The 122441-nt window shown below is 31.4% G+C and overlaps 15 protein-coding genes, 2 long non-coding RNA genes and 1 pseudogene across 20 annotated transcripts; 9 read left to right on the top strand and 9 right to left on the bottom strand.

Moving 5' to 3' along the window:
• Window positions 1-5565: 5565 nt before the first annotated feature.
• LOC145315600 (uncharacterized) lies at window positions 5566-9651 on the bottom strand. The gene is made up of 3 exons (XM_080155577.1): window positions 9559-9651; window positions 9110-9197; window positions 5566-7235 (listed from the first exon to the last, which is right to left on the bottom strand). The coding sequence occupies exon 3, from the start codon at window positions 7209-7211 to the stop codon at window positions 5613-5615; it is 1599 nt and encodes a 532-aa protein (XP_080011703.1). The 5' UTR covers window positions 7212-7235; window positions 9110-9197; window positions 9559-9651; the 3' UTR covers window positions 5566-5612.
• A 7740-nt stretch (window positions 9652-17391) lies between these two features.
• LOC145318121 (uncharacterized) lies at window positions 17392-20835 on the bottom strand. The gene is made up of 2 exons (XM_080159471.1): window positions 20647-20835; window positions 17392-18396 (listed from the first exon to the last, which is right to left on the bottom strand). Exons 1-2 carry the CDS (start codon window positions 20833-20835, stop codon window positions 17392-17394), a joined length of 1194 nt encoding a protein of 397 aa, XP_080015597.1.
• On the bottom strand, window positions 19948-24569 carry LOC145318164 (uncharacterized). The gene is made up of 3 exons (XM_080159509.1): window positions 24464-24569; window positions 23047-24192; window positions 19948-21120 (listed from the first exon to the last, which is right to left on the bottom strand). Exons 1-2 carry the CDS (start codon window positions 24537-24539, stop codon window positions 23576-23578), a joined length of 693 nt encoding a protein of 230 aa, XP_080015635.1. The 5' UTR covers window positions 24540-24569; the 3' UTR covers window positions 19948-21120; window positions 23047-23575.
• Window positions 24570-29000: 4431 nt separating this feature from the next.
• On the bottom strand, window positions 29001-33667 carry LOC145318120 (uncharacterized). The gene is made up of 2 exons (XM_080159470.1): window positions 33659-33667; window positions 29001-30781 (listed from the first exon to the last, which is right to left on the bottom strand). Exons 1-2 carry the CDS (start codon window positions 33665-33667, stop codon window positions 29588-29590), a joined length of 1203 nt encoding a protein of 400 aa, XP_080015596.1. The 3' UTR covers window positions 29001-29587.
• A 52-nt stretch (window positions 33668-33719) lies between these two features.
• On the bottom strand, window positions 33720-35813 carry LOC145315599 (uncharacterized). The gene is made up of 2 exons (XR_013878088.1): window positions 35752-35813; window positions 33720-34716 (listed from the first exon to the last, which is right to left on the bottom strand). It is a non-coding gene; the product is annotated as an uncharacterized LOC145315599 (long non-coding RNA).
• Window positions 35814-36537: 724 nt separating this feature from the next.
• Window positions 36538-38807, bottom strand: LOC145315598 (uncharacterized). Of its 2 annotated transcripts, XM_080155575.1 has the most exons (3): window positions 38724-38803; window positions 38091-38204; window positions 36538-37807 (listed from the first exon to the last, which is right to left on the bottom strand). In XM_080155575.1, exon 3 carries the CDS (start codon window positions 37780-37782, stop codon window positions 36664-36666), a length of 1119 nt encoding a protein of 372 aa, XP_080011701.1. In that variant the 5' UTR covers window positions 37783-37807; window positions 38091-38204; window positions 38724-38803; the 3' UTR covers window positions 36538-36663. The 2 variants fall into 2 exon arrangements, with proteins under 2 accessions (XP_080011701.1, XP_080011700.1); XM_080155574.1 differs by lacking the exon at window positions 38091-38204 and having other exon boundaries at window positions 36541-37807; window positions 38724-38807.
• Window positions 38808-43965: 5158 nt separating this feature from the next.
• Window positions 43966-45665, bottom strand: LOC145315597 (uncharacterized). The gene is made up of 2 exons (XM_080155573.1): window positions 45587-45665; window positions 43966-45152 (listed from the first exon to the last, which is right to left on the bottom strand). Exon 2 carries the CDS (start codon window positions 45125-45127, stop codon window positions 44126-44128), a length of 1002 nt encoding a protein of 333 aa, XP_080011699.1. The 5' UTR covers window positions 45128-45152; window positions 45587-45665; the 3' UTR covers window positions 43966-44125.
• Window positions 45663-49818, bottom strand: LOC145318119 (uncharacterized). Its single transcript, XM_080159469.1, has 3 exons — window positions 49696-49818; window positions 48399-49223; window positions 45663-47219 (listed from the first exon to the last, which is right to left on the bottom strand). Exons 2-3 carry the CDS (start codon window positions 49196-49198, stop codon window positions 46913-46915), a joined length of 1107 nt encoding a protein of 368 aa, XP_080015595.1. The 5' UTR covers window positions 49199-49223; window positions 49696-49818; the 3' UTR covers window positions 45663-46912.
• Window positions 49819-60177: 10359 nt separating this feature from the next.
• On the top strand, window positions 60178-61762 carry LOC145315596 (uncharacterized). The gene is made up of 2 exons (XR_013878087.1): window positions 60178-60257; window positions 60753-61762. It is a non-coding gene; the product is annotated as an uncharacterized LOC145315596 (long non-coding RNA).
• Window positions 61763-62127: 365 nt separating this feature from the next.
• On the top strand, window positions 62128-63677 carry LOC145315594 (uncharacterized). The gene is made up of 2 exons (XM_080155572.1): window positions 62128-62198; window positions 62999-63677. Exon 2 carries the CDS (start codon window positions 63024-63026, stop codon window positions 63630-63632), a length of 609 nt encoding a protein of 202 aa, XP_080011698.1. The 5' UTR covers window positions 62128-62198; window positions 62999-63023; the 3' UTR covers window positions 63633-63677.
• Window positions 63678-70396: 6719 nt separating this feature from the next.
• Window positions 70397-72117, top strand: LOC145318162 (uncharacterized). Its single transcript, XM_080159508.1, has 2 exons — window positions 70397-70470; window positions 71060-72117. The coding sequence occupies exon 2, from the start codon at window positions 71084-71086 to the stop codon at window positions 71777-71779; it is 696 nt and encodes a 231-aa protein (XP_080015634.1). The 5' UTR covers window positions 70397-70470; window positions 71060-71083; the 3' UTR covers window positions 71780-72117.
• A 57-nt stretch (window positions 72118-72174) lies between these two features.
• Window positions 72175-74132, top strand: LOC145315593 (uncharacterized). The gene is made up of 2 exons (XM_080155571.1): window positions 72175-72236; window positions 72597-74132. The coding sequence occupies exon 2, from the start codon at window positions 72851-72853 to the stop codon at window positions 73592-73594; it is 744 nt and encodes a 247-aa protein (XP_080011697.1). The 5' UTR covers window positions 72175-72236; window positions 72597-72850; the 3' UTR covers window positions 73595-74132.
• Window positions 74133-75290: 1158 nt separating this feature from the next.
• LOC145315591 (uncharacterized) lies at window positions 75291-77704 on the top strand. The gene is made up of 2 exons (XM_080155569.1): window positions 75291-76180; window positions 76953-77704. Exons 1-2 carry the CDS (start codon window positions 76007-76009, stop codon window positions 77574-77576), a joined length of 798 nt encoding a protein of 265 aa, XP_080011695.1. The 5' UTR covers window positions 75291-76006; the 3' UTR covers window positions 77577-77704.
• A 4702-nt stretch (window positions 77705-82406) lies between these two features.
• LOC145315592 (uncharacterized) lies at window positions 82407-86815 on the top strand. 2 transcript variants are annotated; one of them, XR_013878086.1, is made up of 4 exons: window positions 82407-82478; window positions 84191-84291; window positions 85263-85319; window positions 85767-86815. XR_013878086.1 is itself a non-coding variant. In XM_080155570.1 (2 exons), exon 2 carries the CDS (start codon window positions 84216-84218, stop codon window positions 84993-84995), a length of 780 nt encoding a protein of 259 aa, XP_080011696.1. In that variant the 5' UTR covers window positions 82407-82478; window positions 84191-84215; the 3' UTR covers window positions 84996-85134. The 2 variants fall into 2 exon arrangements, 1 of the variants encoding a protein (XP_080011696.1); XM_080155570.1 differs by lacking the exons at window positions 85263-85319; window positions 85767-86815 and having other exon boundaries at window positions 84191-85134.
• Window positions 86816-88129: 1314 nt separating this feature from the next.
• LOC145318118 (uncharacterized) lies at window positions 88130-90030 on the top strand (annotated as a pseudogene). The gene is made up of 2 exons (XR_013879239.1): window positions 88130-89322; window positions 89770-90030. The product of XR_013879239.1 is annotated as an uncharacterized LOC145318118 (transcript).
• A 660-nt stretch (window positions 90031-90690) lies between these two features.
• On the top strand, window positions 90691-110878 carry LOC145315590 (uncharacterized). The gene is made up of 4 exons (XM_080155568.1): window positions 90691-92186; window positions 108212-108289; window positions 108664-108751; window positions 109839-110878. The coding sequence occupies exon 1, from the start codon at window positions 90825-90827 to the stop codon at window positions 91800-91802; it is 978 nt and encodes a 325-aa protein (XP_080011694.1). The 5' UTR covers window positions 90691-90824; the 3' UTR covers window positions 91803-92186; window positions 108212-108289; window positions 108664-108751; window positions 109839-110878.
• On the bottom strand, window positions 100508-107141 carry LOC145318117 (uncharacterized). Its single transcript, XM_080159467.1, has 3 exons — window positions 106911-107141; window positions 102181-106524; window positions 100508-101910 (listed from the first exon to the last, which is right to left on the bottom strand). Exons 2-3 carry the CDS (start codon window positions 106271-106273, stop codon window positions 100508-100510), a joined length of 5496 nt encoding a protein of 1831 aa, XP_080015593.1. The 5' UTR covers window positions 106274-106524; window positions 106911-107141.
• A 4078-nt stretch (window positions 110879-114956) lies between the features above and the next one.
• LOC145318116 (uncharacterized) lies at window positions 114957-121998 on the top strand. Its single transcript, XM_080159466.1, has 14 exons — window positions 114957-115156; window positions 115496-115607; window positions 115974-116048; window positions 116201-116271; window positions 116488-116560; window positions 116985-117038; window positions 117610-117663; window positions 117911-117964; window positions 118212-118274; window positions 118583-118658; window positions 119953-120072; window positions 120741-120830; window positions 121414-121481; window positions 121993-121998. Exons 1-14 carry the CDS (start codon window positions 115062-115064, stop codon window positions 121996-121998), a joined length of 1011 nt encoding a protein of 336 aa, XP_080015592.1. The 5' UTR covers window positions 114957-115061.
• The last annotated feature ends 443 nt before the right edge of the window (window positions 121999-122441 follow it).

Below are 122441 nucleotides of genomic sequence, written 5' to 3'. Positions count from 1 at the left end.
CAAGTAAGGTTCTAGGTTAGGTTAGGTAAGATGCACTTAAGACTTGCAGGCAACCCACCTAGCCCGCTGGGGCTAGCTTCAGATTAGTCTGATGCTTTTATTAGCTGTAAATTTGAGTTTCTTGACCTTAAAAACCTATAGTTGGATGTATGACAACACATACTTTTTAAAAACAATGCATTTAACCCCTGAGGGACACCCACCTAGCCCGCTGGGGTCGGTCTACGACTTGCTGGATCATCTGAAATAAGGTCCTCATGAATGGACAGTTTTATTTGAAAAAAAAATATTAAACGTAAGTTTCTAGGTTAGGTTAGGTAAAATGCACTTAAGCCCTGTGGGCTACCTATCTAGCCCGCTGGGGTTAGCTTCAGATTAGTCTAATGCTTATTTCAGCTCTGAATTTGAGTTCTTTGACCTAAAAAACCTATAATTAGATTTATCACAACATATATATTGGGGAAAATGCACTTAACCCCTGCGGGCCACCCACCTAGCCCGCTGGGGTCGGTCCCCGACTTGCTGGATCATCTTAAATAAAGTCTTCATTAATAGACACAGTTTATTCATAAGGTCCTCATGAATGGACAGTTTATTCTAGAAAAAAAACCTAAAAAAAATAATAAATGTAAGTTTCTAGGTTAGCTTAGGTAAAATGCACTTAAGCCCTGTGGGCAACCCAGCTAGCCCGCTGGGGTTAGCTTCAGATTATTCTAATGCTTATTTTAGCTCTGAATTTGAGTTCTTTGACCTAAAAAACATATCATTTGATGTATCACATCATATATATTGGGGAAAATGCACTTAACCCCTGCGGGCCACCCACCTAGCCCACAGGGGTCGGTCCCCGACTTGCTGGATCATCTTAAATAAAGTCTTCATTAATAGACACAGTTTATTCAAGAAAGAAACCTGTAAAAATATAAGTAAGTTTCTAGGTTAGGTTAGGTAAATGCTCTTAAGCCCTGCAGAAAACCGACCTAGCCCGGGGGGGTTAGCTTCAGGTCAGTCTAATGCTAATTTTCGCTCAGAATTTGAGTTTCTTGACCTAAAAAACCTATAGTTTGATATATAACAAGATATATATTAGAAAAAATGCACTTAACCCCTGCGGGCCACCAACCTAGCCCGCTGGGGCTAGCTTCAGATTAGTCTAATGCTTATTTTAGCTCTGAATTTGAGTTCCTTGACCTAAAAAACCTATAATTTGATGTATCACAACAAATATATTGGGAAAAATGAACTTAACCCCTGCGGGCCACCCACCTAGCCCCCTGGGGTCGGTCCCCGACTTTCTGAATCATCTTAAATAATGTCCATATGAATAGATACAGTGTATTTAAGTTAAAACCCTAAGAAAAAACAATTTAAGGCAAGTTTCCACATCAAAATAGACCAAAAAAAGCCTAAAAACCCCATTTCCGCAGGGTTTTTCTTCCCTAACCTAACCTAAAAATAAAATTTTTTGGATTTTTTTGCCATTTAGATGTAATACCTATAGGACTAGGCTTATATACCAAGTTTAAAGGGTCTAGCTCAATATTTAGACCATTTTGCTCACGGTTTAAGAGCTTATGTCATTACGCCCCCCCCCCCTTGTTATTATAGAAGAAAAACATTGATGACAACATCTATTAAAGCCAAGCTCAAATAAACCAGACTAGCAAAAAAATCTAGGGTTCTAAAGGGATAAGACAATGGCCAATATGATTCCATATGATTAAAATCAGTGGTTAAAACGATTGAACACTATGGACTTCAGAACTAAATAAGCAGTTACTACGCTTTCTGAAACATACCTAACTACTACAGGAATAACCATAACACTACTAAATTAATGAAAAGAGCTTACTATTCCGAAAAGAGGTACGGACGGACCGACCTTAATTTTAGAAAAGTTCGCTTTAAACCATCAGCATTGAATAGCATAAGTGAATGAGTCTGGATTGATGACATAAAGCACAAAAATATATAAATACCTTATAATATAAAGTAGATCTGTATAATGGATTTCTCTCTGTTCACTGTTAATATTAGTTGCTGACTAACTTTAATTTGATTATCAACCTAAAATGTAAACAATAGGTAACTCTTGTTTATAATTAAAGCCAAACAAAATGCTCAAACATGACTCCTCCCACTTTTAATTAGAAACTGGACATGCAATTATTTTTGTTTGTAGATTTTGGCGGCAAATTATCGTTATAATTCACTAATACATGATACAGATTTTCAAAATGTAAATTTGTCATCATATAAAACTAATGTAATGTAGCGGCTCAAACAGAACAAATGTACATGAACTCTTGAAACATACTCTGCGTTTTATAATTGCTGTGTAAGGCTTCAATTCTCCACAAAGACAACCAACCCTTTGATTGCACGACATTTGTCTGGAAGTCCTAAAGTGCATGGTAATGAGTTGAGACCAAACCGCTCTCCAAACCGATAATTCTTACCGTTGATGTCACATACCTGACATAGCAGCAGTCGATACCATTTTTAATGCCTCTATTATGACACAGTGAGGTCCAGACTTGAACAGGACCCCACCCCGACAGCAAGCTGACACATTACGAATTACGTAGTTTTCATTCAAACAAACAGACAACAATATTATAGATTTGCTCCGCACATTAATAATAATAAGAAATTAAAGTACCTTTCATGATTTTATTCCACAATCAAAATTCCTCTGCAGATTCCTCTCTGTTCACTGTGAATGTTAGTTGCTGACTGACATTGATTCTATTCTCAACCTAAAACATAAACAATAGTTTATTCTTTTTTATGTAAAAGAAAGCTAAACCAAATCTCTGCCCATTTACTTATAAAGATGCTCAACGCGGACTACTCCTACTAATACCTAATCAGAAACTTATTCTGGCGGAAAATCATTTTTTATCTTTATGAAAAAAACATAGAATAAAGACCTAACCTATCCTACCTACATACTTAAGTTGGGTTAGGTAATGTTAAGTAGCCGCTCAGGGTTAGGGCCCCCCAATTTATGGATGCTGCTATCCTTGAATTTATTAGAATCTGATTTTAGAGTTTTGTTTTTATGGTTCTTTTCAGCCTTGTTATATGATATTTACAATAAAAGAAAGAATATTATAAAAGATTGTCACATTATGTACAAGGATACTAATATCCATTTATAATATTACTAGAACCAGCCATTTAAATCCTACAAGGGGGAGCCTTCAGTATGAATTATTAATAACCTGTGCTTTTAGAAGCCATATTAATAGGAAACTTGTTTTCTTTGTAACATTGATATCTATACTTGGTACATTTTTATGTAGTTTATCTGAAAATAATATATTTACATTTGATAAATATTCTATTCACACAGAAACCAATAAATTAATGATTGTCATTATGCTTAAAAACATCAAAATTATTTACAGAAAATTAATGTAAAATAAATCATTTTAAAAAAGTCTCTAAAAAAATATTTGTAACATACATATGACAATTAAATAAAAATAAATTCTGAAAATAAAATATTTACACAACACAATAATGTAAAATTATGTACAAAAATTAATTGAGGTCATTAAAATAAAATTACAACATTAAACATTAACAAATATGATCTTTACAGTTCTATTTTATGATGAACAATATCAATAGCAACAATTCTATCTTCATCATAATTCTGTTGACAAGAAAGAGGATCTTCTATTTCTTGTTTTATCTTTTGTTTAATATTGTCAGCTCTCATCTGGACAGAGAGAGGATCTTCATCAAATATTTCTTCTTCTTTAATTTCTTCCTTGATATAATCTTCTTCACATTCAATGAAACTAAAAGATACAGAAGTTGGAACTGTATCATTACAAGTTTTCATCATTTCTAAATGTCCCCGGGATTTATTATGATGTGCTAGCGCTGAACTAGAGGGATATTGTTTGTCACAAAGTTTACATGAGTATGGCTTCTCACCTGTATGGATCCTTTTATGCTTAGTCAAATCACCCTTATGAGAAAACGCCTTTTTACATTGATCACATGAGTATGGTTTCTCACCTGAATGGATCCTTTTGTGTCTAGTTAATTCACCACTTTGTCTGAATGTCTTTTCACATTGATCACATGAGAATGGTTTCTCACCAGTGTGGATCCTTTTGTGCTGAATAAAAGTACTTTTATCAGAGAAAGTCTTTCCACATAGGTCACATGAGAATGGCTTCTCTCTTGTATGAGTTCTTATATGATTAGTCAAACTACTAATTTGAGAAAATGCCTTATCACATTGATCACATGAGAATGGCTTCTCATCAGTATGGATCATTTTATGAACAGTCAAGTTACCACTATTTGCAAAGGTCTTTCCACATTGATCACATGAGTATGGCTTCTCACCAGTATGAACTCTTCTGTGTCTAACCAAAGAAGATTTATGTGTAAAATTTTTGTTACAAATATCACAGGTATTCATGCTGGTATATCCTCTCTCAATATCCTGAAATCATTAATATGAATTAAAATACAAAATATTGGGTACACCTTCAAACGTCCTTTTGCGACAAACATCCTAATGCGACATAAAAAAAATAAGCTCAATATCTTAAACAATAAGCTTATAACTTTAAATTTCAGTGTTTGGGGGGGTCTTTTGCCCCACTAGCCCCTAGAAGGAAAGTCCCAAAATTCTATTTTCAAAGTTTTACAGGTAGATCCAATCATATAAGGGAGTTTACAAAAAGATTTAGGTTGATAACTATAAAAACAAGCCCAAATGTCATTGTCCAGGGCAAAATTTGATACTGAATTTTCATTTCCTATTAGTGTAAAAACTCCCCTCCCCCTTATAAACAAATGATATATACCTTATAAAATAGATCTGTATAATAGATTTCTCTCTGTTCACTGTATAAGTTAGTTTCTGATTGACGTTGATTCTATCATAAAACTAAATCATAAACAATAGTTGTATTCATTAATACGAAAGTGCAAATTAATCTCTGCCCATTATTTATTCTATTATATTTATTCTGATGCTCAACCTAGACTCCTCCAACTAATAATCAGAAGCTGAGTAGGATTATAATAAATAAAGATTCTGGCGGGAATTATTATCATATTGTAGATCTGTACATTTCGTAGAAAAGTTCTAGCAAATAATGTAAATAATTCTGTAGAATAAGAATCAAACAAAAATAATAATACAGTAATATTTAGGAATTAAAAGTTATAATTAAAAGGATGAAGCATAAAAACGTTCCTTGAACAAGAAATCTAAATGTTTATCTGAATAATAAATATAAAGCAGCCATCTACTTCAGAATATTTGCACCAGTCTGTAAAGAATTTTTTTATATAAGAAAACAGATATAAACTAGTTGTAGAGTAGCTAACTACGCTATGGAAAACAAAAACCTTTAATTCTTAATTTGTAGAAAACTGAAAACCTCTTCATCATTGATATCTATACTTTGTTCATTTTCTTGTTTAATAATATTCTGAAAATAAAATATTTACATTGGAAAAATACTTTATTTACACAAACAAAATAATATAACATTATGTACAAAAATTAATTGAGGTCATAAAAAAAAAAGTTATAAGTGTAAAACAATGGAGTATCATGATAAATATGATCTTTACATTTCTATTTTATGATGAACAATATCAATAGTTTCAATTCTATCTTCGTCATAATTCTGTTCACAGGAAAGAGGGTCTTCTATTTTTTGTTTAATATTTTCCTCAACATTGTCAGCTCTCATCTGGATAGAAAGAGGATCCTCCTCAAATATTTCTTCTTCTTTAATTTCTTCCTTGATATAAACTTCTTCACATTTAATTAAACTAATAGATACAAAAGGTGGAACTTTATTGCAGCTTTTTATCATTTCTAAATGTCCAGGGGATTTTTCATGTCTTGATAACTCTAAACCAGAGATATAATGTTTGTCACAAAGTTCACATGAGTATGGCTTCTCACCTGTATGGATCCTTTCATGGACAGCCAATTCCCAACCAGATTTAAATGTCTTTTCACATTGATCACATGAAAATGGCTTCTCACCTGTATGGATTCTTTCGTGTTTAATCAAACTACTAATTTGAGAAAATGCCTTATCACATTGATCACATGAGTATGGCTTCCCACCTGTATGAACTCTTTTGGGGTAAGTCAAATTACTTAGCTGAGAAAATGTCTTTCCACATTGATCACATGAGAATGGCTTCTCACCTGTATGGATTCTTTTATGTCTGTTCAAGTTATTACTAGTTGTAAATGACTTTTCACATTGATCACATGAGTATGGTGTCTCACCAGAATGGATCCTTTTATGTCTTGTCAAATTACTAATATCCGAGAAAGACTTTTCACATTGATCACATAAGAATGGCTTCTCAGTTGTATGAACCCTTTCATGGACAGCCAATTCCCAAACAGATTTAAATGTCTTTTTACATTGATCACATGAGTATGGATTTTCGCCAATATGGAATCTTTTGTGTCGAGTCAATTCACTACTAGTTGCAAAGGTCTTTCCACATTGATCACATGAGTATGTATTCTCTCCAGTATGATGGATCCTTTTGTGTTTAGTCAATTCATTACTTTGTCTGAATGTCTTTTCACATTGATCACATGAGAATGGCTTCTCACCAGTATGAATTTTTTTATGGACAGTCAAATCACTATTTAGAGAAAATGATTTTTCACATTGATCACATGAGTATGGCTTCTTACCAGTATGGGTCCTTTTGTGTTTAGTCAAATTACTACCTTCTTTGAATGTCTTTTCACATTGATCACATGAGAATGGCTTTTCACCTGTATGAATTCTTTTGTGTACAGTCAAACTACTACTATTGGTGAAAGACTTTCCACATTGATCACATGAGTATGGTTTATCACCAGTATGGATCCGTTTGTGTCTAGTCAAATCACTACTTTGTCTGAATGTCTTTTCACATTGATCACATGAGTATGGTTTATCACCAGTATGGATCCATTTGTGTTTAGTCAAATCACTACTTTGTCTGAATGTCTTTTCACATTGATCACATGAGTATGGCTTCTCACCAGTATGGATCCTTTTGTGAACAGTTAAGTCTCTATTTGTAGAGAAATATTTTTCATATTGATCACATGAGAATGGTTTCTCTCCCGTATGAAACCTCATATGAACAACCAATTTAGATTTCTGTGTAAAATTCTTTTTACAAATATCACAGGTATTCATGCTGGTATATCCTCTCTCAATCTCCTAAAATAATATTTTTTATTAATTAAAAAACAAAATATAGTTCATCCAATATTAGTAATTAAACACAACATTCAGGTTAAAACTATAAAAAAACGATAACAGCTTCCATATAAACAAAAATAAAAATTGTAAACGCCATATCTAAGTTGTTGTCAATAAAGCTAAATAATTTTAAAAGAACAAACGACCATTCTCTAACAATTTTACAGATCCTTTACTTATTGTTAAAGGAATCATAGGAACAATTGTGATATGCCTGAATTTACGATAAGAGCTACTGTTATAGACGTACAGACAATTGTAAGAAAGCTTCGCTAACCTAAATGAGGGATTTCAAAGTTTGGGGTAAGCACCCCTTTACCCCCATCCTAGGACAACTATGAATTAAGTAGGTAAATATAAAAGAATACATAAAACTGGAAATAAATTGTTATTGTAGAAGAAAAACATTGATGACAACATCTATAAAAGCCAATCTAAAAAAAAAAGACTAGCAGAAAAAACTAGATGGCCAATAAATTGATGTACATTCCCTATGATGATGTACATAATTACCCCTTCTGTAGATAAAAATCAATGGTTGAAACGATTGAACACTCAACTTAATGAATCAACCAATCAAAATTTACTAGGTAGTGCCCCCAGAGTTGTTAGGCAAACGAATAAGCAAACGTAATTATAAAATTGGGGACCACCTAGAAAATCTGCAATCTATCTTTGGTTAAAGCTGAGGAATGCATATTTCTTATAAAATTAGAAACAGAGAAGTACAGACAGACCAACACATCAAGAGATATATACAGTAGGTGCGAATTATTTACAAAACAAGAATGACAACATCCATAACGGCATAACTCTGGAATGGAAGGACAAACAATCATAAACATGAGTTTCCGAACTTAATAAGCAGAATATATAGGGGGGGGGGGGGGGGGGAAGTTTTGACACATTTGCGTAAACAGTGAGTATAGGCTTTATCTTTGGACTGAGAGGATAGGTTATGAGGGATAAAATCATTCTTATATGATGGATTTTCCCAAGTTGAAAGATTTTTTGGACAGACCCCCAAGTTCAGGAGCTGCGGGCCTCAAGGTCCTCTCTGTACAGGTAAAAATAACAATAATTTTTTTTTTAAAGAGTTAGAAGTCAACGTATGGAACAAAATATGCATTTTTTTCTTCAAATATGTGAATAACATTCAAAAATATGCATATTTTGTTTCAAAGGTTGACTTCTAACTCTTCAAAAAAAAACCTGGAGGCCTGCAGCTCCTGAACTTGGAGGCCTATCCAAAAAATCTTAAAACTTGGGAAACTTCATCATATAAGAATGATTTTATACCTAATAACCTATCCTCTCAGTCCAAAGATAAAGCCTATACTCACTGTTTACGCAAATATGTCAAAACTCACCCCCCCCCCCCCCCCTTGTATAAGTCTAAATAAAATTGTAAGTAAATTTGTTGCAAAACTGCGTAGGTAATTACAGGGTAATTTTTTAAGGACATGTCTACATTTTTAGAACTTGATTATGGAGATGATTCCTTATAATATTGTACCTTATTGTAATAGGAATCAGTATTCCAAAAATCTGATGAATAGGATAATTATAAGACATACATTTTTTTAATGATTATATAGTTGCTACGCTTTCTGAATCGTACCTAACTACTACAGGAATAACCATACCAAGTTTGAAATTGAAAGAAAAATTCTAACATGACTAAATTAATGGATAGAGCTTACCATTCCGGACAGAGGTACGGTCGGACCGACCTTAATTATAGGTAAACTTTGCTTTTAAACAGCAGCATTAATTGGCATAAGAGAATGAGCCTGGGGTAATGGCATGAAGCACAAATAATATATAAATACCTCATAAAATAAAGTAGATCTTTATCATGGATTTCTCTCTGTTCACTGTGATTGTTAGTTACTGACTGACAGTGATATTTTTGTCAACCTAAACCATAAACAATAGTTATATCTACTAAAACTAAATCTCCGCCCACTTACTTATTTATGATACTCAAATAGGACTCCTCCCACTTTTAATTAGAAGCTGGACAAACATTTTTTTGGGGTTGTAATGTTATCTTAAAATGAATAAAGAATCTGGTGGCAAATTATTAATTAACATTCATTATTTGATTGTGTAGGTTGTATGTATGTAAATAAAATTTGTTATTATATAAGATAAATGTAATGTAGCGGCTAAAACAGAAGAAAAGTAATCTTTTTGTGTTTTATAGACCAATACAATTAATGGACAACAATATTATAGATTTGCTCCGCACATTATTAATACTAAGAAAAAAAAATACCTTTATTGAGTTTATTCCAAAATTCCTCTGCAGATTTCTCTCTGTTCACTGTGAATGTTAGTTGCTGACTGACATTAATACAATTATCAACCTAAAAAATAAACAATATTTATCTCCTTTTTAATGAAAACGAAATCTCCGACCTTCTAATTGTTATGATGCTTAACGCGGACTCCTCCTACTAATACCTAATCAGAAACTTATTCAGCGGGAAATTATGGTTTATCTTCATGAAAAAAGACTTGGAATAAATAAAGACCAAGTCTACCCTACTTATATGTCAAGTAGTAATGTCAAGTAGCCCCGCAGGGTTTGGGCCTCCCGATTTATGGAAGCTGTAACCTTGAATTTGGGCAGGAGGTACTGGGGGATATTGACGTCCCTCCCCTTACCAGTCACCCATCCTTCCAGGGATATGGAAGGTTTGCGTAGGACTAACTATCCTACCTATAAAACCAAAAAGTTCAAGAAAACACCCACAGAACCTCAAACACTAATGGCTTTCACACAGCCAGAGGTGTGCATGAAACAAGAACCGTTGGAACTGATGCTCAGTTTACTGAGAATATGAAAGATGATGGTGAAATCCGAAAGGAAGCTATCAACTTGATGACAGGACCAATAAGTTCTAAGCAAAGCTGTAAGATAGGAACCTGGAATGTTATAACAATGTATGAGTCAACTAAAACAGCCCAAGTAGTTAAAGAAATGACAAGTAACAATATTGGAATACTTGGGATTGCAGAATGTAGATGGACAGGACAAGGACAAACTACAATCAAAGATGGCCACCTAATACTTTATTCTGGTCATGGAAGCCAACATATGTATGGTGTTGCTATAATTATTCAAAAACGACATGTCAATTCACTAATAGACTGGAAACCTATATCAGACAGAATAATTAAGGCTAGATTCCAATCAAGGCACTGCAAGTTGACCATTATCCAATGCTATGCCCCAACAAATGACAAAGATGAAGAAGTAAAACAAGAGTTTTATGATCAACTGCAATCAATCAGAAACTCAGTACCCAAACATGACATGTGCCTATGTAAAGTTATTTTAAACAGAATTGATGAGAAAATTGACAATAAACTGAGAGAAGAACAAGCTGGATTCCGTGCTGGAAGGGGCTGTGTTGACCAAATTTTCACCCTTAGGACAGTTATTGAACAATGTGTTGAATTTAACAAGCCACTTCACGTAAATTTTGTTGATTTCTCTAAGGCCTTTGACTCCATACACAGACAAACACTCTGGAAAATACTAAGAAGTTATGGTATACCAGAAAAGATGATAATTATGATAACTAAATTTATGACAACTTCCAAGCCTGTGTTTCAGTTGGAAACAATAAGACATCTGATTTCTTTAAAATAAGCACTGGAGTTAGACAGGGATGCATTTTATCACCTATTCTATTTATATTGGTCATTGACTGGGTGATGAAGAAAACCACAGAGGACAAAAAACGTGGTCTCCAGCTGGGCATACTAGGACACCTAGAAGATCTGGACTTTGCTGATGACCTGCCACTGATTTCAGAAACAATTAAACATCTACAAGCTAAGACAGATAGACTAGTCAAATATGCAGGACAAGTCGGGCTCTTTGTTAATGTCAAGAAGACTGAAATTATGAATATACCTACAAACCCTGATCAAACTATAACAATAAATGGTGAACAACTGAAACAAAGCAACAAATTCACCTATCTAGGGAGTGTTATCAGCAGTGAAAATGGCTCAAAAGCTGATATTAAAACCAGGATTGATAAGGCTAGGGTTGCTTTCAACAGTCTACACAACGTTTGGAATTCAAAGAAACTTGCTCTGAAAACAAAAATCAGACTTTACAACAGTAATGTGAAATCAGTTCTTCTCTATGGAGCGGAATGCTGGAGAACTGTGAAAACTGAAACAAATCAACTTAATGCATTTCACAATAGCTGCCTAAGAAGAATTTGCAAAATATTCTGGCCAAACAAAATATCAAACCTTGAGCTGTATGCTAAGACCAAGTGCAATAGTATTGAAGCAGAAGTGAAATATAAAAGACTAAGGTGGCTAGGACATGTGCTCAGAATGGAACAAAATAGGTTTCCAAAAAAGTGCTTAAAATGGAACCCCACCACTGGTAAACGTAATCGGGGACAACCAAAAATGACCTGGAGGCGGAGCACTGTAAAGGACCTCTTTAATTTTGAATTAACATGGGGAGAAGCTGAGAAACTTGCCAAAGACAGCAGGAATTCATGGAGGAACAAGGTGTCCGTATTCTCTGGCCTTCACAGTCAAAAAGAGAGATGGGTCTGATGATGATGAACCTTGAATTTATTTTATATTTAATTTAGGCCTTTTGTAGGATTAGGTCTTTTGTACCATATGGCCTTTTAATTCCAATCCCCCTTACTTTGCTGCTCGAAAGGGAGCATTAGACAAGGTGGTTTAAGAGGGGGTCATAGATACACTAAGCCTTGAAGTTAGCAAAACAAAAAGGTGTATAACTCTTGTCTTTTTTCTACCAAATTTCTATCTTTCGTCTATGTCTTTTCCCCTCTACACCAAGATTAAAAGGTTTAATTGTCTATGATTAAAATTTCTAAATCTCATAGAACTTTTTCAACAATGAACAATCATGAACAAGAACAAGGGGAAAGAGTCATCGCTGGACGTACCAGCGGCGCTGGCTCTCGAGGAGGAATCATATTTCTAGAACCAGCCATGTTAATCCTATTAAGTTGGACCCCTTAGAGAATAATGTGGAGCCTTAAGTATGAATAAAAATAAATAACCTGTGCATTTGGAAACCATATTAATAGGAAACTTGTTTTCTTTGTAACATTGATATCTATACTTGGTGCATTTTTATGTATTATAAATATTTATCTGAAAATAATATATTTACATTTGATAAATATTATATTCACACAGAAACTAATAAATCATGGATTGTCATTATGCTTAAAAACATCAAAATTATTCACAGAAAATTAAAGTAAAATAAATCATTTTAAAAAAGTCTCTAAAAAAATATTTGTAACATACATATGACAATTAAATAAAAATAAATTCTGAAAATAAAATATTTACACAACACAATAATGTAAAATTATGTACAAAAATTAATTGAGGTCATTAAAATAATATTACAACATTAAACATTAACAAATATGATCTTTACAGTTCTATTTTATGATGAATAATGTCAATAGTATCAATTCTATCTTCATCATAATTCTGTTGACACGAAAGAGGATCTTCTATTTCTTGTTTAATATTTTCTTCAATATTGTCAGCTAGCATCTGGATAGAGAGAGGATCTTCATCAAATATTTCTTCTTCTTTAATTTCTTCTTTAACATCAACTTCTTCACATTCAATTAAACTAATAGATAGGGAAGGTTGAACTGTATTATTACAGCTTTTCATCATTTTTTGTGATTTGATAGCGCTGAACTAGAGGGATATTGTTTGTCACAAAGTTTGCATGAGTATGGCTTCTCACCTGTATGGATCCTTTTGTGTACAGTTAAGTCACTACTCGTAAAGAAATATTTTTCACATTGATCACATGAGTATGGCTTCTCTCCTGTATGGATTCTTTTATGGTCATTCAAATTACTATTCTTAGAGAAAAACTTTTCACATTGATCACATGAGTATGGCTTCTCACCTGTATGGATCCTTTTATGAACAGTAAATGTACTAATATTAGAGAATGACTTTTCACATTGATCACATGAGTAGGGTTTCTCTCCAGTATGGATCCTCTTATGAAGAGTCAATTTATCTTTCCGTGCAAATGCCTTCTCACATTGATCACATGAGTAAGGTTTCTCGCCAGTGTGGGTTCGTTTGTGTTTATTCAAAACACCACTCTCAGAGAAAGACTTTCCACATTGACCACATGAGTACGGCTTCTCACCTGTATGGATTCTTTTGTGTTTAGTCAAGAGACTACTAGTTACAAAAGTCTTTTCACACTGATCACATGAGTATGGCTTTTCTCCTGTATGAAATCTTTTATGGGCAGAAAAATTACTACTAGTTGCAAAGGTCTTTTCACATTGATCACATGAGTATGGTTTCTCACCAGTATGTACTCTTTTATGTTTAGTCAAATCACTATTCTGAGATAATGACTTTTCACACTGACCACACGAGTATGGCTTCTCACCTGAATGGATCCGTTTGTGCTTAGTCAAAAGACTATTATCAGACAATGACTTTTCACATTAATCACATGAGAATTGTTTAAAGCCACTATGAATTCTTCTATGAACGGTCAATGTACTATTATGTTTGAATGTCTTTTCACATTGATCACATGAGAAAGGGTTCTCACCAGTATGGACTCTTTTATGTCTATTCAAATTACTATTATCAGAGAAAGTCTTTCCACATTGATCACATGAGTATGGTTTCTCGCCAGTGTGGGTTCGTTTGTGTTTAGTCAAAACACCATTCTCAGAGAAAGACTTTCCACATTGATCATATGAAAATGGCCTTTCTCCTGTATGAACTCTCCTATGAACAACCATTTTAGATTTCTGTGTAAAATTCTTGTTGCAAATATGACAGGTATTCATGCTGTTATATCCTCTCTCAATCTCCTAAAATATATTTCTTTTATTAATAAAAACACAAAATATTGTTTTTTCAAATATTTTCAAATAATCACAACATTCAGGTTAAAACTGAAACAAGGATATTAACTTCCATAGAAGCAAAGCAACAGGCGGTCAGAAAAGCAAGAAAAATTGTAAAAGTCGTATCTAAGTTGTTGTCAATAAAGCTAAATAATTTTTAAAGGACAAACAACCTTTTTAGTAACAATTTTACAGATCCTTCACTTATTGTTAATAAAATCATCAGCACAATTCTGATATGACTAAATTCACGATAAGAGCTAGTGTCATCTATAATACAAAGTAGCTTGATGTGTGTCCGTCTGTCTGTCTGTCCATCTGTCCGTCCGTCCCTTAAGATCTCGGTAACCACTGAACTCTTCAGGGTATAGACCTATTGGTCCTGTGGTGTTTCTAGCAACTGTTATTGACATACAGACAAATGTAAAAGAGCTTCACTTTTAAAAACAAGGATGACAACATTAATAAAAGCAAAACTGACAAACATGGAATGAAAGCATTTATATTTGTGTACAGAGGTTGATATGGTTTTATAACCCAACCACCCCCCCCCCTCTCCCCATATTTAATGTTTATAATTATTTCTTATAATATTTAGCAACTCCTCCTACTTTAACTGTTCTAAATCGATGATAAATGGGCGGAGTTAGAATTTAATTTTTGGGGGAGTAAAATGAGGGATTTCAAAGTTTGGTTTAATCAACCCTTTGCCCCCATCCCAGGACGTATATGAGTTAGGGCGGTAAATATAAATAATATTCATTCATATAGAACTGGAAATAAATTGTTATTATACAAGAAAAATATTGATGACAACAACTATTAAAGCCAAGCTCAAAAAAAACAAACTAGCAGAAAAATCCAGGGATATAAAGGGATAAGACAATGGCCAATAAAAAGATGAACATTCCCTATGATGATACACAAAATTACCCCTTCTGTAGATTAAAATTAGTGGTTGTAACGATTGAACACTCAACTTAATGAATCTATCAATGAAAATTCACTAGTGTCCCCAAAGTTGTTAAGAAAACGTGATTATAAAACTTTGGTGGCATATTTCTTATATAAATTTTATTAGAGCAGTACAAACAGACTAACATATTAAGTGATATGTAGAATAGGTGCGATATCCGGAAAAAGTCAGAAAACTATATACAACATAAGAATGACAACATTCATAACGACACTGCTCTGAAATGGTAGGACAAACAAATGTTAACACTTGAAGAATTTCATAACAGAATAAGCAGAATATAAATGTAGAAGTATAAAGAAAAATTGTAATTAAAACTACAGGAAAAGAACTTGATTATAGAGAAGATTCCTCAGAACATTGTACCTTATCGTAGTTGGAATCAATATTCAAAAAATCAGATAAATAGGATAATTAGAACACATAAAAAAATTTTGTCAGACGGTTTAAAATCAACATGTTTTAAATAGACGTATGGGCATAATATAGAATTGCTACGCTTTCTGAATCGTACCTAACTACTACAGGAATAACCATACCAAGTTTGAAATTAAAAGGACAATTCTAACATGACTTAATTAATGAAAAGAGCTTACAATTCCGGACAGAGGTACGGACGGACCGACCTTTATTATAGAAAAGCTTACTTTTAAACATCAGCATTGAATAGCATAAGAGAATGATACTTGAGTAATGATATACAAAAATATATAAATACCTTATAATACAAAGTAGATCTGTATAATGGATTTCTCTCTGTTCACTGTGATTGTTATTTGCTGACTGACAATGATTCAAATATCAACCTAAATCATAAACAATAGTTAATTCATGTTTTACTAAAATAAAACTACACAAAATCTCCGCCTATTTGCTTAAATATGATATTCAAGACAGACTCCTTCCACTTTTAATCAGAAACTGGACAAATAGATACTTTTATTAAGGGCTGGTGATGTTATTTCAATAAAATTCTGGCGGCAAATTATTGTTTATTATTCATTATTACATGAGTAGGTTTTTAAAATGTAAATATGTCAATTTGTTATTATGTAATATAAGAATAAGTTAATGTGGCGGCTCAAACAGAACAAATGTAATCTGATTGTGTACGTATAGACCAATACACCGGACAATATTATAGATTTGCTTCACACATAAAATACGAAAATAAGTAAAAGCACCTTTCATGAGTTTATTCCACAATCAAAATTCCTCTGCGGATTTCTCTACGTTCACTATGAATATTAGTTGCTTACTGACATTGATTCTATTATCAACCTAAAATATAAACAATATTTAACTCATTTTTAACTTTTGTTGAATGTCAGATTATTAATTTGTAAGTATAAACAAAATTTAACATAGATTTGTTGCAATATTGCTTAAATACAGGATACAGTAGAGAACATATTTTAATATTTTGGATTTGATTATAAAGATGCCTTGCTTACAATTAAGTAATTTGTTGTCCTAAGAATCATTCTTCCAAAAAGAATACATCAAAAAATCATACAAAAATTTGTTGTCAAAAATTAAAACTCAGCAATTTTTCATTGGATGCAGGGACTTTCTTGTAACATTTATAGAGTTACTATGCTTCCTAAATCTTACCTAGCTGTTAAAGGAATCACCATGCAAAGTTAAAAGGACCATTCTAACATGTCTAAATTAAAGAGTTTACCATTACGGACATATAAGTACGGAAAGACTGAGGTACAGACTGACTGACTCTAATTATAGAAATATTTAGTAATAAAGTGAATAAATAACCTGTGTGTTTGTAAACAAAAATAGTAGAAAACTTGTTTCTTATTGATATCTATACGCTGTGCATTTTTATTTGTTATAAATTAATCTGAAATTAATATATTTAGGATTAGACAATTATTTTATTTACACTTCAAGATAAATAAACAAATAAATGATCTGCCTTTATACTGGAAAACAATAATCATTCATAATTATTCATGTAAAAAAATTCATTTAAACATTAAAGTTGTAATTCAAAAAAAATGGAAACAGGATTAATGTGGAAATCCTTAAAACCAAGTGTAAAGTAAATACATTTAGAATTTAGAAACACCATAAAAAATTAATATTCGCATATTAATGGAAATAAACACAAAAGCTTGGACGTTGCTTAGATTTGTGACAAAAATTAATAAAATGTAGATTTTTAAAATTTTTTATCCTATGACAATTAACTGTTTATATTTCTATCTTCATAATTTTGTTCACAAGAAAGAGGATCTTTTATTTCTTGTTTAATATTTTCCTCAATATTGTCAGCTCTCATCTGGATAGAGAGAGGATCTTCATCAAATATTTCTTCTTCTTTAATTTCTTCCTTGATATAAACTTCTGCACATTCAATGATACTTAGAGATACAGAAGGTGAAGCTGTATTATTACAGCTATTCATCATTACTAAATGTCCAGGGGATTTATTATGTCTTCCTAACTCTGAACTAGAGATATATTGTTTGTTACAAAGTTTACATGAGTATGGCTTCTCACTAGTATGAACTCTTATATGTCTAGTCAATTCACCACTTTGTTTGAATGTCTTTCCACATTGATCACATGAGTATGGCTTCTCACCAGTATGAACTCTTTTGTGATAAGTCAGATTACTACTATTTGTAAATGTTTTTTCACATTGATCACATGAGAAAGGCTTCTCACCTGTATGGATTCTTTTGTGTACAGTCAAACTACTACTATTGGTGAAAGACGCTCCACATTGATCACATGAGTATGGCTTTTCACCAGTGTGGATCCGTTTGTGTCTAGTCAAATCACTATTCTTAGAAAAAAAAATTTTACATTGATCACATGAGTATGGCTTCTCACCAGTATGAACTCTTTTATGAACAGTCAATTCCCAACCCGATTTAAATGTCTTATTACATTGATCACACGAGTATGGTTTCTCACCTGTATGAAACCTTTTGTGCTGAGTCAAATGGCTAATTTGAAAAAATGTCTTTCTACATTGATCACATGAGAATGGTTTCTCTCCCGTATGGATTATTTTGTGCCTAGTCAAGTTACCATTATTAGTGAAAGACCTTTGGCATTTATTACATGAGTATGGTTTCTCTCCCGTATGAACCCTCATATGTTTAACCAATTTAGATTTCTCTTTAAAATTCTTATTACAAATATGACAGGTATTCATGCTGGTATATCCTCTCTCAATCTCCTAAAATATTATTTTTATGAATAAAAACATAAATTTTTAAATAAACACAAGATTCAGGTAAAAACTGAAAAAGGATAAAAACTTCCATAGAAAAAACAGGCGGTCAAACAAGCAATAAAAATTGTAAAAGTCATATCCAAATTGTTGTTTCTAATTTTACAGATCCTACACTTATTGTTAAAGGAATCATCATAACAATGTTTTAAATGAACGTATGGAAATAAAATAGAATTGCTACGCTTTCTAAATTGTACCTAATTACTAAGGTATCACCATGAAAAGTTTGACATCTATAGAAAATTCTAACATGACTAAATGAAGGAAAAGAGCTAACAGTTCAGGACGGACCGACCCTAATTATAGAAAAGAATTGCATACATAAGAAAGTGGGTTTGAGATAGATTCTCAATCGCCACAAAAAAATCCGCAATGAATTTATCTTCTAGAAATTTAGAATTCCCAAGAGCATTACCAACAGACAAATGGACCATGTAAATTAAATATTTGATGTTCATTGAAATAGGGAATCTTTGCAAACAAACAAAAAAATAGTCTAAATTGAATAGCAGTCGAGAAATTCACATTTCCCCCCATTCCATTTCTTTTTTACAGATAGATGGACAAAAAGACGTTGAAAATTAAATTAGTGAGTAATTAGCTTGGTATATTAAAAATCAAATACCTTGGATAAGGCATAAATTAGTTACAGTTAGCTCACTATTTGTACGAAAAGCTTTTTTACAGATTTTACAAGAGTAAGGTCTTACAGTGTGGGTTCTCTTATGAACAGTTAAATGACCTTTTTGTGAAAAATTTTTTCCACATGTATCAGAAATGACACTTGTTCATGATGGATTCTGAATTGTTCTTGCACCTTGAATATAAAAATATTTATTGCATTACCATTGCAGAATTGGAATAATGATTCCACTTTTATTATTTTTTTTTGTATTTGTATGACTTTCTTATTACAGCTTCTCTTTATTTAAGGTTGTTTCCGTAGGACTGTTAAGACTGTCACTATGTAGAAAAAGTATCAAAACTTTCCTCCTTTCATCCATATCTTATTTAGTATAGCTACTCTATAGGGTGTGTCCGTCAATATGTAGGTAAAAGTATCCCAGATTTATTCTATGAAAACTCTCCTCTTACATCTAATTCTTATCCAACTTTCTTTTCTATCCACTCACATAAACATGTATATGTCTTATTACCCGATCTACTTTTGATGTGTTATTAAATGTCAATCTTCAGCTTTTATTTATAATACATATTATAGAAGACAACCATCATAAACCCCAACTGTTTGAATAATAATTTGATTACAGAAAATTAATTCACTTCTATTAAAGACAGACAGAAATCCTTTATCTTTAATATTAATATTCTAAAGATTCTGCTACATAATATTTGTAATATAAAAGCTAACTTACTTTACTTTGCTAAAATAAAATGATTCGTTTGTTTTCTTTTTATAATCGTTGAGTCTCAATTCATTTTATATTCAGTCTGAAAATAAACTTTAATAAGTTTACATGTTACACAATTCTAATAATGATTTCTGAATAATTAAAAGTATGAAATGAGAAATAATATAAGTTAAAGAAGGTAGACACAAAATTTGCATAATAGGATAGAAAAAAATGTATAAACAGAAACAATTTCTTAACAGTTTAGTTGAAATATACTCAATATTTAAATTCTATATCAATTAGTATTCTTCAAACTTAGGTTAGGTTAAAATGAATTTGGACAAGGTAGTCCCGCAGAATTAGGACAACACAGATTTATGTTTAAACAATAAAGGAAACAAAGTATATATGATACTACTTATTTAAACATTTTTATCTTTAGGGGTTATCTAGGTGCCAATAACATTTATTTTCAGTATCATGATTTTGTGTTTAAAATTATTTTTATAAGGGACAGTTGCACGAAGTGCATTTAACGAGTTGGGGGTACTTATAGAAGTGAACCTCTAAATGTTTTTATAAAATATGAGATATATACTGGTTAACTATGAAGATATTTGAAAAAAAATATATTTGGTTCAATATATTCAAGTTCAAATGCATTTCGTACATCTACCCCTATTTTAAAGTTAGTATGTTTTTTAAATATTAAATACGCACATAAAGCACTTGCTAAAAGATGCTCACAAAATATTCGCAATCTAGGTTCATTCTAATATCAAACAAATTCTTCACTCTAAATTCCTTCTTCCTCTTTTATTTCGTCTTTTATTATTACTTCCACACTCTCAGCCTCCATCTTTATAGAGAGTGGATCCTCATCAAGAGATTCTTCTTCTTTCTTCTCTGATTTTATCTGGTAGCTTAACTTTTGTTCTGGATGCAAATTCTGTTCACAAGAAAGAAAATCTTTATACTGAATTTCTTCTTCTATTTCCTGTTTTATATTTTCTTCAACATTCTTCATGTTGATAGAGAGAGGATCTTCATCAAGAGTTTATTCTTCTTTTATTTCTATCTTTATATTAGCTTCACCACAATCAACAAAACTGGTAGAAACAGATTTTGATTTATGTCTCCTCTTATGGTTACTTAAAAACCATCGGTTAGAGAAAGCCTTTTTACATGTATCACAAGAGTATGGCTTTTCTCCTGTATAGATTCTCATATGCACTGTTAAATTTTTCTTTTTAGAGAATTCCTTGCAGCAGATATGACACTTGTTCATGATGGATTATTTATTGTTCTTGCACTTAGAATAAATAATATATAATGTAATACCTTTGTAGAATTACAAATAATAATTTTATTTACTTTATACTCAAGGTATTCTTGTACGTCTGTCTCTATAAAAACTATCTCATTACCTCCATGTCCTATTTAGTACAGCTACTCTGTCACTATGAAAACTAGTATAGCTTCTCTATATGTTGGGTGTGTCCATCAACATGTAAGTAGAGGTATTCCAAACATGCAGTGCTGTTTTAAACCCCGAACCACTTCATTATGCAATCTACATTTTCCTGGATATTTTGTCTATGGTAGTCCATAAGTGTACAGCTTTACAGTACATTGTTTCTATTTGTTAAAGCAACACGTATGATAAAAGAAAAAGATTCTGTTTAAAGTAAAATGCTTATATTTCAATCAAAATCTATATTTTTTTATTTTTTACCGATCCACGTCATTATGCAAATGAAAAGAAAATCAATGAGAAAACGTTTGTTTTGCACTTTTCTCCACTTTTAAAAAATGATTCTGATAAAATAACAATTTTTTAAGGGATTTATGCATTAATTATAATGAAAAACAGTTTAAGGTAGATTTTAATGATTTTTCTAAATAAGAAATAATTGAAAAAAAGAAATTCTATCCTTATCACTTTAGAGGACAGCTGCTGACCCCCAGTCTTATGGATGAAGCTAAATACATGTTAAAGATAAAAATTACCCTGAAAAGTATACAAAAAATGTTTTTTGATGTGTTAAAAAAATCCATTTTAAAATCTTGATTTTCAGGATGATGGCCTTTAAGATGCTCTTACTGGTGGTGAAGGTTAGCTAAATGTTATCTAAGTACATGACCATTTCAACAACTTGTCTATTAACCTATGTACCATTTTTTGTAGTCATAGCAGCCTCCAGTGGAGCCTCTCGAAATGAAATATAACCATTATCTAAAAACTACATTATTTACTCTATGAATTTTAGTAATTAAAATTGCAATTTTTTTCTTTTTTAATATTGCTTGGCTGGAGGCTGCTATGACTACAAAAATTGGACCATAGTTCAATAAATAAGTTTTCTTCAAGGGCATGCACTTTGATAACATTTAGCTCACCATCACCACCAGTAAGAGCATCTTAAAGGCCATCATCCTCAAAATCAAGATTTTAAAATGGATTTTTTTAACACATCAAAAAACATTTTTGTATACTTTTCAGGCAAATTTTTATTTTTTACATGTATTTAGCTTCATCCTTAAGACTGGGGGTCGGCAGCTGTCCTCTACAGTGATAAGAATAGAATTTTTTTTCTTCAATTATTTCTTATTTATAAAAATCAATAAAATCTACCTTAAACTGTTTTTCATTATAATTAATGCATAAATCCCTTAAAAAATTGTTATTTTATCAGAATTAATTTTTAAGAGTGGAGAAAAGGGCAAAACAAACGTTTTCTCATTGATTTTCTAATGATTTGCATAATGAAGTGGATCGGTAAAAAATAAAAAAATATAGATTTTGATTGAAATATAAGCATTTTACTTTAAACAGAATCTTTTTCTTTTATCATACGTGTTGCTTTAACAAATAGAAACAATGTACTGTAAAGCTGTACACTTATGGACTACCATAGACAAAATATCCAGGAAAATGTAGATTGCATAATGAAGTGGTTCGGGGTTTATTTATGTCATGGACAAAAGTGGGAGGTAGGTTGTGCTAAAATTCAGTAAAGGTGTGAGGTTTAAGGCTTCAAAACAGTAGTAGAACGATAAAATTTATGTTAACTTTAATAAAAAAATTTTGTTTATAGTTCTTTCAATAAGGAATACACATATTTGGTGAATATTATCGATTTACTACTGTTTTTAAGTCTTAAAACTCACATCTTTACGGAATTTTAGCACAACCTACTTTCCTCTTTATCCTTATACTTGCTAAAAACTAAGTTACCTTAATTTTCTGAACTAAGACTATGCGTGGTTTATTTCTCTTATTTTATTTCAATTTTTGTCTGAAAATAGACAAAATTATTATTTTATAAGTAGTCTGATTGAATTAGAGAAGATGTACGCATTTTGCATTCAAGAGAAGGACAGAAAAAAAGTATAAACAGAAAAAGTATCTACATGATTTAGTTCATAGGTAATTAATATTTACAATTTTATATCAATCTCAAGCTTAGGTTAGGGCAAATTGAGTATGTACAAGGTAGCCCTGTAAGATTAGGACGACACAGATGTTTAATCAATTAAGTAACAAAGTATATATGAGACTGCCTATTTACACAATTTTACAAATAACATTTTTTTCAAACAATTAGGTATGATTTTTTCTTTAAAAATGTTTTTGGAGAAGTAATATTATTTACACGTATTTTCAAATCTTAAAACAAACATAATTAAGCACTTGTTAAAAGACATTTACAACAAATTCGCAAACTAGGTTCATTCATTTATCAAACATTTTTATGTTCATGTACTTAAACAAATTCTTCACTCTCAATTCCTTCTTCCTCCTTTATAATTACTTCCACACTTTCAGCCTCTATCTTTATAGATATAGGATTCTCATCAAGGGTTTCTTCCTCATTTATCTCTAGTTTGATATTAGCTTCACCACAATTAACAAAACTGGTAGAAGCAGAAGGTGGAACTGTAGATTTTAACTTCTTGAGATGTCCAGCGGATTTATTATGTGTTGTCAGGTTTGAACATGAGTTAAAAGATTTTTTGCATAATTCACAAGAGTATGGTTTCTCTCCTGTATGGAACCTCTTATGGACAGTTAACTCTCTTCTTGTACGGAAAGCTTTTTCACATGTATCACAAGAGTAATCTCCTGTATGGATAGAATTATGGAGAGTCATCTCACAATTTGTATGGAAAGTTTCTTTACATATTCCACATTTGTATATTCTCTCATCTGTGTTTGGAATTTTCAAGTGATCTATCTGTGAGAAAGTCTTTTCACAAAAATCACAAATAAACAGCTTTTCTCCTTCAAAAATTCTCATATGTAATGTCGAGTTCCCCTTGGAAGAGATTTTCTTCTTGCAGAGACCACACTTGTCCATTGTGAATTTTTTTGTTCTTGCACCTGAAATAAAAAAAATATTCAGAAAAATTGATTTTCTATATTACAAAGAACTAAAATCAAATTTGATTGATTATGATTATAACTTTTTTAGAATTAAACATTTTTGTAAAGTACGGATTAGAACAGATAAAATTAATCTCCTTAATATAATGAAATCAGAATACTACCATTTACATATATCATAATAAATAAACAAAATTATTATCGACAGTTAACTCATTACTTGTTCGGACAGCCTTATCACATGTATCACATTTGAATGGTTTTTCACCTGTATGAATTTTCATATGTCTTATCAGAACACTCTTTCTAGAGAATTCCTTGCTGCAGATATGACACTTGTTCATGATGGATTATTTATTGTTCTTGCACATGAAATAAATAATATGTAATGTAATACTTGTGTAGAATGAAAAATAATAATTTTAGTTAGGTACTTTATAACCAAAATATTCTTGTACGTCTAACACTATGAAAACTAGTATAGCTTCTCTATATGTTGGGTGAGTCCATCAATAAATAACTAAAAGTATTCCAGATATGGTGTGGTGTTTTATTTAATGTTATGGACAAAATTATCCTAGTACACATGTTAAAAACTTACTTACTTCTGATTCTAAATCTAATCTATTGTAACTAACCCCTGTGTGGACTCTTTGGCTACTGCAAGGGTAGTGCTGTTGCTTACAAAGGTAGCTGCACTGTAAAAATGTCAGAGAAAAAGTTATAACAAATATCTTACAATGAAGTGAGTAGCTCACTAATAAAATTAAGATTTATCTTGTCTCGCAGGGGTTAGTTGTAAGGGCAAAATCTAAGAAAAAAAAACATCTCAAATGATTCCAAAATGTTTGATTCTGCAAGAAATTATGAAAACAAATTCTGACACAATTAATGAAAGTAATCAAATTTACCTGATTTATCTTAGGTATTTATTCAAATGAAGGCTGCAAGAATTCTACTTTCATTTCATTGTTTTCCATTATCTGAAAAAAATCAAAAGCTATAAAAAAAGATTTTTATTTGCGAAATAGAAAAAATAATCTGAAATAAGCAGCAAAAGTAGAAAAATAATATATACAGATTTTATAAAGATAAAATAGGGGGGGGGGGGAGTTTTGCCACTTTCACTTACTCCATGATTATTAGGCTAGGTATTAATGTTAGACAATATAACCTTAAGATAAAGTTTTATGCCAAATAACCTATAGTCTAACATTAATATAAAGCCTAATAATGATGGATTAAGTGAAAGTGGCAAAACTCCCCTCCCCCCCTCCCATATTATTTACATTAAAAATAATAGAATATTTACAAAATTTGGCATTTCATATAAGAAAACCAATTTATCTTCTACAATATAGTTTCTTCTACAGTCTCAGCCTCCATGTTGATAGAGAGAGGATCCTCATCAAGAGTTTCTTCTTCTTTTATCTCTAGTTTAATATTAGCTTTACCACAATTAACAAAACTGGTATATGTAGAGGGTAGAACTGTATTCTTAGTAGATTCTAACTTATTGAGATGTCCAGCTGATTTATTATGTCTTGAAAGGTTTGAATTATCATTAAAAGACTTTTGGCATAAAACACAAGAGTATGGCATCTCTCCTGTATGGATCCTCATATGCCTTGTCAAATCGCCAGTAGAATAGAAAGATTTTTCACATATATCACATGAGTATGGTTTCTCCCCTGCATGGATCCTCTTATGAACAGTTAACTCCCAGTTTGAACGGAAAGCTTTTTCACATGCATCGCAAGAGTAAGGCTTCTCTCCTGTATGGATCCTATTATGAAGAGTTAACATTGGATTTGTATGGAAAGCTTTTTCACATGAATCACAAGAGTATGGCTTCTCTCCTGTGTGGATCCTTTTATGGACTGTTAACTCATAATTTCTACAGAAAGCTTTTCCACATGTATCACAAGTGTATGGCTTCTCTTCTGTATGGATCTGCTTATGTACAGTTAAATCACTTTGTGTAAGGAAAGTCTTTCTGCGTGTATGACAAGAGTAAGGCTTCATACCATGAACTGCCTTGTGTCTGTTGAAGCTATCACTCTGTGTGAATCTCATGCTACATATTTCACATTTGAATGGTTTTCCATCTGTTTGTTGAGCATTCATGGTAAGGACAGGGGATTTAACCTTAAAACATTACATAATTTAATACAGTCAATACAGAGGTAAAATTATCTATATTACATTTAAAGTTTGATTTTAATCTAAGGGATAGTTGAACAAAGTGCATTTAACTATGTGGCGCCTAAACTTTTATGCACAAGCTTTAATAATTGCTGACTGCTTATAGAACTTCAGAAGAAAGGGTTAAGATCCCAACATTAAGCTACAGTAAGTGACAACTTGGATTACAAAGTATATATGTGTAAGAGAAACAATAAAGTGGATAATATGATGTATTTATTGACTTTTCACAGGTAAATACAACCCCACACACTAAATCACTAAGATATAACACAATAGTAATCACTTATGCACTCTAACAAATGTTGTGCTTTAAATAATGGTACATTTTCTCTGTAATAAATATCAATATTTTACTTAAAAGTTAAATTAAGAAATAAGAATAGAGAATTTCATAAACAAATATGCTACAACTTTTCTTCAAAAGATTACTAAATATTCAATACATATTTGTCTCTTGCACTACAATACATCCTAAAAAACAAACATTAATTAGCTATATTACACTGTAACATGATAATGATAATGGCTTGCTTTATAATGACAATGTATTTGATAAAAAATTACCATGCCACACTCCCGCAGCAAAGAGAAGTTCATTATAAAGCAAAATGATAGATACAAATGAGATATAGAAAATGTGTGTGGGGATTTCAAAGGATTGAACTAATAAAATTGATGACAATACAATCCATTTATAAATATCGTATAAAATAGTCTTGAACACAAAAATAAGCTTACTGCAGGGGAGTAAAATGAGGGATTATAAAGTTTGGGGTAAGCACCCCTTAACCCCCAACCTAGGACGTATATGAGTTATGACGGTAATTATAAAAAAAAATACAATCATATAAAACTGGAAAGAAAATTTTATCATTGATGACAACATCTATAAAAGCCAAGCTCAAAAAAACAGACTAGCAGAGAAATCCAGGAATCTTAAGGGATAAGCCAATTGCCAATAAATTAATGGGCATTCCATATGTAGATTAGAATTAATGGTTAAAACGATTGAACACTCACTCTGAGTAAAATCTGCAATCTATCTTTGATAAAAGCTGAGGAAAAGCATATTTCTTATAAAATTTGCAACAGAGCAGTACAGACAGACCAACACATCAAGAGTAGGTGTAGTAGTATATAGGAGTAGTAAACGAACATTAACACAGGAGAATCCTTTTGTAAGTAAATTTGTTGCAAAACTGCTTAATTACAGGATACATATTTTTAGAACTTGATTATAAAAATGCTTCCTTGTAACATTGTAATAGGAATGAGTATTACAAAAATTAGATGAACAGGATTATTATATCACATAAAAATTTGTTGTCAAAAAGGTTTTAAATGGATGTATGGACTTTGGACATTTTGGTAACGATCATAGAATTGCTGCGCTTTCTAAATTGTACCTAACTACTACATGAATCACCATGCCAAGTTTGAAATCAAAAGGAAAATTCGGGTAAAGTCCTTTCCACGACATCCCTCCATAAGGGGCGATTATTTTAATTGATCGCCATTTATGACAAGGGGCGATGTAATGGCTCCTTGAAGGAGCTATAGAAAATCATCACCCCTTATGGAGGGATGTCGTGGAAAGGACTATACCTGTCTAACATGACTAAATTAATGAAAAGAGCTTACCATTCCAGACAGAGGTACGGACTGACCGACCTTAATTATAGAAAAGCTTCGCTTTTAAACATCAGCATTGAATAGCATAAGAGAATGAGACTAGAGTAATGACATAAAGCATAAAAAAACTATAAATACCTTATAATATAAAGTAAATCTGTTAAAGGTAGTGGGCATTAGTTTTAAATTATTGTTTAGTTAAATAAAAATCTTAAATAAGTCAAAGAAAAGATTAAGATAAATAAAAGTGACATGTATAACTGTCGTCTTAATTAAATGTATATTATAGGTAAGTTAGTTAAGGAGTCCATAAAAGTCCATAAAGAGTCCATAAAAGCAAAGCTCTAAAGTCAAAAGAAAGGACAAACAAGCTACAACTTTTGTTGAGTGTTAGAACCTTAATTTGTAAGTACAAACAAAATTGAACATTTTGTTGCAATATTACTTTAATTTTTTGGATTTGATCATAAAGATGCCTTGATTACAATAATATAATTTGTTCTCCTAGGAATCACTAGTCCAAAAAATACATCATAAAATCATACAGAAATTTGTTGTCAATGGTTAAAAATCAGCAAGTTTTCATTGGATACAGGGACTTTCTTGAAACGATTATAGAGTTACTTCCTACGCTTCCTAAATCCTACCTAATTGTTATAGGAATCACCATGCAAATTTAAAAAGGACAATTCTAACATGTCTAAATTAATTAAAGAGTTTACCATCACGGACATAAGTACGAACGGGCGGGCAGGTGTACAGACTGACCGACCCTAATTATTGTAAACATTTAGTAATAAAAAGTAAATAACCTGTGTGTTTGTATACAAAATAAGTAGAAAACTTCTTTCTTATTGATATCTATACTCCGTGCATTTTTATCTGTTATTAATTAATCTGAAAATAATAAATTTACATTAGACAATTATTTTATTTACACTACAAGATAAGTAAATAAAGGGAGAAGTAGGTTGCGCAAAAAATCCGTAAAGGTTGTGAGTTTTAAGTTAAAAACAGTAGTAGAACGATGAAAATTTATGTTAACTTTAAAAATTTGTTTTGTCTATAGATCTTTTCAATAAGAAATACACATATTTAGTGAATATTATCGTACTATTTTTAAACCTTAAAACTCACACCTTTACGAATTTTTAGCGAAATCTACTCCTCCCTTAATGATTTGTCTTTATACTAAAAACATAAAATTTTCTTTTACATTAATTATTGTACATTATAGAAACATGTTGTCAAATTATAAACAAAATAATTATCATTCTAATTACAAATTTTATATTATATGAACTAATAGGATGTCTTTATGTATGTATACATGGTCAATACTATCTCATAAACGGCTGGATAAACAATTAACTAATTTAGGAAGTTTTATTAAACTAAGAACAAAAAGAATCTTTAAATCCTTATAGGCAAGGGGCGATACTTTTAGTAATATGATAAAGTAGAGATGTTACGGATATTTTTTACATGGATAATAAATTATGTCGTCAGGAAGAAATTCTCTGATGAAATTATTTACAACATTCTCATTCATTTACATTTCAATAGAGAGAGTATCAATATTGTCAGCTGTCATCTGGATAGAGAGAGGATCCTTTTCAAATATTTCTTCTTCTTTAATTTCCTCCTTGATATAAACTTCTTCACATTTAATTAAACTAATAGATACAGAAGGTGGAACTGTATCATTATAGCTATTCATTATTTCTAAATGTTTAACAGATTTTTTATGGGTTGATAACAAGGAACTAAAGGTATAATGTTTGTCACAAAGTTTACATGAGTATGGCTTTTCTCTTGTATGAACTCTTTTGTGGTTAGTCAAATTTCTATTATTTGTGAAAGAAACTCCACATGAGTATGGCTTCTCACTAGTATGGATCCTTTTGTGTCGAGTCAAATGACTACCTTGATTGAATGTCTTTTCACATTGATCACATGAGAAAGGTTTCTCACCAGTATGGATCCTTTTGTGTTGAACCAAAGTACTTTTATCAAAGAAGGCTTTTTCACATTGATCACAAGAGTATGGTTTCTTACCAGTATGGATCATTTTGTGGCGAGTCAAATGACTACCTTGATTGAATGTCTTTTCACATTGATCACATGAGAAAGGTTTCTCACCAGTATGGATCCTTTTGTGATGAACCAAAGTACTTTTATCAGAGAAACTTTTTTCACATTGATCACATGAGTATGGTTTGTCTTCAGTATGAATTCTTTTATGTACCTTCAAAGCACTATTCTGAGAAAAAGACTTTTCGCATTTGTCACATGAGTATGGTTTCTCTCCAGTATGAATTCTTTTGTGTCTAGTCAAACGACTATTTTTAGAAAATGCCTTTCCACATTGATCACATGAGTATGGTTTATCACCAGTATGAATCATTTTGTGTTCAGTCAAAGCACCACTATCTATGAATGTCTTTTCACATTGCTCACATGAGAATGGCTTTTCTCCAGTATGGATCCTCTTATGAAGAGTCAATTTATCTTTTCGTGCAAATGCCTTCTCACATTGATCACATGAGTAAGGTTTCTCGCCAGTGTGGGTTCGTTTGTGTTTATTCAAAACACCATTCTCAGAGAAAGACTTTCCACATTGATCACATGAGTAAGGTTTCTCACCAGTATGACTTCTCCTATGAACAACCAAGTGAGATTTATTTGTAAAATTTTTATTACAAGTATCACAGGTATTCATGCTGGTATGTCCTCTCTCAATCTCCTGAAATTATTATGAATTAGTATTACAACAAAAAATATTTTTCATGTATATATTTATAGATGAACTATTTCATGAAATTTTCGACTTATTATTTATGAAAAAAACATTCAAGTTTAATTATTTTTACTTTGAACTCTAAAGATAATGTGTTAACCCTTACAGAATATGCCCCACCCCCTCTAGTTTTTTAATGACATTTTTTTGGTAGGTAAGATAGAGAACTGTGACTTCATGCCTTTTTAAGTTAAGTAATTATACGTCGGCAAGAGTTGATTTTATAAGGATATCGTTTTTTTTTGTGGATACTTAGATATCAATGAACATCTGAGAAAAGTGATATTATTATGACCGTTTGACAGCTACTTGAACGATTTTATGACAGATTTTTTGTCCGGCTTTTACTATAGACATATGTCATGAATATCGTGACCTATTTTTTTTTGGTGAATCCTATAAGGAACTTCCGTGAATAAGATAGGTCATGGCCGTTTGACCGCTACTTGACCGATTTTCTATTTCATGCCTGAAATTCTCTCTCTATATATTTATAAGACTAAAGACAAATATCTTGAATTCTATTACACCTAAATTTTTTTAATGAATCGAGGAGCAATAAGAAACTTCTGTGAATAAGATAGGTCATGGCTGTTTGACCGCAACTTGACAGATTTTCTATATTATACCTGAAATTCTCTCTCTCTATATATATATAAGACTATAGACATTTATCATGAATATCGTGGATTCTATTAAACCTAAATTTTTTTAGTGAATCCAGGAGCAATAAGAAACTTCTATGAAAAAATGAGTGATGACCATTTGATCACTTTTTGACCAATTTTCTATTTCATACCTGAAATTCTACATATATATCTTCCATATATTAGCCCACAATAAATCTGTTTAAATGATTAGCGGCTGGCCACTAAAAAGCGGTTTGGCAACCATGAATATAAATTATAATTTTTTGTTATGAAAAAAAAAATCTCGACCTAAAATTTGGAAATCCTAGCTTTGAAATTGGCCGCTCTAAATTTTTTAAATTTAATTTAATATTTAACAGCTGTCCGCTTAAAAGCGGATAAAAAGCAGTTTAGCAACTATGACTATGACAAGTTATTTTATTTGATATGAAAAATAAAAGCTCTACCTAAAATTTAGTAATCTTAGCTTTAAAATTGGACGCTCTACAGCTATTCTAATATTTAGTTTAATCTTTAGCAGCGGGTCGATAAAAAAGCGGCTAGGAAGCAGTCTGACAGCCATGACTCGAAGAATTAATTTTCGCTAAAACTGCACATGAACCAACAGAAAGTTTTTTGGTCTCTACCTGTAACAGGAGCCGAGATATAGGGGAGGAAGGGCATAATAGGTGCAAATTGGGGCCCGATCTGTAAGGGTTAAGTTAATCTAAAAAATGGAAAAATATACTTTTTAAAAAAGATGTATTAAAAAACAAAAACTTCATTAATATTTTTTTTTGTAAAATTTACTTTATAAAATAATTTTTAAACATAAGTGCAGTTTTCATGCTGATTTAAAAAAAAGTAGCAGAGGGTGTTTTTAGACGTACTTACGGATAAAATTGTCAAGTCATTTTGTCCAAACATAAAAAAAAGTTTTGACATATGAGTGGGCGAAAAGCGAAGCTTGACAAATCAGATTTACAATCTTACATTGACAAACAAAGAGTGACTGCATAGAGGCTTATATGGCTTTATATACTCCTCTCCCTTATTTTTTGTTTATAGTTATATTTGTTCTAAGTTAGAGCGATAAAGGCAAAATAATATTGCAATAATTTGGGGGTTAAATACCAAAAAAATATAGAAAAAATCATTGATTACAACATCTAGAAAAAAATCAGCTTACTATCTTTGATGAATGCTAAGTAAATGCATATTTCTTATAAAAATTTGACAGACCATCATATCAAGTAATATATAGATTACGTCCAAAATTCGAAAATGGTTAGCAAAATATTTACAAAATAAAATGTTTCTACCCTAATACTAACTCTTTCTTGATTAATGATGTACAGTATAAAAAAAAACTATAAATACCTTGTAATATAAAGTAGATCTGTGTAATAGATTTCTTTCTGTTCACTGTAAATGTTAGTTGCTGACTGATATTGATTCTATAATAAGCCTAAGACATAAACAATAGTTAACTATTATTTATAATTAAAGCTAAACTAAATCTCCGCCCATTTACTTAAATATGATGCTTAACGCGGACTCCTCCCACTTTTAATAAGAAACTGGATAAGCAAATATGATATGGTGTTATTTTAAATAAAGATAATGGCGGCAAATTTAGGGGGGGAGGAGACATTAGGGTGATTATTACACTAGTCCCCACGGTTTTATGAATACGTTTTTTTTTCGTTTGACCATCAACTTTGGGGACCATAAATGCCTTCTGAGTGTCCAAACGTTTCAACTAAATATTTATACCTACAGAAGGGGTAATTTTGTGTATTAACATTTAGGATGTGCATAAAATTATCGGCCATTGTCTTATCCTTTATATCCCTGCGGTAAATTAGGAAAAAAAATGTACTAACTTTAAAATAGGGTAAACATTCTTTATTTATATAAAATAGTCTGTTTGGAAAGAGCACAATTCAAAGGTTATTTGATGTATATAAACTGACAGATAACAATATTGTAGATTTGCTTTCCATATAAAACATGAAATGAAAGCAAGATACCCTTACATCCTTATAATAAGGTAACAAGATGTCTGTTTGTCTGTCTGTTCTCGCTAACCGCTGGACCGATGTGATTCTCCTTTACAGGATAGCTTCTCCGACCGATGAAGGTGCGGCAAGGGGCCCGACTGTTAAGGGTTAATGAAAGTAATCACGTTTACCTGATTCATCTTAGCTATTTATTCAAATATAGACTGGAAAAATTGCACTTTCATTTCAGTGTTATCTGAAAAAAAATCAAAGGGTACAAAAATGATAAGTTTTGGTTTGCAAAATAGAAAAAATATTTTTTAATAAATAATCTTAAATAAGCAGCCATAGTAGAAAAATAATATATACAGATATTATAGAAATATGGTAAGGTTTGGAGGGGTGGGTGGGGTGGTTTGCCACTTTCACTTATTCCGTGATTATCAGGCTATGTATTAAAGTTAGACAATATAATAAAAAAGTAAAGTTTTATCCAAAATAAACTAAAACATAGTCTAATATTAATATCAAGTCTAATAATGACGGAGTAATCGAAAGTTTCAAAACTCCCCCTTCCCTCCCTTTAACATTTACATTAAAAATAATACAATATTTAGAAAATTTGGTATTTCACATAAAAAAAACAATTGTTCATAATATTTCAATTTTATGTTCTATGATATCTTTACAATCTTTATCCTCAGTTTCATCTCCTTCTATTTCCTGTTTTATATTTTCTTCAACATTCTCAGCCTCCATGTTGATAGAGAGAGGATCCACATCAAAAGTTTCTTCATCTTTTATTTCTAGTTTAACATCAGCTTCACCACAATCAACAAAACTGGTAGAAGTAGAAAGTGGAACTGTATTCTTTGTAGATTCTAACTTTTTCAGATGTCCAGCTGTTTTTTTATGTCTTGACAGGTCTGAACTTAAAGTAAAAGATTTTTGACATAATTCACAAGAGTATGGCTTCTCTCCTGTATGAATCCTCCTATGGTCAGTTAAATTACTTTGTTTTGAGAAAGTCTTTTCACATGTATCACACGAGTATGGCTTCTCTCCTGTATGGATCCTCTTGTGTGTTATTAAATTACATTTCTGCGTAAATGCTTTTCCACATAAATCACATTCGAATGGCTTCTCACCTGAATGAATTCTCGTGTGTTTTGTCAAATCGCTCTTGTTAAAGAATTCCTTGCAGCAGATATGACACTTGTTCATGATGGATTTTTAACTGTTCTTACAACTTGAATGAATAAATATTTAATATAGTACCTGAGTAGAAAAGAAAATAATAATTCTTTGCCTTTAGCTATTAGCTGTGAGTGGAGGGGATGGTTAATCAACCATATTAATTCCTAATGTAAATGATAAGTGCCTAGCAAGCATAAGCAATCCCCCCCTCCCCTCCTTTAAAAATAAAATAAATTGAAAATAAAGGAGTGGTGAGTTAATTTTTTCTTTATGCCTAACTTCTCCTGGAGCCTTACACTACAGGGTGATTCAAATTAAACTACATTTTCCGATTTTCTGATACAATCAAATAGAATACAGAAAAAATAATTATAGGTCCTTGTTCTTTGTAAAAATATACAATAAAAGGTGTTTTCTTTTTATATCGCTTAAAACAGTGGCACATTTTAGAGCATAAAGATTTCAAAAGGTGCGTAATGCGTATGCTGCTTTATTCTGAAAGGTTAAATTAAAACCTTTTTGTTTACTTAAAGAATTTATTTTAAGACGGACAACGAAATATTCTATCAATAACATTAAAAATTTAATCTAAAATTACTTTTTTTTCTTTAATATACTTGATAAGTCTAACCTTAAAAATAACTCAAATTCGTTAATCACCCACCCTCATTTAATTCCTTAATAATTTACTATTGATTTACAGAAAAAGGATTAAGACATGATATATCAATAATTTATGAGGCAGTATATTTAGATACAAACTTTGAATTAACATAACTTTTTTTTAGATATTAAAATAAAATAAAAAGGTAAAATGTTTTATTTATCAATGCCATATTTTTAAAAGAGATTTTATTACTAAAATGAATTTGCCATAGAGAAATATGAAATCATGACAAATTTGTATCAAAGAAATGCATTTATGGGGAGCGAAAAAGCAAATTAAAGGTAAAGGCATATATAATAAAGATTACTCCCCCACCTCAAATGAAAAAGCTTGGACGCCCTTGCCAAGACTTATATCAAGATATCTCCATTTCAGTGGTGGGCAAAGTCTTTTTATATGGACAGACAGGTATTTACTTACTTAAGTTTTCTTTCACTTTCAGTTCTATTTACTTCAGTCTTGTTTCATTTTATATTTTGTCTGAAAATAAATATAATTATTATTACAAGTAATACAAGTCTTATCATGGGATCTAAGTGAATATAAAATAATAATAAGAAATATATGAAAAGTTTGATATAATTTAGAAAGAAAGAAAAAAAATTGCATAAGTATAATTCTGACTTTTGATGCTTGTAAATATCAGGGATGAAAAGTTTTTTTAGATTTTTTTAACTGTCATTGTCCAAGAGGGGGGGAAGTTTTGACACATTTGCGTAAACAGTGAGTATAGGCTTTATCTTTGAACTGAGAGAATAGGTTATTTACGATAAAATCATTCTTATATGATGAATTTTCCCAAGTTTTAAGATTTTTTGGATAGGCCTCCAGGTTCAGGAGCTGTAGGCCTCCAGTTGGTCTCTGGACAGGTAAAAATAAAATTATATTTTTTTTAGAGATAGAGGTCAACTTATAAAACAAAATATGCATCTTTTTTTGTTCAAATATGTAAATAATATTTAAAAATATGCATATTTTGTTATGTAAAATGACCTCTAACTTTTCAACAAAAAAAAATTTTGATTTCGGTTTTTACCTGTCCAGAGACCACCTGGAGGCCTGCAGCTCCTGAACCTGGAGGCCTATCCAAAAAATCTTAAAACTTGGGAAAATTTATTATATAAGAATGATTTTATCCCTAATAACCTATTCTCTCAGTCTAAAGATAAAGCCTATACTCACTGTTTACGCAAATGTGTCAAAACTCCCCCCCCCCCTCTTGTTTATTTATAGTGTAAAAATTCTGCACCTTATATTTAACTACAATCCATACACCGAGTATTAGATTTAGTTGAAATAATATTAATCAAAAATATTCATTACAGTTCAATTTTATTCCACAATATCAATAGTTAATATTCTATCCTCGTTAGAATTTTGTTCACAAGAAAGAGAATCTTTATCATGACTTTCTTCTTCTTTTTCCTTTTTTATAGTTTCTTCAACATTCTCAGCCTCCATGTTGATAGAGAGAGGATCCTCATCAAAAGTTTCTTCTTCTTTTATTTCTAGTTTAACATCAGCTTCACCACAATCAACAAAACTGGTAGAAGTAGAAGTTGGAACTGTATTCTTAGTAGATTCTAACTTCTTGAGAATGAGATGTACAGCGGATTTGTTATGTCTTGATAGATTTGAATTATTATTATAAGATTTTTTACATATATTACAAGAGTATGGTTTTTCTCCTGTATGAATCCTCTTGTGGACTGTTAATTCACTACTAGAACGGAAAGCTTTATCACATGTATCACATGAGTATGGCTTCTCTCCTGTATGAATCCTTTTATGTTGTTTTAAGGCACTTTGATCTTTGAAAGCCTTATCACATGTATCACATGAGTATGGCTTCTCTCCTGTATGGATCCTCTTGTGTATAGTTAATGTACTTTGGTGAAAGAAAGCCTTATCACATGTATCACAAGAGTACGGCTTCTCTCCTGTGTGAATGCTCTTGTGAAGTGTTAACTCTCTATTTGTACAGAAAGTTTTACCACATGTGTCACAAGAATATAGCTTCTCTCCTAACTTCTTTAGATGCTTAGCTGTTTTTTTATGCTTTAACAGTCCTGAACTAGTTTTAAAAGATTTCTGGCATAACACACAAGAGTATGGTATCTCACCAGTATGGATTCTCTTATGTACAGATAATGCACTTTGTTGTAAGAAAGTCTTATCACATGTATCACAGGAGTACGGCCTCTCTCCTGTATGAATCCTCTTGTGGACTGTTAACTCACCATTTGAACGAAAAGCTTTTTCACATGTATCACAAGAGTATGGTTTCATTCCTGTATGAATTCTTTCGTGCATAGTCAAGTTACTTTTTTCTGAAAATGCCTTTTCACAAACATCACATTTGAATGGTTTCTCACCTGTATGAATTCTCACATGTTTTGTCAAATCACTCTTTTTAGAGAATTCTTTGCTACAGATATGACACTTGTTCATGATGAATTCTTAATTGTTCTTGCACCTGGTATAAATTATATTTAATGTAATAAATGTGTAGAATTAAAAATAATAATTCAATTCTTTTTATTTTTTATAATTATTTCCAATACTGTTTATATTGTAATAGCTACTCTATAATTAAGGAATGTCCGTACGTCTGTCAATGAGTAGGTAAAAGTACTCTATGAGAACTCATCTCCTTACAACCATATCTTATATAATATAGCTACTCTATGTGTAGGGTGAATCCTTCACTATGTAGGTAAAAATATTCCAAATGTATTATGTGAAAACTCTCCGCTTACATCTAATTCTTATCCCACTTTCTCTTCTATCAATTCACATGTCAATACATGACTATTGTATTACTACCCGATCTACTTTTGATGGGATATTCAATGTCCATCTTCAGCTTTTATCTAAAATATATAATATAGAAAACAACTATCCTAAACCTCAAATGTTTAAATAATTTTATTATGGAAAACTAATTCACTTTTATGAGAGATAGATAGACATCCTACATCTTTAATATTAACTAGCGGCTACGCCCCTAGAGGCCTCTAGGGGCATTTGAGGAGGAGAGAGTCGAATTTAATAATTCAATTTCTTATTTTAGATTTTAAAAGAAAAAGTAAAAAAAAATTTACGTTTGATGTTTGTTTTTCGTTGAACTTTCTTTCTAAAATTGAGAAATTTAAAAAAAATTTAATTTCTCTAGGGATGGTGGTGGTACCCTCCCCCAAAATAGTTATAAACCTTCCCGGGACATATGAGAATCTACCCTGTTAAGGAGAACCCGATCGGTTCAGCGGTTAGCGAGATCCTTTGGTACAAACAAACAGATACACAGACAGACACACAAACATCCTTTAGTATAAGTAAGGATAATCTACAGATTCTGCTACATAATATTTGTAATATAGAATCTAACTTACTTTACTTTTCTAAACTAGAATTACTCGCGTTTTCTTTCTTTTTCTGATCTTAGAATCTCAATTCATTATATATTTAGTCTGAAAATAAATATAATTATAATTTTACATGTAACACAATTCAAATAATAAGATCTAATCAATTTTGAATCAAGTATTCCTCAAGCTTAGGTTATGGTAAATTGGGTATGTACAAGTTATCCTTGCAGGGTTAGGGCAACGGAGATTTATGTTTAAACAATAAAGGAAACAAAGTATATAAGACACTACCAAGGTAACTGTCATCTTTATAAATTTTTCTTTGAAATTGTTTTTGGAGTAGCAATATTATATACACTTACTATCAAATCTTAAATACAAACATAAATATTAGGGTTGGCAATCCGTATCCGGAATCTGCCCAATTTTTGGCCAATTTTGGAATCCGAATCCGGATCTGGAATCTGTTTTTTAATAGTGGATTTCGGATTCTTATTTGGTAGGCTAAAATTAGCGTCTTGAGTTTTTTCTCCTCCTCTTTGAAGGCAAAGCTTTTCATCATTATAAATAATATCTTTTAAAATCTGGTTCGATTCTCGGAAGTGAATTATAGAGAACACCAAGAACATTGATTTTTAGGACATATGTAGCACTTAAATTTTAAATTTTTTAAAAATCCTTTAAAAATATTGCTAGAATCCGGAATCCGCCAAAAATAAGAATCCGGAATCCGCTACTTTTTTGACGGATTCTTTAAAAATCCGGAATCCGAATCCGGCCCAAAAATTCGACGGATTGCCATCACTAATAAATATATAATAAAGCCAAAAGACATTTACAACAAATTCACAATTTAGGTTCATTAATTTATCAAACATCTTAAACTTAAACAAATTCTTCACTATCAATTCCTTCATCCTCTTTTAAATCTGCATTCTTAGTTGATTCTAACTTCTTGAGATGTCTTGCTGTTTTATTATGTGTTATCATGTTTGAAGTAGTTTTAAAGGATTTCTGGCATAACACACAAGAGTATGGCTTCTAACCAGTGTGGGTCCTCATATGTAGAGTTAATTGACCTTGTTGTGTGAAAGCCTTATCACATATTTCACAAGAGTATGGCTTATCACCTGTATGAATCCTTTTATGACGAGTTAAATGAATTTGTTGTAAAAAAGCCTTATCACATGTATCACAAGAGTATGGTTTTTCTCTTGTGTGGTTTCTTTTATGGACAATTAACTCATGACTTGTCCGGACAGCCTTATCACATTTGTCACATTTGAATGGTTTCTCACCTGTATGAATTCTCATATGTACTGTTAAATTACTTTTTTGTAAGAAACTCTTTTCACATGAATCACAAGAGTATGGTTTCTCTCCTGTATGGGTCCTCTCATGGGCAATTAAATGACCTTGTTGTGAGAAAGCCTTATCACATGTATCACATTTGAATGGCTTCTCACCTGTATGAATTCTCATATGCACTGTTAAGTCTCTCTTTATAGAGAATTCCTTGCAGCAGATATGACACTTGTTCATGATGGGTTATTTATTGTTCTTGCACCTGAAATAAAAAATATATTTGATGTAAAACTTGTGTAGAATTAAAAATAATAATAGTTACTTTATAATCAAGGTATTCTTGTACGTCTATTACTATGAAAACTATCTAATTACATTATTTAGTGTAAATATATTATTAGTATTATTAAGTATAGCCATCTTCTTTATGTAGGGTGTGTCTGTCACTTTATACTCGATGTAAACTCTATCTAATCTATAGTCTTTATAGTTATTAAGGCATGTTAGAATTGTTCTATTAATTTGAAACTTTGAAGGATGGTTTCTGTAACATTTAGTTACTATTTAGAAAGTGTAGCAACTTTATAATCTTTAGCAGAATGTTTGTATGTTCTTTAAAAAATGCTGAACTTTTAAATAATAATTCCTAGGACAACAAGGTAAACTAATAAACTATTGTCTATCTGAAAAAAATCAAAAGGTACAAAAAATGATTTTGATTTGCAAAAGAGAAAAAAAATATTTTTAACCAAATAATCTTAAATAACCCGCAATAGTAGAAAAATAATATATACAGATTTTGTAACGATAAAGTAAGTGTTGGGAGGGTGAGGGAGGTTACAACTTTCACGTAATTCATGATTATTAGACTAAAAGTTATTAATGTTTGAAAGTATAAATTAAAAGAAAAGTTAGTTTTATCCAAAATAACCTATAGTCTAACTTTAATATCAAGTCTAATAATGATGGAGTAAGTGAAAGAGGCACTCCCCCCCCCCCTCCCATAATATTTACATTAAAAATAATACAATATTTACAAAATTGGGTAATTTATTCAAGAAAACCAATTATTCATCATAATTCAATTTTATTTCTACGATATCGATAGAATCTTTATCTTGAATTTCTTCTTCTTCTATTTCCTGTTTTATATTTTCCTCAACATTCTCAGCCTCCATGTTGATAGAGAGAGGATCTTCATCAAGAGTTTCTTCTTCTTTTATCTCTAATTTTACATCAGCTTCACCACAATTACCAGAACTGGTAGAAGCAGAAGGTTGCACTGTATTCTTAAATTCTAAGTTGAGAAAATGTTCAACTGATTTTTCATGTTTTGACAGTTTTGAAACGGAGCAATAAGATTTCTTGCATAATGTACAAGAGTATGGCTTCTCTCCTGTATGAATCTTCTTATGTCTTGTCAATTCAGTATTTGTACAGTAAGTTTTTTCACATGTATCACAAGAGAATGGCTTTTCTCCTGTATGAATTCTCTTATGGACAATTAACTCACCATTTGTACGGAAACCTTTTTCACATGAATCACAAAAGTAAGGCATTTCTCCTGTATGGATACGTTTATGTACAATTAAATTACTTGACGTTGAGAAAGCGTTTTCACATGTATCACATGTGAATGGCTTCTCGCCTGTATGGATTCTCATGTGTATTGTTAAACTAATAAATGATTTATGGCATAAATCATATTTGAATGGCTTTTAACCTGTATGAATTCTTATATGTGCTGTTAAATGGCTCTTGTAAGAGAATTCCTTAGCACAGATATGACACTTGTTCATGATGGATTATTAATTGTTTCTTCACCTGGAATGAAAAATATTACTGACACTAGGTTAATGTACTCTTTAAAAACCATTTTCTTATTTCCAATTCTTACTACACTATGTCTCTCCACTCTCCTTAAAGAACATGAACAATATGTACAATATACTTGACATACACAAATCTGTAATGTCACTTATTAATCCACTAGGCAGTCTTTCTTTTGTTATTTTGAAAAACCTATTGGTAATAACTCGATAACAAAAAATTAATACTTTCTAGGATGGGAAGGTTTGTTAATTTTATCATATTCTATTATGGCAAAATCATTTTTACCTGATTTATCTTATATATTGGTTCCAATGAAGAATCTATCAATTTAATTTTTCATTTTGCATTATCTGAAAAAGATTATTACAATGTAACAAAAAAAGTTTTAATTTGCAGAATAATAAGAATACTTTTAAACAAAATATTGTTAAATTAAAAAGTAGAAAAAAAGTATATACAGATATCATTTTATAAAAAAAACTAATTATTATTCACATTGAACTTATTTCAATATTTACAAATTTGGGTATTTCATATAAGAAAACTCAACGCTACCAAAAGTATCAAAGGTGAAATAAAAAGCATTTTTTGGGGGAAAAAAGTTTGTATCAAATGATTCAAAATTGTCTAATTAAAGAGAAAAAGATTTTTTTTTAAATTTTGGCAGTTCGGCCACCGTTTTTTTTTAAAGACAAATTGTACCACATTAAAGCAACTGCCATTCCAAGTTTTAAAGTTTAGAACATAAAATATAAGAAATCATATAATTGAATTAATTCTGGAATTAAGACATTAAATTAAAAAAAAATGTTTTATACACGATATCATTAATAAAAGTTCTTGTAAACAACATAAAATCATATACAGAGAGGATCCTCATCAAGGGTTTCTTCTTCTTTAATTTCTATTTTTACATCAGCTTCACCACAATCAACAAAACTGGTAGAGGCAGAAGGTTGTATTGTGTTCTTAGTAGATTCTAACTTCTTGAGATGTCCAGCTGATTTATTGTGCTGTGACAATTCTGAACTTGAGTAATAAGATTTCTGGCATGATACACATGAGTATGGCTTTTTTCCAGTATTGATCCTCTTATGTACTTTTAACTCATCGTTTTTACGGAAAAATTTTTTAAATGTATAACAAGAATATGACTTCTCCTTATAGATCCTCTTATGATGAATTAAACTACTTTGTCTTGAGAAAGTTTTTTCACAAGTATCACAACTTCACAAGAGTATGGTTTCTCTCCTGTATGGATCGAATTATGGAGAGTCATCTCACAATTTGTATGGAAAGTTTCTGTACATATTCCACATTTGAATATTTTCTCATCTGTGTTTGGAATTTTCAAGTGATCTATCTGTGAGAAAGTCTTTTCACATAAATCACAAAGGAAAAGTTTGTCGCCTTCAAGAATTCTCATTTGTAATGTCGAGTTCCTCTTGGAAGTGATTTTCTTCATGCAAAGATCACACTTGCTCATTATGGATTATTATTATTTGTTCTTGTGCACCTGAAATTAAAAATATTAATATCCAGGATAAAAAATATTTGTAAGCTAATCTAACTTGTTATTATTTACAGATTTATGTAATTTGTCTGCGAGAACATACGTTCTAACTAGGTATTGTTATTATAGACCAAGTATTGGGTGAGATAATTCAATGGAGGAGAAGAAGCCGAGTATTATGGTTTACAGTCCATATTTCTTTAAATGTCTTCTACTACACTCAGCGATATTATATCAAGAATTTTATTTTGTTAATAGAATTTTTTTTTATTTTAATATTTTATTTCTTATGAAGCTATATCATTGCAGATATACATAGTAAGTGAAATATAAATATTTAAACGTGTGAGAACGCACATAGCTTAATGGGCCCTCAATTCAACATAGGAGGCAAAAAAACTCAAATCCTAAAACAATTTAGCCGAAATCCATCCAAGGGCCTAAACTAAGTAGATGACTCAAATAGCTTACTGATTACCAAGACAAACTAGTTATTAATTACATTACATAAGATGAATATAATATTCCCGTTTCAATAGGAGAAGAATCAAAATAATAAAACAATAAGTATTGATACAAATTTAGATTTTACAGAAATTGTTCCAGAGCAAAATAAAAAAAAATCATATAATTGAAATAATTCTATAATAATTTAAATTGAATATTGAAAACCAAAAAAGACTGAATATACATTGATATCATTAGTTAAAAGTATTTGTTATAAACAGTAAATCTACTAAGAATAGATATCTTCATATTTATAGCATTTAGATCGTCATATTTCAATCTTGTGTTCAACAATGTCAATAGTGTTGACTATATCCTCAACTGAATTCTGTTCAAAAGAAAGAGAATCTTTATCCTGAATTTCTTCTTCTTCTATTTCCTGTTTTATAGTTTCTTTAACATTCTCTGCCTCCATGTTGATAGAGAGAGGATCCTCATCAAGAGATTCTTCTGCTTTTATTTCTAGTTTAATATTAGTTTCACCACAATCAACAAAATTGGTAAATTCTAATTTCTTAAGATGTTTAGCTGATTTGTTATGTTGCATCAATTCCGAACTTGATTTAAAAGAGTTTTGGCATAAAACGTAAGAGAAGGGATTCTCACAAGTGTGGGTTCTCTTATGAAGAGTTAAATCACCATTGGAACAGAAAGACTTTTCACATGCATCACAAGAGTATGGCTTCTCTCCTATATGGATCCTCTTATGATAAGTTAAATCACTTGGTTGTGAGAAAGGCTTTTCACAAATATCACAAGAGTATGGCTTCTCTCCTTTATGGGTCCTCTTATGAAGTGTTAAATTACTTAGATGTGAGAAAGTCTTTTTACAAGTATCACAAGAGTATGGCTTCTCTCCTGTGTGGGTCCTCTTATGATAAGTTAAATCATTTGGTTTAAAGAAAGCCTTCTCACAAGTATCACAAGAGTATGGCTTTTCTCTTTTATGGGTCTTCTTATGAAGAGTTAAATGACTTTGTTGTGAGAAAGCCTTTTCACATGTATCACATTTGAATTGTTTCTCTCCTGTATGCAACGTCTTATGACGCTTTAAATCACTAAGTTGTGAGAAAGCTTTTTCACATGTATCACATTTGAATGGCTTCTCTCCTGTGTGAGACATCTTATGTACTGTTAAATGCGGTTTCTGTATAAATGCTTTTTCACATAAGTCACATTTGAATGGCTTCTCACCTGTATGAATTCTCACATGTCTTGTTAAACTACCTTTGGTAGAGAATTCCTTGCAGCAGATATGACACTTGTTCATGATGGATTCTTAGTTGTTCTTGCACCTGGAATAAATAATATTTAATGTAATACTTGTGTAGAGCTGAAAATAAAAATTAAAGCAACATCATTTTTAATAGCTACTCTATATGTAGGGTGTGTCCGTCACTATGTAGGAAAAAGTATTCCAGATGTACTCTATAAAAACTCTCCTCTGATATCTAATTTTTATCCCACTTTCTCTTCTATCCACTTACATGTACTTGTCTTATTACCCAATCTACTTTTGATGTTTTATTTAATTGCTATCTTTAGCTTTAATTTTAAATACATACTATAGAAAACAATCATCCCAAACCCCAACTGTTTTTTTAATGATATTTTTGTTACAGCAAACTAATTCACTTTTATGACAGACAGATATACATACTTTATCTTAAATATTAAGATTTTAAAGATTCTGCTACATAATATTTGTATTATATATAAGCTGACTTACTTTAGTTTGTAAACTCAAATAATTCGCTTGTTCTTTCTATTTATAATCATTGAGTCTCAATTCATTTTTTATACAGTCTGAAAATAAATATAATAATAATTTTACAAGTAACACAATTTTAATTATAAGAACTAATTGAAAATAAGAAATAATAAAAATTAGAAATGGTAGAAATACCTTGCTCAATAGGATAGAAAAATGTATAAACAGAAACGGTAACTAAATGATTTAGTGGAAATGCAATTAATATTTACAATATTATATCAATTAGTATTCAATTTTAGGTTAGGGTAAATTGGGTATGTATATGTACAAGGTAGCCCCACAGGGTTGGGCCAACGCAGATTTATGTTTAATCAATAAAGGAAACAAAGTATATAAGATACTAGGTACTTATTTACACATTTTTACAAATAACGTTTTTTTTTCAAAGAATTATAATTTTTTTCTTTAAAATAATTTTTGGAGAAGTAATATCATTTACACATTACATAAAATCTTAGGACGACACGTGTTTATGTTTAATCAATAAAGCAAACAAAATATATAAGATACTAACTATTTACACATTTTTTTCAAAAAATTATGATTTTTTTAAAAATTATTTTTGGAAAAGTAATATTATTTACACATATTATTAAATCTTAAATACAAACATAAATAAACATAATTAAGGCCTTTTTAAAAGACATTTACCACAAATTCGCTATTTAGGGTCATGCATTCATCAAACATTTTTATTTCTACCTACTCAAACGAATTCTTCACTCTCAATTCCTTCTTCCTCCTTTATTTCCTCTTTTATAATTACTTCCACACTCTCAGCCTCAATCTTTATAGATATAGGATCCTCATCAAGAGTTTCTTCATCTTTTATTTCCATCTTTATATTAGCTTCACCACAATCAACAAAACTGGTAGAAGCAGAAGGTGTGACAAAATTCCAACTGGATTTATGGATCCTCTTATGCATAGTTAAATTACCTATATGAGAGAAAGCCCTGTCACATGTATCACAAGCGTATGGCGTCTCTCCTGTATGGATCTTCTTATGGTTATTTAATTCCCATTGATATAGAAAAGCTTTTTCACATGTATCACAAGAGTATGGCTTATCTTCTGTATGAATTCTCATATGACTTATTAAACTACTCTTCATAGAAAATTCCTTGCTGCAGATATGACACTTGTGTAGAGGTAATTTACTAGAGTATGGCTTCTCATGCTCAGTAAAATGATAATTAAACTCATACTTTGAACGGAAAGCTTTGTCACATGTATCACACGAGTATGGCTTCTCTCCTGTATGCATCCTTTTATGTAATGTCAACTCTTTACTGACACGGAGAGTCTTTCCACAAGTATCACAAGAGTATCGATTTCCCTTTTATGGATCCTCTTGTGGTCAGTTAAATGACCTTGTTGAGAGAAAGCCTTATCACATGTATCACATTTGAATGGCTTTTCTCCTGTATGGATCCTATTGTGTCTTAATAAATTACCTTTTTCTGAAAATGCCTTTTCACAAATATCACATTTAAATGGCTTCTCTCCTGTATGAATTCTCATATGTACTGTTAAACAGTCCTTTCTAGAGAATTTCTTGCAGCAGATATGACACTTCTTCATGATGGATTATTAATTGTTCTTGCACCTAGAATAAATAATATTGAATGTAATACCTGTGTGTAATTGAAAATAATAATTTCAAGCCTTCATTTTTTTAATAATCCTTTTAAATACTGACTTTTGTAAAAAAAAAAGCTAGTATATAATTTGTGCAGCTAGTATATAATTAAGATGTGTTCGTGCAGCTGACAATATGTTATGGTAAAAGTATTCCACATTTGCTCTATGAAAACTCTATCCTTACATCCATATCTTATTAAGTATAGCTACTCTATATGTAGGGTTTGGTCATCACTATCTAGGTAAAAGTATTCCAGATGTACTCTATGAAAACTCATCTGCTTACATCCATATATTATTTAGTATAGCTACTCTATATGTAGGGTATGTCTGTCACTAAGTAGGTAAAAGTACTCCAGATGTACTCTATGAAAACTATCTCTTCTTACATCCATATCTTATTTAATATAGCTTTTAATATAGCTACCCTATATGTTGGGTGTGTCCAAGTCCATCAATATGTAAGTTAAAGTAATCAAAATATGCTGTGCTATTTTATTCATTGTTATGAACATATTTATTCTTGTACTTGTTAAAAACTAACTTACTTTAATTTTGTGAACTGAGACTGTGCGTGGTTTGTTTCTTTTTATGTTGACTTCAGTTTAAAATCTTATTTTATTTTATATTTGTCTGAAAGTAGACAAAATTATTATTTTATAAGTAGATCTAATTGAATTAAAGAAGGTATACACATTTTTGCATTCAAAAGAAGGACAGAAAAATTGCATAGACAGAAACAGCATCTACACGATTTAGTGGAAATATCAAAAAATTTACAATTAGTATATCAATTAGTATTCCTCAAACTTAGGTTAGGGTTAATTGGGTATATACAAGATAGCCCTGAAGGGTTAGGACGACACAAATTTATGTTTAAAAAAATAAAGCAAACAAAATATATAAGATACTACCTATTTACACATTTTTACGAATAACATTTTCTTCAAAGAATTATGATTTTTTGCTTTAGAATTGATTTTGGAGAAGTAATATCATTTACAAATTACATCAAATCTTAAAAAAAACATAAATATAAAACAAAGCACTTGCTAACAGACATTTACAACAAATTCGCAAACTAGGTTCATTCATTTATCAAAGATTCTTATGTTTATCTACTTAATCAGATTCTTCACTCTCAATTCCTTCTTCCTCCTTTATTTCCTCTTTTATAATTACTTCCACACTCTCAGCCTCTATCTTTATAGATATAGGATCCTCATCAAGAGTTTCTTCATCTTTCTTCTCTAGTTTGATATTAGCTTTACCACAATCAACAAAACTGGTAGAAGCAGAAGTTGGAACTGTATTCTTAGTAGATTCTAAGTTCTTGAGATGTCCAGCGGATTTATTATGCGTTGTCAGGTTTGAACTGGAGTAAAAAGATTTCTGACATAAGTCACAAGAGTATGGCTTCTCACTGGTGTGGATCCTTTTATGTAAAGTTAATAAACTTGATCGTGAGAAAGCTTTTTCACACAAATTACATTTGAATGGCTTATCACCTGTATGGATCCTCATATGACTTACCAAATGTTGTTGTAGTGTAAATGCATTTTCACAAAAATCACATTTAAATGGCTTCTCTCCTGTATGAATTCTCAGGTGTCTTGTTAAACTACTCTTTGTAGAGAATTCCTTGCAGCAGATATTACACTTGTGTAGAGTTAATGGCTCACCATGCTCAGTAAAATGATGATTCAAATCATACTTTGTACGGAAAGCTTTTTCACATATTTCACACGAGTATGGCTTCTCTCCTGTATGAATTTTTTCATGCTTAGTTAAGTTACCACTTTCTGAAAATGTCTTTTCACAAAGATCACATTTAAATGGCTTCTCTCCTGTATGAATTCTCATGTGTCTTATTAAACTACCTTTTGTAGAGAATTCCTTGCAGCAGATATGACACTTGTTCATGATGGATTATTAATTGATCTTGCACCTGGAATAAATAATAGTTATAGTAATACCAGTTTACATTTAAAGATAATAATTCCAATTATTTATCATCAGTTTTAAAACATTTCATTTTTATTAATTTAAGATTTATTTAAGATCATGTCTGAAAGCCCTTCAACACGTAGGAAATAGTATTTTATTAAAACTTTCTCCTTATATCAATATCTAAACTAGCATAGCAACTCTATAATTGTTACCAGTATTTCTGTACATAAAAAAATTAAAATATTTTGATTTTTTACTCATATGATTTTTTTAATGATAATTCCTAGGACAACGATGTAGATTGTTGTAAGCAAAGCATCCTTATTATCAAGTACTAAAAATGTAACTTTATTCTTAAAACTTTTTCATCTGTTCAAGAAATTTTTGTATGTCCAACAATCTGATATTAAATTACATTGCTTTTATGGATGTTTTCAAACTTGTTTTTATATATAAAAAAGCTAACTTACTTTGATTTGCTAAACTCAATTTACTTGTCTTTTCTTTATCTTTATGTTTCTACTGACTTTAGTTTTATAATCTTTATATATAGTCTTCATTCATTTTACATTTAGTCTGAAAATAAATTAAATGAGATATTTACTAACACAATCTTTACCATAAATGAATAATAATATCCCAAGATATTATATGAACAAGAGATAGATCATCAAAAATAACGAGGACATTTTTTTGACTGACAGATGGACAGACAGTGTTCCACTTTGGATTAAAGATTAGCTTCCTATTTTTAGGAGATGTCAAACATAAATAACATTTGAATAGCTACACATCTGTATGAATCTGCTTTTTTATAATAATTTAATGCCTACAATCATCAAAAGCCACTCCCGCCAAAAACCGCCGTTTCCAGCCTATTTTTTTGCCTTTATTCGCCAAATTAGACAATTTTCAATCATCTGGGCTAAACTTTTGTTTTCATAAGAATTTCCCTAATAGTACCTAACACTAGTAATATTTGAATATTTACTATTGCAATTATAGAAACTACTTTTAGAAGCTGGCTGGAAAAAGTAGAGATAAACCTGTGGTTGTGAATGTAAATTGCAACTTTTTTATACTATTAGATAAATAGCCTACACTCCTTGAGATTTTTACAGCTTCACTGAAAAGTATAATAATTTTGAACATTAATTTTCTAGATATTTAGATTCAGACAAAAAAGCCTTACTACTGTTTATTATAGGATTAAGAAGACATAAAATTGGATTAGCTGTACTCCATATATTTAAACAAAAAAAAAATATTACCTAGGTACCTATTCTCAAAAAGTCATTATTCAGTAAAATATTTGAGGCTAAATGGCCAAATGGCCGAGATATCTTTAATTGGTTAGAGGAGGAAACCAGAGAATGTTGTCATCTTACAACTACATCCACACTTCCCTAAACTAAAAAGAAGGCACACTCCCCTAACAATATTTTACCCTAAAAGAAAAGTTATAATGTACTAATTCAGACTACCCAGCTACAGATAATATATATATGATATTTGCTGTATACATATATATACAAAAATTGCATAGGTACCTAACTAATTAAACTTCCAGACTGGCCAGTCAATTTTGAAAATAAAAAACGTACATAACGTACACAAAAAAAATACATTACGTACATAAAAAAAAACAAAAAAAACGTAAAAAAACGTACATAATAAAAACACATAATGTATATTTTCTTCTAGTTATCTATATTAATACATTAATATCTATATGTTGTGTACTAAAGGTATGTTTAGTGAGATGTTAAGTAAATAAACAATAGGTACACTCTTATTATAATTTTAATAATAAAAGTTAGTATAATACAGAATTTAAGGTGTAACACTTACTACTACCCTAACAAACTTCAACTGATTTTCTAAATCATTTTTGAATTATAATAAAATTTATAGATTATCTAATATTTCCATCTGAAAAAAATAACAAATGAATTTTCAAACATGTTATTACAAAAACAAGTGTAGCTAAACGATTTAGTCCAAAGTAATATACTAAAATTTTCTGACAAGAAGTGATAAGCTCTAGTTAGAATTTTAAGAAAGATCGAAAAATTAACGAAAATCAAATAAATAATATCATATTACAGAACTTTTGATGAGATTGCACAAGGATGTTATTACAAAAAACAGTATAGCAAAAAGATTTTTCCAAAGTAATTTACTAAAATTTTCATTCTAATGCGCTCTTCGTCATCTGACATGTTTAGAGGTTAAAATTAAAGTCTGAAAATGCATCTCCAAGTTTCAAATCTAAATAAGAGTAAAAAATTAAATACATAGAGCGTGAAACTAAAAATAACCATTTTAAGATATATTTAAATAATACTTTGAAAATACACTCATTAATCTAAATGTTTAAAAAGAAGTAAGTTTTTTCTTCTGCCCATTAAGATCTCACTAACTACTTCATAGGTCAAAGTCTTCATTGTAGGAAAGCTTCAAATACACTGCAGCATGATGAGTTTTTAGGCCTTGAAATGGTTCAAAGCTGTTTTTTCTGATCTCTTTTCCCTCTTAGAATACAGAGCCAAGTTGCCAAAAAATATGACTTCTAAATCCTGAACTGAACACCGTATGATATCTTGGAATATTTACCTAGGAATATAAAGAATTTAGAAAAAAAATAATGTAAAATCCATAAATTTAAACTATAAGTTATAGTAACATATGTATATGCATAATTTACCTACATATTTTTGTTCTATGAAAATTTAAGATAATATTGAATTTATTTAATATAATACACCTATAGTTTTTGTTAAAATTTTCGTACAAAACATACAAATTACTTTTCTGCTAATATTTGATTCTTATTATTTTAAAAAAAACGTAAAACGTACAATAATACAAATTTCAAAATACGTTACGTACACATGTCAAAATAACGTCCAGAACGTACACAGATTCGATGCGTAACGTACAAAACGTACACTCTGGCCAGTCTGTACTTCTGAGATTGAGAATGTATTAAAGTTCATTAAACTTTTTTAATTAGAACATTTATTAGCTTTTAAAATATCCTGTTTTACACCACCCTCCCCCCCCCCCCCCCGCCTTAAATGCAGGTATGTCCTGCATTTTCAAAAGGATTATATATGATTGAGATATAAGATTGGTAAAAGCCTGTGCACCCAACTTAAAAAGTTGTCTTGCTATACCATTTCTGACCAAATTATGCTTTGTTTAATTCCAATTATTCAAATAATTGTTTCATAACTAAATATAATAAAATGTCTAACATGATTGCCAATAATTTCACATGATTGTAAGTTTTAACCCTTAATGATATTCATTGTTAAATATTATTTGTATTTGCTGAACTGAATAAGCCATTTCACTATAAGTTTCCAATTAAAAAAAAAAACTTTTAAACTTAAAATTTTATTTATTTTAAAAGCATTTTTTATCTTTTTGCTGCTTATCATATATGTTATTTTCATTGATTTATTTGTGAACAATAACAGTTAATAGTAATTCAAAATATTTGTTTATAAACAATTCTCAAATGCCGCACTTTATGCCATTTTTTAAATGTCGTCTTTGATTACATATATGTTAAAAATTCCCTTTGCATTTTTAAAATAAAAGAATAAAAAATCCAAATATCATTTATAATTTGATTTTAAAATTGTATTAAAACTATATACACAGCAAATTAAATTTATTTGTCTAAAGAAATTAAGAAAAATTTATCAAAAATGATATAATGTTTTGTGGGAAAACATATCATAGAATATTTCGACCAAAAGTTTTTTAAAGACGACATTTAGTAATAAATAGAGAGTGCGGCATTCGTACGAAGTAAATAAACAGAGCATTTTTCAAAGTAATTTAAATAACAAAACAAATGTTTAATTATAGAATATGCTTATTTTTGTGACGAATTAATTAAAATTTATGGTTAGACAAATATAACAGAAAGAAATATCTAATTTTAGATTATTTTAACATCACAATTGTTTAATTTATAATTAATATTTATAAAACAATAGTTTACTAATACAATTAAGACAGGGAAAATTGTATGTAGAACTGATATGAAACATTAGAGAAAGAAATATATTTATTTTATGGCAATGAACCAGTGATACTGTAAAAAATTGCTGCTAATTATTACAATATGATCTTGTTAAGACATGCATTCAGGGACAGTGATTCTGACAAATAATTCTTAGTAAAAATTTCACCACAACCAACTTTCTTTCTTCAAATTTTTAATAATTTCATTTGGATTTAATAAGTAAAGAGATTTAATTATGTTCTTATTATTAAAAGGGACAGTTGCAATAATTACATTTGGATATAGATTAGTAAACACAATACTTCTAATATTTCATATGTGTTTATAGAGCATATAAATAAGTTAATTAAAATTTTTTACCATGTTGTTTTTATAACAGCAAGTGATATATTCATCTTTTAAATATGTAACATTTTCCTCAAAACAGCTTGACAAATTCTTTAGTGCCGCCTATATTTTTTTATTATTTTTTTACCTATGAAATACTAATGTATAACAGTTTTCTGGTGATTATGCTTGCAATTATTTTTCTAAAATGGCAACCTAAACAACCACAAATTAGTCTTATAAATCTTTAGATTCATATTTTGAAAACTTCCATATGATGATTAGTCCTAATTCTCTTGTGTTTGGATTAAGATATACAGTAATATTGGCAAGCACAGATGTTACTTGTGGAAGCTACTAAATTATTACATCACCCTGGACTTATTGAGTATGGCAGGTGTTCCATTTTGAATAGAACACTTTTAGGAATAAAGAGCAGAGATGAGGAAAATCCCTTATTTTTTATACACCTCTCCATCCATATTCTCAATGTTTTATTAGCTTGGTACCTGTATTTGTATAGACACCTCTCAAACCTCAATTTTAATATTATTATTAGCTACCTAGGTAACCCTAAGACTTAAATAGACTATAGTATTAATAATGTTTTCATTAGGTCCTTTTGGCTAGCTCAAGCTCCATGTTTATGCACATAAGTTCTTGATATGTTTTCATACAGCTCCTTACTATTACCTCACCTTTCTGAGTATGGCTGGCAGGTGTCCCAAATTAAATCACTAATAAATTATGATCTTTGCAGAGAAGCTAAGGCCAATGTTTTTTTTACATGCCTATTGATCAAAAATAGGTACTCATTAACCAACCAAGGGTATGTAGATGCAGCTGATGCATGCATGAGCCAGGAAGAAATCTTCCAGTCAGTCTCTTGAGTCACAAGCCTCAAATACACATTTTAATAATAATATTGTTTTTCAGACAGAATATAAAATGAAATTAGACTCAAGATTGCAAAGCTAAAGTCAATTGAAACATAAGGAGGAAAAAATCTTCAATTTTGAGTTAAAAAAAGTAGGTTAGTTAGTTTATACCTAACAAGTACAATGATAAATTTGAGTAAGTGTTTGAAATTTGTTATGTATTATCAAAATACTATACTTGTACATTAATTGTACATTGTGACGAATAAGTGACCATATATAAATAAGATATGGATATAAGGAGTAGAGTTTTGATACTTTTTCTACAAAGTCATAATATTGAAAAGTACTTGAAATACCCTAGACTCTCATCTAGGGTATATTTTCTTTTTACATAAATTGTTTTTATTGAGAGTTAATATTATTCCAGAATTCCAGAATTATTCCACCATGAACAATTGTCATATCTGCTGCAAGTAATTCTCTCAAAAGAGTTATTTAAAAGAATACATAAAGGACACCATTTAAATGTAAATTATGTGAAAAAGCATTTACAAAAAGCAGTGATTTAACAATGCACATGAGAATTCATACAGGCGATAAGCCATTCAAATGTTATTTGTGTGAAAAAGCTTTCACACGACCAAGTACATTTTCTTTACATGAAAGGATCCATACAGGAGAAAGGCCTTTCCAATGTAATACATGTGAAAAAGCTTTCCATACAAATAGTGAGTTAACTGTCCATAAAAGAATCCACACAGGTGATAAGCCATACTCATGTGATTATGTCAGAAATCTTATTACTCAAACTCAGAACTGACACAACATAAAAAATCAGCTGGACATCTTCTTAAATTAGAATTAACAGTTCTACCTTCTGCTTCTACCAGTTTTGTTGATTGTGTTAAAGCTGATGTAACACTTGAGATAAAAGAAGAAGAAACTCCTGATGAGGATCCTCGGTGTATCAACTTAGAGGCTGAGAGTGTGGAAGTAATTATAAAAGAGGAAGAAGGAATTGAGATAAATTTAAAAATGTTTGATAAATTAATGAACCAAGTTTGTGAATTTGTTGTAAATGTCTTTTAACAAGTGCTTAAGGGGGATTTTTTTAATGCAACCATCTCGTAATCAATGTATAAATGGCACTTAGAATTCGAATTTTGATCTGAAATTTTGCATGAGTAATCCTTGGTAGGTCTATTTTCCCTAAATCGAACAAAAAATTGGAAAAGTAACGGCTGGCAGCTGGCGGCTCAGCCGTTTGGCCGTTTTTTGCCTATTTTCAGGGCAAATTCATCATTAATTACGTAGGAATCAACTTTTAAAAACATATTTTTGGTTTAATTCATGTTAAATGATAGCAATAACCATTTTAAAAATTTCTAGTGCCAGCTGCTAAACGGCTAGAACCGGCTGAAAACGGCTGGAAGCTGCCAAGAGTATGAAGAGTAGATAGGGCATGTGACATGTCTAGGGGTAAGTTTTTATGGTTGCTGAGCTCTAAAATGCTACCAAAAATAGTGGCAGCCCATCCATAAGGCAGCTGGGTAACAGCTGCAGCTCAGCTGGTAGCGGCCAAGAGTAGAATAAGTAGATGGGGCTTGTGACGTGTCTTGGGGTACGTTTTTATGGGTGCTGAGCTCAATAATACTACAAAAAATAGTGGCAGCTCATCCATATGGCAGCTGGCAACGGCCGCTGCTCAGCTGGGAGCGGCTAAGAGTAGAATGAGTAGATGGGGCTTTTGACGTGTCTAGGGGTAGGTTTTTAGGGGTGCTGAGCTCAAAAATACTACCAAAAATAGTAGCCGCCCATCCATATGGCAGCTGGGTAACGGTCGCAGCTCACCTTGGAGTGGCCGAGAGTAGAATGAGTAGATAGGGCTTGTGACATGTTTAGGGGTAGGTTTTATGGTTGCTGAGCTCAAAACTGCTACCAAAAATAGTGGCGACCAATCCAAATGGCAGCTGGGTAACAGCTACAGCTCAGCTGGGAGCGGCCAAGAGTAGAATGAGTACATAGGGCTTGTGAGGTATCTAGGGTAAGGTTTTATTGGGTGCTGAGCTCAAAAATACTACCAAAAATAGTGGCCTCCAATCCATATGGCAGCTGGGTAACGGCCGCAGCTCACCTTGGAGTGGCCAAGAGTAGAATGAGTAGATAGGGCTTGTGACATGTTTAGGGGTAGGTTTTTATGGTTGCTGAGCTTAAAACTGCTACCAAAAATAGTGGCGACCAATCCACATGGCAGCTGGGTAACAGCTACAGCTCAGCTGGGAGCGGCCAAGAGTAGAATGAGTACATAGGGCTTGTGAGGTGTCTAGGGTTAGGTTTTAATGGGTGCTGAGCTCAAAAATACTACCAAAAATAGTGGTGGCCTATCCATATGGCAGCTGGGTAACAGCTGCATCTCAGCTGGGAGCGGCCAAGAGTATAATGAGTACATAGGGCTTGTGACGTGTTTAGCTGAGCTGTAGCTGTTACCCAGCTGCAATGTGGATGGGCCGCCCCTATTTTTGTTAGTATTATTAAGCTCAGCACACATAAAAACCAACCCCTAGACAGACGTGTTTAGCTAAGCTGTAGCTGTTACCCAGCTGCAATGTGGATGGGCCGCCCCTTATTTTTGTTAGTATTATTGAGCTCAGCACCCCTAAAAACCTACCCCTAGACACGTCACAAGCCCTATCTACTCATTCTACTCTTGGCCGCTCCCAGCTGAGCTGCAGCTGTTACCCAGCTGCCATAGGGATGGGCCGCCCCAATTTTTGGTAGTATTTTTGAGCTCAGCACCCCTAAAAACCTACCCCTAGACACGTCACAAGCCCTATCTACTCATTATACTCTTGGCTGTTCTCAGCTGAGCTGCAGCCGTTACCCAGCTGCCATATGGATGGGCTGCCACTAATTTTTGTAGTAGTATTGAGCTCTGCACACATAAAAACCTACCCCTAGACACGGCACAAGCCCTATCTACTGATTCTACTCTTGGCCGCTCCCAGCTGAGCTGCAGCTGTTACCCAGCTGCCATAGGGATGGGCTGCCACTATTTTTGGTGGCATTTTTGAGCTCAGCAACCATAAAAACCTACCCCTAAACATGATACAAGCCCTATTTACTCTTCATACTCCTGGCCGCTCTTAGGTGAGCTGCGGCCGTTACCCAGCTGCTATATGGATGGGCAGCTTCTATTTTTGGTAGTAGTATTAAGCTCAGCACCCATAAAAACCTACCCCTAGACACGTCACAAGCCCTATCTACTCAATTTACTCTTGGCCGTTCCCAGCTGAGCTGCAGCTCTTAACCAGCTGCCATATAGATGGGCCTCCACTAATTTTGGTAGCATTTTTGAGCTCAGCACCCATAAAAACCTACCCCTAGGCAATAGACATGTCACAAGCCTACCCCTAAACATGTCACAAGCCCTATCTACTCTTCATACTCTTGGCCGCTCTAAGGTGAGCTGCGGCCGTTACCCAGCTGCCATATGGATGGGCTGCTTCTATTTTTGGTAGTAGTATTGAGCTCAGCATCCATAAAAACCTACTCCTAGACACGTCACAAGCCTTAACTACTCATTCTACTCTTGGCCGCTTAAAGGTGAGCTGCGGCCGTTACCCAGCTGCCATATGGATGGGCGGCCACTATTTTTGGCAGTATTTTTGAGCTCAGCACCCCTAAAAACCTACCCCTATAATTGTCACAAGCTAAACCTACTCATTCTACTATTGGCCACTCCCAGCTGAGCTGCGGACGTTACCCAGCTGCCATATGGATAGGCTGCTTCTATTTTTTGTAGTAGAATTGAGCTCATCACCCATAAAAACCTATCCCTAGACACGTCACAAACCCTATCTGCTGATTCTACTCTTGGCCGCTCCCAGCTGAGCAGCAGCTGTTACCCAGCTGCCATATGGATGGGCCGCCACTATTTTTGGTAGCATTTTTGAGCTCAGCAACCATATAAACCTACCTCTAGACATGTCACATGCCCTATCTACTCTTCATACTCTTGGCGGCTCCCAGCCGTTTTCAGCCGGTTCTAGCCGTTAAGCAGCTGGTACTAGAAATTTAAAAAATGGTTATTGTTATCATTTAACATGAATTAAACCAAAAATATGTTTTTAAAAGTTGATTCCTACGTAATTAATGATGAATTTGCCCTGAAAATAGGCAAAAAACGGCTAAACGGCTGAGCCGTCAGCTGCCAGCCGTTACTTTTTGTTCGATTTAGGGAAAATAGACCTACCAAGGATTACTCATGCAAAAGGGATAGTTTCACGAAGTGCATTTTAAAAAAAATAGTGAACTGTAAGTTTTTTCTATTTTAAATAACGTAGTAGTGCATAATATAAAGTTGTTGATTAAAATTAAGAGATTTTACCAGGGGTTTTCCTTAAAAAATGAGTTTTTCATTTTTATTTTCAACTTCGTTGCGTGTTATATATGGCAAAAACTTTTTTGTCATAAATACAACTTTAGATAGCATTTACTAGTTAATAGAACTTTAAACTTTTTATACAACGAAATACACATAACAACAAAGAATGACCAATAAAATATTCAGTATGGTACTTAGAGTAGTGATCTTTTTATATGTCTTAGTAGAATATATTAGGCATTTGATAGATATGATTGTGATAAAGAATTTTAACATTGACCTGACCAAACTTTTTTTATTTAACAATATCTAAAAGAGTTAGTGATTTGAAACATAAATTACATGAGAATAGTCTTTTTATATATATATATATATATATGTTGTATGGTTAGTTAATATTTCCGCGTGAGATAATGTGTATATTGTAAGTAAACCAGACGGTTTTCTTTATTTTTTTTAAAAAAGAATCTATAGAAAACCTGTCCTATAGTGAACCGGACGTTGTTTTTTATGTTTTTTAAGTAACTTGTCCCAAGGGGAACCCCTGTTCAATTTTTTTTGTAACTCTTGTGAAATATGTGGAAAAAGATTATCTAAAATTGGTGTTTTGGCTATACATATTAGGAAAAAATAGACCATTCTCATGTAATTTATGTGGCAAATCTCTTTAACTTTTTTCGATATTGTCAAATAAAAAAAGTTTGGTCTGGTCAATGTTAAAAATTCTTTAACATATAATCATATCTATCCAATGCCTAATATATTCTACTAAGACATATAAAAGTTCACTACTCTAAGTACCTTAACTCTTTAAATACACTTCATAGAACTATCCCTTTCAGATCAAAATTCGAATTCTAAGTGCCATTTATACATTGATTACGAGATGGTTGCATTAAACCCCCCCCCCCTTATGTTTGTATTTAAGATTTGAAAAATGTGTATATAATATTACTTCTCCAAAAACAAATTTAAAGATAATTAAAATCATAATTCATCGAAAAAAAAACTTTGTAAGTTTTATATATTACTTTGTTTGCTTTATTTTTTATTGTTTAAGCATAAATCTGCGTTGCCCCAACCTTGTGGGGCTACTCTGTACATATCCAATATACCCTTACCTAAGTTTGACTTTGATTTAAAATTGTAAAAATTAATTATATTTCAACTAAATCGTGTAGATTCTGTTTAAAAATTTTCTGTCCTCTCTGCAAATGTATATTTATCTTATTTAAATTTTTAATTATTTCTTATTTTCTTATTTTAGATCTTCTTTTTAGAATTCTGTTACTTATAAAGTAATTTTATATTTATTTTCAGACTGAATATAAAATGTATTGAGGCTTAAGACCATAAAACTGAATTCAATAGAAACATAAAAGGAACAAGAAAACTGAAGTAAGTTTTATCTTAGCAAATTGAAGTAAGTAAATGTCTGTCTGTCCATATAAAAGACTTTGCTAACCATTGAGAATAATTCAGTTATCTTTTAATGAATCTTAATATAAGTCTATATATATATTTTTTACTTTTAATTGGAGTGTAGTATGGATCTTTAATGGTAAAAGGCCACAAGAAAATTTACGATTTTTATTCTTTTTATTTAAGAAAAGAAAGGTTTCCATGAAGTGTCAAATTGAGATCAGAACCCCCCCCCCCCTTCTTCTTTATTGTGTGGATGTTTTTATGTGTTTGTGTTTTACTTTGGGTTAGGCTAGGTTATATTGGGTACAGGGTAGCATGATTCAAGAAAAAAAAATTTTTTTAAAAAGTAGATGGGAGTTTCAGAGTGCAAAGTAAGAATTAATTTGATTGATCATTCAAAGATACAATAATAAAGATTTATTATATTCCTTCAACTCAAGAATTGCCTAAAATAAATGTTTATCTCAGGTGCAAGAACAAATAAAAATCCATCATGAACAAGTGTCATATCTGCTACAAGGAATTCTCTACAAAGGGTAATTTAACATTGCACATGAGGATCCATACAGGAGAAAAACCATATTCTTGTGATATATGCGAAAAAGCTTTCCGTACGAATGGACATTTAACTGGTCATAAGATGATCCATACAGGAGAAAAGCCATACTCTTGTGATACATGTAATAAGGCTTTCTCAAAACAAAGTGTATTAGCTGAACATAGGAGGATTCATACAGGAGAGAAACCATACTCCTGTGAATTATGCAAGAAATCTTTTAATGATAGATCGAACTTGACAAGACACCTTAAATCTGCTGGACATCTAAATAAGTTAGAATCTACTAAGGATTTAGTTCCACTTTCTACATCTAACAGTTTTTGTGGTGAAGCTAACATCAAACTAGAGAAGGAAGTAGAAGAAACTCTTGATGAAGATCTTATCTTTATAAAGATAGAGGCTGAAAGTGTGGAAGTAATTATAGAAGAGGAAGAATTTGTTTAAGTAGATAAACATAAAAATGTTTGATAAATGAATGAACCTAGTTTTCGAATTTGTTATAAATGTCTTTTAGCTTGTATGTTTATGTTTGTATTTAAGATTTTAAAAATGTGTAAATGATATTACTTTTCCAAAAACAATTTCAAAGAAAAAAACATAATTATTTGAGGAAAATGTTATTTGTATAAATTTTAAAAATGTGTAAATAGGTAGTTTGTCATATATTTTGTTTGCTTTATTGTTTAAACATGAACCTGTGTCGTCCTAACCTTACAGCGCTACCTTGTACACAACCAATTTACTATAACCTAAGTTTAAGGAATACTAATTGATAAAAAAATGTAATTTTTTTCTGTCCTTCTCTTGAACACCAAATCTTTAATAACTTCTTTAATTTTTATTATCCAATTTATTTCTCATTTTGTTCTTGATTTAGAATTGTGTTACATGTATAATTATTATCATATTTATTTTCAGACTGAATATAAAATGAATTGAGACTCTAAGATTATAAAAAGAAAGAAAACACGAGTAATTTGAGTTTAGCAAAGTAAAGTAATTTTCTTTTCTATATACCTAACAAATATTATGCAGCAGAATATTTATATTAAAGTTGTAGATGTCTGTCTGTCTGTAATAAAAGTGAATTAGTTTATTTTAATATTAATTTTATTTTTTTTGAATAGTGAATTATTATTTAAAGAAAACATTTTGGTTTTGGGATGGTTTTTTCTATAGTATGTATTAATACCATTGTAAAACTTCTTTCATTTTTGTTATCCAATATATTTCTCATTTTTTTCTCATGATTATAATTGTGTTAAATTATATTTTTTTATTTTCAGACTGAATATAAAATGAATTGAAAATCTTAGATTATAAAAACAGAAAACGAGTTATTTTAACTAAGTAAAGTAAGTCAGTTTACTATATTATGAAATAAAAACTATCAAATAATTTTGGTCACCTATTATTCTAGCTGGCTAAGTTATCGAGCAGTTCATGTGGTTTAATTTTCAGTTACGCAGATAATTATATTATAATTGTGTATTTAATACCTGCAGGGTTAAAAAATGAATCATCATATATTACAAATATTATGTTGTAGAATCTCTGAAATTCTAGTGTTAAGATTTCCGGTAAAGAGGGGGGGGGGGGGGAGTGGATGTACGTGTTGATTTCATTAAGGGAGGAGTAGGTTGCGCTAAAAAAAACCGTAAAGGTGTGAGTTTTAAGGCTTAAAAATAGCAGTAGAACGATAATATTCACTAAATATGTGTATTTCTTATTAAAAAGAACTATAGACAAAAAATTTTTTCAAAGTTAACATAAATACTCTACGAAACTTTAGAAAAGGGTGAAAGTGTAGCAACTCTATATTGGTGGTGAATCAAAAAGAAATATAACCTTAAAATGTTCTAATATTATAGAGGAAGGATTTTTGTCTGTCATTAAAAAAAGACTTTGTTAACCAATAAATAATTCAAATAACCTACCCTATTTAATTTTGTTTTTTGGTACAGCAAAGAACGTCAAAGCTTTCTTTATTTGTGAGAGGGGGTAAAAACTTTTGAAGCGGGGGTGGGGGGATCACCCCTTTACCTCCCCACCGCCCGCTGCGGACGTCCATGGGTTTCAGCTAAAAGTTATTGACAATATGACAACAAATTTTTATTTTATTATCTACATTTTGATTGAATAATATTTATTCCAGGTGCAAGAACAATTAAAAATTCATCATGTTGTCGTGTGATATTTGCCACAAGCAATTCTCCCACAAGAGCGTTTTAACAAGACATATGGGAATTCATACAGGCGAGAAGCCATTCTCCTGTGATACATGTGAAAAGACTTTCTTACAGCAATATAAATTAACTGTCCATAAGAGAATCCATATGCTAGAGAAGTTATACTTTTGTGATACATGTAAAAAAGCTTTCCGTACAAATAGTAATTTAACTCGTCATAAGAGGATTCATACAGGTGAGAAGCCATACTCTTGTGAATTATGCCAGAAATCTTATAACTCTAGTTCAAACCTGACAACACATAACAAATCCGCTGGACATCTCAAGAAGTTAAAATCTACTAAGAATACAGTTCCAACTTCTGCTTCTACCAGTTTTGTTGATTGTGGTGAAGCTAATATCAAACTAGAGATAAAAGAAGAAGAAACTCTTGATGAGGATCCTCTCTCTATCAACATGGAGGCTGAGAATGTTGAAGAAACTATAAAAAAGGAAATAGAAGAAGAAATGGATAAAGATTCTCTTTCTTGTGAACAGAATCCTGATGAAGATTATATAAATAGTATTGACATGGTTGAACACAAGATTGAATATAATTAACTCTATGAAAGTATAAATTTTTTTTTAAAAATAGAATTTCATTTGATGAGAAAGATCAATTTTCAGTAAATTAAATTGTTGTATATAAAAAGACAATGTATTCTTAAGTACTAATTTTTTTTTGATTTTTTACATTAAAAATACTTTTTCTCTCTATTTATTTTCTTACATTTTTTTTAATTGATTAGATAAGAATTTTAAAGTTATCTCTCTGTGTAAATCTGTAATTCTTGTTTGTTTTCTGTACATATACTTTTTTATTTCTTGATTATTTTTTATATTTTCAGAACACGAAAATGAAATTTGGTTACATGGAATAATAAGAATATCATAAATAAAAACAGGTATTTGGACACTCCATAGTTATTTTGTTAGGCAATTTAGTGAGGCCATAGGTTATAGAGATGAAAGATTCCTCTAAAGTTTATATTTAGGATATAAAGCCGTAAGATTTTTTTGTCTGTAGTGAAGGATCTGGCTAATAACTGATAAGATATCATATGGGTATCCTTTACAGTTAAGCTACTTTTAAGTATAGGCAGGGCGACCACTGCATACTATATATACTATTTATACTATATAGGATGAGTTTGGATACTATATCATACTATATGACAAAAATTTACTATATATACTATATAATATTACCTTTATTTGACCAAAATTTACTATATATACTATATGATATTAAATTTAAATAACAAAAACGAATATTGTCAGTTTTGAGACAACGCCTCTGAAGGAGCGTTTTGTCTTATTTTCACAGTAGGTTTTCTCCTATTTCTAGCCCCTGCGGGGGGCTTTATCTCTGAGGGGAATCGTTAACCTTTGACTTACCCAAATTAACCTAAAATAACCCATTAAAAATACTGTGATATGACAAAAATGCATAAAGCTCTACAGTAATTGAGAAAATCCTGAAAATATATTATTGTTTGTGATTATGTTTTAAATATCGGTTATTTTTCATAGAATTAACTTAATCTAAGGGAGAGAAAAGTTTTGCCACTTTCGCCTACTCCGTGATTATTAAGCTAGGTCTTATTGTGAAACTATAGGTTAGTTGGGATAAAAGTTTACTTTTGGGTATTAGTTCTCTTTGATTTATTAATTTTTTGGATAGGTTTCCAGGTTCAGGTGCTGCAGGCTGGAAGGTGGTTTCTGGACAGGTAAAAAAATTTAAAATTTTTGTTTGAAGATTTAGAGATCAATTTATCTTAAACAAAATATGCACCTTTTAGGATGTTATTAACATCTGAAGAAAAAATGAAAATTAGCCTCCAGGGTCAGGTCCTGCAGGCCTCGTTCACTCTGGACAGGTAAAAAATAAAATTTTTATTTTAAGAGTTAGAGGTCAACTTTTAAAACAGAATATGTATGTTTTGATCTTATTAACATATATGAAGAAAATATATAAATCGGCCTTCAAGTTCAGGTCTTGCAGGCCTCCAGGTCCACTCTGGACAGGTAAACAATCAAATTTCTTATATGAAGAGTTAGAGGTCTATTTATATAACAGAATATGCATTTATTTGGATAATATTAACATATTATTATATATTAACATAATATTTTACCTGTCCAGAGTCCATCTGGAGGCCTGCAGCACCTTAACCTAGCCTGGAAGTCGATTGTCATTTTTTCTTTAAAACACACAAATATTATCTAAAAAAGATGCTTATGTTGTTTAATAAACTAACCGGTATTATCCTTTTAGAAATTTTTTTTTCAATTTTGAAATTTTTTTTTCTTGAAATTTTGAATTCACATATTATGTCAGCCAAACATCTCAAAAAGTTAAAATCTACTAAGAATACAGTTTCACACTCTGCTTCTACCAGTTTTGTTGATTGTAGTGAAGCTGATATTAAACTAGAGATAAAAGAAGAAGAAACTCTTGATGAAGATCCTCTCTCTATCAACATAGAGACTGAGAATGTTAAAGAAACTATAAAAAAGGAATTAAAAGAAGAAATTGAGGATAAAGATTCTATTGATATAGTAAAACATAGAATTGAAATATGATGAACAATTGATTTTCTTAAATCTATCTATGTAGATATTGTATTATTTCAAATGTAAAGTAAGGTGCTTTAACTATGCATAAAAAGATTCACACAAGAGAGAAATCATACTCTTGTAATACATGTGAAAAAGCTTTCAGACAACAAAGTGAATTAACTGTCCATAAGAGGATTCATACAGGAGAGAAGCCGTACTCGTGTGTTATATGTGTAAAAGCTTTCCATACAAATAGAGGCCTAACTGTTCATAAGAGGATCCATACAGGAGAGAAGGGAAAGAAGAGAGGGAAGACATACTTTTGTGAATTATGCCAGAAATATTATATCTCTAGTTCACATTTCTCAATACATAATAAATCAGCTGAACATCTCCGGAAGTTAGAATCTCTTAAAAACTCAGTTCCACCTTCTGCTTCTGCAAGATTGTGGTGAATCTAATATTAAACTGGAAATAAAAGAAGAAAAAACTCTTGAATTTGATGAAGATCCTCTCTCTATTGAAATCATAGAACATAAAATTTAAATATTATGAAAAATTGTTTTTCTCATGTGAAATACCACATTTTGTAAGTATTGTATTATTTTTAATGTAAATATTAAAAGGAGGGGGTGGGAGTTTTGCCACTTTCGGTTTTTCTTTGATTATGAAGCCTGATATTAATGTGAGACAGTAGATTATTTTTGGTAAACTTTATTTTATGTTATATTGTCAAACATTAATACCTAGCCTAATAATCACCCAGTAAGTGAACGTGGCAAAACTCCACCCCACCCCCCTCAACCTTTACTTCAAAATCTGTATATATATTATTTTTCTACTTTTGCTGGTTATATAAGATTATTTGGTTAAAAATATTCATTTGAATAAATAGCTAAGATAAATCAGGTAAATGTGATTACTTTCATTAATTGTGCCAGAATTTGTTTTCATCATTTCTTGCAGAATCAGATAATTTGAAATCATTAAATTTTTTTTCTAGATGTTCCCTTTACAACTAACCCCTGCGAGACAAGCTAGATCTTAATTTTATTTGTGAGTTACTCACTTCCTTTTAAGATATTTGAACAAAATATCTTTTTTTGCTGAATCATTACTTTTCTCATTTTTACAGTGCAGGTATCTTTATAAGCAACAGCGTTTGTCTCGCAGTAGCCAAAGAGTCCACCCGAGGGTTAGTTACAAGGAGTAAAATATCAGAGATAAAATTAAATTTTCAAATTATTACAATTTCTTATTTACATTAAATTGAAATGATAACAATAGTTATCTCTCGCGTCATATTATAAACAGCTTTCCGCAGATATAAAATGTACAATTATAAGATTAGAACTAGTTTTGTAGACCCGAGATGCTGAGATTCTTTAAAACATGTTTATTTTCTTAAATTTATTTGTTTTGATAAGACACTATTTTATGTATTAGGTACTTTGTGTGTGTCATGTATGTTGTACGTAGATGAGCGCTTCCACGTAACTTGAGAGAGAAGGAGATAGAGGGATATTGAGTACATCTAATAATTTTACCCACATAGGGACTGTACTGACATCTTAATTATAGAGTAGCTTTGAAAATGAAATAATAAGATCAAAAATTATTATTTCCTACTTTACTATTATATATTGTTTATTCCAGGTGCAAGAACAATTTAGAATCCATCATGAACAAGTGTAATTTCTGCTACAAGGAATTCCCTAAGAAGAGTAGTTTAACAAGACATATGAGAATTCATACAGGTGAGAAGCCATTCAAATGTGATACATGTGAAATGGCATTTTCAGTCAGTAATCACCTTACAGTTCACAAAAGGATCCATACTGTTGAGAAACCATACTCTTGTGATACATGTGAAAAGGCTTTCTCACATCAAAGTGCATTAAAAGAACATAAAGGATCCATACAGGAGAGAAGCCTTACTCTTGTGATACATGTGACAAAGCTTTCCGTTCTAGTAGTGAGTTAACAGCCCACAAGAGGATTCATACAGGAGAGAAGCCATACTCTTGTGAATTCTGCCAGAAATCTTATAAAACTAGATTACAATTGACAATACATAATAAATCAGCTGGACATCTAAAGAAAATAGAATCTACTAAAAATACAGTTCCACCTTCTGCTTCTACCAGTTTTATTGATTGTGGTGAAGCTAATATCAAACTAGAGATAAAAGAAGAAGAAACTCTTGATGAAGATCCTCTCTCTGTCAAAATGAAGGCTGAGAATGTGGAAGTAATTATAAAAGAGGAAATAGAAAGAAGAAGAAGGAATTGAGAGTGAAGAATTTGTTTAAGTAGATAAAATGCTTTATAAATAAATGAACCTAAATTGCAAATTTGTTTTGAATGTCTTAAAACAAGTGTTTAATTATGTTTGTTTTTAAGATTTGATGTAATGTGCAAATAATATCACTTTTCCAAAAATTATTTAATTCATAATTCTTTGAAAAAATGTTATTTGTCAAAATTTGTAAATAGGTAGTATCTTATATATTTTGTTTGCTTTATTGTTTAAAATATCCTAACCTAAGTTTGAGGAATACTAATTGATATTACATTGTAAAACTTCTTTCATTTTTGTTATCCAATATATTTCTCATTTTTTTCTCATGATTATAATTGTGTTAAATTATATTTTTTTAATTTTCAGACGGAATATAAAATGAATTGAAAATCTTAGATTATAAAAAAAGAAAACGAGTTATTTTAGCTAAGTAAAGTAAGTCAGTTTTCTATAATATGAAATAAAAACTATCAAATAATTTTGGTCATGTATTATTCAAGCTGGCTAAGTTATCGAGCAATTCATGTGGTTTAATTTTCAGTTACGCAGATAATTATATTATAATTGTGTATCTTTAATATCTGCAGGGTTAAAAAATGAATCATCATATATTGCAAATATTATGTTGTAGAATCTCTGAAATTCTAGTGTTAAGATTTCCGGTAAAGAGGGGGAGGGGAGTGGATGTACGTGTTGATTTCATTAAGGGAGGAGTAGGTTGCGCTAAAAAAACCGTAAAGGTGTGAGTTTTAAGGCTTAAAAATAGCAGTAGAACGATAATATTCACTAAATATGTGTATTTTTTATTAAAAAGAACTATAGACAAAATTTTTTTTTCAAAGTTAACATAAATACTCTACAAAACTTTAGAAAAGGATGAAAGTGTAGCAACTCTATATTGGTGGTGAATCAAAAAGAAATATAACCTTAAAATGTTCTAATATTATAGAGGAAGGATTTTTGTCTGTCATTAAAAAAAGACTTTGTTAACCAATAAATAATTCAAATAACCTACCCTATTTAATTTTGTTTTTTGGTACAGCCAAGAACGTCCAAGCTTTCTTTATTTGTGAGAGGGGGTAAAAACTTTTGAAGCGGGGGTGGGGGAATCACCCCTTTACCTCCCCACCGCCCGCTGCGGACGTCCATGGGTTTCAGCTAAAAGTTATTGACAATGTGACAGCAAATTTTTATTTTATTATCTACATTTTGATTGAATAATATTTATTCCAGGTGCAAGAACAATTAAAATTCATCATGTTGTCGTGTGATATTTGCCACAAGCAATTCTCCCACAAGAGCGTTTTAACAAGACATATGAGAATTCATACAGGCGAGAAGCCATTCTCCTGTGATACATGTGTAAAATCTTTCTCACAACAAATTACATTAACTGTTCATAAGAGGATCCATACAGGAGAGAAACCATTCAAATGTGATACATGTGATAAGGCTTTCTCACAACAAGGTCATTTAATTGTCCATGAGAGGACCCATACAGGAGTGAAGCCATACTCTTGTGATACATGTGAAAAGACTTTCTTACAGCAATGTAAATTAACTGTCCATAAGAGAATCCATACGCTAGAGAAGTTATACTCTTGTGATACGTGTAAAAAAGCTTTCCGTACAAATGGTAATTTAACTTGTCATAACAGGATCCATTCAGGTGAGAAGCCATACTCTTGTGACACTTGTAAAAAATTATCTATGAACATTGGTGACTTAACAAAGCATAGAAGGATCCATTCAGGAGAAACGCCTTATAATTGTGATTTATGCCAGAAATTTTATTACTCCAGTTCAGAATTGTCACAGCATAACAAATCAGCTGGACATCTCAAGAAGTTGGAATCTACTGAGAATACAGTTCCAACATCAACTTCTACCAGTTTTGTTGATTGTGGTGGAGCTAATATCAAACTAGAGATAAAAGAAAAACTCTTGATGAAGATCCTCTCTCTATAAACATGGAGGGTGAGAATGGTGAAAAAACTTTAAATCAGGAAATAGAAGAAGAATTTGAGGATAAAGATTCTATTGATATCATAGAACATAAAATTTAGATATAATGATAAACAATTTGTTTTCTTATGTGAAATACCAAATTTTGTAAATATTGTATTATTTTGAATGTAAATATTAAAGCTGGGGGGGGGGGGGGGAGTTTTGAAACTTTCACTTACTCCGTCATTATGATTATTGATATTAATATTAGACTATAGGTTATTTTGGATATAACTTTATCTTTAGGTTATATTACATTATTACTTAGCCAAATAATCACGGAGTAAGTAAAAAGTGGAAAATCTCCCCCTCCCCTCTCCTTCCAACACTTTATTTTTACAAAAATCTGTATATATTATTTTTCTTCTTATTGCTGGTTATTAAAGATTATTTGGTTATTTTTTTCTATTTTGCAAATCAAAACTTATCACTTTTTGTAACTTTTTATTTTTTTCAGATAACGGATAACAATGAAATGAAAATATAATTCTTCCAGCCTTTATTTGAATAAGTAGCTAAGATAAATCAGGTAAATATGATTTCTCTCTTTAATTGTACCAGAATTTGTTTTTATAATTTCCTGCAGAATCAGATAATGTATAATCATTAGGATTTTTTTCTAGATTTTCCCCTTACAACTAACCCCTGCGAGACAAGCTAAATCTTAATTTTATTAGTGAGCTACTCACTTCATTTTAAGATATTTGAACAAAATATCTATTTTTTGCTGACTCAATATTTTTCTTTTTTGCAGTGCAACTAATTTTATAAGTTACAGAGTTTGTCTCACAGTTGCCAAAGAGTTCCAACAGGATTTAGTTACAAGGAGAAAAATTATTGAGAAAAAATAAAATTTTCAAATTATTACAAATTCTTTAGTTACATTAACGAGAAATGATAAGCTGATTTTGATTTTTCACTGATGCTGAGCTAGACAATTCAAGATATTCAATGTGGCCTAGTAGTTATTGAGCACATTTGATTTACCACACTAACCAATAGGCCAAGTCATAGTTGTAATAGCAATTACAATAAAATAAGTATTGAAATTATTAAGGCTTAAAATTATCATTTTTAATTTTACACATGTATAACATTAAACATTTATTTAATCCAAGTGAAAGAACAAATAAGAATACATCATGAACAAGTGTAATATCTGCTGCAAGGAATTCTCTCAAAAGAGCGATTTGACAAGACATATTAGAATTCATACAGGTGAGAGGCCATATAAGTGTAGTGCATGTGAAAAGGCATTTACACAAAGTGGTGACTTAACGATACACAAGAGAATTCATACGGGAGAGAAGCCATACTCTTGTGATACGTGTAATAAAGCTTTCTCAATACAAAGTGTATTGGCTAAACATAAGAGGATTCATACAGGAGTAAAGCCATACTCTTGTGAAACATGTGAAAAGACTTTCACACAACAAAGTCACTTAATTTATCATAAGAGAATCCATACAGGAGAGAAGCAATACTCTTGTGATACATGTGATAAATCTTACAATACAAATGGAGAGTTAACTGTTCATGAAAGGACTCATACAGGGAAGAAGGCATACTCATGTGATTTATGCAAGAAATCTTATTACAAAAACTCAGACCTGTCAAGACATAATAAATCAGCTGGACATTTGCTCAACTTAGAACTAAAGAATAAAGTTTCTCCTTCTGCTTCTTCCAGTTTTGTTGATTGTTATAAAGCTGATATAAAACTGTTGATAAAAGAAGAAGAAACTCCTGATGAGGATCCTTTGTGTATCAATATAAAGGCTGAGAGTGTGGAAGTGATTATAGAGGAAGAGGGAATTGAGATTGAAGAATTTGTTTAAGCACTAAAATGGTTGTCATGTTGTTCTTGTGAAAATAATACAGGCTACTAAGTTGCAGATATCAGAAAAATATGAATATTAGTATTTTAAAAACTCATAATATTTAAATTATTTAAAAACTGAAAGCTGTGTGGTTCTAAGCTTACATACCCAATTTACCCTAACCTAAGTTTGAGGAATACTAATTAATATAAAATTGTAAAAATTAATTTTATATCATATAATTCATTTAGATACTGTTTTTGTTTATATATTTTTTCTGTCCTTCTCTTGAATGCCAAAATACCTACTTTAATTTTTGTAAACCAATTTATATTTATCATTTTCTCATATTTAATTCGTTCTCATAATCAAAATTGTGTTACTTGTAAAATAATGCTTGTATGTTTATTTTCAGACAAAGTATAAAATGAAAGAAGACTGAATATTGAAACATAGAAAGAAACAAAAAATATAGGTAGGTATGTTATATTTTATCAAATGAAAGTAAGAAAATGTCTGTCTGTTCATGTAAAACGTTTTTGCCTACGATTGAAATTATTCAGTTCTCATTTTGAAAAATCTTTATATAACACACCCCACCCAAAGGCTTGTTAAAACTGAATTTTATTGAAACATTAAAAGAAAAAAAAACATAGGTATGTTTTATTTTATCAAATTAAAGTAAGTAATTGTCTGTCTGTCTTTGACTTTGCTAATCACTCAGAATTAATTAGTTCTCTTGTGAAGGAATCTTGATAAAATTCTCGGTATGTTTTTTTGTTACAGTGTAGTACAAACCTATAATAGGTATAATGTCAAATATCATTAATTTCAGGTGTAAAAACAATTAAGAATCCATCATGAACAAGTGTCCTATCTGCTGCAAGAAATTATCTACTAAGAGTAATCTGATAGTACATATAAGAATTCATACAGGTGAGAAGCCATACTCATGTAATACATGTGAAAAATATTTTTTTTACGAGTAGTGATCTGAAAAGACATAAGAGGATCCATACAGGTGAGAAACCATTCAAATGTAATACATGTGTAAAAGCTTTTACACAACAAAATCATTTAACTGACCATATGAGGATCCATAAAGGAGAAAAGTCATACTCATGTGTTACATGTGAAAAAACTTTCCGCACAAATTCAGATTCAACCTGCCATAAGAGGGTTCATACAGGAGAGAAACCATACTCTTGTGATACATGTGAAAAGACTTTCTCACAACTAAGCCAATTAACTCACCATAAGATGATTCACACAGGAGAGAAACCATACTCTTGTGATACATGTGAGAAGGCTTTTTCACGAAAAAGTCATTTAAATGACCATAAGGGGATCCACACAGAAGAGAAACCATTCAAATGTGATACATGTAAAAAGACATTTACCGTCAGGAGTTCCTTAACAACACACAGAAGAAACAATAAATGTGAGAAGCCATTCTCTTGTGATACATGTGAAAAGGCTTTCTCACAAAAAAGTCATTTAATTGTACATAAGAGGATCCATACTGGTGAGATGCCATACTCTTGTGAATTATGCCAGAAATCTTATTACAAAAGTTCTAGTATGTCAAACCATAAAAAATCAGCTGGACATCTGAAAAAGTTAGAAACTATTAAGAATATAGTCACACCTTCTACTTCTGCATCTACCAGTTTTGTTGATTGTAGTGAAGCTGATATTAAACTAGAAATAAAAGAAGAAGAAACTCCTGATGAGGATCCTATCTATATAAAGCTGGAGGCTGAGAGTGTGGAAGTAATTATAAAAAAGGAAATAAAGGAGGAAGAAGGAATTGAGAGTGAAGAATTTATTTAAGCAGATATACATAAAAATGTTTCATAAATGAATAAACCTAAATGGCAATTTGTTGTAAGAATCTTTTAGCAAGTGCTTCATTATAAAATTATGTTTGTATTTAATATTTTATAATAAGTGTAAATAATAAAGCTTCTCTAAAACAATTTAAAGAACAAAAACTTAATTCTTTGAAAAAAAACATTATTTGTGAAAATGTGTAAATAAGTACATAGTATCTTATATACTTTGTTTGCTTTATTGTTTAAACATAAATTTGTGTAACCCTAACCATGTGTGGCTACCTTGTACATATACAATACATACCCAATTTACCCTAACCTAAAATTGAATACTAATTGTAAAATTTAAAAATTGAGTATATTACAACTAAATTGTATAGCAATTGTTTCTTTTTATGCATATTTTTCTATCCTTTTGGGCAAAGGTATGTCTACCATCTCTAATTTTTATTATTTCTCATTTTCTTTCATTCAATTAATCAGATCTCATTATCTGAATTGTGTTAAATGTATAATTATTAAAGTTTATTTTCAGACTGAATATAAAATGAATTGAGACTCTAACATTATAAAAAGAAAGAAAACACGAGTAATTTGAGTTTAGCAAAGTAAAGTAAGTTAGTTTTTTTATATTACAAATATTATGTAGCAAAATCTTTAGAAAATTAATATTAAAGATAAAGGATGTCTGTCTGTTCGTAATAGAACTGAATTAGTTTTCTGTCATAAAATATTATTTAAAAAAAACAGTTGATGTTTGTGATTATTTTTTCTATATTATGTATTTAATATCAAAGCTAAAGATAGGGATTGAATAAAACATCAAAAGTAGATCGGGTACTAAGACAAGTACATGTAAGTGGATAGAAGAGAAAGTGGAATAAGAATTAGATATAAGAGGAGAATATTCATAGAGTACATCTGGAATACTTTTATCAACATAGTGACAGCCGCACGAACCCTACTTAATTATATACTAGCTGAAAATCAGTATTTAAAATGATTATTAAAATACGAAGGCTGGAAATTAATATTTTTAATTCTATATATTATTACATTCAATATTATTTATTTTAGGTACAAAAACAATTAAGAATCTATCATGAACAAGTGTCATATTTGCTGCAAGGAATTCTCTAAAAAGAGTAATTTGACAAGACACATGAGAACTCACACAGGAGTTAAGCCATTCAAATGTGAAATATGTGAACAGGCTTTCTCAACTCAAAGTTATTTGACAATACATGTGAGAATTCATACTGGTGAGAAGCCATTCAAATGTGATACATGTGAAAAGGCTTTCCATATTAGTAGTGAGTTAACAGTCCACCATAGGATTCATACAGGAGAGAAACCATACTCTTGTGTTTCATGTGAAAAAGCTTTTAGTTCGAACGGTGAGTTAACTAAACATAAAAGGATCAATATAAAAGAGTTAACAAAAGATAAAGCAGGTAAAAAGACATACTCTTGTAATATATGTGAAAAATCATTCTTACAACTAAACCATTTGACTGCACATAAAATATTTCACATAGGAGAGAAACAATTCCAGTGTAAATTGTGCAAAAAATCATTTTGTTCTAATTCAGACTTGTCTCTGCACAACATAACTGCTTCACATCTTGATATGTCACACGCATTTATGAATACATACTGTATCTACCAGTTTTGTTGATTGTAGTGAAGCTAATATTAAACTAGAGATAAAAGAAGAAACTCTTGATGAAGATCCTCTCTCTATCAACATTGAGGCTGAGAATGTTGAAGAAACTATGAAACAGGAAATAGGAGAAGAAGAAAGTCAGGATAACGATTCTCTTTCTTGTGAACAGAATTCTGATGAGAAAATGATAAACAACATTGACATAGTCGAACATAAAATTGAATATGATTAACTAAATGATTTAATGTCAGTTGATAAAAAGAACAATTTTCAATCAATTAAATTGTTGTATATAAAAAGACAATCTATTACCTACATAGATATATTTTTTCTTTGTTACATAAATAAGGACTTTTCTCACTCTATTTATTTAATATATTACTTACCCACCTAGTTATTATTTGCTAAGAACTTTTTTCTACTGAATCTATTTTCTAACAAATTTTTATATTGATTTGATAAGGATTGTAAAGTAATCTCTCTGTGTAAATCTGTAATTCTTGTTTGTTTTCTGTACATTTTGTTTTATTTCTTGATTATTTTTTATATTTTCAGAACAGGAAATTTGATTATATCACAAATTAAAACAGGTCTTTGGACACTCTTTAGTTATTGAGTTAGGAATTGAAGTGAGGCCATAGTTTATTGAGTAGAGAAAAGACTTTCTATTGGGATGTATTTTGAATTTAAAGATGTAGATTCAGGACATGCATTTTAACTTTCATTCAACAATAATTTCAGACAATGCCTAGGCTTCGAAAATGTGCGGTCTTTGGATGTGGAAAGACTACAGGAGATGGTGTAATATTACATAACTTTCCTGCTTATTACACATACAGGTGGATAGAGGCTGTGGATAGAGGACCAGAGTGGAAACCTAACACTAATTCTTTTCTTTGTAGTGACCATTTCTCATGGGTAATTATTTTAAAAGCAAAGCTTTTTTGTAATTAGAGTCGGTCCATCCGTAATGGATAGCTGTTTTTGTTAATTTATACATGTTAGAATTGTCCTATTTTTTTAAACTTTCCATGGTGATTCCTATATCAGTTAAGTTCGTACTTCCATGTTGATTTTTAACTCTTTTACCACTTTTTTATGATATGACAATTCTATCACTATATTTAAATTGAAATGCATTTTGTGAAACTCCCCCTTTTTAATGCTTATGGAACTGTGAAGAAACGGCGGCGGAACCGACGCTCTCGCCGAAAACCGCCGTTTCTCGCGAATTTGTTCTTTTGCCTTTATTCGCCAAATTAGACCATTTTCAATCATCTGAGATACAAAAAAAAATTATACAAATTTCCCTTATATTTTCACATGACACTTTCAAACATGTTAATATTAAAATAAATTTTAAGTGTCAAATATTACGTGTCAAGTGAAAGTATATGGGAAATTTTTATGAAAAAAAAAAGTTTCTCTCAGATGATTGAAAATTGTGAAAAAAGGCAGAAAAAAATTCGGCGAGAAACGGCAACAGCCATGCCAAATCTCTGAGCTGTAACTCTTTATTTAACTGATTTTCTTTGACTTTTAGTTTTGGTTTCAAAAAGTGTCACTTCCGCCTCCCCCCTTACTGTTAAATTGCCTTTTAAACAATTTACTCAATATATAACATATGCTATATCTAGATATTTTAAAAAGTGTTGCGTCATTTCAAGCCATAGAGTTATTTTTGATTTAGGCATCTGTAGAGAATCAAACCTATGGTGGTAAACAACTTTGTGTTGGAAGCAAACCTGTGGCAGTTTCTGCCACTACTACCCAGATTGAAATCGTGCCACATACATGTGAAAAGCCATTCAAATGTGATTTTTGTGAAAAGGCATTTTCAGTTAATAGTTCCTTAACAAAACACAAAAGAATCCATACAGGTGAAAAACCATACTCTTGTGATACATGTGGAAAAGCTTTCCGTTCAAAGGGTGAGTTAACTCAACATAAGAGGACCCACAAATGGGTTAAGCCATACTCTTGTGATACATGTAAAAAAGGTTTTCGTACAACTAGTTCGTTAATTGTCAAGCATAGAAGTCAAACAGGAAAGAAGATATACACTTGTTTTACATGTGAAAAGATGTTACAACAAAATGATTTAAACCATAAATTAAGTTGGAATATAGTCACGCCTTCTGCTTCTACCAGTTTTGTTGATTGTGGTGAAGCTGATATTAAACTTGAGATAAAAGAAGAAGAAAGGCTTGATGAGGATCCTATCTTTATAAACATGGAGGCTGAGAGTGTGGAAGTAATTATAAAAGAGGAAATAAAGAAAGAAGAAGGAATTGAGAGTGAAGAATTTGTTTAAGTGGACATAAATAAAAATGTTTTATAAATGAATGAACCAAAATTTCGAATTTGTTGTAATTATTCATTCAATTAATTAGATCTTATTATTAGAATTGTGTTACGTGTAAAATTATTATTATATTTATTTTCAGACTGAATATAAAATGAATTGAGACAATTTAATAAAAATAAAGAAAAAGACAAAGAAAAAATACTAGCAATTTGAGTTTAGCAAAGTAAAGTAAGTAATGTTTCTATATAACAAATATTATGTTAGAATCTTGAGAATCTCAGTATTAATGATGTAGGATGTCTGTCTGTCTGTAATAAAAGTGAATGAGTTTTCTATAGTAAAAATATTATTTTATATCATAATATTTAAGAGGTAGGAAAGTGCCATAATGAAATATGTAGTGTCTACTTAGTTGAGGTATGTGAAAAAAGTTTTCATTAAAAAATGTTTTGGGAGAACAGATATATTTGTCTGTCAGTAATAAAAGACCTTATGTATTAGCTATCGCAATAATATGTTTTTACTTTTAAAGAAATTTTGGAAGAAAATTAACTTTTATTAGACAGTTTTGAAGATACACATAAAAATGGTTAATTTGTGATTTTTAAGTTTCCCATTTTATAAAGATGATTGCAAGCATAAATGACAAGAATATTATTTTACATTGGTATTTCATATATGGCACCACTTATATTTAGTTATATCTCATTATTAGACTTCTGCTACATATGATATAATGATTTTTTTTATAATCAGACAAAAAAAATAATATTTGAAACTGAAGTCAATATAAAGAGAAACAAACCACGCATAGTCTCAGTTCAGAAAATTAAAGTAAGTAAGTTTTTAACATGTACAAAGATAATTTTGTCCATAACATTAAATAAAACAGCACAGCATAATTGAAATGGAGTGGGGACAAAACACCTAATTTAAAAATGCCTAACTAAAAACACCTAAGTTTAAAAATACCTAATGTTAAAAACACCTACGTTAAAAACACCTAATTTATAAATGCCTAATTTATAAATGCCTAATTTAAAAACGCCTAACTAAAAATGCCTAACTAAAAATACCTAATTTTAAAAATGTCTAATTTTAAAAACGCCTAATTTAAAAATACCTAATTCTAAACTATCTAAACGCCTAATTTAACAATGCCTAATTCTAAAATATCTATTTTTTTCACTAAAATACTTAAAATTTTGATAACATTAATCCAATTCGCTGAAGGATCTCGCTAGTCATTGAACCAATATGGTTCATCTTTACAATGAAGCTTCCCGTAGTTCATGGCTTATAACGCTTTTGGGGAGGTTACCAACACCTTCCAATGAGAAATCGCCCTTTCAAAAAATCCCCCCCCCACTTTTTTTATATTTCTTTAATCTTTCTTTATAAAACTAGAGCTAAAATGGGGGATGGTCAGGTCAACTATCACCCCCAAAGAAAGTGACGCTACGGCTACTTAGGTTAGGGAAGAAACCAATAAAAATTTATTTTCTTTGTCCTTCAACCTTTAATTTTACTAATTAATTTATTTCTCATTTGCAAGGTTGGCAGACAAAAACCCACCCCAAACCCACCTGGGTTTTTTGCCCTTTAACCCACCTAAAAAACCCATTATTTACATAAAAAAATATGTTTTCATTGACCCCTTGCATGTATTTAACAAAGGAATTACTCAATTATGTCCTAGCCTGTTTCTAAATATTAAAAGAATGGACCTAATTGGTATCATGGCACAGTGGTTTTCTTTTTATTTTTATTGAAAAGTTCAATTAAGTAGCTAAAAACTCACCAGAACAGCAGTGTAATCAACGATACAGGTAGACAGGATCAATGCCATTTTACACTCTCTGGAATACACATGAGATCTTCAGTAGTAAGCATAAATATTAAACCCCAGAAATAATGATAACTACATCTGCAATGGGGATAAAGATGAAACCAAATATATAGATTAAGAAATGATCAAATAAAACATATTAAACATAAAACACAATAATTTATTTTTGGTCTTGTGATAATCATTCAAATAAACTAGATTGAAGAGTCCTCCTTCTTCTCCATCAACGTCGGCCTCTTCATCAATAGGGAGCTCTTCACAGACACGAGGTAGGTAGGTATATGGACTTTTAATACCATCACAGATAAGTCTAAAATATAGTACAAATTACAATTCCTCACATTTATAGTAGCTATTAATAGGTTATTTTAGGTTAGGTTAGTTAAGAGGTAATGATTACCCCGTAGGGGTAGAAATAAGAGAAAAGCTACTGTGAAAATATTATGTAACTCGCTGCGCCATAGAAAGACTCGTCTATCATATATTATACTAGTGGCTTCGCCCCTCGCATTTATGGGCTTTACCCCAATAGGCAATTAAAAAAAAAATATTTTTTGCAACCTTTTTAAATAACTGCATTAAACAAAGTTGAGGGATTTTTTTTTTTGGGGGGGGGGGGAGGTTTGGGGTCGGTTTCCCACCCCTCAAGAAGTAGCTTAAAACCACCACAGGACCATTATATATATTCACCGAAGAGTAGAATCCAATCGGTTCAGTGGTTACTGGGATCTTAAGGGACAAGAATCAAGCTACTTTGTATTATAATATAGATAATTAAATATCTTATATTATTCTAGCTATTACAGTAAAAAACCCCAAAACCCCCAAAATACCCCCAAAACCCGGGTAAAACCCCTATTACCCACGGGCCTAGGGTATTTTTAAAAAAACCGGGTTTTGCACATCCCTGCTCATGTGAGGTGCCACAAACTTTTCATAAAATTTTATTTTTAAAAGCGAAGCTTTTCTATAATTAGGGTCGGTCGGTCTGTACATACGTCCAGTTTTCTATTTCAAACTATATTTTGAAATTTTGGAGGGGGGTTGTAACCCCCTCCCCCCCCCCCCAGACTTATTGAATTCCCCTCCGCACTGCAATCGCTCCTAGAGGGCTCTAGGGGTCGTAGCCGCCGGTTTAATATATTCAACAACAGTTTTAAGATATGCTGAAAATTAGGTTTTTTTAAATTAGGTATTTTAAAATTAGGTATTTTTAAACTTAGGTATTTATATTTAGGTGTTTATAAAATTAGGCATTTTTAAAATTAGGTGTTTTGTCACATTATGCATTTTTAAAATTAGGTATTTTAAAATTAGACATTTTTAAATTAGGTATTTATAAATTAGGTGTTTTGTCACATTAGACATTTATAAAATTAGGCATTTTTAAATTAGGTATTTTTAAATTAGGTGTTTTGTCCCCACTCCAATTGAAATGCTTTTAATTAAATATTATATTTATAAACACACCCATCATATAGGGTAGCTATACTAAATAAGATATGAATGTAAGGAGAGAGTTTTCATAGAGTACATCTGGAATAATTTTACCTACAAATTGACGGACACACACTACATGCATAGCTATACTAAATAAGATGTGTATGTTAGGAGGAAAATTTTCATATAGTACATAGTGACAGACCTTCGGAAACAACCTTAAATAAAGAAAAGCTGTAATAATAAAGTCATACAAATACAAAAAAAAAGATTAAAGTGGAATTATTATTCCAATTCTACACAGGTATTACATTAAATATTATTTATTCCAGGTGCAAGATCAATTAAAAATCCATCATGAACAAGTGTCAAATCTGCTGTAAGGAATTCTCTACAAAGGGTAGTTTAACAAGACATATGAGACTTCATGCAGGAGAGAAGCTTTTCAAATGTGATACATGTGAAAAGGCTTTCTTGCAACAATGTCATTTAAATGACCATAAGAGGATTCATACAGGAGAGAAGCCTTACTCCTGTGATACATGTGAAAAGACTTTCTCACAACTAAGCCAATTAATTAACCATAAGAGGATTCACACAGGAGAGAAACCATACTCTTGTGATACATGTGAAAAAGCTTTCTCACAAAAAAGTGCTTTAACTAGTCATAAGAGGAGTCATACAGGAGAAAAGCCATACTTCTGTGATACATGTGGGAAGACTTTCTCACGACAAAGTTTATTAACTGAACATAAGAGAATCCATACAGGGGAGAAGCCATACTCATGTGATACATGTCAAAAGGCTTTCTCGTATCAAAGTGCATTTTATGTACATAAGAGGATTCATACAGGAGAGAAGTCATACTCTTGTGATACATGTGAAAGAACTTATAATGATAGTTCAAACCTGTTAAGACATAACAAATCAGCTGGACATCTCAATAAGTTAGAATCTTATAAGAATTCAGTTCCACCTTCTGCTTCTACCAGTTTTGTTGATTGTGGTGAAGCTAATATTAAACTAGAGATAAAAGAAGAAGAAACTCTTGATGAGGATCCTCTCTCTATCAACATGGAGGCTGAGAATGTTGAAGAAAAATTATAAAACAGGAAATAGAAGAAGAAATTCAGTTGAAAGATTCTATTGATATTATAATACCCAAAATCGAAATATGATGAAAAATTGGTTTTCTTATGTGAAATACCCACTTTTGTGAATATTCTATTATTTTTAATGTAAATAACAAAGGAGAGTTTTGCCACTTTCCCTTATTCCGTCATTATTAGGCTTGATATAAATGTTAGACCATAGGTCATTTGGGATGAAACTTTATATTTAGGTTGTATTACTTTATTACCTAGCCTAATATTCACGGAGAAAGTGAAGGTTTCAAAACTTCCCCCCTCCCAACACTTTATCTTTATAAAACCTGTATATATTATTTTTCTACTTTTGCTGGTTATTTGAGGTTATTTGGTTTTAAATATTTTTTTTCTATTTACAAATCAAAATTTATCATTTTTTGTTCCTTTTGATTTTTTTTCAGATAATGAATAAAGATGAAAATTCTTGCAGCCTTCATTTATTTGAATAAATACCTAGCTAAGATAAATCAGGTAAATGTGATTACTTTCATTAATTGTGCCAGAATTGTTTTTCATAATTTCTCCCAGAATCAGATAATTTGGAATTTTTTTATATTTTCTATTTACAACTAACCCCTGCGAGACAAGCTAAATCTTAATTTCATTAGGTAATGAGCTACACACTTCATTTTAAGATATTTTTTCTCAAAATATCTCTTTTGCTGACTCAGTATTGCTATTTGTTACAGTAAAAGAATCTTTATAAGCTACAGCGCTTCTCTCGCAGTAGCCAAAGAGTCCACCCCGGGGTTAGTTACAAGGAGAAAAATATCTGAGATAAAATTCAATTTCAAATTATTAAAAATTCTGATTTACATTAAAGAGAAATTATAAGAAAAGTTATTTCTCGGATAATATTTTCCGCGGATATAAAATGTTAAAACCAGTCTTTTATCCCCGAGATGCCGAGATTCTTTAAAATATGTTTATTTTCATAAGTTTATATGTTTTTATAAGATACTATTTTATGTATTAGATAGGTACTTTGTGTGTGAAATGTATATTTATAAGCCATATAAAATTAAAAGAGCATCATTTAAAATAACAAGGCATGAAAATCCCATTCTTATATTACATCATATGCATCTTAGATATATGTCTTATTTTCACAAAATCAACTTACTTTAGAGGTTCCTAATTAAGTACTAGATGTTAATCAGTCCAATTTTACTTATGCGTTCAATTATTTATCTAAAATATCAAACAGCACAGCATATTTGGAATGTTTTTACCTACATAGTGACGTACACACCCTACATATAGAGTAGATATACTAAATAAAATATTGATGTAAGCATATAGTTTTCATACATTATAGTACATATAAATTTTTTTTCCTACATAGTGTCGGGCATACCCTACAAATAGAGTAGGTATACTAAATATGATATGGATGTAAGGAGATAGTTTTCAAAGAGTACATATGGAATAATTTTACCTGCAGACATACGGACACATCTTAATATTGTTTATTGTTTATTGTTATTTTACTCTTAAGAACCCAAGTAGGGTCATAGTAAGAGGTCTGAATATCTAGGCCAAAGTCTGAATATGACTATCAAGTCTTTTCTTGAATGTAGATAAAGTCACGGCCTTTTTCACATGAACAGGAAGATCATTCCAGAATTTAGCCGCTCTAACACTGAATACATTTCTGGATAGTTCTGTTCTTTTCACTGGAATTTGAAAGCTTATCACTCCATGGTCAGAATTTATGGCTCTTGTATTTGGCCTATTTTCGTTCACTATCTGAAACCATGTCCTTGCTTCAATAGAGTCAATGTCATTTAAAATTTTAAATAATTGAATCAAATCTGCTCTGTACCTCCTTTTCTCAAGTGTAGGTAGATTAAGTTCTTTTAATTTCTCCTCGTATGTTTTACTTTTCAGTCCAGATATCATACCAACTGCTTTTTGCTAAACTTTTTCAAGTGTAGTAATATCTCCAACTTGCCATGGTGACCATACTGGTGTAGCAAATTCTAAGTGAACTCTGACATATCTTTTATATAAGTTTAAAAATACATGTCTGTCACGATAGTGGAAGGATCTGGATATCTGGAACAGGACTCCTCTGGCAATTCTGGCAGCTTCTTTATAGATATAATGATAAGAGAAATGAATGTAATAAAATTATTATTTTCAATCTATACAAGTATTACATGAAATATTATTTATTCCAGGTGCAAGAATAATTAAGAATCCACCATGAACAAGTGTCATATCTGCAGCAAGGAATTCTCTAAAAAGGGTGATTTAACAAGACATGTGAGAATTCATACAGGTGAGAAGCCATTCAAATGTGATACATGTGAAAATACTTTTTCACAACAAGGTCATTTAATTGTCCATTCAAAGACCCATACAGGAGTGAAGCCATATTATTGTGATACATGTGAAAAAGCTTTCCGTACAAGAAGAGAGTTAACTGTCCATAAGAGCACCCATACAGGAGAAAAGCCATACTCTTGTGATACATGTAAAAAAGCTTTCACACAAAAAAATAATTTAACTGTCCATAAGAGGATCCATGCCGGTGAGAAGCCATACTCTTGTGATACATGTGAAAAAGAATTCCGTTCAAATGGTGAGTTCAATCGTCATAAGAGGATCCATACAGGAGAAAGGCCATACTCCTGTGAATTATGCCAGAAATTTTTTTCCTTTAGTTCAACCTTGACAAATCATAAAAAATCAGCTGGACATCTCAAGAAGTTAGAATCTTCTAAGAATACAGTTCCATCTTCTGCTTCTACCAGTTTTGTTGATTGTGGTGAAGCTGATATTAAACTAGAGATAAAAGAAGAAGCAACTCTTGATGAAGATCCTCTCTCTATCAACATAGAGGCTGAGAGTGTGGAAGAAACTATAAAACAGGAAATGGAAGAAGAAATTGAGGATAAAGATTATCTTTCTTGTGAACAGAATTCTGATGAGAAAATGATAAACAACATTGACATAGTCGAACATAAAATTGAATATGATTAACTAAATGATAGATTGTCAGTTGATGAGAAAGATAAATTTTTGATAAATAAAATTGCTATATATAAAAATACAATATATTACTTACCTACTAAGTTATTTATTTTCTTTGTTACATAAACGACTTTTTTAACTTTTTTTATTTTCTTACCTACACAATTTTAGATTGATTGAATAAGGATTTTAAAATTATCTCTCTGTGTATATCTGTAATTCTTGTATGTTTTCTGTACATATAGTTATTTTTCTTGATTTTTTTCTTATTTTCAGAACATGAAATTGAAATTTGATTCCATGGAATATTAAGAACATCACAAATAAAAACAGGTATTTAGACACTCCTTAGTTATTGGGTTAGAGATGAGATTCCTCTAGAGTTTTTGCGGAGGGTACCTCTATAATTTGAGGAAATCATCGATCTAGTGGGATAAGTAAAGGAAGCTAATTTTTGTTTGCACAGCTTAAGTTCTTACTCGCACAATGTGAAAAATTCAATTTCTGTAATGCACAAGAAATGCGAGGCTATAGAAAACTAATGTAAAATCAGACTCAGTATTAGATCTTCTTTTTTGTGGAAATTTTAATATGTGACAAGTCATTTAGTTAATGCAGCTACAGAAAAAATCTTCCTTATTTATCCAATTTCTGCAAAGAATAATCAATCTCTATGAGGTTTAAAAGGTGCATATTTTAAGTTTAATATTAAACTTGATCTATATATAATTTAAAGATATTACCTCCCAAATAACTGTATTTAATTTTGTAATATTTTAGGTTTTTGGTGAAATCACCTGTCCTGACCATGAATACTCACCAGACTAATAAAAAAAAACCATTCAAATGTAAAATATGTAACATGACATTATCAAAGAATGATAGCTTTAACAGACATATGACAGTCCATGGTATGAAGCCATACTCCTGTAATACATGCAGAAAGGCTTTCCTTACAAAAAGTGATTTAACTGTACACAAGCGTATTTTTACAGGAGAGAAGCCATACAATTGTGATACATGTAACAAAACTTTTGTTAGAAATGCTGAGTTAACTGTTCACAAGAGGACCCATACTGAAGAGAAACCATAATCATTTGATACATGTGGAAAAAGTTTTCGTAAAACTAATACGTTATTTGTCAATCATAAAAGACAAACAGAAAGGAAGATATACACTTGTTTTACTTGTGAAAAGACATCACAATAAAATGATTTAATACATAAATCTAGTTGGAATATAGTCACGCCTTCTGCTTCTACCAGTTTTGTTGATTGTGGTGAAGCTAATATTAAACTAGAAATAAAAGAAAAATAAAATAATGATGAGGATCCTATCTATATAAATATAGAGGCTGAGAGTGTGGAAGTAATTATAAAAGAGGAAATAAAGGAGGAAGAAGGAATTGAGAATGAAGAATTTGTATAAGTAGATAGAAATAAAAATGTTAGATAAATGCAGGAAACTAAATTATGAATTTGTTGTAAATGTCTTATAAAAAGTGCTTAATTATGTTTATTTATGTTTGTATTTAAGATTTGATAGGTAGTATGTGTAAATAATATTGCTTCTTCAAAACTATTTCAAGAACAAAATCTTTGGTGGAAAAAAACGTTATTTGTAAAAATGTGTAAATAAGTACATAGTATCTTATATACTTTGTTTGCTTTATTGTTTAATCATTGTTTCTTTTGATAGATTTTTTTCTGTCCTATTGAGCAAGGTATGTCTACCATCTCTAATTTTTATTATTTCTCATTTTCTTACATTTAGATCTCATTATTAGAATTGTGTTACTTTTAAAATTATTTTTATATTTATTTTCAGACTGAATATAAAATGAATTGAGACTCTACGATTATAAAAAGAAAGAAAATACAAGTAATTTGAGTTAAGCAAAATTAAAGTAAGTTAGTTTTTATGTTACAAATATTATGTAGTAGAATCTTTAGAATATTGATATTAAAGATGTAGGATGTCTGTCTATCTGTCAGTCATAAAAGTGAATTAGTTTACTGTAATCAAATTATTATTTAAACAGTTGAGGTTTGGGATGGTTGTTTTCTATATTATGTATTTTAAATAAACGCTGAAGATGGACATTGAATAAAACATAAAAAGTAGATCGGGTAATAAGACATGTACATTAGGGTGGGTTCATATCGGAATTAGACAAAGCGGGGATATGCAACAGATAAAATTAACCTTAAAAACATTTCTGACCGAAAAAGAATTTTAAAAAATTGAGTTTTAGAACACGACCACTTAAAAATATAATTCATTACTTATTAGTATGCAAAGACGACATTCAAAAATTTTTTTGAATCAGAACTATGGCTTCATGGTGCTCCCTGGAAAGGCCTTGAGGGGCTGAATCAGGAACTTTTGTCCGTTTCAAAATATCTCGTTCCTAGCCTTAGAAATCACTAAAAAAACAATTTTTTTAAAGGTTTATTGAGAGTTGTCCAATTTGTAGAGTTTTTTTAGATTTTCTCAGGCTAGGAACGAGATTTTTTGAAACGGACAAAAGTTCCTGACTCAGCTCCTCAAGGCATTTCCAGGGAGCACCATGAAGCCATAGTTCTGATTCAATAAATTTTTGACTCCCATTTACAAATAGCTATACAATTGAATGTCTGGTCGTCAGCGGTTTTAAGACTTAGGATAAATTTTAAATCATCCAGAGGTGTATTATATCTATATAAATTGAGTGCAGGTCCCCGCTTTGGCCTCAGAAAAAAAATGTCCAAAATCGACCCACCCTAATGTACATGTGTGTGGATATAAGAGAAAGTGGGGTAAGAATTAGATGTAAGAGGAGAGTTTTCATACAGTACGTCTGGAATACTTTTACCAACATTGTGACAGCCGCACGAATCCCCCTTAATTATATTATATACTACTCTACTACTATACAAAAATCAAAATGATTATTAAAAAAAATTATGAAGGCTTGAAATTACTTTTTTCAATTCTAAACAAGTATTACCTTAAATATTATTTATTCCAGGTGAAAGAACAATTAATAATTCATCATGAACAAGTGTCATATCTGCTGTAAGGAATTCTCTATAAAGAGAGACTTAACAGTGCATATGAGAATTCATACAGGGGAGAAGCCATACTCTTGTAATACATGTGAAAAACTTTCTCACAACAAGGTACATTAACTGCCCATAAGAAGATTCATAAAGGCGAGAAGCCATACTCTTATAATACATGTGAAAAAGCTTTTTCACAACAAAATGCATTAACTCTTCATAAGAAGATTCATACAGGCGAGAAGCCATACTCTTGTGATACATGTGGAAAGGCTTTCATACGACAAAGTGCATTATATATACATAAAAGGATTCATACAGGAGAGAAGCCTTTCTCTTGTGATACATGTGAAAAATCTTTTCTTACAAATAGTGCGTTAACTGTACATAAAAGAACCCATACAAGAGAGAAGCCATACTCTTGTGATACATGTGGAAAGGCTTTCTCACAACAAATTAATTTAACTCACCATCAGAGGATCCATACTGGAGAAAAGCCATATTCTTGTGATACATGTAATAAGTCATTCTCACAAGAAGCTTATTTGACTGTCCATAGAAGGATCCATACAGGAGGAGAGAAGTATTACTCATGTAATGCATGTGATAAATCTTTCTTTACAAATAGTGAGTTGACAAGACATAATAGGATTCATACAGGAGAGAAGCCATACTCTTGTGATACATGTGGAAAGGCTTTTTCACAACAAATTCATTTAACTCACCATCAGAGGAACCATACAGGAGAGAAACCATACGCTTGTGGTACTTGTGAATAGACTTTCTTGCAGCAATGTAATTTAAAGGACCATAAGAGGATCCATACAGGAGAGAAACCATACTCATGTGATACATGTGAAAAAGCTTTTCCACAATCAGGTCAATTAACTCTACATAAGAGGAATCACACTGGTGAGAAACCCTACTCTTGTGAAATATGCAAGAAATCTTTTAAATCAAATTCAGATTTGTCACAACATAAAAAATCAGCTCGACATCTCAAGAAGTTAGAATCAACTAAGAATGCAGATTCACCCTCTGCTTCTACCAGTTTTGTTGATTGTGATGAAGGTGAAGTAAAATTAGAGATAAAAGAAGAAGAAACTCTTGATGAAGATCCTCTCTCTATCAACATAGAGGCTGAGAGTGTTGAAGAAATTATAAAACAGGAAATAAAAGAGGATGAAGGAATTGATAGTGAAGAATTTGTTTAAGTTTAAGATGTTTGATAAATTAATGAACCTAAATTGTGAATTTGTTGTAAATGTCTTTTGGCTTTATTATATATTTATTAGTGATGGCAATCCGTCGAATTTTTGGGCCGGATTCGGATTCCGGATTTTTAAAGAATCCGTCAAAAAAGTAGCGGATTCCTTGCGGATTCCGGATTCTTATTTTTGGCGGATTCCGGATTCTAGCAATATTTTTAAAGGATTTTTTAAAAATTTAAAATTTAAGTGCTACATATGTCCTAAAAATCAATGTTCTTGGTGTTCTCTATAATTCACTTCCGAGAATCGAACCAGATTTTAAAAGATATTATTTATAATGATGAAAAGCTTTGCCTTCAAAGAGGAGGAGTTGAAAGAAAAAACTCAAGACGCTAATTTTAGCCTACCAAATAAGAATCCGAAATCCACAATTAAAAAACGGATTCCGGATTCGGATTCCAAAATTGGCCAAAAATTGGGCAGATTCCGGATTCGGATTGCCAACCCTAATATTTATGTTTGTATTTAAGATTTGATAGTAAGTGTATATAATATTGCTACTCCAAAAACAATTTCAAAGAAAAATTTATAAAGATGACAGTTACCTTGGTAGTGTCTTATATACTTTGTTTCCTTTATTGTTTAAACATAAATCTCCGTTGCCCTAACCCTGCAAGGATAACTTGTACATACCCAATTTACCATAACCTAAGCTTGAGGAATACTTGATTCAAAATTGATTAGATCTTATTATTTGAATTGTGTTACATGTAAAATTATAATTATATTTATTTTCAGACTAAATATATAATGAATTGAGATTCTAAGATCAGAAAAAGAAAGAAAACGCGAGTAATTCTAGTTTAGAAAAGTAAAGTAAGTTAGATTCTATATTACAAATATTATGTAGCAGAATCTGTAGATTATTAATATTTAAGATGTAGGATGTCTATCTATCTCTCATAAAAGTGAATTAGTTTTCTATAATAAAATTACTTAAACATTTGAGGTTTAGGATAGTTGTTTTCTATATTATATATTTTAGATAAAAATAGATGGACATTGAATATCCCATCAAAAGTAGATCGAGTAGTAATACAATAGTCATGTATTGACATGTGAGTTGATAGAAGAGAAAGTGGGATAAGAATTAGATGTAAGCGGAGAGTTTTCACATAATACATTTGGAATATTTTTACCTACATAGTGAAGGATTCACCCTACACATAGAGTAGCTATATTATATAAGATATGGTTGTGAGGAGATGAGTTCTCATAGAGTACTTTTACCTACTCATTGACAGACGTACGGACATTCCTTAATTATAGAGTAGCTATTAAAATATAAACAGTATTGGAAATAATTATAAAAAATAAAAAGAATTGAATTATTATTTTTAATTCTACACATTTATTACATTAAATATAATTTATACCAGGTGCAAGAACAATTAAGAATTCATCATGTAGCAAAGAATTCTCTAAAAAGAGTGATTTGACAAAACATGTGAGAATTCATACAGGTGAGAAACCATTCAAATGTGATCTTTGTGAAAAGGCATTTTCAGAAAAAAGTAACTTGACTATGCACGAAAGAATTCATACAGGAATGAAACCATACTCTTGTGATACATGTGAAAAAGCTTTTCGTTCAAATGGTGAGTTAACAGTCCACAAGAGGATTCATACAGGAGAACGGCCGTACTCCTGTGATACATGTGATAAGACTTTCTTACAACAAAGTGCATTATCTGTACATAAGAGGATCCATACAGGAGAGATACCATACTCTTGTGTGTTATGCCAGAAATCTTTTAAAACTAGTTCAGAACTGTTAAAGCATAAAAAAACAGCTAAGCATCTCAAGAAGTTAGGAGAGAAGCCATATTCTTGTGATACATGTGGTAAAACTTTTTGTACAAATAGAGAGTTAACACTTCACAAGAGGATTCACACAAGAGAGAAGCCGTACTCTTGTGATACATGTGATAAGGCTTTCTTTCAGCAAAGTACGTTAACTATACACAAGAGGATCCATACAGGAGAGAAGCCATACTCATGTGATACATGTGATAAGGCTTTCAAAGATCAAAGTGCCTTAAAACAACATAAAAGGATTCATACAGGAGAGAAGCCTTACTCTTGTGATACATGTGTAAAAGCTTTCCGTTCTAGTAGTGAGTTAACAGTCCACAAGAGGATTCATACAGGAGAGAAACCATACTCTTGTAATATATGTAAAAAATCTTATAATAATAATTCAAATCTATCAAGACATAACAAATCCGCTGTACATCTCATTCTCAAGAAGTTAGAATCTACTAAGAATACAGTTCCAACTTCTACTTCTACCAGTTTTGTTGATTGTGGTGAAGCTGATGTTAAACTAGAAATAAAAGAAGAAACTTTTGATGAGGATCCTCTCTCTATCAACATGGAGGCTGAGAATGTTGAAGAAACTATAAAAAAGGAAAAAGAAGAAGAAAGTCAGGATAAAGATTCTCTTTCTTGTGAACAAAATTCTAACGAGGATAGAATATCAACTATTGATATTGTGGAATAAAATTGAACTGTAATAAATATTTTTGATTAATATTATTTCAACAAAATCTTGCAGATACTCGGTGTATGGATTGTAGTTAAATATAAGGTGCAGAATTTTTATACTATAAATAAACAATTGGACAATGATAGTTAAAAAAAATCTAAAAAAACTTTTCATCCCTGATATTTACAAGCATCAAAAGTCAGAATTATACTTATGCAATTTTTTTTCATCTCTAAATTATATCAAACTTTCCACATATTTCTTATTATTATTTTATATTCACTTAGATTCCATGATAAGACTTGTATTACTTGTAATAATAATTATATTTATTTTCAGACAAAATATAAAATGAAATAAGACTGAAGTTAATAAAACTGAAAGTGAAAGAAAACTTAGGTAAGTAAATACCTGTCTGTCCATATAAAAAGACTTTGCCCACCACTGAAATGGAGAAATCTTGATATAAGTCTTGGCAAGGGCGTCCAAGCTTTTTCATTTGGGGGGGGGGGAAATAATCTTTATATCATATATACCTTTACCTTTAATCCCCCCCCCCCATATTGGACGTCCTTGAGTCTAGGTTTGGTTTGTTTACTTCTTTGTTGGAGTGTAGTACAAACATTTAATACTACTAGAAAAATTTACGATTCTTTTTTCTAAGATACGATAAGAAACCTTTCAACAAGTTAAGCTCAGAACCCCTTTCCCCTCCTCCTACTTTTATTTTGTGTGGTAGTTTTTTATATGTTTTTGTATTTTACTTTTGTTAGGTTATGTTTACTAGGTACACCACATGTACACGGTGATTCAAATGAAACTGCGTTTTCCGTATTTCTAACACAACCAGAAGGAATGCAGAACAAAAAAATTATATGTCCTTGTTTTCTGTAAAAAAGTATGCATTAAAAGGTGTTTTTTTATTATCTCTAAAAATGTTGCTGCAATCATAGGTATATTTTATCAAAAAATGCTGTATGCGAAAGAAGTAATGAAGGAAAAATTAAGATAACTCTTTTATTTCTATGAAAAAATCTTTCCATATCAATATTATTTTAGAAAAAGGACTAAGTAAAGTATTTTTATGAGATTTAAAGATAATTTGCTTTTTCGCTCCCCATAAATGCATTTCTATGATACAAATTTGTCATGATTTCATAATTCTCTCTGGCAAATTCATTTTTTAGTAATAAAATCTCTTTTAAAAATATGGCATTGATAAATAAAACATTTTACCTTTTTATTTTATTTTAATATCTAAAATAAAGTTATGTTAATTCAAAGTTTGTATCTAAATATACTGCCTCAAAAATTATTTATATATCATGTCTTAATCCTTTTTCTGTAAATCAATAGTAAATTATTCAGGATTTAAATGAGGGTGGGTGATTAACGAATTTGAGTTATTTTTAAGGTTAGACTTATCAAGTATATTAAAGAAAAAAAAGTAATTTTAGATTAAATTTTTAATGTTATTGATAGAATATTTCGTTGTCCGTCTTAAAATAAATTCTTTAAGTAAACAAAAAGGTTTTAATTTAACCTTTCAGAATAAAGCAGCATACGCATTACGCACCTTTTGAAATCTTTATGCTCTAAAATGTGCCATTGTTTTAAGCGATATAAAAAGAAAACACCTTTTATTGTATATTTTTACAAAGAACAAGGACCTATAATTATTTTTTCTGTATTCTATTTGATTGTATCAGAAAATCGGAAAAGGTAGTTAAATTTGAATCACCCTGTAGTGTAAGGCTCCAGGAGAAGTTAGGCATAGAGAAAAAATTAACTCACCACTCCTTTATTTTCAATTTATTTTATTTTTAAAGGAGGGGGGGGGGAGGGGGTGGTTGCTTATGCTTGCTAGACACTTATTATTGGCATTAGGAATTAATATGGTTGATTAACCATCCCCTCCACTCACAGCTAATAGCTAAAGGCAAAGAATTATTATTTTCTTTTCTACTCAGGTACTATATTAAATATTTATTCATTCAAGTTGTAAGAACAGTTAAAAATCCATCATGAACAAGTGTCATATCTGCTGCAAGGAATTCTTTAACAAGAGCGATTTGACAAAACACACGAGAATTCATTCAGGTGAGAAGCCATTCGAATGTGATTTATGTGGAAAAGCATTTACGCAGAAATGTAATTTAATAACACACAAGAGGATCCATACAGGAGAGAAGCCATACTCGTGTGATACATGTGAAAAGACTTTCTCAAAACAAAGTAATTTAACTGACCATAAGAGGATTCATACAGGAGAGAAGCCATACTCTTGTGAATTATGTCAAAAATCTTTTACTTTAAGTTCAGACCTGTCAAGACATAAAAAAAACAGCTGGACATCTGAAAAAGTTAGAATCTACAAAGAATACAGTTCCACTTTCTACTTCTACCAGTTTTGTTGATTGTGGTGAAGCTAATGTAAAACTAGAGATAAAAGAAGAAGAAACTTTTGATGTGGATCCTCTCTCTATCAACATGGAGGCTGAGAATGTTGAAGAAAATATAAAACAGGAAATAGAAGGAGATGAAACTGAGGATAAAGATTGTAATGATATCATAGAACATAAAATTGAAATATTATGAACAATTGTTTTTTTATGTGAAATACCAAATTTTCTAAATATTGTATTATTTTTAATGTAAATATTAAAGGGAGGAAAGGGGGAGTTTTGAAACTTTTGATTACTCCGTCATTATTAGACTTGATATTAATATTAGACTATATTTTAAGTTATTTTGGATAAAACTTTACTTTTTTGTTATATTGTCTAACTTTAATACATAGCCTAATAATCACGGAATAAGTGAAAGTGGCAAACCACCCCACCCACCCCTCCAAACCTTACCATATTTCTATAATATCTGTATATATTATTTTTCTACTATTGCTTATTTAAGATTATTTGGTTAAAAAAATATTTTTTCTATTTTGCAAATCAAAAATTATCATTTTTTGTACCTTTTTTTTCAGATAATCGATAACAATGAAATGAAAGCAGAATTTTTACAGACTTCATTTGAATAAATAGCTAAGATAAACCAGGTAAATGTGATTACTTTCATTAATTGTGCTAGAATTTGTGAGGGGTTAAATAAAAGAAGAAAAATGCTTGAGATAAAATCAAATTTTCAAATTATTATAATTCCATAGTTACAATAATGAGAAATGATAAGGAAAACATTTTTTGCTGTTTGTGTTTCTATTCCTTTTACAATGTTAAATACTTTTAAAACTTATTTTTCAATCTTCAAATGTCCAAATATCAACAATCTCTGGTTTCTATTCTAACAACTAAAAATACCAAGATCATAATGTCCATTTAATGAATTGTTCTTTTTAACCCTTACAGATCGGGCCCCAATTCCCACCTTAACACAATGCATATGAAGGTGCTTTGACTTTTGTGTCGGAACCTAAATTGGGATATAGTGCATTTCATTACCCTAGGTTGGGTAACTTCATTTCACTTTTCAATTAAATCTTTTGTTTTATTTCTCTGCAAAGATATCTCCTTGTGTAATTTAATATGATAATCCTTATAGCTCAGGTAATTATTTTTTGAAGACGACTTTCTAACTGAAGTATTTTTTAAAAATATGCAGGATTAAGTACTGATGTACTGTACGTACGCGAGTTGTTTGATGGATAGGAATGAGTATCAAATGTTTCCTCTTTAAATTTGACTAAACTGTTACTGTTAATTTAATTTATTGGTTTTGCTCTTTTAAACTTTTGTTTTGTTCAATCTCTTATTATTATCAGATTATTTTATCATTTGTTTTTTTAACAATTTTGCCTTCATATATGTATTTTTTTGTTATTCTTAAAAGAGTGTCAGTGATGTTCATGCTATAAACTTGTCATTTCTGTAATGTGAGTTGTCTTGTTACAACTTTTTCAATGGTTTTTAAAAAGTATTATTACATATTAATTCTTTTTGTTTCATCAATATTTCATTATAATCCAACTTATGTTGTTTGTAAAAGAATAATTATATTTATTTTCAGGATGAATAGAAAATGAAATAGGACTGAAGATCATAAATCTGTGGTGATTACCAACATAAAGAGAAACAAAATTTCAATAAATTTGAGTTCAGTAACAAAGTAGGTTAGTTTTTAACATAAATAATTTGGTACAGAACAAACCACAACAACCCAAAAACAGTTTAAAAATCATGATTGATATCAAAAGTTTACATGTATTGCTAAGATACTATTTTATGTATAAGGTATTTCTGTGTGTGTCATGTTTATTATATATAGATGGGCGGTTCCATGTGAATAGAGAGAGAGAGAGAGAGAGAGAGAGAGAGAATAAAGAAGGATATAGTTGGACAAAATTTGATGTTCACAGAGTAGTTTTAATAAAGGGAAAAGTAGGTTGGGGGTAAAATCCGTAAAGATGTGTGTTTTAAGGCTTAAAAATAGTAGTAGAACGATAATATTCACCAAATATGTGTATTTCTTATTAATAAGAACTATAGAAAATTTTTTTTTTAAAGTTAACATAAATTTTTATCATTCTACTACTGTTTTTAACTTAAAACACACAACCTTTACGGATTTTACCCGCAACCTACTTTTTCCTTTAACTACATAGTAACAGATGTTCAGACACCTTAGTATATGAAATAATAAGATTAAAAATTCATTATTTCCTATTTAAGTATTACATTAAATATTGTTTATTTCAGGTGCAAGAAGAATTAAGAATCCATCATGAACAAGTGTCATATATGTAGCAAGGAGTTCTCTAAAAAGTTTAAGTTTACAAGGCATATGAGAGTTCATACAGGAGAGAAGCCATTCATATGTGATACATGTGGAAAAACTTTTTGACAACAAGGTCATTTAACTGTTCATAAGAGAACCCACACTGTAAGACCTTACTCTTGTAAAATCTGTAAAAAAGCTTTTCGTACAAATAGTGAGCTAACTGTACACCAGAGAACCCACACTTGTGAAAGGTTCATTTGTGAAATCTGTAAAAATGCTTTTCGCACAAATAGTGAGTTAACTGTACATAAAAGGATCCATATAAAAGAGTTAACAGAAGGTAAAGCAGGTAAAAAGCCATACTCTTGTAATATATGTGAAAAATCATTCTTACAACTAAACCATTTGACTGCACATAAAATGTTTCACATAGGAGAGAAACAATTTTGCTCTAATTCAGACTTATCACTGCACAACAGAACAGATTCACATCTTGATATGTTACACACATCTATGAATACAGTTCGACCTTCTGATTCTACCAGTTTTGTTGATTGTGGCGAAGCTAATGTAAAACTAGAGATAAAAGAAGAAGAAACTTTTGATGAAGATCCTCTTTCTACCAACATGGAGGCAGAGTATGTTGAAGAAACTTTAAAACAGGAAAAAGAAGGAGAAGAAATTGAGGATAAAGATTCTACTGATATCATAGTACATAAAATTGAAATATGATTAACAATTGGTTTCTTATATGAAATACCAAATTTTGTAAATATTCTATTATTTTTAATGAAAATATTTAAAGGGGGGGGGGGGGTTAATTTTTTCCACTTTCACTTACTCCGTCATAATTAGGCTTGATATAAATGTTAGACTTAGGTCATTTAGGATAAAACTTTATCTTTAGGTTATATTACATTATTACCTAGGCAAATAATCACAGAGTAAGTGAAAGTGGCAAAACTCTCGCCCCTCCCCCGTCCCAACCCTAACTTTATTTTTATAAAATCTGTATTTTTTTCTACTTTTGCTGGTTATTTAAGATTATTTGGTTAAAATATTTTTTTTCTCTTTTGCAAATAAAAACTTATCTTTTTTTGTACCTTTTGATTTTTTTCAGAAAACGGATAACAATGAAATGAAAGTAGAATTCTTGCAGCCTTCATTTAAATAAATAGCTAAGATAAATCAGGTAAATGTGTGTACTTTCATTAACCCTTGCCCCTTGCCGCTCCTTTATCGGTTGGGGGGGGGGGGGGTTGTACCCTCCTTCAAATTAAGTATTAACCCTCCCAGGACCTATGAGAAGCTACCCTGTAAAGGAGAATCACATCGGTTAGCGGTAAGCGAGATTCTTTGGAACAGACAGACATCCTGTTACTTTATTATAAGGATGTAAGGGTATTGTTTCGGTACAACGGCATTTGGCTGGCCGTTTACCAGATCTTTACGTACAGACGTACGAAACCTGCTACTTCCCACAAGAGACAAAACCAGCATAGTTACTAATACAATTTATTGTATGAAAACGGTCATGCTGAAATAGAAAATAACAAAATTAATAATCAAATATTAAAATGTTAAACACATGATAAAATAAATCTTGTAAAAGAGAATAAATCTTTTCTTATTTGGAACAATCGTCTTTTTTAATAAAGTAAATATTCATTATGAGAGGTTGCGTGACTTCGAAATTATATTTTAAAATATATAAACTGCTAGGGTTACTTTTTGCTTAAAATTAATCAAAATTAAATACGAGTTTGAAATTCATAAACAAAATCATTATAGACTACGATTAAAATATTCTGATACAAAATAAATTAATTACTTGGTCTAATTTAAGTAAAAATGAAAGATTAATTTGCCGTCTTTTAAAATTCACTCCATTCCATTAAAAATGCTTAAAGAAAGAATTCTTACCGAAGTTTTTGTTCCTGTAAAGCCGGGAAGCACTCAAAGGTATTTTTCAGTACGGACAACACCACAATTCTGACTATACATGGTTTTTTATCACGCAGATAATCCGCACATTTTGAAAGAAAGATTAAAGATGGCTACGCTCGCTTTGTTTATGGTCCATGCGCAAGCATTGTTTTGAATGCCGCGTCCAATTATGAACATTTGAATCTCACCGCTTTCCAAACTGACATTAATGATAAGGAAAACAAAAGGATAAAGGTTCGAGTTCACAAACGCATCACACTATTATACTTCCAATACACACCCGCCTGAAAGTGGGGAATCGAACACCACACTATTCAAATTTTCAACTTTGTGTGCAGACAATGTCCACAAAAGTCACAATTCAAAACCACATAAATTACAAGAGTTTTAAATTTTGGCCCTTTGGCCTCAAATTTGCTAGTAGTGATATTCACGAATACTCGCACTAACACAAATGACACAATTCCACAAAAATGTAGGAATAAAGGAATAGGAAATAAAACATTCTTCATTGAAAGCTTACACATTCACTACTCACTCATAACACTTATTCTCATGGCCTCACAATTTTTCGAAATGAACAAATGGTTATTTGAAATTGTTAGACCATGTAATGCAATACATAATAATAATTTAAATAAGTACCCAAACTTTAATTAGGTACCTAATCAATAATAATGATAATAATAATATTCTTAATATTAAAGTAAACTTAATGCTAAACATAATCTGCATTAATCATCAAATAATTCATTCAAACTTTTTAATAAAAGAAGAATAATTACTTAAAAAACTTCTTTTCAAACAAATATTTTTTGCTAAAGAAAAGTGAAAATGCATACGTAAATCTTTCTTCGATCAAATCTTTATGTAAAAGATAGCTAAGAAACAATCCTTAAATCTAGATAAACAGAATAATCAAATAAAGTAAAATTATCCTTAATCTAAACATATCATCAAAATAAAATATCCTTATATCTAAGAACATATAAAAGAACTGTATTAATTCATCAATAAAACATCAAAATGAAAGTAAAATTGCATTTTTGCATATGCGAATTTTAAATTAAGCTCAAAGTAAAAGAAAAGTCTCAAAAAGTGTTTATTTGGCAATTTCTCTTTGGCTGAATAGATAATAAGCTTTTCCGTGTACTTATTTATACAGTCTTTTAAAATTAAGAGCAATTGGGGCCTCAGTTCAACCTGAACCTCGAAAGCTTGCAGATCAAACCGACGCACTACAATTATAATAATGCCACGTGCGACGAGTCCTGTTTATGGTTATGTTTTGTTTCTTTTTTTGTGTAACCGTGAACAGGATTCCTGGCGCGGGGCTCAATTCACGAACATTTCTGAAAAAGATAGAATGAAAAATGTTCCAAAGTTAAAATCTTCAAATAAAGAAGGAATCAAAGAAACTACAGAAGAATCTTTTTGAAATCATCAAATATTTCTTAAGCTTTAGTTTTGCCGTTATGTAAAGAGTGCAGCCGAGGAAACAGAGCTCGTACGCTTTATATAGCGGTCTTATTAGGCTAAATTCTTCGAAAACAAATCTAAGTGCATCTGCTATGTTCATAAAATTACTGCTTTTTTGTTTTTAGGTAATCTTCAGAACGAAAATAAATATAATAATCTTAATATATAGTTGATATTAAATTATTTATAATGCTTGTAATATAAAAAGATATTTTTAAAATGATCAAATGTGTTTCATTTCTATTCTTATCTGTATATATCATATTTCACGTCTGTTAAACAAGAAACGACAATAATGCTTCGCATCCAAAATTAAAAAAATACGTACCTAAGATTTTTTACGCGAAAAAATCCCAGTTCCCGATCAAATAAATCCTTAAAGAAAACTTATGTATTCGAATAGAAAACTTTAGTTTTATGCGTTGGAAATAAAATTTTGAGCTCATTTATAATTTTAAACGAATTTGTAAGGAAATTTGCGTCAATTATAAATTTAAAAAATATGCAATTGTTGAAAGTTTAAAAAAAATATGCGATAAGAACGATACTAATAAAAATACTTAATCGTCTTGGGAATCATCTTGGGGTAGGTTTACTTTCAACAATCGTCTTGAAGAAATCTCGTTATCCGTGGCTTCAACATCATCGGACAATTTGAAACGGGCTACAACTGTACGGCCACCGCCTCGTACATCTTGAACTCTGCCGAGGCGATACTTCTTAACCAAGTTGGTGCACCCGTCAACAAGAACGACATCTCCAACGCTCAGCGGAACTTGATTGCACCTCCACTTTACCGTGCGCAATAGCTCAGGCAGCAGCTGCTGCTTGTAGACTTCATGGAACTGTCTAGTCAGCTCCTCCAGATGGCTTAAACGGCGTATAATTCGATCTCTGGAACCGGTCTCGAACGAGCAAATCCCGTCGTTAGCTCTGCCACCCAACAAATCAGCAGGAGAAATGATTCTCCATGTATTAACATCATTCCCTTGTGTAGCATAGCTCAAGGGTTTAGAGTTTAAAACTCTAGCAGTTTCAGCAGTCAGCAGCAACAACTCGTTGTGATTGACAACAGCTCCACACAACTTCTTATTGAGGACACGCTTGACCATGGCGACCTGGCGCTCAACACTTCCTACATACGAATGAGCGCCAGTCGGTACAAGGTGCCACTCAAAACTCACATCAGATTTCTTCATAACTTCATCAAGTATTCTTTTCGAGCCAAGAAAATTGGTGCCGCGATCAGTAGTCACGACTCTGGGCATGTTGTAGAATGCTTGAAGCTTTCTGAGGCCAATAATGACAGCCTCAGTACTGTAATCCAGCAGAACATCAATAAACACTGCTTGTGTAAAACGACAACAAACAATCAGCAACCAAACCTTGTACTTGGCTGGATTCTTCCTGGTGCGGACTCCAGGCCTTGTAACTTCCATCGGGCCAGCAAGGTCAAGGTGAACATGGAAGAATGGAACTGAAGATTCTAACCTGTCGGGCAGGACGTCTGCCATAGTTGGGGCTGAACGACGTGCATACTCTAGACAACAACTGGAACATGACTTGACAACCTTCATAGCTTCCTGGCGGCCACGTGATATCCAAGCATACCTGCGACTCTGTACCAAAGTCTTTCTATGACCGGCATGGCCAAGTTCATCGTGGGCCTGCTGTAGGAACAGTCTGGCCAAGTTATTGTGACGATCAATCAAAATAAGTCCAGGGGAATCCTTGAACAGCTTTCTCTTCCCCTCGGCTGCTGCCTCCAAGGCCTCATCTCCACGGGAACGCATCTTGAGGACTCTGAATTTACGAACAGGATAATAGCCATTATTACCAACGATAGGCCAGTACACCTCAGTCTCGTGATAATAGGGTTGAAGACTATCATATTTACCTTCAGCCTCCATAACCATCTCCTTCTCCTGGTTGTATGATGCCAGGAATAAATCACACACCACATCTAGGTAGGTAATTGAAAAAGTGTGATTGCTATAAAACTTGGAATCAACTAGCGGCTCTTGTCCAGCTGGAACCGAAACTCCCGTCGGCTCTTGTCCAGCTGGAACCGCAACACTGATCGGCTCTTGTCCAGCCGGAACCGAAACTCCCGTCGGCTCTTGTCCGGCTGGAACCGAATCATTCATCGGCTCTTGCCTGGCCGAAACTCGTTTCTTAACAAGCAACAACTTAAAACAGTTGGCAGCTCTGATCACCGCCTGCATAGTTTTACGTGCCTGCCTGTAGGTACGTCGTGCTAAAGTTCTCCAGAAATCAGTATCAACTACCTGGACGGCCATACACTTCAATCGGACCATGCGCTGATTCATCTCAGCCTCTGGGATGGGGTGATTTACTTCACCCGCCGTCTTTACAGGCCACTGGTCCTGCTCCAGGCGCAGCCATTCAGGCCCATCCTGATACCTGGATCCTGGTGAAACATCTTGAATGGTACAGGCACCTCTGGTGGCAAGATCTGCAATGTTCTGATCTGTAGGAAGCCAGCGCCAATCCTCTGGGCTGGTCAGCTGTTGGATCTCACTCACACGATGACTGTTAAATATGTTTAACATCACTGATTCAGACACTATTTGCGATATAGCACAAGTGCTGTCGCTAAAAAACATCTTGCCTGCTACTGCAAAGGGCAGGGCTCGGACGATTGCGTCCGCCAATCTTGCCATTAATAAACATGACAACAACTCAAGTCTTGGAATAGACTCAATCTTAACAGGAGCCACACGACTCTTGCCACTGCATAAAATCACTTCGAAGCCTCTGGCTGTTGGCCAACGTAGGTAGATGATGGCTGCGTAGGCTGAACTTGAAGCATCAGAAAACCCAATGATGGTTGGGAGCCCCAGTGGCTCATCAGGAACTAAAGAACATTGAAATGGCACTTCTCCAAGCTTAGCCCTGTCGGCCAAACTGTCAACAAAATCATCTCTCAGCTTGGCAGGCACATGCTCATCCCATGATACGCCACTAATGCAAACCTCCCGAAGTATAAGCTTGGACTTCAGGAGTAGTGGGCACATAAGGCCAAGAGGGTCATATAATTGCTGTACGACCCGCCAAATCTCTCTCTTCGTTACACAATCTGGCATGGCTCTCCATAAATCTAACAGATCAAGGTCCTCCAGCAATTTTCGGCCCTTTATCTTGGCGCCATGATTCACCCGAGCAGGTAAAGTAAGAACATCTTCTCTGGGGGCCCATTGGATGCCCAGTACCTTAACGGGATCAACATCATCTCCAGAATAAATAACTGATTTAAAGCTGAAGTTGCCAGGTTCAATCATTTCCTTCAACTCTTCGACCATTTTGACGGCTTCTGGCTTGCTATTATGACCGCCAGTATGGTCATCAATGTAGGTACACTGCTCCAGCTTGATAGCTGGAGCATCCTGATGCAGTACAAACTTGGAACCGGTAGGTTGTTGCTCACTTCTCCACAGGTCCTGCTTCGCAACTACCTCTGCTCCCTTGACGTATTCAGATCCATAAACATCATGAACATCTTGGCGGCTGCGCCCTCCAAAAATCTGTGCTGTCAATCTCAGGGCTGTGACGGCGAAATCGCCTGCCAACTTCTCCCCAAAGTTAACTTTTTTGGTCAAGTAAACTTCGGGGTTGGCATGTTCATCCTCTGCAAACCACACTCTCTTCAGCTGCGAATCTTCATATGTGGCCGCCAAAGAATTGTAAAATTTACAGACATCACACACACAGGCACACTTGTAACTTCTGAACCGAATAAGATTGTAAAACAAAGTGTAGGTAGGTGGTGGGCCGTCCATCATAATATGGTTTAAACTTGTTCCATTGCAGGTCAAGCTAGAATTTGCGCAGATTCTCAAGGGGGTAGAAATACTATCCTTGAAGGCCGTCACTAATGAATTAAAATAGACTGGACCTTCAAATGCTAAGTCTTGTGGCATGGCTTTGACGTACACCCCACGGGACACCGCCTCCTTGAACACCTTCACAAACACGTCATATTCGCCGTTTTTTATCATGCGCCGGCGATCACGAAGCGCGATATTATACGCCTGCCGCGAATTGTTCGGCAGCGTATGTGTTGGCAGCCGATATGGATAAGCTGCCGTCCACTCTTTCTTCACAAGATCCAATGTTAAACCTTCCTTTATCAGATCCTGTTTTCGCTGATCAACGGCTGACTTGCCTGACGCAAGTGCCAGGCAATGCCTGCAGCCCGTGCATCCACTGCACAGCCGCGGCGGCTGCACGCCTAACGCCTCCGACGATAGGAAGTCCATAGCTGCAACTTCCAACTTAGTAACTTTACAAACAACTGGCTTGCTAACAGGCTTTCCATCGGCTGAAACAACAAGGAAACCTGTACCAAAAATGCTGCGGTATAATCTTGACTCGCCGATGAGTTTATCCGCCGCTGGGAACGTCGTGGGCGTGACATGCCCCAGGAGAATATCAAGTGGTCCATTGACCAATGAAAAATCTTGTGGCTTCATATCAAACAGAGCAGCTGCGGCGACTGGGTCCATGCTGCGCAGCCCATCTGTATGTCCAATTGTGTGCACAACAGCTGCTTCCATAACATGCTTGTTCTTGTTACGGTCAACCAGGCAGAGTTTAACTGTTGGGCATGACTGAACTTTGCCATCAGCCATTGAAATGGTAGCTACACGTCCAGTAGAGGGCAACTGCAACTTCTTGGCAATAGACTGTGTAACCATGGTGAGGTTGGCACCTGTGTCCCACATCCCAGACACAGGCACCTTCCTCTTGTAGACATCCAGGGCGTCCAACTTCTGGAGCATCAACATGTAATTATTCTCACCCAAAAATGGCGCTTCATACACAGCTGAAACCTGGGCGACGGACTCATGGAGGAGGGAGTTGTGTTTCTGTCCACAATTGTTGATCCTGCAGCCTCCAAGCTTCTCAGCACGCGGACACTCTGAGGCGCGGTGCCCTTTATTAAGACATAAAAGGCACCCGCCGATTTTCATCACAAAATCTTTCCGTTCTGGAACAGACATGGTTGTAAACTTCGAACATTTAAACAAAAAATGATCTCCACTGCAGCCGTCTGACGGACAGGACTGCTTCTTCTTGAATCTGCTAGGTGTACCAGGTTTACCTACGACGGCCGCAGCTGCGGCAGGATTACCTTTCTTCTTGGACGGCGTGTCCAAGCCGTGGCTGCTACGCATCAATAATGCGCCACGCTGCTGTTCTAGTATATCCAGCAGCTTAGGCACGTCGGGAACGTCCATGCTCCCGAGTGCAAGGTCGAGCTTATCCTGAAACTCTTTTGGCAGTTTCTTAGATAACATCTCCAACAATAAAACTGTGAGCCATTGGCTTGTAGAAACTGCGTCCTTACCATCAGCCTTGGTCATCTGCTCGAGCTGGTTGATGGCACCTGAGAACTCGGCAAGAGCGCTAACAATCTGGCCGCTCTCGGACAATTTACCTTTCTTGTCCCAGCTGTTGAATATACACAACATCTGTCTGGTTCTGGATTTGAACAATTGGTCCAAATATGTCCATTGCGCTGCATGCGTGGCAATCTGTTGCAACTGCAGCCTCAACGGTTTATCCTTCATTACTCGTTCACAACTTAACACCATCTGCAGGTAGCTGGGCTCATATCCAGTAGTAAGCTTCTGGAAATTCTCCTTAAATTGCGCATAAGAAGATTCTTGCCCATCAAAGCTGGGAAGGAGTTTTTCGTCTAGGCGTGGCATGTACCCATGAGACGAAAACATCGGACTGGCAGCAAACGATTGGGCGCCAAATGACGGCAGCATAGGATCTACCGAGGCACCCGAGACTGGCGTAACAGGCTCTTGCTTAGCCTTTGCCAGCGTCTCCATCAGTTTAGTCATATCACTAATAATTTTAGTTGGTAAAGGTATATAATCACCTTTAATAACTTTCACTATTTGCATACAACGTTGTTGCAAACTGTTTTTGTGAGCTGCAAGATCATCACCAAGAACTAAGACCTCATTGTTTATCGCTCTTAGCTCATCTATGGCACTTAATGTAAGTTTTAACTCGCTATAGTTCTTTCGTGCCATGATAACGTCACTATAAAAATCCTTTAGGTTAATATCATCTTGGATTAACACATCCAGCTGTTGAAGACCGCTCATGGTACGTTCCAGATTTAGGTTCGCATCATGGACAAGGATGCATTCCTTGGCGAGATTAACATTGATATCTGCGGTGTCTGAAACTACCTGCATCACTCTGTCTAACTCTTCGGTTATCACTTCAACTGCCATAGGCAATCTGCCCGACAATAATTCATACCTAGTCTTTTTAGGTGCCATTTTCACTTTTGTTAACACTGATTACAACTATAGTCACGTGTAGAATTTTATTCACATTCAACACATACGGTAACTGTCACTGGCTTTGACTGGCTGACTGGACTTCTTACCGTTTTCATTGTTTCGGTACAACGGCATTTGGCTGGCCGTTTACCAGATCTTTACGTACAGACGTACGAAACCTGCTACTTCCCACAAGAGACAAAACCAGCATAGTTACTAATACAATTTATTGTATGAAAACGGTCATGCTGAAATAGAAAATAACAAAATTAATAATCAAATATTAAAATGTTAAACACATGATAAAATAAATCTTGTAAAAGAGAATAAATCTTTTCTTATTTGGAACAATCGTCTTTTTTAATAAAGTAAATATTCATTATGAGAGGTTGCGTGACTTCGAAATTATATTTTAAAATATATAAACTGCTAGGATTACTTTTTGCTTAAAATTAATCAAAATTAAATACGAGTTTGAAATTCATAAACAAAATCATTATAGACTACGATTAAAATATTCTGATACAAAATAAATTAATTACTTGGTCTAATTTAAGTAAAAATGAAAGATTAATTTGCCGTCTTTTAAAATTCACTCCATTCCATTAAAAATGCTTAAAGAAAGAATTCTTACCGAAGTTTTTGTTCCTGTAAAGCCGGGAAGCACTCAAAGGTATTTTTCAGTACGGACAACACCACAATTCTGACTATACATGGTTTTTTATCACGCAGATAATCCGCACATTTTGAAAGAAAGATTAAAGATGGCTACGCTCGCTTTGTTTATGGTCCATGCGCAAGCATTGTTTTGAATGCCGCGTCCAATTATGAACATTTGAATCTCACCGCTTTCCAAACTGACATTAATGATAAGGAAAACCAAAGGATAAAGGTTCGAGTTCACAAACGCATCACACTATTATACTTCCAATACAGGTATCTTGTTTAAATTTCATATTATGGAAAGCAAATCTACAATATTGTTATATGTCAGTTTATACACTTCAAATAACCTTTGAAATGTGCTCTTTCATATAGATAAAGAATATTTTTCTTTCTAATTTCCCGCAGGGATATAAAGGGATAAGACAATGGCAGATAATTTAATGTACATCCCGAATACTCAATTTACCCTTTCTGTGGGCATCAATTTTTGATTGAAACGTTTGGACACTCAACTTAAAATACTAATCAATCGGAATGCATTTATAGTCCACAAAGTTGTTGGTCAAACAAAAAAGAAAACTTAGTTATAAAACCTCTGGGACTAGTGTAATAATCATCTCAATGAATTTGCCGCCATTATCTTTTTCTAAAATAACACCATATCATATTTGCTTGTCCAGTTTCTGATTAAAAGTGGGAGGAGTCCGCGTTGAGCATCATATTTATATAAATGGGCGGAGATTTATTTTTCGTAGATATAAATATTGTTTATATTTTACTTTTAGGTTGATAATTTAATCAACGTCAGTCAACAACTAATATTCACAGTGAACAGAGAGAAATCTGCAGAGGAATTTTGATTGTGGAATAAACTCATGAATTGGTATTTTGATTTCTTTTCATATTTTATGTGCGGAGCAAATATATAATATTGTTGTCCGTTGTTTTGGTCTATACGTACACAATCATATCACATTTGTTCTGTTTAAGCCGCTACATTAACTTAATCTTATATTATATAATAACAAATTGACATATTTATATTCTTAAAATCTATATCATCAAATGATGATTGATAAATAATAATTTTCACCAGAATCTTTTTTTATTTGAAATTTAAATAACATTACAACCTTTTAATAAATACATGAATTGCTTTTCCAAGTTCTGATTAAAAGTTGGAGGAGTCCGCCTTGAGTATCATGTTTCAGTAAATGGGCGGAGATTTATTTTTTATAAAACAATAGTTAAATAATAATTATGATTTAGGTTGATAAAGTCAGTCAGTAACTAACATTCACAGTGAACAGAGAGAAACCATTATACAAATCAACTTTATATTATAAGGTTTTTTTATATTTTTGTGCTTTATGCATTACTCCAGACTCATTCTCTTATGCTATTCGATGCTGATGTTTAAAAGCAAAACTTTTCTATAATTAAGGTAAGTCCGTCCGTACCTCTTTCCGGAATGTTTAGCTCTTTTCATTGATTTAGTCATGTTAGAATTGTCCTATCGATTTCAAACTTTGCACGATGATTCCTATAACAGTTAGGTACAATTTAGAAAGCTTAGAAACTCTATAATCGTTACCAGAATGTCCGTACGTGGTAAAAAATGGGAGGAGTCTCCGTTGAGCATCATGTTTAAGTAAATGGGCGGAGATTTTGTGAGGCTTTATTATTTATAAAACAAGAGTTAACTATTGTTTATATTTTAGGTGGATAATTAAATCATTGTCAGTCAGCAACTAACATCCAGAGTGAACAGAGAGAAATCCATTATTCAGATCTATTTTAAATTATAAGGTATTTTATATTATTTATGCTTTATGTCATAAATTATAGACTCATTACCTATGCTTTTCATTGCTTATGTTTATAAGCAAATCTTTCCTATAATTAGTTGGTCCGTCCGTACCTCTGTCCGGAATGGTAAGCTCTTTTCATTAATTTAGTCATGTTATATTTGTTCTTTCAATTTCAAACTTGGCATGGTTATTCCTGTAGTAGTTTCAGAAAGCGTAGCAACTGTTAATTCAGTTCTGACGTCCATAGTGTTCAATCGTTTTAACCACTAATTTTAATCTACAGAAGGGGTAATTATGTGCATCATCATAGGGATGTATGTACATTAATTCATTGTCTGCTATTCTGTTTTTTTAGAGCTTGGCTTTTATAGATGTTGTCATCGCTGTTTTTCTTCTATGATAACAATTTATTTCCAATTCTATGTGAATGTAATATTTATATTTATCGCCCTAACTCATATAAGTCCTGGGATAGGTGTAAAGGGGTGCTTACCCCAAACTTTGAAATCCCTCATTTTACTCCCCTGCCTCAAAATTAAAATCTAACTCCGCCCATTTATCATTGATTTTGAACAAATAAATTAGGAGGAGTTGCTAAATATTTTTGAAAATACTTATAAAAACTAAATCTGGGGAGAAGGGGGGGGGGGTGGTTGAGTTATAAAATGTTTTTCAACCTCTGTACACGAATATAAATGTTATTTCATGTTTGTCAGCTTCGCTTTTATTAATGTTGTTATCCTTGTATATTACTTTCTTTCTACAATTTTTAATATCAAAGCTTTTTACATTTGTCTGTATATACATACATAACACTACCTCTTATCGTAAATTTACGCATGTCAGAATTGTTCTGATGGTTCCTTTTACAACTAGTAAAGGATCTTTAAAATTGTTGCTAGAAAGGTCGTTTGTTCTTTCAACATTATTTACCTTTATTGACAACAACTTGGACATGGCTATAATAATTCTTTATTGTTTGTTTGGCCGTCGGCGTCTGTTTTTTCTTCCTTTGCTTTTATGGAAGTTGTCATTCTTGTTTCATTTTGTATTTTGTGTTTTAATTAATAAAAATAATAATTTAGGACATTGAGAGAGGATATACCAGCATGTATACCTGAAATATTTGTAAAAAGAATTTTACACATAAATCTTCTTTTGTTATTCATATGAGGGTGCATACGGGAGAGAAGCCATTCTCATGTGATCAATGTGAAAAGACCTTTGCACGGAAAGATAAATTATCTCTCCATGAAAGAATCCATACAGGTGAGAAGCCATACTCATGTGAACAATGTGAAAAGATGTTTTCTCAAATAAGTTATTTGAATATTCACAAAAGGATCCATACTGGTGAGAAGCCATACTCGTGTGATCAATGTGAAAAGACATTTACAACTAGTAGTAATTTGACTAAGCACAAAAGATTCCATACAGGAGAAAAGCCATTCTCATGTGATCAATGTGGAAAGTCTTTCACTAATAATAGTAGTTTGACTTTACACAAAAGAATCCACACAGGTGAGAAGCCATACTCATGTGATCTATGTGATAAAGCATTTGTACAAAAAGATAAATTGACCAGACACAATAAAACCCCTGGACATTTAGAAATGATGAAAACCTTTAATGATACAGTTCCAACTTCTGTATCTATTAGTTTAATTAAATGTGAAGAAGTTTATATCAAGGAAGAAATTAAAGAAGAAGAAATATTTGATGAAGATCCTATCTCTATCCAGATGATAGCTGACAATATTGATCCTCTCTCTATTGAAATGTAAATGAATGAGAGTGTTGTAAATAGTTTTATCAGAGAATTATAAATATTATTATACTTTCTGTTATAAAAATCCAAACATACAACATAATTTATTATCCAATTTAAAAAATATCCGTAAAATCTCTAATTTATCATTTTACTAAATGGTTTTTTGTACTAAACATTTTACTAAATACATCGCCTCTTGCTTAAAGACTCAGTTTAATACCAAACTTCCTAAATTAGTGAACTGTTTATCCAGCCGTTTATGAGATAGTATTGAACATGCATACATACATAAATAAAGACATAAAGTGTATATAATATAAAATTTGTATTTAGAATGATAATTATTTTGTTTATATTTTGACAACATGTTTCTATAATGTAGAATAGATATTGTAAAATTAACTATATATATACAATTTTTTTCTTTTCAAAGTTTTTCTATAACTACGGTCCGTATGTACGTCACAGTTAGCTCTTTTCATTATTTAGGTATGATAGAATTGTCCGGTCGATTACAAACTTTGGGTAATGAATCCTGTTGAAGTTGGGTACGATTTAGAAAGCATAGCCACTCTATAATCGTTACCAGAATGTCCGTATATCCATTTAAACATGTTGATTTTTAACTTTTTTAACAATAAATTTTTATCAAATAAAATTATCTGATTATTTGGATATTGATTCTTAGGATAAAAAAGTACAATGTTATAAGCGAAGCACCTCTATAAGCAAGTCCTAAAAATGTAAGTATGTCCTTAAACATTATCCTGTTTTTAAGCAGTTTTTCAACAAATTTACTTACAATTTTGATTCGACATTTATACATTTATGTTCTGATTTTTCAGTTCTGTCACTCTACAAGTGTTAATGTTTGTTTTGTCCTACCGTTTCAAAGATTCGCTTTTATGGATGTTGTCATCCTTGATTTTTTTCAAATCTTTTCTATAACTAGGTTCTGTACGACACGTCCGTACGCACGTCATGGTTAGCTCTTTTTATTATTTAAGCTTTTTAGAATTGTCCTATCGATAATAAACTTTGGGCAATGAATCCTGTTTGGTACGATTTTAAAAGCATAGCAACTTCATAATCGTTAAAAGAAAGTCCATTATAAAATACCGATTTTACCTTTTTTTGACAACTATTTTTTATACAACTTGGTAAGATAAGTTCTTCAACAGAATCCTGTATGTACGCAATTTTGCATCAAGTTTTGATACTATGCTAGCGGCTACGCCACTAGAAGTCTCTAGGGAGCTTATATTTAAATAATAATTTTTGGTTGGTTAAGTGATATTAAAACTATTAAAAACCATCACTGTTTAAAGGAAAGCCATATCGTTCCAGCAGTTCATAAGGAAGCCCTTCAATAACGAATGTTAAGAAACAGTGTAAAAAAATATTAATAACAATCTGTTGTGGAGGTGTAGGGTTCGAGAATGAACTGCGAAATATGAGAGACATTAAAAATGTGTAGTTTGTGAATGCTCGAAAACAGGCATTACCAGTTAGGACCTCCAGACAAAGGTGGTACAATCAAAGGGTTGGTTGTCAAGGAAAAAACAGAAATATATCGATAATACAAAGTAGCTTGATGTCTGTCCATCTGGCCGTCTGTATGTCCCTTAAGATCTCGGTAACCACTGAACCGATTGGATTCTACTCTTCAGGGTATATACCTATTGGTCCTGTGGTGGTTTTAAGCTATTTTCTTGGGGGGTGGGACACCCGCAACCCCCAAAAAACAAAAAAATCCCCCCCATTTTTTTTTTTTTTTTTTTTTTGTAAGAAATATCCTTGGTCCTTTGTAGAAGATTTCCTTACACCTTACACTTTTTTTACCATCTCTTGGGGCAAAGCCCCTAGAGGCTAGGGGCGAAGCCGCTAGTAACATATAAAGTAAATGCTAGTAAACAATAAAATATCTATTAAATAACTATTTTAAGATGGTATCAACTGCTTAATACAGAATAATGTTTAAGTAAAAACTTAATTAATAGGATAATTGTATCACATAAAAATTTGTTGTCAAAAAAGTTAAAAATTATTATTTGTATTTTAAAGGGACATTCTAGTAATGATCATATAGTTGCCAAGTTTTATAAATTGTAGATCACTCATAATAGGAATCATCATGCAAAGTTAAAATCGATAGCACAATTTTGAAATGTCTAAATTAAAGCCAACCATTTTGGACTGACGGACGGACTGACCCCAATTATAGAGAAGCTTCGCTTTCAAAAATTATTGATTATTATTGCATATATGAAAAGTTTGTCTATCAACCAGCTAGGGTAATGGAATGTTGATTTTTGGAATAGTGATTCCTAGGACAACAAAGTACATTGTATAGGCAAATCATCTCTATAAATAAGTCCTAGAAATGTAATTATATCCTGAATCAGTATCATGTATCTAAAAATTGTAAAAATTTAACAATTTTGTTGGACTTATACTTTATTCAGTTCTTACATTCTACAAGTGTTTATGTTTGTTTGTCTTACCGTTTCAGAGCTTTGCTTGGCTGCTGCATAAAGTTTGTTTCTGAAATTTATATATTTGTCTGTTTGTTGTTTTTTTTATGAATGTTGTCATCCTTGTTGATCAAAGTTTCTAAATCTATTTGTATAGTTATGCCAAAAAAGGAAGGGAACATTAAACCAAAAACTACACTGATATTCAAAATGTTTTATATTAGTTAGCTTTAAAACTTTGGGTAGTTCAATTATTTTTGGTTGGATTATTCTTGTAATCTATTGAAGCCGAAGGGGTAATTAAGTTTATCATTTTTTGGAATAAGTATTTAAATCTATCTTTTGTTTTATCCTTTAGATTAAGTAACAATATCTAGGTTCTGTGAAAAGTATTGATTATTAAAAAGATCTTACTAACACACAACTGTGAGTTAAAAGCTCATGGATATAATTCTCCTTGCTATGATAAAAAAAGTTCCTTTAAATGTTGACGAACTTGTTATTGCTCGGCTAATAATTGACCTAATTGTTCTTGTTTTTATAAAATTTTGTCAACTTATGTTGCTTTGCTACTTATGGACATTAAAGTTTATCGTGTAGTTGATAATACACTACTTTTAATTTCTTGTTTTTTTTTAAATACCATCTATGGCTAGACTACTTTTTTACATAAATGTATTTTTAAAATTTAACACCTTCTTGTTGCTTCGCTTAGTGACAGATTTGTCCTTGTTTCTGTAAAATTATGTTTTGTTATTTTGTGTTTTATGACCTATGGATATTATTGTACTTGTTTTATTATTAAATTTGCCTTGATATTAAATCTATTAAAATTAATGACTAAATTTTGTTTGAACCTTATCAATTCTGCCTAATTTCCTGTCCTCAATATTCAATTGAATTAATCAATATTAAATTTTAAGAAAAGATAGTTATTTTAGGGTGAGGTTGAGTTCAGGGAGGGAGAGAACATTGGGTTGCTTATTACACTAGTCCCCAAAGTTTAATAACAACTCTTTTTTGCTCTTTGGCTCACCAACTTTGGGGACTTTGAATTTGACTTGTTGGTTTTAGAGTCCAAGTTATTCAACCACTAATTGTAATCTACAGAAGGGGTAATTTTTTTTATCATTGGGGATGTACATCAATTTATCGGCCATTTTCTAATCCCTTTAGATCCCTAGGATGAGTTATACCCAACTGAATATTTATATCCAAAATTAGAGAGTTAATTTTTTTATGGGGGGGGGGGGGGGCGGGGGGTGTAAATTTTGATAGTGGAGCCAATTATTTTTTTTTTTGGTGAGGGAGTTAATAATTACTTTGATTACAAGCCCTTCCTTGGACGGCCTTGACTATTGTACTAAAGGAAGTGAATATTGTTATCAACGTTAAAGTCAAAGTATTTATAATATTTCAATATTCAATTAGTTAATATCAAACTACAGCAAAACAGAAACAAAATATAAGTAGAAAACAGTTTTTTGTAATTGTAATGTATATATTTAGTCATATCCAATGGGCAGTTTATTACACCAAAGTTTAAATTAACATTTTCTTATTCGTTGACTTAACAATTTTGGGGACTTTTATTGAATTTTGATGGGTTGGTTGAGTGTCTAAATGTTTGAACCACATATTTAAATCTTCAGAAGAGGTAATTTTGTATATCATCATTGGGGATGTACATTAATTTATAGCCATTGTCTTTTCCGTTTAAATCCCTGAGTCATATCTATGTTATATATACCCACCAATCATAATATTAAAGGGGGAGGAAGGGTGGGATTGATAGGTGTATTTAGTGGTAAAGAAAGGGAAAGATTCGGGTTCATGGATATATCATTGGAAAAAAATAATTGATAGAATGTTAGGAAGGGATAGGGAGTGAATGGATATAATATTAGAGAAAGGTGAGAAGATGTATTATGATAAAAAAAAAAAAGGAGGGGAAAATAACATTTAGAATAGGGAAAATAAAATAGGACAGGTTGATGAATTGGCTGGGTAAATAAAAATATATTGATATACTTGGCATTTTTAGATTTTTTTGTTTTTCAAAGATGAGAGGGGTGTTCTTATTATTTGGAGCATTTCTGTTCTGCAGCTCTGCATCTGCTGTCAAAGTTGGGCCATGTTTTGTAAAGATGGAGAATAGGCAATTTTTAACTTAACTTCATTGAAATATTTAACTAAAATTTGATTTTCTTGTTTGTATGGATTCTTTTATATCATGCATATTTAAAACAAAGTAATTATTGAAATTAAACCATTTATTTACTTATAAGTACCCTTTAATCTAGTTTTTATTAGCATAAGTCAATGTGTGTAAAAAATTAAGGGTAGGTGTTAGGATTATATAAAAAAAAGAGCAACAGATTGTATTAGAATTTGTATTATACTAATTGAAATAACTTAATATCAGACAGAATTATACTATAAACTTAACCTTATCATCAAATTTACAAACACAATTAAAAATTGCCTAATCTTCAAGGAGATTTCCCTTTATGGAGGGAACAGTAGGTCCTCTGTATACCACTGAGACAGCAGAGGAGTGTGAGAACATTTGCATAGGAATGCTCAAGTGTATGGCATACACTTATGAGGTTGTACCATAATATTAATCCTTCTGAACTGATATGATTCAACTTTATAGTGTAGCTCCTCATAGGTCCTGGGCAGGTTTATAACTTTTTGGGGAGGATAGAATCACTACAACCTCCCCCCCCCCTCCTTAAAAAAAATATTTTACTTTTCCCATTATAAAACTAAAATTTAGAGTGTGATGGGGGCTAACTTCTCATCCACCCTAACTCAATTGCACCAAGAAGCCTCTAGGGGCCTAGCTTCTAGTATACTAATAATGTAACATTTTATAACATCATAAGATAATAAATTATGGGAAGAAGAATTCCAGAATTGTTGAAATTATTTCTAACTTTTAGTGCCAGATATTATTTTTCTAATTTTAGTTTAGCTCAAAGAAGTGTTTCATCTACCACTTCTACCCTGACATTGGAAATAGTGAAAAAGAAATTGATTGTAAGGTATTTTGAGCTGGGTTGTATCAAATATTACTTTTGCTATTACTTGATAATGCTTTTATGAATTGAAATTTAAAAGTAAAAGTATCCTTTTAATTATTTCTGCAATAGTGTGAACTATATTTCAAAATATTTATCATTTTTTTTCTTATTAGGAACCTTGTGTCACTTATTACATTGGCCTCCCCACCTTCTGTTACAACATATCAACAGATTATATTTTCTAGTAAGTACCAAAGAACCACATTTTTAAAATTTACATTCAAAAGGCTTTACTACATTAAAACAAAGTATTCTGTTTTTCATTCTCTCAATCTGAAAAAAGTAGTAAAAAGAAATTCTTAGAACTAAGATTAGAATTTGATTATTACTCCTCTATTTTACCTCAAAAAAATTTTTGTTTTCTTTTCCTCTTATTTAAAAATTTATATTTTTGTTATAGTCGTGCCTACCTCACCAGACTTGACGACTGTAATACCTACTCAACTTTGTGTAAAAGTATTCATGTTCTAGAGGTAAATAATTCAATTAACAACGTTCACTAATAATAAATATAATTAGAATAGAATGAAAAATATAAACACATTATTGACAAATTATTATCTCAAATAATGTGGTGACAAAATATTTCTAGTTCATAGAATAGTTATTTCTTTCATCATATTAAAACAACTTTCCACGGATATAGAATGTACAATTGTAAGATTAAAACCAGTTTTTTTAGCCCCGAGATGCCAAAGGCAAGGGCTAAAAAAACTTGTTTTAATCTTATGATTGTACATTTCTATATTCATAGAAAACTGGATATAATATGCTAGACATAGTTTTTTCGTATGGATGAGAACCGGTTCCTGTCCACCGGATCTGAATGAATATGAGAAAAGATTTTATAAATATGATGTTTATTATTGTAATCTATCAATGACATTCATTCACTAGGCTGAAGCAAACTCCTCCAAAGATGTTGTGGAAAAGATGAAGACTGAATATGAGGACAATAGCAGACTATTTTTTTTTTCTCATCTAAGCAAAGCTGATCTATAACTTACCTTCCATGTCTGTCCCTTAATCAAACAGTACATCTATACACTTACTAAATATACATTATTTACACTGCTCTAAATCAAAATGGGTTGCTGTTTTTTTTTTCTCATGTAAGGTTTTCTTGTAATGTCATGAGTTATTCTTCTGCTTATGAATGCAATTAAACATCTACACTATAATTAGTGTTTTTACATTTACATTTGATAACAAATAAATAACTACAAAAAAGTTAACTTTATACATTTGTTTATCAATTATGCTTTTATTCAGTAAAGCAGATTATATATAATGTTCAGATTCTTAAACATGTTGTCATCCTTGTTGTAATATACGAAATCCATTTTGTACATCATTTTCCAAAACAATTATACACCTATACGAAAAAAAATTATATATAGTTTACCAAAACTATATATCTATTTATCATTTTCTACATGGTCTATTGCTATTTATACCTCTTGTATGCCTTCAACTATATCAGTATTTTTGTAACCAAATTACAATGAACTATTTACTTTAGACCAAGCTGAATGTGCAAGAGGAAAAGTTCATTGAAATGGAAAATGCTTTACAGGTATGTTTCTTTTATTCTATACCAGACAGATGGACAGACAGACATTATTTTTAAAAACAGTAATTCTACTTAAAAATCTATAGACAAATAAAAAAGAAATTAGTATATCTCTTGTTTACCAAGACATGATTTAAATATCTATATATCCTTTTCTTACAGGCCATGTTGGATGTTACTAATTATATATATCTTTTCAATAATGTTTAGTATTTTTTATATCTAAATCACAATAAACTATCTACTTTAGTCCAAACTGAATGTGCAAGAGAAAAAGTTCATTGAAATGGAAAATGCTTTACAGGTATGTTTCTTTTATTCTATACCAGACAGATGGACAGACAGACATTATTTTTAAAAACAGTAATTCTACTTAAAAATCTATAGACAAATAAAAAAGAAATTAGTATATCTCTTGTTTACCAAGACATGATTTAAATATCTATATATCCTTTTCTTACAGGCCATGTTGGATGTTACTAATTATATATATCTTTTCAATAATGTTTAGTATTTTTTATATCTAAATCACAATAAACTATCTACTTTAGTCCAAACTGAATGTGCAAGAGAAAAAGTTCATTGAAATGGAAAATTCACAGAATGATTTTAAGGTATGTTTCTTTTATTCTATACCAGACAGATTGATAGACCAACATTGTTCTACTTTGTGTTAGCATATTATTACCTGTAAAATATTGGTGACAACAATGTAATTCTTAGCTATGTTAGTGCTATCTCTGATAGTATAATGACAAATTTTTACGTATAAACTAAAATTAAGAGAATGTTCATTTGGGAACATAACTCAACCTTCCCCCCCGCCCATTAAAAAAACTCAGATAGAATTAAGTAGAACAATACAGTCACAACAAGAAATTATAAATACTTTAATTCCTCCTAATTTTACTTTCCTTTTTAGTCCAAACTTGATGAGCTTAAGAGAAATGCTGTATTTAAATGTTATATGGATGGATTTGAATATGACAAGGATACAGGTTGTAGGCATTTTTAGTCCATATATAAAAGAGATAGGATATTTGTTCTTCTACCTGTGTGTACATCAAAATTGAAAATAAGTCTTAATCTATCAATATCTTAATGATCACTTACTTTGGCATATCAAGTTTGAGGGCATTAATTTTTAAAAACAGTGAAACACTCTTTTTCCTGATATAAAACTCCCAATTTACATTTTTATATGCAGTATTGAGATACATTGAATAAATTAAATGTTACCATCAAAGTAGGATGCTAGCAATCCTGGAAGGGTCCACCCGTAAAAAGTTATTCATAAATTACACACAGCATTTAAAATGGCCAAAATAATAAAATATAGTATAAAATTAAATTAAATATAGGTGTCCAGGTAAATTCCTTAATTTTTATCTAAAGACTCAAGAGTCGAGCTGATTTTACATGTCTCATCGTATCATAAACTTTATTTTTAAACAATCCTACCAACCACCAATGCTGGCAGCCAGCAGCTACCATGGACTGCTCTCATTAAAATTATAGTTAATTCAAATAAAAATAAAGATTATGTAAAAATTTCCCTCTAGCTATAAAAAAAATATAAAACTTATAGCTGTTATAGGTTATCAGATAAAATAACTTAACATAGGTTACTAAATAGAGGGGTGAAGGAAAAAAAATATGACAATGATTACTAGTTGTAAATTCTATATCAAACAGGAAAACCACACACTAATCAAAAGTACTATAGCTATACCAAAAAGGAGTAAAGGGAAGGGGGTATTGAAGTACCCTACCTCCCATTAGTAGTATAAAACTAAATTTGTGCAATTACTGTGTTCAATAATTAATTTCTGACTAAAACTCAACCAAAATTATATACTGTTTTCTTGTTCTCTTTAGCAAAGCTAATTCATGATTTAAAGTGTCTGTCTGAAACGTTGTGAGAGAAACATTTATTTATCCTTAAAAAAAAAGATAAAAATCATCAAGTTATAAATTTCTAGACATACAAATTTTCTTTTAGTTATTTTAGAGTTGCTTACAGCTTTTTAAACTTTTCTTACCTGGATATAAATTCTTACCTACTTTGAAGGCATTACTAAAAGTTTTGGTTAAATCATAAATGGAAAGAAAATATATAATTCACTTTTTGTGAGTTATACCAATTGAAGAAAAGCATATTTGTAATTTACAAATATGACATTTACATTAAACATAGTTACTAGAAAGTTATATACCAAGTGAATTATTTATTTTCTGTATCCAATTTTAAAGAGTAACACTAGATATCCATTGTTTACGTTTTCAATTAAGGCATTTGCTACAAAATAATTGAAGAACGTCTTACTTGGGATGCTGCCAGAGAAAAATGTCATGGGTGGAATGCTGAATTAATAAGCATCCACTCACAGCAAGAAAATGATCTTGTACACAGTAAGATAATTTTAAGGATTAGAAATTCATAAAATAATGGAATACACATAGACTTTGAGTATTTGAAAAAAATTCGTTTTTTAATTTTTGTAGTGCTTATTTCTAAAATGCCAAACCCAACAAGGATAACAACTTCCCTAAGCTGAATGTTCAAATAACAATGAAAAAAAGCTCACTACCTTATTATAAACAGAGGAATACAAATACATAGTACACAATTACATATACAACCAAAAGTATATAACAAACATTTATCCAGCTTATTATGTTTTATTAAAAGAAAGTTATTAAAATTTGATATGGTAAACATTTTACATATTTTCAATCAAAATTTGGGGGTCAATTGTCATGGTATAAACTCATTAGAAATGAACAGCATAATGTTTAAACGTAGTAAATGAAAAGAATAGAAAAGATTTTAATTATGATTAATATTTACACTAATCAAGGGGATGATTATGTCATTATCTGTATGTTTAAGTAATTGCATGATCGAAATAACAAGATTATAAGCAATTCCATCTGAAATAGCTGGAATACTTTAATTCTGCTTTATAGTGATCCATTCTGTATGTCTGTGGCTTTTATTCTCATTATTAAAAGTACCTAAATGCTAGGGGAAAAGCTATTGGTAGATTTTTATATTATATTTCTTAAAATCTATTTAGGCATTGCTAAATCATTAAGTTTCGATATCTGGATTGGCTTAAATGATCAAGCCCAGGAGGGGTCTTTCGTATGGGCCGATAAAACCACAGGTAAAGTTTACACTTTGTATATTTTTAAAACATAATACAGTAAATATAATTCTATATAAAAGCAAAACTTAACCCATCAGATTAACAGACCTACAAACCTTAACAAATGTAGAGCACCAATGCAATTAATATTCACTATTAGTTAGAAGTTTGAATCAAAATTCCTTACAAATCTATCCCAAGATTATTTGAATACAGGATGCCTTATAATGGACAAACTTACAATTTACAACTTGATTATAGAGATGCTCTGCTTATAACATTAAAGCTTATTATAAATAAAATATATATTCCAAAAGTAGCAATCATATAGAAAGGGGGATAGGAGGGAAGTTGGTGGTTTAAGGTATACCAACAAAGTAGATAAAAATCTTTCCACCACCTATAAGACTCTACATTGTAAATTATGGCCATATTGGTCCAGCAGGTTGCAAGACAAAAGATACACTGACAAAAGCCCATAGTACCTCTACTTTAGGAAAAATCTTTAGGATCAAGTAGAAGTTATGAGTTATATATTTAACATATTTTGTAAAGAAACTTTGTTACTATTGGTCATAATTATCCTTGTCACATATTGTAGTTGGATACAAAAATTGGGATAGTCTACCAAATCAACCAAATGGAGGGAGAGATCAAAACTGTGTTGGGGTAAGTTTATTTCTTATTCTTACTAGGAAATCAAACTAAAAATCACAAATTTGATCTCAATATTTCTTGTGTAAGTTTATGTAAAGTTGTCTGTAAATACATATTTATTGCAAAATATTTCGGATCATGGAAATAAAACAAAGTAACAGTACTTGTTGTATTTTCACAGTAGCTTTTGATAGGTTATTTTAGGTTAAGTAAAGGTTAATGATTGCCCAATAGGGTTATGAAATTGGCCCTGCAGGGTTAGAGCCCTCCCACAGGTGCTAGAAATAGGAGAAATGCTAGTGTCAAAATAGCAAAAAAACTTTATATTCTTTCCACAATCCAATATTTCTATAAAACCTATAAAAATGGTATTCTTAACCTTAATAAAATATCTAAATGGAAATCTTAGTGGTACACTTTGATATCAAATAAAATTACCAGTCTAACTAAATATATGATATCAAAGACTTACAACAAATGTATTTCTTTAAGATGGTAAATTTGATTGATATTATTGTTAAAGTTATAACCAAAATATAGCAAAGCTATTGTAAACTAAAATTTACCATATAATAATTATATTCTAATATTAATGTTATAAAACTAATCTTATGTTGCTATAGTAACAGTATGGGAGTTGAACAAAGTTTATATAATACAAACATAAGATTTAGAATATGTGTTATGTGTATTTGTAGGTATTTTCTTATGATGGCACATGGTTTGATTATGGATGCAATTACAAAAAACCATCTGTATGTAAATTGTAATTACAGATATTATGTTGCTTCTTATGAATAAAGGCTTGAATAATAAATCTTAAATTGTTATTAATTGGTTAAGTTTTAATACTTTTTTGTGTTATGTCTGGTTAAGAAACAAAATATTCCCTGTTATCTCGTAATTATTGATATATGCCTGACAACATTGCAGTAGGAAATAAACAAAAACTATAAAAAAAAAATACAATAA

The sequence above is a fragment of the Acartia tonsa genome, chromosome 4 (genome assembly GCF_053477335.1).
Source record: "Acartia tonsa isolate MP-2025a chromosome 4, ASM5347733v1, whole genome shotgun sequence".
In the NCBI taxonomy this organism is placed as follows: Eukaryota; Metazoa; Arthropoda; class Copepoda; order Calanoida; family Acartiidae; genus Acartia; species Acartia tonsa.
The sequence above is the reverse complement of the archived record's forward strand: the minus strand, read 5'-3'. Positions and strand labels throughout refer to the sequence as shown.

What these genes read in the sequence shown, in the direction of transcription:
- LOC145318164 (XM_080159509.1), bottom strand. Translation starts at nt 24,539, where the DNA reads ATGAACAAGTGTCATATCTGCAGCAAGGAATTCTCTAGAAAGAGTGTT. An exon ending in ACATATGAAAATTCATACAG is followed by an intron (nt 24,193 to 24,463) that starts GTGAAAAACCAT and finishes TTTTTATTTCAG; the next exon opens with GTGCAAGAACAAAAAAATTC.
- LOC145318121 (XM_080159471.1), bottom strand. Translation starts at nt 20,835, where the DNA reads ATGAAGAATGTTGAAGAAAATATAAAACAGGAAATAGAAGAAGAAATT. An exon ending in TGGAGGCTGAGAGTGTGGAA is followed by an intron (nt 18,397 to 20,646) that starts GTAATAATAAAA and finishes ATAATATTTTAG; the next exon opens with GAGATTGAGAGAGGATATAC.
- LOC145318116 (XM_080159466.1), top strand. Translation starts at nt 115,062, where the DNA reads ATGAGAGGGGTGTTCTTATTATTTGGAGCATTTCTGTTCTGCAGCTCT. An exon ending in AGATGAAGACTGAATATGAG is followed by an intron (nt 117,039 to 117,609) that starts GACAATAGCAGA and finishes TATTTACTTTAG; the next exon opens with ACCAAGCTGAATGTGCAAGA. An exon ending in ATGGGCCGATAAAACCACAG is followed by an intron (nt 120,831 to 121,413) that starts GTAAAGTTTACA and finishes CACATATTGTAG; the next exon opens with TTGGATACAAAAATTGGGAT.
- LOC145315594 (XM_080155572.1), top strand. Translation starts at nt 63,024, where the DNA reads ATGTTGTCGTGTGATATTTGCCACAAGCAATTCTCCCACAAGAGCGTT.
- LOC145315598 (XM_080155574.1), bottom strand. Translation starts at nt 37,782, where the DNA reads ATGAACAAGTGTCATATCTGTAGCAAAGAATTCTCTAAAAAGAGTGAT.
- LOC145315591 (XM_080155569.1), top strand. Translation starts at nt 76,007, where the DNA reads ATGCCTAGGCTTCGAAAATGTGCGGTCTTTGGATGTGGAAAGACTACA. An exon ending in GTAGTGACCATTTCTCATGG is followed by an intron (nt 76,181 to 76,952) that starts GTAATTATTTTA and finishes TTTTTGATTTAG; the next exon opens with GCATCTGTAGAGAATCAAAC.
- LOC145318117 (XM_080159467.1), bottom strand. Translation starts at nt 106,273, where the DNA reads ATGGCACCTAAAAAGACTAGGTATGAATTATTGTCGGGCAGATTGCCT. An exon ending in ACGTACCTACAGGCAGGCAC is followed by an intron (nt 101,911 to 102,180) that starts GTAAAACTATGC and finishes TTACCTACCTAG; the next exon opens with ATGTGGTGTGTGATTTATTC.
- LOC145315590 (XM_080155568.1), top strand. Translation starts at nt 90,825, where the DNA reads ATGCACGAAAGAATTCATACAGGAATGAAACCATACTCTTGTGATACA.
- LOC145315593 (XM_080155571.1), top strand. Translation starts at nt 72,851, where the DNA reads ATGAGGATCCATAAAGGAGAAAAGTCATACTCATGTGTTACATGTGAA.
- LOC145318119 (XM_080159469.1), bottom strand. Translation starts at nt 49,198, where the DNA reads ATGAACAAGTGTCATATCTGCTGCAAGGAATTCTCTACAAAAGGTAGT. An exon ending in GAGAGTGAAGAATCTGATTA is followed by an intron (nt 47,220 to 48,398) that starts AGTAGATAAACA and finishes CAATTAATAATC; the next exon opens with CATCATGAAGAAGTGTCATA.
- LOC145315597 (XM_080155573.1), bottom strand. Translation starts at nt 45,127, where the DNA reads ATGAACAAGTGTCATATCTGCTGCAAGGAATTCTCTACCAAAGGTAGT.
- LOC145315600 (XM_080155577.1), bottom strand. Translation starts at nt 7,211, where the DNA reads ATGAATACCTGTGATATTTGTAAAAAGAATTTTACACAGAAATCTAAA.
- LOC145315592 (XM_080155570.1), top strand. Translation starts at nt 84,216, where the DNA reads ATGAACAAGTGTCATATCTGCAGCAAGGAATTCTCTAAAAAGGGTGAT.
- LOC145318162 (XM_080159508.1), top strand. Translation starts at nt 71,084, where the DNA reads ATGAACAAGTGTAATATCTGCTGCAAGGAATTCTCTCAAAAGAGCGAT.